The 134,620-nt window shown below is 46.5% G+C and overlaps 1 protein-coding gene and 4 long non-coding RNA genes across 6 annotated transcripts; 4 read left to right on the top strand and 1 right to left on the bottom strand.

Moving 5' to 3' along the window:
• Window positions 1-5,468: 5,468 nt before the first annotated feature.
• LOC123586351 lies at window positions 5,469-33,602 on the top strand. Of its 2 annotated transcripts, XR_006706763.1 has the most exons (6): window positions 5,469-5,861; window positions 6,116-6,220; window positions 19,018-19,086; window positions 27,298-27,363; window positions 30,223-30,362; window positions 33,489-33,602. It is a non-coding gene; the product is annotated as an uncharacterized LOC123586351 (long non-coding RNA). The 2 variants fall into 2 exon arrangements; XR_006706764.1 differs by lacking the exons at window positions 19,018-19,086; window positions 27,298-27,363; window positions 30,223-30,362; window positions 33,489-33,602 and adding an exon at window positions 6,480-6,740.
• A 7,671-nt stretch (window positions 33,603-41,273) lies between these two features.
• On the bottom strand, window positions 41,274-60,502 carry LRRC52 (leucine rich repeat containing 52). The gene is made up of 2 exons (XM_045455417.1): window positions 59,572-60,502; window positions 41,274-41,728 (listed from the first exon to the last, which is right to left on the bottom strand). Exons 1-2 carry the CDS (start codon window positions 60,191-60,193, stop codon window positions 41,403-41,405), a joined length of 948 nt encoding a protein of 315 aa, XP_045311373.1. The 5' UTR covers window positions 60,194-60,502; the 3' UTR covers window positions 41,274-41,402.
• Window positions 60,503-60,554: 52 nt separating this feature from the next.
• Window positions 60,555-70,262, top strand: LOC123586349. The gene is made up of 4 exons (XR_006706762.1): window positions 60,555-60,640; window positions 65,960-66,045; window positions 67,092-67,272; window positions 69,993-70,262. It is a non-coding gene; the product is annotated as an uncharacterized LOC123586349 (long non-coding RNA).
• Window positions 70,263-72,942: 2,680 nt separating this feature from the next.
• Window positions 72,943-134,218, top strand: LOC123586347. Its single transcript, XR_006706760.1, has 8 exons — window positions 72,943-72,985; window positions 85,363-85,527; window positions 91,819-91,969; window positions 104,837-104,919; window positions 107,058-107,384; window positions 107,945-108,039; window positions 112,062-112,255; window positions 133,873-134,218. It is a non-coding gene; the product is annotated as an uncharacterized LOC123586347 (long non-coding RNA).
• Window positions 74,233-74,511, top strand: LOC123586348. The gene is made up of 2 exons (XR_006706761.1): window positions 74,233-74,306; window positions 74,401-74,511. It is a non-coding gene; the product is annotated as an uncharacterized LOC123586348 (long non-coding RNA).
• Window positions 134,219-134,620: the final 402 nt, after the last annotated feature.

The following is a 134,620-nucleotide window of genomic DNA, read 5'->3' as shown; positions in this document are numbered from 1 at the left end:
CCCTCATTTGTCTTTCATATGCTTCATACACAACAGTCTCGCTGTCAGTAAAGTTCTATCAAATATTTCAGCCTGGTCTCAAAGATGCTGTATGGGATTAAGGGAGGGGTCTTTATTCATGCTACTGGCACAATAGAAAGAGACATTCCTGCCTCCCTGAGGCCAGTATGTTGGCCGTGTCCTGGGATTCAGGGAAATGGTTTGCAACCATAGAAAGTGGCCGGTGGCAAGGCTGGGACAGCCCATGAAGGAATGGAGATGGTTGGCCTGGAATTGGGTGACACAGGAAATGAGACAAAACTTCTTCCCAATTCTACTCTACGGAAACTTTATATTATATAGGTGAGGGCCCCTGAGCCAGGAGACATTTTATTACAGTTACCGCCATGTATTTGACCAAGGCTCTCGGTGTCTGCTGAACAACCACAGACACGGTATCTCGCTGAGCCTGATACCCGAGTGGGATTGAGGTTCTCTGCGTCTCTGCCGCTTGATGTGCACAAGGCGCTTTTGACTTCTATTCTCTCATTCCAGGGTCACATTCCATCACAGGAATAACACGAGGTTACAATGAAATCAATTTAGTGTATTTATTTCTCTGGACGTAAAATCTGCTTTCATATTTCCATGTCTCTGCTTGTCTGGTTTTCTTGAAGAAAATCTCTTTTCCTGTCCTGTTTCCACGTCTGAGCTCCTATTCAGTCCCCGAATCTCTGCACAGAGGGGGCTCCCTGCCCCTTTCCTCGGGGGTGGGTGTGCATGCAAGCAGCACCTGCCTGGAGAGAGGGGGTTCTCAGATGGTGTACGGGGCACAGGCTCACTGTTCTGTCTTCTGGGGAGTGGCTGGGAGCAACGTGCAGGGTCTCAGGGACACTCCCCCCAGGGCCTTGGAGGCGGCTGCATTCCACTCCTGGGGTTTGCTCCTGTCCCTCAAGGAGAAAACAAAACACGCCCTTCCTCTCCCCACTTCCCAATGTTTTATTCTTACTTAGCCCAGCTTCTCCCCCCTCTTTGAAAGAGATGGGTCACTTTTTATCTGAAGCGGGACAGAGTGGGACATCTGTTTAGATTTTGCTTTGGGGGCGTATTTATGTATTTTTAGTTACACATCAGTGAGCTGTATTTTCTAAATGAATCTACGTTTGGGATAAGCCCTGACGCAAACTGAGTTTTGAAGAGGGTAGACGGCAAAGGTGTGGTGGCTGACGTGTTCCTGGAGCCAGCGGGGACTTTCTACAACAGGCTTCATTTTGAGGAAGATGGGGAAGAAGATAACTCTCCATTCGAGATGTCTGAGCCTTCCGGGGGGCTCCTCATCCACCCAGATGTGGGGACAATCAAGGCAGAGTTCGGGGTGCCATGTAGGGTTGCCTCCTTCCAGAGTGGGACAGTACCCAGGGCTTTGCAGAGAAGGCCCCTTGGTGGTTTGGTGGTTGTCTCCCAATTTCAATGCCCACATCTCTGTCCTCTGTAAAAGATCATATCATCTGAAAAACTCAGGGTGACGCCACTCAGGAAATTTGTGAAGGTGACATAAAGCATGCCAGCAGCTTTAAGCGGCACTCCCAGACCCTAACCTGATGGGTGAAATGAGGGGGGAGGGGGAGGAGGGGGGCGGGCTGCCCCCTGCCTTGCTCAGCTTCCACTGGTCTTGCAGATTTCACTGGAGGAACCGCTTTCTAGAAGCAGGGGGTTGCCGAGTACAGGCCAGCAATCAGGGTCAACCCGGAGAAAAGGAATCCACCATGGTAACCATGGGAACTGGGACATTGCGAAAGGAAAGAGGGACTGCGGGGGGGGGGGGGGGAAGGCCACAGATTGTGGAATGCGGAAGAAGACACGAGTGTTTGCAAAGAGCTTTCAAGGGCATCAATGATGGGCCCTCGTGCAGAACGGAGTCAGTCGCTCATCATCCTGCGCCACCGTGTGGCCACTGTGTCACTTCCCGTCAAACGCTCCACCTCATTCGCTTGGTAGTTCCTGTTACCCCGCCCCTTAGAAAGTCACTTGACTGGTGCCCACAAGCAACACTTAATTTCAGTGGTCGCTCTCAGGGCACTGATTTTTTTTACGTCCACCGCGCCCTTGGCTGCACTGGAGCATCTGGTCGTGGAACACCGACAGCTACGGGGGAGCAAATGGGGGACGCGTGTATGTCTTTGCTGCTGCTGCTGATAGGTCACAGAGGAACTCGTGTCGGGGAATTTCCAGCGTCAGTGGTGACGATTCGTATGCACCCTTGTACTGTAGTAGAAATGAAAACGGATTCCGATTCTTTCTCTACAGTTTAAGCAAAAGCTTTCTGGACACCAAGTACCTCCTATGGCAAGAAAGTAATGGAGAAAAAAAAAAAAAGAAAACCTCTTTAGAGGCCTGATCTATACAAGGGAAGCCGTTTTAGATGTCTTTCTAAGTCAACGTGACTGTATGTAAACTTCGTTCAAACCCAAAGCCTGATTTCCGGCCCCACCATGCATGCATTGTACATCTGCTTTGTGAAGAGTAGCCCAGAGGAAAACCATCTTGTCCTTGAAATAGCGATCACGGCTCCCGCTCCCTGCTTTCCTTGATGATAAAACCCATGACTCCTGCCTAGATGCTAATCTCTAGTCTTTTGAGCTTCTCCAAGATGTGAGAAGGCTGTTACCCCCTCAAAACTCTTGATGCTCCAGAGCACTTTCCTTCTTGTGAAGAATGTGTTTTCCGGGCAGCTGTCCTAACTTGGGCTGAAATAAAACTCTCTTTCTTACTTTCAGAGATTCTAAAAGGTTTGTTCATTTGGTGTCGACAAAAAGAAGACGTGTGAGAAGTCCCACGCCTCACTGTCCGAACCCGGAGAACGATTCTGTCAGAGACGCTCACAGGGCGGCACACCGTTGTGGGTGTGGGATCATGGCTTTATGATAACGACACTTAATACGTATGGAGCACTTCCAATTCCAGGTCCTGTTTTAAGCACTTTATATGACTGACCTATTTAAGTTTCACGGCAACCCTATGAAGTTGGTTCCATTCTGCCCCTTTTACAGACAAAGAGGTGGAGGCTGAGTAAGTCCCTTAGAGTCTCCCAGACAGCAGGTGCCACAGGTGGGACCTGTGCTCATGACCCCTTGTGTGCACAGTCTCCCTCAAACCTGCACTCGGCTTAGGACATGGGGTACAGACCTGCCTGTGAACTTCAGGGGCTTCCTCTGGGTACCCTATTGTTTCTAGAGTAGTCTGCCCTACGCAGCAGCTGTGTCTCCTGACCAGGTGCTTTTAAGGGAAGGCTTTCACTTCCAAATACTCAGAATATACTGATTCAGGAATAAGTGTGTATGTGTGTGTATGTGTGTGTGTGGGGGGGGGAGTCCAGAATATTGGACATTTAAAAAAAGGACGGAAGAGCTGGAGTTGGGGAAGGTAATTCCTATTCTATTCTTTCCCCCCGAAGGCTTAGCAGGCAGAGAGCCATTTACATGGATACGAGGTGAAATCAAAGAACAGTGCCACTAACCTGTCCGTGTGGGGAAATGATACTAGGATCTAAGGCCAATAGACCTGAGGTCTAGACATTAACGGTCTTCCTTGTATCCTCAACTGGCTTGAAAACCTGCAGCATAATTCATCTAAATACTAACAGAATGACATCAGTAAGGTGCGTCAGCTGCACGAAGAGGGGAAAGGAAGAGTCAGGAAACACTAGAAGCTAGACAACTGTCACATTAGTTGTTAGAAAATTAAAGAGAGCCAGCCTGCTGTTTCTAGCGCTCTGAGCTCTGATATCCAATTTGAGAGCTCTGTAAAGAACGAGATGCTAGACTCCTAATGAAGACAGGTCCCAGCCTCTTGAAATTCAGAAATGAAACAAGAAATTCCTGAGGAACAAATGAAGAAGTGACTGGGCAGAGCTGCTCAAGGAAGTGAAAGTTAATTATAGCAAAGCTGGTTTCATAAGAGAGGACGAAAAGGTAAGTAGCACTGGTGTATCTCCATAATGGAAAAGAGGGATCTTTCCTTTCACTAATAATGTTCCTGGAAAAGTAATTTTATGTATAGCAAGCTCAGAATTACAGCAGCCTCTGTGGAAATCAGAAACAAGCTTGGAGAAGCAGTAAAAACAATATAAGGATGTGAGCCAGGGGATGCGACTTTGGGGGAACGGACACAAAGCCTCCGCAGGAACGGGACATCTGGGGAGACACAGTGTCAGAAGAGAAGGGAGTGGGTGAGTGTACTTTGCAAAGTACAAAAATGTCACACATGCGGAGCTTTAAAAAAAAAACCCCACCATTGTTATTCCTCCCAGAACAGGATGCTTTCAGAAGAAGGACAAGGTCTGCAGGGCTTAGAAGCACAGTGCCACTTGGCAGGTGCCTTTGATGGAAGAAACTCAAGTGACTCTAATAAAGGATTGACCGTGTTCTGAGATTGTTCTGAAGCTTCTTGAGGGACAGTACGGTGCACACTCTGAATGTTGATGGATGAGAATTCTTGCCGGGTCACCCAAGCATGCTTGGGTCCTCCTGACTCAACCCTGAGCCTGACTAACACACCTCCTGGATTTTCAGGGGCAGCACTAACTTAGATCAGCCTCAGCTCTCTCCATAAGTAAGCAGCTTTTTTTTTTTTTTTTTCTTTTTTCTTTTTTTAGGTATCCTGAGGACGGGCCAGAAAACACAGTGAGGTACCCACCGAGCAGAGGCTTAGAGACTTTTCATTTTCTTCTATTTTTTTTTTTTTCTGACTCACCTGTTCCCTTTCTTCTTCTAGAGTTTTCAAATACTTCCCTCTTCTTTCCACTTTGTTATCCCCCGTTATCTTTGTCCAACCTTTCCTCCTGAAGCCCTCGTTCCTTTTAGGAGGTCTCAATGGCCTGCAGAACATCAATCAGCTGACTGCCTTCACTGTTTTGCTGACAGTATTTTCCTCCTTTGAAAAACAAACAAACAAACAACCAAGCATTTCCTTCTTCAACTCGGAAAACGCCGAGCCCACACAATCACAGAGTTTCATATGACCTGCTGCAACTGTCCCCTCCCAGGGACGATTGTTATTATTATCAGAATTAACTGTTGGGTTGTTCCGTTTCCCTGCCTCAGGGAGCAAGCCGGAGACTTGGTGTAGGCCATCTCAGCCAGGAGTGGGGCCCGCGGGCCCTTCCCACATCCCAGCACCCCGCCAGGGGGCTCTCTCTTCCTCGGGTTCCCCTGAAACCGCTCTCGTCGCCGCACAGGACCTCCTGATTGAGGGCCCCTACGCTAACTGGAACAGCGCGCGTTCACCACCAGTCTCCCTCCTCTAGGGGCCGCGAGAGCGCTCCCACCTGGGGCCCGCCCCAGTGTTTCCCCAACCCCGCCCCCTGGAATCTGACCAATCAGCTTCGGGCTTGCGTAGCAGCGCCTGATTGGTGGAACACGGAGGGCGCCTCAGAGAGGGCTGAGCTCATTGGACAGCTTCCCCGCGCGTCTATAAAAGGGTCGCGGCCGCCGCGCGGGTAAGCGCGCTGGAGGGATCCTGGCGGCGGGCGAGAACGCTAAGCCTGGCGTCTCAGAGCCCCGGGCCGGGCCTGCCAGGGTCCCCTAGACCCCAGGTCCCTCACGCCCTTCGCACGCGGCGATGGGATGGCCTCCTTCGCCTCTCTCTGTCCGCGAGAGGAGCTCTACCTCTTAGCCCTTGTCCCCAAAGAGAACATCCACTTGCTTGGACTTGGACGTAAGAAATATTTTTCGCTTATGGGTCATTGTAATTGTTCAAGTAAACTCTGAAAACGTTGGCAGTTATTCTCACGTGGAGAGGCTCCCTCACGAATCCATCACGCTGCGCAGTGTGCCCATGCGTCAGTAGAGGCAGAAAGTGAAGGAAGACACCAAAGTCACTAGGTGGGACTGGGGCTGGCCACCCTAGGGACATTCCCCAGCGGCTCATTCCTAATCGCCTTGGTTTAAAGACAACACACCTGTTTTTTCTCCTCGGAGGGTGGAGGGTACTGATGGTGGAGAAGAGGGATAAGGGGACAACCAGGGAATGGGGGCACGTGGGTATCCTCAGTGTGCACAAATGTCCCATTCCTAAGAGCGGTTTTTAATTTTATTCCTATGTCATTTTTTTAAAATGAAGATTTTGTCATTTTTAGAGCACCTTTAGGTTCACGGCGCAGTTGAGGTGTGGAGATTTCCCATATACCCACTGCCTTCACACGTGCACAGCCTCCGCCGTTTGCAACATTCTTCGCCAGGGGGTACGTTTGTCATGGTTGATAAGCCTGTATTGAACATCATCATCATCCAAAGTCCATCATTTACATTAGGGCTCACTCTTGGTGTTGTACGTTCTACGGGTTTGGACAGGTGATGTATTATTTAGCAAATAACCCAAAACCAATTGGATCCACGTTTGTGAAATAAGGTTAATAGTGGTCGACCCCAGTTTGGAATTTGAAAGCAAGAAGGAAAAGGAGAAATAGGACTATTGAGTAATACACTGGTTTTCTTATGCAGATTCGAAGGCGGTTCCGAGAGTAATTCCGGAAACATTCCGAGCAATATGATAGTGCCACCTGGGAAGAGATACATAGTGTTCCATGGGGACGCCTTTGAACGCAAGCCTCATTTGGATGTGTAAATTCTGATAATCAAAATTAGTCCATCTTTCCTCCCCGCCCCCCCCCCCTTCCATCTTTGTTTCAGTTTCACAAAAGATTTAGGGATGTAGCTTAATGACTGAGTTCAATTAAAGCTACTTTGAAATGTGGAAATATATAAATGTGGAGTTTATTACTATGATTTTAGGCATTGCCAAATTTATTCCCCAAATTCTTGGTGATCACTGACTACATCCTGTAATACGCAGATTAAAACAGGGTATAGGTATGTTACTGAAAAATTATGTAGATCAAAATTGAAATCGTTGGACAAAATGTTTTCCTGTTGACTGTGAATTGTTATTTGGGAAGTGCTTTAAAAATCTCTATTTCTGTTATTTTGAAATTGTAGGGATTCCTAGTTCTTCCTTAAAATTTTTCTAGTAATGAAATGTATAGATTGAACCACACGGGATTGCCAGGATTTTGGTTTTATTTGGTCAAAATAGTCAGAAACTGGCAATTTTGTGTGATTCAACCTAATATCTGAATAGGAAAAAATTTACTTAAAAAGAGGTTGAAGTTAATTCTTTTTTGATATGGATGATTACCTCCTAATGTATTGATTTTATAAGTTAAAATTTTATATATTGAGTTTACTTACAGCAGGAACCATTTAAAATTTACCAGACTTTTCTGTTTTGCACATGTGTGGTATGATATCCTGACTAGAAATTCAGGAATTTAGGGGCAACTAGAAACCTTTCAGCACATGTCTTTCGCAGCATTAACCACAATCCTCCCTGACAAGTTGGAGGTTACTGACTTTGAAACATAGCCAGTTGCCGAGAACCCAGTGTGTATTCTTTCCATGACCCTTAAAAACTGGCCTGTTTCCTATTAATGATTTTTTGTTTTGTTTGAGGCATGCTGTGGTCCAGTTTCCTGGTTAATTTCCAGATCTTCTGCCATTCTTCTTGTACAACTCATTTTCTTTGTGGTGGGTCTCACCCAGAGATACCATGTATAGAAAGGGGGCTTCTGGAAATTATCATGTTTCAGCAACAAAATTGTTTAAACATCTGACTATCATTTACAACCAACATCTCTGGTCTGATCCATGGAAAATATCACACATAGCAGAGAAAATTGAGAAGAGCTGGCAGAAGATCTCTGTTGAGTTTGCTTTGTGCACTGTTCAAATGGACTCCTAGGAGACCTCAGGCCAAGGGTATTTCTTTTTACTTCAATTTAACTTGTTGGGTGTGTTCCTTTCTGTGGAGACCAGAGGATCAGAGTCTGGTTTTGAAGGTGAACTTGAGAAATCAATTAGCCCAGCCTCCCCCTGTCTGGAAACTCAGCATCACGATGGACACAGAGCCTGGTCCAAGGCAAGAGGAGGCTCTTCAAAATTGTTGGGCAGGCAGGGGGCATTCTTGTTGGCCCTCACCCTTGCTGATGTTCTAGTCCCAAGTCACTATTTTTTTTTTTTTTTTATGTTTATTTATTTATCTTGAGAGAGAGAGGGAGAGAGAATTCCAAGCAGGCTCCATATTGTCAGTGCAGAGCCTTGATGTGGGGCTCAAACCCACAAACTGCAAGATCGTGACCTGAGCCGAAGTCAGTCATTTAACTGACTGAGCCACCTCGGTGCCCCCCAAGTCACCATTGTTCTGAGGGCCCTGCACAGGAGGGAACTCCTAGTGGTTTGCACCAGTAGTTTGTCATCCTGGAGAGCCATTGACTAGACCTGTCCTATAAATCTTTGGTTGGAACTTTGAATATATCTTGTTTTTAGGAGTTCATTGGCTTGTCGATTTCTCTAAGGCCATTTTTCTCCAGGTTTTTTTTTTTTTTTTTTTTTTTTTTTTTAATTTTAACATTTATTTATTTATTTTTGAGAGACAGAGAGAGACACAGTGCGAGTAGCAGAGGGGCAGACACAGAATCTGAAACAGGATCCGGGCTCTGAGCCATCAGCACAGAGCCCCATGCAGGGCTTGAACCCATGAATGGTGAGATCATGACCCAAACCGAAGTCAGATGCTTAATCGACTGAACCACCCAGGCATCCCTCCAGGGTTTTTGTTGTTGTTGTTGTTGCTTTTTTTGATGAGATAAGGAAAAGCTGCCAAGAACCCTTAGTCAGTTAGCCTGGAGGGAACCTTGGAAGCTGAATTGCTTTCCTCTTAAGGTATGACTGGTCTTGCTCACGATGAGATTTCCCTCTACTTTGAAGGTGTTGAGCTCAACAGGGATGAGACGATTCCACAGCTTTAGAACACTGGTAACAGCCCTACTTTCCTTGACATAAGATGTGAAGTTCTTTGTTGAGCCCTATTGGGCACATGCTCCTAGAATATAAATTACACTATTATTAATGCAGTTTGCAGGATAAAAACTTTGGGATAATTAGTGAACAAGTCAGTCACCCGTAAGACACACAATCAGAGCAAATCTGGCTTCATTAGTTTCTTCACAACGTGAAACTCCTGGTTAATAATTATAGCTGTCTTAATTGAACATCAGGTGGTAGTTATCTATCAGCTGAGGAAGAAATAGATTTTGGTTTCATGCTCTTATCTTGTACTAATTAAGGTATGAAATGTCTTTATTTACAAAAGCATGTTTGTGTGTCTTTAATTTTTTTTTAATGTTTTTATTTATTTTTGAGACAAAGAGAGACAGAGCATGAGCAGGGGAGGGTCAGAGAGAGAGGGGGACACAGAATCCAAAGCAGGCTCCAGGCTCTGAGCTGTCAGCATAGAGCCCGACGTGGGGCTCGAACTCACAGACCGTGAGATCATGACCTGAGCCGAAGTCAGACGCCCAAGCAGCTGAGCCACCCAGGTGCCCCTGCGTGTCTTTAAATGAGTGCTAGCCAGTAGAAATGGAGGGCTTTCTGCATCTGTGGTTTAACATTTTCTAGTAGTCCCATTGAAAAGTAAAGAGGAAACAGGTGAAATTTATTTTAGTGATAACGATTTAACTTACTATATCACAAATATCATGTTACCATGTAATCACTATAAAAATCATTAACGAGATATTTTGTATTTTTATTTTTGTGTGAAATCTTAGAAATCCAGTATATATTTGTCCATGTAGAGTACATATTAATTTGGACTGGCCACATTTCAAATGCTCAGTCACCGCATGTAGCTAGTGGCTGTTGGACTGGACAGTGCAGCTTTATTTTTATTTTTAAAAAAATTTTTTTTTCAACGTTTATTTTTGGGACAGAGAGAGACAGAGCATGAACGGGGGAGGGGCAGAGAGAGAGGGAGACACAGAATCGGAAACAGGCTCCAGGCTCTGAGCCATCAGCCCAGAGCCCGACGCGGGGCTCGAACTCACGGACCGCGAGATCGTGACCTGGCTGAAGTCGGATGCTCAACCGACTGCGCCACCCAGGCGCCCCTGGACGGTGCAGCTTTAAACTGAGATTGTATCTGTAGTTAGGCGGAGGATTTTATAGGGGAGAGAGAAATGGGCAGGAAAGAGAGAGGGGAAAAAAAAAAGAGTTCCTCTGGATACAGAGATTCCTTGGCACCAGATTTCCAAGAGTGTGCATTCCTCTGTTCAACATCTAACCTTTAAACCGAAAACATGGGGCGCCTGGGTGGCGCAGTCGGTTAAGCGTCCCGACTTCAGCCAGGTCACGATCTCTCTGTCCGGGAGTTCGAGCCCCGCGTCGGGCTCTGGGCTGATGGCTCAGAGCCTGGAGCCTGTTTCCGATTCTGTGTCTCCCTCTCTCTCTGCCCCTCCCCCGTTCATGCTCTGTCTCTCTCTGTCCCCAAAATAAATAAACGTTGAAAAAAGAAAAAAATTTAAAAAAAAAAAACAAAAAACGAAAACATTGACTCTTTAACACCCCAGTAGGAGATTGTGATTACAAGAAGAAAACAATCTTGTAGACTCAGTGTCTGCCCTAAACAAGTTGAGAAGTGAGAGTAGGTGGTTGTGGTCTGATGGAATCCGAATGGGCTTTGGGAACAGAGCAGGTAGAATGGAGTTCAGACCAGCCCTGCTGTGTCTGAGCTGTGAGCTTATGCACGTCTGTAGCTTCTTTGGCCCTTACCCACTTTAATAATGGGCACAAAAGCGCTAGTCTTGCAGAATTTTAGTGGGGATTAAATTAGATTCCTTATAGGACTGTACTTCGTGCAGTCAGTGTGCAGTATGTGGAAGTCTCCGGGTGTTGTCTGCCTCTAACTCCATCTATTTTTCCCATTAGGGCACTTTGCTCATCTCCCTTCGCTCCTTCTTTTAAAGTCTGAACGGATTTCCTGCTCTGCATTCCCAGAACCTCAATTTCTGATGCAGCGCTGAATCATAGGCCTGCTGCTGTTGTGATTATGGTATAAATATCAGAAACTTATTGCTGAGGCACCAGTAATGATGGCAACAACAATTCAGCTACTGTCCGTTCCAAATCCACGTGAAATGTTCAATTAAGTCACTCCAGACTCCCCGCAAAGAGCAGCAGTACTTCTGTTTTTGGCCAATGGGTGGTAGCATTGTCTAAGCCACTGATCTCTGAGCTGCTGGGTCTTCAGGGTTAGTTTTCCTTTTTTTTGTGCTTTGCCAATTATCTGTGGTTCATTCCCTCAACCTGGAAGAGAGGGAGCTTTTCATCAAAAAGTCTAGGACTCTGGAGTACAATGGCAGCTTCCAGAATGTGAGAGGAAGTCCAGGACACAGAGCTGCTGTTCATTCAGACACTGGGGGAGACTGCTCAGGTCCAGAGTCAACAAGTGTCTGTCGGGGCGGGTCCAGGGCAGGAGTCTGGGAGGCTGATGGGCATCCAATGCTGGTCCTGTAGGTTCACTGTGAGCACTGGGAAGTGACTTTATCACTTTCATCCCCTTATTAGGGGATCATCTTTGAATTAGGAGGATGTGCTTTAAAAATATTCTGCTTTTTATTTTTTTCTTTTAGTATCTCGTCACCTGAAATTTGCCATACACACCCCTCCCCCCCAACACCCACTACAATGCCGGTTTGGCTTTCTGAATACTAATCTTTAGGCTCCTCGTTACTTGACTATTTGAATTAAAGGGAGTCTGATCATACTTGCAGACTTAGACTTCTTTCAGACTTTCCTTTACATTTCCTGCTTTTTGTCAGGTGACTGATTTGGTATGGATCAAGAGAACAACATTTGGGAAATGCGGAAAATCACGAAGAAGAAAATAAAATCCAACCATTAGCTTTAAAAGATACGTGTGTTGGGGCGCCTGGGTGGCGCAGTCGGTTAAGCGTCCGACTTCAGCCAGGTCACGATCTCGCGGTCCGTGAGTTCGAGCCCCGCGTCGGGCTCTGGGCTGATGGCTCGGAGCCTGGAGCCTGTTTCCGATTCTGTGTCTCCCTCTCTCTCTGCCCCTCCCCCCTTCATGCTCTGTCTCTCTCTGTCCCAAAAATAAATAAACGTTGAAAAAAAAAATTAAAAAAAAAAAAAAGATACGTGTGTTGGGTAATAGGATAGAAAACTATTGGTTGTTATAGAGGCATGGACTAAACCAGAAAAAACTTCTGAATTGGAGTCAAGCTACATGCATTTTATGATTAACCCTGCTGACAAAAGAGGGGGGGAACATGAAGCATCTAGGATTATCTTGTTTTATCGGATTATTCAGTTATTCACTAATATATGAAATCATTTAAGGACCTTCTGCGTGCTGATCAGGGAGAGGGGAGTTAAGCACTGAATAAGATGGTTTTTTGCCTGTAAGCTCCTTACAGTTTCCTGGAGAAGAGAGACAAGCAAGTCAAAATCCCAGTGTGGTGAGTACCACAATAGGGGCACACACTTTGTTACAGAAGCAGAGAGAAACACATTGAACTGCCCACTGGTGGCCAGGAAAGGCTTTCTAGGGAGATGCCACAAACCAAGTCTTTAAAGGCAAATAGATTGGGCATGGGAGTTGGGAAGAAGGACATTTCAGGCAGAGGAAAGAAACGTGTAAAGACATGTATATTAGATTACTTGATGTTTGCAAGGAATGGTAAGTACCTTTGTATGAAGCAGGGGCAGAATGTGTAAATATATGGGGCAGGAGAGGGAGGGGTGGGAGATGAGCTTGGACGGGGAAGTGGAGGTGAGATAACAATGGGCGTTTTATGCCATGTTGAATCCTTTGGAATTTTATAGGATTTGATGAGAAATGGATGTTGGGGGGGAGGTAGGTGGGAGCGATATGGGTTGAGTCCCCTTAGGCGATGGATTCGGACGACTGGATGAATGTTTGTAACAAAGGGTTGTGGGAGGTGAGAAAATGGTGTAGTCGCTTTGACTTCGGGGGATCTGGCCCAGGGACGCCTGACTGTATGGACCTGCCCATCAGGAGAGAGATTAGATTTCCAGTTACACATTTTGGTTAATAATAATTACCATTTACTGAAGACTTAGGATGTGCCAGATTCTGTACAAACTCTCATCTTAAATCCTTTTAACAACCCTATAAACACATTTGGCACGTGAGGAAGATCAAGATACAGTGACTTGTCCAACATTGGCTTGCCCAGCAGGGGGTGGAGCTGGGATTTGAGCCCATTCTGATTTCAGAGCCTGAACGCCCCACCACGGCCTTCTACAGCAGCCGCCTGCACAGAGGTGAAGTTAGACAACAGCACACAGGCCTTTCAGGGACAGGATGGAACATGAGAGAAGGACTAAGGCGGGAGCTCTGTGGAAGATGCTCATGGGACAGGTAGCAGCAGACGAGCTCACAGAGCCCAGACTGGAGTTGCCTGGAGGGAGGAGGAAAACAAGGAAAGCGTATCGTCCAGAAAGCCAAGAGGAGAATTTCAAGGGGAGAGGGGTCCATGGTGGCAAATATCACAGGGGGGTGAAGTAACCGGACTGAATGAAACCGTTGCTTTTTTAATGTTTATTTTTGAGAGAGAGAGAAAGAGAGAGAGAGAGAGCGAGCAGGAGAGGGGCAGAGAGAGAGGGAGACAATCGGAAGCAGGCTCCAGGCTCTGAGCTGTCAGCACAGAGCCCGACATGGGGCTCAAACCCATGAACCATGAGATCATGACCTGAGCCAAAGTTGGATGCTCAACCGACTGAGCCACCTGAATGACACCTTTGTATTTTCTCCTGAGTGTCTTCCTGGCACCAGCTCCACAATGCCATCTGATGGCCAAACATAAACATTTAGGGGCTCCACAGGCTTTGTCACCCCCCAAGTTGTGTTTCTGTTGATAATATGACTATCTTCTCAGACATCCAGAATGCATACGTCAGGATGGTCTTTGATGTTCTGGTCCCACATGACCACCGATGGCAAATCCCGTTGACCCTGACTCAACCTTTCTCTTGTCTACCTCTTCCTCTTCACACCCTCTCTGAAACCCCGGATTTTTTTTTTTTTTTTTTTAATCTACACCGTCATATTTCTATCCTGACTTGTCTGTTTGCCTCTGGTTGCATTTTCCTCTAATCTATGTTCTGAAGTCTCACCGCGCCACTCCTGAGCTGAGAACCTTCAGTGGCTTTTCATTATTTACAATACAAATTCCAAATTCTTATTGAAGGCCATCTGTGAAATAGTTATAGCTTACTTTCCTACTTTCCCCCCTCTGCTTTATATGCCTCGCAACCTATTTTCCAGCCAGACTGAAAAATGTCTTGTTTTCTGTGTTGGCCTCCTCAGATCCATTGGTTAGGCCAATCTTTCCAGCTGGATGCACTTTTCTTTCATCTTTCAGGTTGAAATCTTACCCATCCTTCAAAGGTCATCTGAAATACTCTTTTCTCTGTGAAGCTTTTCTTGACCCTTTCCACCAGGAACGATTTCAGGTTTCTCTGAGCTCAGATGAGTATGGCACTTTACCCCTCTCAGGGCAATAACTTTCTGTGTTTTTTTTTTCTACTTTCTATTATATTTTTCTTTTCTTTATTTTTTTGGTTTTAATTTTATTTTTGTTTTTGTGTATGTGTCTTGACTTAGTTTTTGAAGGCAAAGTCTATTTCTTACCTATTTTTCTATTCCTCATTTTGCTTGTCACATGGGTGTTTTATAATAAAGATATTTGGTTTAGTTGAATATTTATTGAATGGATGGATGGATAACTGACATTACTGTCAAGATTTGTGCAATCTCTATATATTTTATTTTTTAATGTCAATGTCTACAATAGAAGGCTTAATTATTAGTCATATATTAAGTATATATGATTCTTGAGGTATGCTCTAAAGAACTAAATTTTCCTATTGGGGAAAAATCTACTGGACTTTTGTCTGGAGCATCTCAGCATCCTATTAGGTTATTCTTGAGTCATTTAATGTGATCACCTTTTTTTAAAGCTTGTTTATTTATTGTGTGTGTGTGTGTGTGTGTGTGTGTGTGTGAAAGAGAGAGAGAGAGAGAGAGAGAGAGAGACAGCAAGAGCGCAAGTTGGAGAGGGGCAGAGGGGGAGAGAATCCTAAGCAGGCTCTGTGCTGTCAGCACAGAGCCCAACTTGGGGCTTGATCTCATGAGCCGTGGGATGATGACCTGAGCTGAAACCAAGAGTCAGATGCTTAACCGACTAAGCCACTCAGGTGCCCCATTATGTGATCACTCTTTGAAGGTGGGTAGATAAAGGAAAAGGAAAAGGTACTTCTTTGGGGATGGCGTCCTGGGTCTCTTGGAAACGCCTTCGTGCTTAGTATAACATTTCCAGGTTTTCCCTTGACTCATAGACGAAACCGGATTAGAGAAGCAGAAGCCATAGCCATGACGCTGGACCCAGTTTGGTGGTGCCTGCCTGTCCTGCTTGTGAAATTCAATCTGGAGTGTGGAGTTTCCACAGCTGAGCCTATTATCCCATGGACAGGTCTCTTGAGCTTTCTCTGCCTTTGAGGGTATTGTCTTTTCTTAGCCACACATGGTGAGCATCATGTTAAGCAAAATGCAGGGAACTCAAAGGAGGGATCAACGGAAAATGTTTTATGGTGTTATGTTGATTTGGGTTTCGTTGTCAAGTTTAAGTCTTATAATTTGAGCACATGATCAGTTGGAGCTCTTAGTTTCTTACCAGCTTGAGCAGAGTTAAATGCCTCTTTGGGAATGGAATCCAGGTTTTCTTATATCCTTTTTAGCTACTGTTGTTGATGATGGTGTGGATAATCCAAGGGAAAACTCTCACGTAAGGAGATCCTGGGGTTATCCAGAATTTGGGAGTGCTTCAGACAATCCACCTATTTAAACTTGAATGTCCTACAGAAGATAGCATATCTTCATTATAGAAGACCCAGGGAAATTAAATTTGTTGCTGATTATCTGCTGGGCATGGAATCTGGCAGAGAGCAATTCAGTAATAGTCTTATTAAAAATCTCTTCCCAGCTGCCTCTCCTCATCTTTCTTATACATCTTCTTCCCTCAGTCCAGTGATGAGCTAGCCAATAGGCAGTTGTGAATCAAGGTGAACGCTACATCTCCATTAAAAGGCAGGGCTCCTCCAATCCAGGGGTTGGGGGTGGGAAGAGATACCCACCACCAGCTGCCTTTCTGGAGTAGGAGCTCCAGACCAGGAGCAGCCTGGTTCTTCTTTGACCTGGTCCATAGGTACCTATATACCAAATGTGAAGCTCAAAAATAAAGAAGGTCCTATGTGCTACACCCTCCGTTAGCTTACATATCACTTTGTGGTTGCGTCCTCCCTTTCTTTGGGTCCCCTTTCACCCAAGCTCTGACTTATCCACACCGGCACCTTTCCACATAGAACCTGAAGGGATCACTTTGGAATCTTTTTCACCAGAAGGCATTGGATCCACAGAGGCTCACAATCTTTTTCATCTATTTTAGAAGGAATAGATTTGGTATTTTTGTGTAAGCACTCTAGTGATTTTTCCTTAATTCTTTGTTCCTTTGGTCCTGGGTTCCACGCTTTTGTCCCTTCTAACTTAGCCCTGTTATAATCTGTGTCTGATGCCTTTGCCTGCTATTCATTAGAAACTTGAGGACAGGAGAATCTTGATTTCTAGAATTCAAAATGAATAGGAGTCTCTTTTTAAAAGGGGATCAGATCAGAAATACCTTTTGTGCTATGGATAAGCTATAGTTTGGAGATTTTATGTGGAGTGTGAGTCTGAGAATTAGGAATTTAGATTTAGAATTGGTGGTCTAAAGATTTTGGCTTCTGCTTTATGGAATTCACCCAAACAGGTTGGTAGAATCAGGTGACTCACGACACGGGCGAAGGTAGCTAATCTTTAACATCCTAGCCAAGATTGTGAAGAGTGACAAACTTGGCAGACGGTGACTACATTTATCGTGGTGAGCAGTGAGTAGTGTACAGCATTGTCAAATCACTATATTGTACACCTGACACTAACATAACATTGTAGGTCAACTCAACTCAGTTAAAAAAAGCAAATAACCAAAAAAAGTCTATTTCAGAAAAGTGGACAATCTGGAAAACAGGCCATTTTATCTCTCTAAGTATCTTCTTAAACCTTCTATAATGACTGAGAATGATCCATATATAATATCCAAAGCAGTGCAAAATATTGAAGCCAGCAGAGGCACCTGGGTGGCTCAGTCGGTTAAACATCAGACTTAGGCTCGGGTCATGATCTCAGGGTTCATGAGTTTGAGGAGTATGTACTTAAGAGTTTTCTTGTTATTTCTTATGACAAAGCATATTTTCTCACTTTATCATCATCATCATCATGTCCTTGTGATGAAAACATTATTGTTATCGAAAATTTTTTTTTAATTTTTTAATGTTTATTTATTTTTGAGAGAGAGAGTACAAGCAGGGGATGGGGAGAGAGAGAGAGGGAGACACAGAATCCAAAACAGGCTTCAGGCTCCGAGCTGTCAGCACAGAGCCCAGTGTGGGGCCTAAACCCACAAACCATGAGATGGTGATCTGAACTGAAGTTGGATGCTTAACCGACTGAGCCACCCAGGTGCCCCTTCCCAACTTTCTTAAAATTCATTTTCTTATTTTATTTTATTTTTATTTATTTTCCTTTGGAGAGAAAGAGAGAGCGAGAGCACATGGGTGGGAGAGAGGGGCAGAGGGAGAGAGAGAGAGAGAGAGAGAGAGAGAGAGAGAGGATCTCAAGCAGGCTCCACGCTGTCAGTATAGATCCTGATGCAGGACTTGATCCCATGACCCTGGGATCATGACCTGAGCTGAAATCAAGAGTCAGGCACTCAACCAACTGAGCCGCCCAGGTGCCCCACCATATATATATATTTTTAGTGTTCATTTATTTATTCTGAGAGGGTGAGAGAGAACACGTGTGAGAGAGTGCAACTGGGAGTGGGGCAGGGGCAGAGAGAGAGAGAGGGAGAGAGAGAATCCCAAGCAGGCTCTGCCCTGAACAGCATGGGATTCGATCTCAAAACCCTGGGATCATGACCTGGGCCAAAATCAAGAGTTGGATGCTTAACCAACTGAGGCAGTCAGGCGCCCTACTGTTACCTTATTTTATAGATAAAATACTTTATTACTTTACTTTATTACTTTATTTTATAGACTGAGGCCAGAAAGTTTAGGTTCGTTGCCCCAAGTTCTCACACACAGTGACTAAGACAATCCAGGTCATCTGACTTCGGGTATCATCCACCTTCCATACATTTAAGTCTATATTTTGGTGGGCAAGTGAGATAAAGACGAAAAAAACCTACAACGTGTTCACATTCAGAAGCTTTCCTTTTCCCCCTGCCTTGCAAGAGGAAGTAGGCTTCTTGGATGTGTGGCCGTTTTGCTCATGATGTGTGGGATCACATCTTAAGGAGGCAGTGGGGCTGACGGATGGGCTCCCTGGCAAGGGCACAGCAGTCCTGGAAGGAAAGAAGAGCATTCCAGAAAGCAAAGCCAGAAGGGGGATGACAGCAAATGCCAGCCGAGGTCTGAGAGAGTGTCTTTGGGCAGAGGGGGAGTGTGGGATGGCACGTCTGTGCTCTCTGAGAGAGAGAGTAGGAAACGGATAGGGAAAGACAGTCCTGAGAAGTTTTATTATTATTATTATTATTATTATTATTATTATTATTATGAATGGAATGCTCACTGGGTGTCCTTTAAAGAAAATTCCAGCTGAGATTTTAATTGCTTTTAAGATTTCTTTGAAGGCCGGTTTGTTCTTTCTTTGGATTCAGCATCTCTCCACAGCTTTATGGGTGTTATAAGAGCTAAAAGCCCAAGACACGAGTCCGGGTTTTCACTGTCTCCTGTGCAGGGGAAAAGGGGCCAACAGTGTGCTTAGTCCCAGCTCAACAGCAGCAACCAGAACTTGTAGAGAAATGGGCCAGGGAAAGCATCCCCCTCACTTCCTCGGCTCCGTTGGCGGAGGTCACAGACAGGCTTGAGGCAAGAACCTCAGAGTTGAATTCTGAGGGTCTTTACTTCGGAAGTCCTTATTTTCTTCTTAAACCCAGGAAATTCTTCTTGGTGTTAATATGATCCTTCCCTGATTACATAATGATCACAAATATCATTTTATTCACAGGAAGAGAAGTAGCAAAGCTCTAAAGGGAGAATTATTTTTTTGCAATTTCCCCCCATTTCATCGCTCGTGGTGAGTAAGCGTGGTCTTATGACTCAATTCCACTGGTGTAATAGCCTGGGCGGCAGTGCCGGCCATGGGTCGGGAACCAGGGATGGAAATGTGCTGGAAAAGTGCTGCCTTAGCTGAACTGCTGACCTTGTCCCAGGAGAGGATATAGTGCGTCTCAGCCCAGTCAGGGTTGGGAATAGGAAAATCTGAGGCCAAAGGTAGACTCTGGCATATGACTTGTCTGGGCACTTCGGGTCTAATTTTGCTGAGAATTGGTATTTTATCTGCTGGTTTCAAGGCTGTTGGTTCACGGACAGGACATCGATTACTCACTAATGTCCAGAATGGGGCATCCACGTGCTGACTGAGAGAGCAACACCCTGTAGTCTGAATGCGAGTGGGAGCAAATACTTTTTTCTCTTTTTAAATGTTTATTTTTGATGGAGAAGGAGACAGTGCATGAGTGAGGGAGGGGCAGAGAGAGACAGACCCTGAATCCAAAGCAGGCTCCAGGCTCTGAGCTGCCAGCACTGAGCCCGACGCGGGGCTCGAACTCACGAACGGTGAGATCACGACCTGGGCCGAAGTCAGACGCTTAACCGATTGAGCCACCCAGGCGCCCCATGGGAGCAAATACTTTTCTTTCCTGTCCCTTGAGTGACTTCTTTCTGCGGCATGAGGCAAGTGTGCTTGCCAATGATGTACATTGCTTATTCCAAGATACTGCTCAGTGCTTGATTAATACTGTAATTACAAATATTTGTAACTGGTAAGGACATAAACCTTCTGCCCTTCGGTTGCGTATTTAGTGGCAACTTCCTTTCCCCTAAAATGACTCTTTCAAAAGGAATTGTTTTCATTTGGCTAAATAAACTTCGGTACGTGAGTTTTTATTTTTTACCTTATTTTTTTAAGTTTATTTGTTTACTTTTTAGAGAGAGGGAGACAGGATCGGGGGAGGGGCAAATAGAGGGAGAGAGAGAATCTCAAGCAGGCTCCATGCTGTCAGCACACAGCCCGATGCGGGGCTCGATCACACAACCCTGGGATCATGACCTGAGCTGAAATCAAGAGTCAAGACGCTCAACCGAGTAAGTCACCCAGGCGCCCCAGTACGGGAGTTTTTAAAAAGTCAACCACATTGCCTTATGGTCTCACCTGTGCTGTTCATTTTTGCATCAGAGAGGACTGTTTGAATTGCAAGCAGCAGTTAAAAAGAGAAGTCGAACTAGCTAAAGTAAAACTTGCAGTTTAATACCTCCTGTGACTGAGGACAATGGATATACTGGCAAGGCTTGATGGTATGTCAGGGGCCCGTCTCCAGGCACCTCTGAGCCCTGCCCTCCTCCTGGTGGGCTGCGGTTTTTTCTGTGTTGGCAACACAGCAGCCAGCACAGAGCTGAAGACGTGCGAGTCACTGGAGCGGCTTAAGTAATTTGGAATTCATCTGCCGGAGCCTCGGTTTCCTCATCTGGAAGGCAGAATAATACCTCATCTGCAGGGTAGTGTGCGAATATTTAACGAGCTTGGGCAGGTGTGTACCTCTGTGGCTGAGAGCGTGGGTTCTGGAGTCACGTCTGGCTCCACCACTTATTACGTTCCGTGTGTGAAATGAGGATGCTTTTAGTACCTGTATCATAGTGTTGCTGGGATTTAAAGTGATCGTGTGTACGTAAAACCTCTACTAGGGTGCCTGGCACATAGATCCACTCAAGAAATGGTAGCTGTTATTTAAGTAGACTTTTGAAACGTGACCATTGATGGTTGGAATGGAAAAGGTGAGCTCCGTCATAGGAAATGGCAAGAAAACGTCACGGACAGCGATTCATAATGGGGGCAATTTGGGTTTGCACAGCAAGGCAGACACCCACAGATGGTCTAGGGAAGAGCCTGTCAGTCAACCAGGAGGTCAGCACCTTGGGAAGTTCTGTCTGGAATGCTATGACTTTAGAAGTATGCTTTTATTTTTTTTTATTTTTTTAATGTTTATTTAGTTTTGAGAGAGAGAGAGAGAGAGAGAGAGAGAGAGAGAGAGAGATAGGGAATGGGCAGAGAGAGGGAGACACAGAATCTGAAGCAGGCTCCAGGCTCTGAGCTGTCCGCACACAGCCCGACGTGGCGCTTGAACCCATGCACCGCGAGATTATGACCTGAGCTGAAGTCGGACACTTAACCAACTGAGCCACCCAGGCGCCCCAGAGTATTCTCTCTCTCTCTTTTTTTAATAAGCAGGGGAGGGGCACAGAGAGAGGGAGACACAGAATAGGAAGCAGGCTCCAGGCTCTGAGCTGTTAGCACTGAGCCTGATGCAGGGCTTGAACTCACGAATTGTGACCTGAGCCGAAGTCAGATGCCTAACCGACTCAGCCGCCCAGGCACCCCGGGAAGTATTCTTTTTGTAGAATTACAAATTAGAGTCTATCTTAGTGCTTTATACTTGGTCAGTATTTGTTGCATTGACTTGAATTGCCTTCAGAGTCAGAAACTGTCTTGTTAACACGTTTGATGGTGGAAAATCTTCCTTTTATCAGAGCGGATTCTGTAATTCAGAGCCAAATCTAATGAATAAGGTGGGGGGATCAAGCTGAGTGGCTCTGATTCAGATTGTTAAAAACCCCAATAAACTAAACCAGAGTGATTATTTTTTTTTCTCTGACTTAAACTGGCTTTTTAAAAAAGTGTTTTGATTTATTTTTGAGAGAGAGAGCATGGGCAGGACAGGGGCAGAGAGAGAGGGGGACAGGGGGTCTGAAGCAGGCTCTGCATTGACAGCAGTGAGCCCGACGTGGGCCTCAAACTCATGAATCGTGAGATCATGACCTGAGCTGAAGTTGGACGCTCAACCAGGGGAACCACCCAAGCACCCCTGACACTGGCTTTTGAAAACAATGGTATGAGTAGAAAGTTGTAACACTGTAAGAAATCAGTTTCATAATTTCACATTTTACATATGGAATATATTAACAAATTATGGAATGCTTCTGCATTCTAGGCATGATATTCAGTGCTGGGGTTACAGAGATCAGTAAGTATTAGCCCTTGGGGAAACCATTGTCCAGTGGGGAGAGACAGCAGAAGATCAGTCATCAGAATGTGGTGAGATCAGACCTGTGGAGCTCATTCAGTTTCTGTGAGCAGTCACAGGCGGTGGGTATGGTTGAAGTGGGGCAAGTGTCTGGGGTCTGGGAAGTTTTTAAAGTAGAGGTGATGCTTGAATGGGATGTTGAAGGATGTATATGGGTGTACAAGAATAAAGAGGGTATACAGGTGCGCGCGCACGTGCGTGTGTGTGTGTGTGTGTGTGTATGCTTCTGATAGAAATGCATGTGGGATAGCTTGGAGGCCATGATGTCAGGAGAATGTTCTAAGGAATGAGTAAGATCAAACAGATGAAATGCTTAAGGGCATTGCGGTTTTGATGTCTAACTAGGGTTAGCACTCAAAGAATACTTCTAAGAAGTCAGGTCTTCAAAGTCAGCCAACGAAAGGCAGTGAGCTGCGAGGTGATCACTGTCAACAGTCTCTTGAGGGTTTTAAGATGAGTCGCCTGACGCTTCGTGGGTTTAAGTAATTTGCCTAAAGTCTTGTGGCTGCGAAGAACTGGGAGTGGGATTTGAGCTGGAGTCTGCCTCGCTCCGAGAACCGTACTTTACTATGAGTGTCGTCTCGTCTTTATCTGATGGCATAAGATTTCGCGTAGCTTCGGGCCCACCAACCTGAACATGGGATTGTGTGTATGGTCTGTAGCTGGAGACGAAGGGGCAGGTCCAGGCGCTGAGCGTGTGGACTGACCACAGGCAATGCTCACACTAGTAGTTTTCGGACTTCAGAGTGCCCAAGATTCCTTCCGGGGAATTCCTCTGATGGCTTCAGTTCCGAAGTCCCACTTCAGAGAGTCTGTCCTGTTGCGAAGCGTCTCGGGCGATTCTGATGCAGATGGTTATGTGATTCACGCTTTGATGCCCATCCCCCTGAATGAATGTCTTCTGTGAACGTGGGTATCTCTCTCCCTCTCTTCTTCCTTTCTCTCCCTCTCCCTCCTCTTCTCTCTCCCTTCTCTCCTTCCCTTCCTTCCTCTCTTTCATTCTGCCTTTCCTTCCTTCTCCCCCGCTCCTCCCTCTTTTCCTTGCTTGTTTCCTTCCTTGTTTCCCCTTTCTTCTGAGGCTTCTCTTCATTGGGTTCCAATGACGCAAGGAGATCACTCATAAGTACTATTCCCTCTCTTTCCAGCAAGAGCGTCTGTTCCTTGCAGGCAGAGATCCCACGTCCGTATGCCTTTTGCAGACACTCACCTGGGTGTGCTCCCAGGGATGAAAACATACACTGGGCACCCGGTGACACAGTTGGTCACTTTACAATGAGGCATTTTGAAACACGTGGTTTAGCCAAGGAAGGCACGCTCAGCAGTTTTTCATGTCGTCTCTGTGAACTGCCTGTGTACTTACCTCTCACGGTCTCTGCCTTTCCTGCTCCTCACACAATTCTGGAGGGTCCCTGAGGGGAAGGACACAGACTGATGCTTAGCAGCGTCCACTGATGCTTAGCTTGCTGGTCCAGCCCTCGCCATTTCCCACAGCCCCCGGCCAAACCCCACCCCCTGGAAGTCTCCAGACCTGTGCTTCCCTCCTCATACTCGCTTCTTCGGATGCCTGTCTTGTGTTGCATTTCTGAAGCGGGAAATCCCGTTTGCAGCTGGCTTAATATCTGGGGTACCCGCTCTTTCTGGGCCATGGCATGTCAGAGCCACGTGGATGGTCTGACCTTGTCCCACTTGGGCAGTTTTCTCCTCTGCGCCCTGGTGACAAAGGCCCGGCGTTCCTGGCATGGTGGATTCCTTGCGTGGTCTCACACAAGTCATGGGTTCCTGTCTGTTTCTCTGCTGTGGCCTGGGTGCCCAGATCCTGAAGTCAGGTCACATGGGGTCCAGCTTTGCTTGTGGACTGGGAGTGTGGGCATGTTTTAAAACTCCTTCAAGCCCCCATATCCTCATCTGTAAAATAAGGTGGTTGTGAGGTTCAGAACCAAATGATGCTTGGGAGTGCCTGCTTTAGGGTAAGCACTATTGCAATTATTGTTATTGGTGATAATTTTTTATTGTCCTTTTATGTCCTCAGTTGAAATTCTGTCAGTCTTGCAAAGCCCAGCGAGAGCTGTGCCTCATCCGCAAAGCTTTTTTGTCCACTCAGGTCCGCAGACAGCGCTGTCCTACATTCTCAGGATCACTCAGGTCTAAGATTAATGTTTGATTGCCTTTAATATTTAATACTGTGTTCCTATTGCACTGGGTCCTAATTGGTTTTATTCTTGGTCTTGAGAAGTTCTTAAATGTGGCTAAGAAAGACTGCCTTTTTCTTTTAGCCTCCCCACTACTGGTTACGTAATTACATTACCTCTTCTTTCAGGTGTTACGTTTAAGGATGTACGGGTCAATTCCCTTAACATGAACCCATTTGGGATAAACTAATATACACTGCAGCATCTACACTGCAAATGACAGCATCCCATTTGCTGGGGGATGCCACTGGGAGGTCCCATGTCGGCTGGCTTGGTGCCGCTGCTCTTACTAGATAAGGAGAAGGCCCTGGTTCGGGGAGAAGTGTTTTAAAAAAATTTTTTTTAATGTTTATTTATTTCTGAGACAGAGCATGAGAGGGGGAGCAGCAGAGAGAGAGGGAGACACAGAAATCCGAAGCAGGCTCCAGGCTCCGAGCTGTCAGCACAGAGCCCGACGTGGGGCTGGAACTCATAGCTGTGAGATCATGACCTGAGCCGAAGTCAGACACGCTCAGCCGACCGAGCCACCCGGGCATCAGGGAGAAGTATTTTAAGGCTCGAGTGTTATGGATGGAAGGAAGACCCTATTTTGACACCATTTCCTTCTGAAGTTGGTAACTCTGAGCCCTGGATGCACTGGAGAATCACTGCAGAGCTTAAAAAAAATACTGATGCCCCGGCCACATTCTGGGCCAGTCAGATCCAGAATCTGGGGGGGTGAGGGGGGGTGGGGGAGGGGGAGAACAGGGGCGGGGCAGGAGCGAGATGGTGGAGGTGCTCAGGTATATAGTATTTTTAAAAAGCTTACCAGCAGGGGCACCTGGGTGGCTCAGTCGGTTGAGCATCAAACTCTTGATTTTGGCTCAGGTCATGATCTCATGGTTGGTGAGTTCAAGCCCTGTGCCGGCCTCTGCACCTGACAGTGTGGAGCCTGCCTGGGATTCTCTGTCTCCCTCTCTCTGCCCCTCCCTTGCTTGCTCGATCTCTCTCTCAAAAATAAATAAACATTAAAAAAAAAAAAAAAAGCCTACCAGGTGGCTTTATGATGCTGTCCAGGTTGAGAAGGGTGGAATTGCTCTAAAACCAGGTTCTCCAGCCCCTCCGCCTGGTGAACAGGCTTCGGTTTTAGTTACATGCCTTCATCCTGGTTTTCAGGGATACTGGCTACAATTAACTTGCAGGAATTAGCTTTTAAGAGAGCCTGGATGTCTTAAGGGTCCAAACCATGCCGCAAAAGAGCGTTTATTCTCTGAGAATGCCTTGCAACCAGGCCGCTCACGGACACTCAGTGTGCCTAGGAATAGAATTTTCCTTGCCCTAGGTCACTGGTGCCGTGGCAGACAAGTGACAGGGCTCCCGTAGGACCTAAAGTATTTATAGCTCTTACAGTATTTCCGCAAGGTAAGCTTTGCCGCTGAGGCCTGAGTCGGGGCTACTCAGAGTCACTAAGGTGCAGGAGTTGAACCCAGCTGCTGCAGGAAATAGCTCTTAGTGCGGAGAGAGGGGCTCAGGTGTCATTGGCCGAGAACAGAACGCGGGGGAAGCCGTGGAGCAGACCCATCCGGGATTCCTCCTTCACCTTGTATGAGATATTTTGCACAGGAATTCATTAAGACCTCTTAAAAACTAGAGGTTTTGAAGTATAATTTACTTACCATGAACTTTATCTGTTTTAAATCTACAGTTAAGTGAGTTTTAGTAAATTCACAGGGCTGTGCAGCCATTCCCACAATCCAGTTTTAGAATATTTCTATCACCCCAGAAAGATCCTTGGTGCCTGTTTGCAGTCAGTTCCTGTGCCCAGTTCACATCCAGGCAATCACAAAGTTGTATTCTACCTCTATAGTTTTGCCTTTTCTGGACATTTCACATGAATGGAGTCATACAATACATAGTCTTTTGTGTCTGGCTTTTTTTTACTTTAGCATAACAATTCCGAGGTTCATCCAAGTTGTGGCCTGTGTCAGTATTTTTTTCCTTTTTTTAAGAAATTTTATTTTTTTAAATAGGGGCGCCTGGGTGGCTCAGTCGGTTGTGTCCGACTTCGGCTCAGGTCATGATCTCACGGTTCATGGGTTCGAGCCCCGCGTCAGACTCTGTGCTGACGGCTCAGAGCCTGGAACCCACTTCGGATTCTGTGTCTCCCTCTCTCTCTGCCCCTCTCCTGCTCGTGCTCTCTCTCTCTCTCTCAAAAATAAATAAACATTAAAAACGTTTATTTTAGAGGGAGAGAGAATGCGAGTAGGGGAGAGGGGCAGAGGGAGAGAATCTTAAGCAGGCTCCACACTCAGCGTGGAGCCAGAGCCAATGAATAATGACCTGGGCAGAAATCATGAGTTGGACACTCAAGGTCGGAACCACCCAGGCACCCTGGTATTTTGTTCCTTTTTATTGCTAAATAGCGTTACATTGTATGGATATGCTACATTTTATTTATCCATACTCAGTTGACGAGGTTTGGATTGTTTCCACTTTGGGACTTTTATAAATAATGCTGCTGTGAGCACTCAAGTTCAAGCTGTTGTATGGATGTATGTTCCCATTGCTCTTGGAGTGAACTTCCTGGCTTGCATGGTAAATTTATGTTAAGCTTTTTGAGAAACTGCAAATTTTGCAATTCCATCAGAAATTCATGAAGGTTCCAGTTTCTCTCCATCCTCACTAACCTTTCTTATTACCTGTCTTTTTCATTCCAGGAGGTGTAATGTGGGTTTAAGTCCACTGAATCATTTTTTTTTTTTTCTTTTTTGAATCGTGCTTTTGTTGTCTTATCTAAGAAATCTTTGCCTATTCAAGGTCATACAGATTTTTCCCTGGATTTTAGGATATTTTAGATTTTCTTCTTAATCTTTTATAGTTTTAGCTTTTACATGAGGCTTTGATTAATTTTGAGTTAATTCCTAAGTATGGTGTGAGTAGGGATATAAATTTTTTTTTTTTTTTTTTTTTTTTTTGCAGGTGGATATCCACATGTTCCAGTACCCTATTTCAAAAAGATGATCCTTTCTCCTTTGAGTTGCCTTGGTGCGTGTGTTGAAAATCAATTGGCTGTAAATGTAACGGATTATTTCTGGACTCTCAGTTTTATTGCATTGATTTCCATGTTTCTCTGTATGGTCAGTATCACACAGTCTTGATTACTGTAGCTTTATGATAAGTTCTGCAGTTAGGAAGTGTAAGTCCTCCGACTGTGTTCCAAATTGTGTTTTGGGTGCTCTAGGTTCTTGTCATTTCTCTGCAAATATTAGGACCAGCTTGTCATTGTCTGCAAAAAGCCTGCTGGGATTTTTTGGGTTTTTTTTTGGATTGTTGAGTTTACTGATCAATCGCTACCTCAGTGATATTGAGCTGTCTGATCCATGAATACAGATCTCCACTTATTTAGATCTTTAATTTCTCTCAACAATAATTTGTAGTTTTTGGTGAACAAGACTTCAATCAATATTTTTGGAGGGGTCCTGATAGGAAATTTCTTTTTCTTCCCTTCAGAGATCTCATTGAAAACAATGGAGGGGGTCACAGCTTAGCAGCCAGGAGCGGGAGGTGGGGTGGAGAGGAGAAAAGGCACCAGCTTGGGCGACGGGAGGACCGGCTCTAATCTGGGGCAAGCCATTTCACCTCTCAGTTTGCTGATCCGTAAAATGAGTGTAATGTAGTTTGTTTTGCTTCAAGGTTGTAAGGTTAGAGGTAATGTGGGGAAGGAGCTTGGAAAAATGTTGTCTGTCCTATGATGAGGCTGATACGGCCATCAAAGGGGACACGAAGAACTAACAGAAGAAGATGCTCTGAGAGACCTCGTCTTGGCCACTGAGTCTCTTTGCAGCTCGAGGCAGAGGCCAGTGATCCGCAGCGAAGTGAACATACCATCTCATTTGATCGCCAGACAACTCATTGAATTAGCTATTTTCATCCACATTTTGCAAAATGGAAACTGATGTTCGGAGAGGTCAAGTCCAGTTTCCAAGGTCACAGAGCTAGCAAGAGGCAGTGCAGGATTTAAACCCAGCCTTGTGTAACCTCAGTGCTTCTGCCTTTCCACGGCACATCGCCACCCTCGCTATCACCACCAGCTCCCATCAGGGAATCTCCAAGGCAACGTTAAAGCTCAGGCACAGCACACAACTCCTCAAAGGATAAATGAACACTGATAAGTGGTTAATGTATCTTGCTTATCTTTCGTTCTTCACATGTCAAAGGTTTAGTTTTGTCTCAAGATTCAGGAAGGCAGATGTGATTTCCATCACCAAGGATTAGGTGGGAAAACCAAGCTGAATTCGTAAGGGTTGATCATAGTGAGCTTTTATTTATATTTTTTAAAAGCTTATTTATTTTGAGAGAGATAGAGACAGCACCAGTGGGGGAGGTGTGGAGAGAGAGAGATAGAGAGAGAGAGAGAGAGAATCCCAAGCAGGCCCCACACTGTCAGTGCAGAGCCCAACATGGGGTTCGAACCCATGAAACCGTGAGATCCTGGCCCGAACTGAAACCAAGAGTTGGATGCTTAACCAACTGAGCCATCCAGATGCCCCAGGTCATAGTGAGCTTTTAAAAAAAGTCACTTGGGTTACGTGGCTATATAGATCGAGATGAAAGGCAACCTTTGTTCCCAATGTTTATTGTGATCTGACTTGAGCTCTGAGTTGCACCTTATAGCTTCCATTTTCTCAGCGGTGATAGCACTGGTGAGAGGAAGGTGGAGTTTGTGGCAATGTGAAATTTCAGATTCAGGGTTACAGATGTCCTCTAGCTGGCTCCTCTGGGCTTGCTCAACAGCAGCATACGTACCCACAGATGCGAGTAGACCTGAGCCTACACGGATGGGTCACCCACTTTTTTCTCGCTTCCCACGCAGGAGATCTGGGTCTGCTTTCTAGCAAATCCCTTACTATGGCAACATGGAGAGTGCACAGGCTTTTGGAATCAGACGAATTTTTGTTCCATTTCCACCATGCGCTAGTTTTGCGATCGTGGGAAATGGGCTTAAATGATCTGAGCCTCAGTTTGTTCATGTAACATGGTGCAAATAATTGCCATGATGATTACAATGAGACAAAGTCTGTACTTTGCTTATTAGTGGCAGATATGTAATATGTTCTAGACAAAGAGAGTCCTTTTGCTCTTTCTACTGGAGTTACACATGATTAGATTTAATTGTAAAGAAATCTCGCTGTGGACAAGTGCATTAGTCTTCTTTTGCTGCAGTAACAAATAGCCCCCAAAGCTCAGTGGCTGAAAATCACATACACTTAATTTCTGGCTCATGTTATCTGAGGGCTGAATTAATGCTGCCTTTCCTGGGCTTCTCTGGGTTATGTTCTGCTCTTTGTGTCCTCTCACTTCGGGATCCCAGTTGAAGAAACATGCTGTTCTCATGGTGAAGGACAGAAACTCCAGAGAGCTGGAGCCAATCTGTAAAGCATATTTAAAGTTTCTGCTTGGACATCGTGTGTATCACATCTGTCCAGATCCATTGTCATACGGCCAAGGCCAAAGTCAATTGATGGGTAAGTATAATCTGCCTAAAGGGAAGCATGGCATGGGTTTTCTAAATAAATAAACAATCTTCCTTAAGAAGTGAGAATTTTGGCAATTCTTGGGGTAATTCTTGGTAATCTGAGGAATAATCATTATATACATGGAATAGCCGGGCTTCTTTATTTTTAATCTTTCCCTTTGGCTGTGGCAGTTTGTTTGCTTGCTTTTTCAGGTTTTCTTTGTAAGAGCAGAGCCAACGAAAAACAATTTGTCAGAGTCTGAGAAAAGACTTTTGTGTTTTTCTTCCTCCTTCTCATTCTTCTCAGTCACTTGCTGTTCATCCCTTTTTACTCATCTAAATATGGGCTTGCTTCGGCCTCTCTTCTCCTTGGACACTCTTTTCTCCAGGTAATCTCATACGGAACTCCGGCTTCAGCAGACTTCTCACCGAGGAATCCTGTGTCAACATTTGCAACTCAGATGCCACGGAACCGTCCACTCATATCACCAGCCTGGCGTCTCTCCTGTGATGCCGTATGAATCTCAAGGTAATAAAACCCAGCTCCGGTGACTCTAAGCGTACCTTCTAGGACCGGACCGTCCAGCCAGTTGTGGACATCGAGCCCTGGAATTCATCCTTGCTACCTCCCTCTCCCTCACTCTCTTATCCAGTCCTTTGCCAATTCCCTGTCTTTACCTCCTAAGGGCCTCTCTGATCATCTACTTCTCTCCATCCCCACTGCCACCAGGAAACCACGATCCTCCTTCATCCGGACTCTTGCAATATCCCCCAGTTGTCTCCCTGTATCCTTGCTTTCTGCTTCTAATTTGATTTCTTCACGACAGCCATAGCCAGAGTCATTTTTTAAAGGATTTACATTTGGGGTGCCTGGGTGGCTCAGTCAATTAAGCGCCGGACTTCGGCTCAGCTCATGATCTCGCAGTTCGTGGGTTCGAGCCCCACGTCGGGATCCGTGCTGACGGCTAGGAGCCTGGAGCCTGGAGCCTGCTTCGGAGTCTGTGTCTCCCTCTCTCCCTGCCCCTGCCCTGCTCATGCTTTGTCTCTCTCTGTCTCAGAACTAAATAAACATTTAAAAAAATTCAAAGATTCACACTTGGTCATATCTGCCTTGGGCTTACAGCCCTTCATTGGCTTCCTGTCTTTCCATAGCCCTCAAGGTCCTGCATGATCTGGCTTTTTTTTCTGTCTCTCGCACTTTGTTTTGCAGCACTCTTGTCTATACTGTAGCTATGGTGTTCTCCCCTTTTGAATCCTTCCATGTGTCACGCCCTCACCTCTCTTGGGGACTTTGCACATGCTTCCCTCTGTTTGAAATGTTTTTACCCTGACCTCCATCCTTGAAATCCCAGCTCAGAAGTCTCTTCCTTGCTGAAGCACTCCCTAGCATCTCCAGGCTGAGAGGTTTGTTTTCTCTTCTATGACCACAGTTTATGCGAATTGAATGCATCTTGTGTTCTTGTTTGCTTACGTGAATCTCTGCCTGGGTTTCAAGGTCTGAGGGCCGAGTTCTGTCTCATTCTCCAGACACTGTTTTGTTTGTTTGTTTCTCTTTTGAGCTTAAATAAAACTACGCACAAGCCATCTGTAAGGTTTAGAGGAATCAAAATTCGCTGCTCGTAGAGCTCTTTTGTACTAAAACTCATAATCACAAACATCAAAATTGGGAGGTGGCAGGGATACCTCTGGTCCATGGCCTTTATTTTTATTAATGACAAAACTGAAGCCTGGAGAGAGCAAATGACTTGTTTAAGGTCATGCAGCTGGTAGGTGTCAGGTAACATTAGATTGTCTGAGTACCATCTGAAAGGGAAGGTTTCCATAAGGGGTCGGTGGGGGGCATGGGGGGGTTGGGATGAAGGTGGAGGGGAGGGGTGGTGGCTAAGATGGCTTATCTTTCCCTGAAGGTACCATTTTTCAAAGGCTTAATTTGTGCCAGGGATTGTATTAGCTCCTCATAGAAATAATCTCTAAATTTTAGGACCACACACGAGTTTAATCCCCATTTTAACTTGAGGGAAAATGAGAGTGACAGAGATTACAATGTGTTCAAGGTCCACGCAGCTCATGAGGAAATATCTCAATGCCTCGATAACAGTGATCCTTAACGCTGATTTCTTTTTATGTGTTGTTTGTTGGGTGGGGATGAGGGCTTGAGACGAGATCAGCCTAAACGGATTTTCACTGACAACTGGTAATCCCAAAGAGGCTTCCTAGTAGGAGACTTGCAAGGTTTCAGGGCTTCAGTGTAAAGCCGTAATCACATGGCCTTCAGTGAGAGGTTTATAGAGCTCCCACCAAGTGTACCCACGTGTATGGGCCAAGTTCAGTGAGGTGAAGAACTATAAGCCATGAACTGCTTCTGAGGGAGACCAGATCAAAGGATCAGGCCTGTTCTTATCCACCTTGCTGACTGGGAACGCGCCTATGGTCACTTCAGTGAGTGGGCATCCAAGTAGACCCCAAGTCATACACCAGAGTGTATTGTTCTTTTTTTAAAAAAAATGTTTTATTTATTTTTGAGAGAAAGCACGTGAGCAGGAGAAGGGGCAGAGAGAGAGAGAGGGACACAGGATCCAAAGCAGGCTTTGCGCTGATAGCAGTGAGCCCTGATTTGGGGCTCGAACTCATGAGCCATGAGATCATGACCTGAGCTGAAGTTGGACGCTCAACCAACTGAACCACCCAGATGCCCCCAGACTGTGTTTTTTTTTTAACTAAAAAAAATTTTTTTAATGTTTATTTATTTTTGACAGAGAGAGAGACAGAGGGAGAGAGAGACAGAGCATGAATGGGGGAGGGGCAGAGAGACAGGGAGACACAGAATTTGAAGTGGGTTCCAGGCTCTGAGCTGTCAGCACAGAGCCCGACGCGGGGCTCAAACTCACAGACCGTGAGATCATGACCTGAGTTGGAGTCAGACGCTTAACCGACTGAGCCACCCAGGTGCCCCCCCAAAAAATGTTTTTAATGTTCACAGAGCACGTGTTAGTGAGGATGAAGGGGGGAGGGGCAGAGAGAGAGGGAGACAAAGAATCCAAAGTAGGTTCCAGGTTCTGAGCTGTCAGTACAGAGACTGATGCAGGGCTCGAACCCAAGAACCATGAGATCAAGACCTGAGCTGAAGTCAGGCGCTCAACCGACTGAGCCATGCAGGTGCCCCCAGACTGTATTGTTCTTAAGTATTAATCTCTTGGCCTAAATAATTGGTCTGCTTAAGAAACCAGTTAGCTGCACCCTTTCCTAATCTGATCCTTGTCAGTCACCCAGCACTGCCTTCAGATCACCCCAGATTCCCACTGGGTCCTCCCTCAATCCCCCCCCCGCCCCCCCCACCCCCCCCCACCCCCCCACCCCCCCCCCCGCCCCAGCAATATCAGAACTAATTGCCAGAGTGGATTGCCAGTGTGCTGTCTCCACCTGTCTGGCGGCTTGCAAAGAGCAGATAATCCTTTTAAATCCTTTATTCTTAATAGTAATAGATGATCTGTTTGGCCTTATTTTCTAACATTAGCTTTCAGACTGCCTGTATCAAATCCACAGGTTTTGAATTTGAATCCTAGAGACAAAGAGCGGTTAGCAACAGGAAAGAGCTGATGGCAGAATCATGCAAAATCAAATCTGGAAGAATTAATTTTGTCGACTTCCCTAACAGGGCCGTCTTCTTTGCACCGAGCGGCAGATGATATTGGTAGTGAAAACACAAAACACGGAGTCAAGAAGAACTGGTCGCTGCACATGTCGGTCCTGCCGGGCACTAACAAGGTGACATAGGATGACTGCTAACCTTTTTAAACCTTAGTTTTCGTATTCATACAATGGGACAGTAAGATCTTTCAAGGCTGCAGAGAGGCTTTGTGAGTTGGAACTCACCCTACAGTCTGAGGTACCATTCTGGGTGGAGCCCAGTCCCCTCCTCCTCGGGCAGAGCTTTTGTTTGGGGAAACTGAGGAGCCGGGCGTGGGGGGGGGGGGTGGGGTTGTGTGCACTGTTGCCCACGAGGTATCCTCAGCTCTGTTGTGACCTTAAAATCTCAGAGATGGCAGCTGTGTAGATGGAACAGAGGGCCCTTCCCCACAGCCAGGGCTTGGTTTATTCAGGCAAAGATCTGGCAGGAAGGGGAACTCTCAACAGATGTGCTGATGGGCAGAGGGGAGGGTGAGTGGACAGTGATGTCACCTCCCTGTGTTAATCTCAATTACACAAGCCTAAATTACCCATACTCCTCACTAAATGGCACCTTCTCATCATCTTTCCATGCTAAGCCCTTCCTTTTTTAAATTTGATATCCTTGGGGCGCCTGGGTGGCTCAGTCGGTTAAGTGTCCAATTTGGGTTCAGGTCACGATCTCATAGGTTGTGAGTTTGAGGCCCGTGTCAGGTTCTGTGCTAACAGCTCGGAGCCTGGAACCTGCTTCAGATTCTGTGTCTCCCTCTCTCTCTGCCCCTCCCCTGCTCATGCTCTCTCTCTCTCTCAAAAACGAACATTAAAAAAAAAAAAATTAATATCTTTTAACCCTCATTCTCACTCACCATTCATTGAATGATATTCATTGAATGTGTTTATTTATTTATTTTGTTTTTAAATGTTATTTATTCTGAGAGAGAGTGCAAGTTGGGGAGAGGCAGAGAGAGAGAGAGGGAGAGAGAGAATCTCAAGCAGGGATGTGGGGCTCAAATAATGCCCCGTGAGATCACGACGTGAACCGAAATCAAGAATTGGATGCTTAACCGACTGAGCCACCCAGGGGCCCCAATGAATGTGTTTAAAATTGCATTTGACGGGTGTGTGAGTGGTATGGTGTTGTAATCATTCAATTAGTCAACAAAATGTATTAAGTGCCTCTTTTATGGTAGGCTCTGTTCTAGGCCTTGGGGGACATCAGTGAACAAAACAGGCAAAAATTCTCACTCACATAGTAAAAGGTGGGAATGGGGAGATAGTACTTACTACCTTTCACTTATTACATTTGATTGTTGTCTGAGGTAGAAATAGAGCTGAGTAAGGGGGACCAAGGGTGTGTGTGTGTGTGTGTGTGTGTGCGCGTGCGCACGTGTGAGTGCGCGTGCGCGTAGAAGATTTTGAATGCTTATGATTCTAGATGGAGGGAGTAGCCAGTGCAAAGGTCCTGTAGCAGCATCACCACCCTGCATGTGTTGACTACAGCAGGGTGGCTGGTGAGGCTGGGCCAGAGTGAGCACTGGGGACAGGGGTGCTGTCAGGGAGGTAGAGGGAGTGTTGGGGGAGGGGGAGGAAGATCATCTAGGGCCTTGTGGGACATTGTAAGGACTTGTGTGCTCTCAGGGTTATAGAGTATCGTTAGGGTCCCCCCCCTTATTTTTCCACTCAGCATTGTTTTCAAGATCCAGCCATGTTGCCAAACGGACAGCTAGTCAGTTGCTTGTGCCATTCTGTAGCACTCTATAAATTTTACCTGCTCACTCATCCAGCCTCCTGCACTTGATGTCCTCATGTGGGTTCCATCACAGGCCTGTGTGATCATTTCTGTGGGCGACACACAGGGGCCTGTGCAGACTTGCTAGGTCACAGGGAGGCATACGCTTAATTTGGCTTAAGTAGCTCCAGATTGCTCTCCAGGCTGTCTCTACCCGACTGTGCTCCTTCAGCGGCGCACCAGGGTCCCCGTAGCCCCACATCCCTGCCAAACGAGACGTGATCCAGCTTTCCATTTTTTTGCCAATCTAATAAGCATGAAGTCCATTGTTCTAATTTGCATTTTTCTGATTATTAACGAGCGTGAACACCTCTTTATATGCTTGTTAGTTTTTTGAGTTTCTTCTTTTATAAGTTGCCTGTTCATATTCTTGGCCAATTTTTCTATTGGGGTTCTTATTTTTTGTTTTTTGTTTTTTTTTCAGGAGTTCTCTTAGATTCTGAATATCATCCATAGTTGTTTTCAGGAGGTTAGATTTGAGGTGGCCTTTGAGGTAATCTAGTCTAACCACCCCATTTTACGGTTGAGGAAACTGAGACCCAAGCAATGAAATGACTTGTTAAAACACACACATAGTGGAAAAGCTGAGACTGGAGGTCAGTACTTTTCACGCCGTGTCGTATGGAGTGGAGGTCCTTTTACGAGGCAGCGATGGCGGGAGGTGGTGGGCAGGAAGTGTGGGGTGTTGCTGGCTCCCTATCATCGACACTTCTTTAGGCAGTGGGGCCATGTGCCCTGACTGCTGGCAGAGGCCAGTTCTGGGTCCAAGAGGCCCTCGGTCTGATGACTGTTTCCTCCTTTCCATTCAAACTGTTACTATTTTATTTCAAGATGTTATCTCCTCCCGCTCGACCAGTGTTTCTCAAGTTTTAGTGGTGTGCAGGATTCACCCAGAAAACATACTATAATGCAGACTCCCCCTCCTGAAGACGGAAGCACTGAGTGATATTTAGGACCCTGATGCAGGTGGCCCACGGGCCTCATTTTGCGGGTACCCTGCCCCAAACAGTGCCATTAGCCACCTAATTGTTCTTCTGTCTCCATCCCAGAGCACTGCATCTGCCTTCTGGACCGCCAAACAGAGCTACTGTCATTCCAGAACATCGCTCTCTCTGTCTGCCAGGCTTTCACCTTTAACACCCACCTGAAGTGCTCCTTCCTTTTGGAAATTCTGTGATTCTCAGGAGCCAGGTCAAACATGGTCTTCCTTAGAAAGCCCCCTCTGATTTTTCTGAGAATCAAGTTCAGGGTCACAGTATGAATGGTGACATATGGCAGGAAGTAGGAAGAGCCCCCTCCCCGGCATGTTGCCCTTTGAAATCCTGGTGGACGGGGCACCTGGGTGGCTCAGTCGATTAAGTGTCTGACTTCGGCTCAGGTCATGATCTCATGGTTCGTTGGGCTTTGTGCTGACAGCTCAGAGCCTGGAGCCTGCTTCGGCTTCTGTCTCCCTCTCTCTTTCTGCGCCTCCCCTGTTTGTGCTCTGTCTCTTTCTGTCTCTCAAAAATAAATGTTAAAAATTTTTTTAAAAATTTTGAAATCCTGGTGGACACCCCTCTGTGCAAAGTGGTGAAAGACACCTCTTGAAGGTAGCAACACCCTGCAGCAGCCAGTCTTTTTTTTTTTTTTTTAATTTTTAATATTTATTTTTGAGAGAGAGACAGAGGGAGGGAGGGAGAGAGAGAGAGAGGGAGAGAATGAGTGGGGGAGGGGCAGAGAGAGAGGAGACACAGAATCTGAAACAGGCTCCAGGCTCTGAGCTGTTAGCACAGAGCCGGACGTGGGGCTCAAACCCACAGACCATGAGATCATGACCTGAGCCGAAGTTGGATGCTCAACCAACTAAGCCACCCAGGCGCCCCAGTCTTTTCTTTTTTTTAAAGAGACACTCATTTTTTGTAATCAAATATATATGTACATAGTTTATTTAAAGAGTTGTAGTTCTACAAAATTTGTTATGGAAAGTGGCAGTCTTACCATCATTTCCTTGTGTTGTTTTTTTTTTTTTACTCGCTAGAGGCAGACGCATGAAACGCTTTTGGCTGATTTTTTTCGTTTGTGTTTTTGATATCACCGAAGAATATGGTTATATTGATCCTGTATTTGATTTTTTCAGTTTTAGGCACTTTGCCTGACTTCCCTTTGCCGAGAATCAGGCTTTACCCTCCCATCCTGCCCCTGTGGCTCCACACGTGCCCCTCCCCATCCCCCAGGTTCTATCTTTGCCCGTTTTTACAGACTCGTTCTCCCTGCCTCAGTGCCCGGGGCTCTTCCGGCCATGGCCACCAGCTGTCCAGGTCAGAAATTTGGGCCCCTCCTTAACTCCCTTTTCTCTTAATCCTCTATGCATTTTTCCGCCACCTCCCACTCCTGGAATTCTGTCAACTCTACCTCTGACAAAGCTCTTAAACCCATCCAGTTCTGTGTGTATTGCCACAGTCCCTGCTCTGTCACCCTCCCGGCTTGCTCAGGATACGGCAGGTGTCCTAGTCGCCTTGCTTCCTGTCATCCCTCCCTCTTCTGTCTTCTTGACCTTACCGCCAGAGCGAGCTTCCCCAAAATGCCAACTGGACCATGCGATTCTCGTGCTTAAAACTTTGAGCGCACGGGGGAAGTTTCGAATTCCTTATCGTGGTGGGGTGGACACAGTACTTTGTTTCCCGTGGCATCGCGTCTTGCTGGCACACAGACCACCTTTGCTCGCCGTGAAGGTGGGGGTCGTGTGAAATGTGAGGGGAAGCGACGCGTCCTTTCCAGGCCCAGGGAGTTAAGAGCAACACGCTTAGGATGCTTCTCCTCTCTTCTGCAAGGGGCCTCCCAGGCCCATGTTCCAGAAGCTGTAGTTACAGAGTTGGGGGGGGGGGCTGCCCTCCCCCCATCGGACTTTACACGAGTGAGAAATAAGTCTTGGTTACACTGAAGCCCACGGAGCTTTGGGGTTGTGTGTGGCTGCGGCATAGCCTGTCGTAACCTGGAGCGACACCAGGAATGAAGAAGGCCCTCTGGGGCCTGGCCTTGCTTCTCCCCGATATTAGTTCTCTTCTCCTTGCCGTGGGCTCTGTTTTCCAGCTTTGACAGGCCAGGCTCTCTCCTGCTTCCAGGCTTCACATGTGCAGTTCTTGTCGCTAAGAATGTCTTCTCGTTACTCACCCCCTCTTCGCCGCGTGGCCTGGCCAATCCCAACCAGCCTTGGAGCCTCGGCTCGTGCGTCTCCTCTTACGGGGACCTTGCAGGATCCCGCACCACCCGCTGGGTGAGGCGCCCTTCCTCTGTGTCCCTTAGCACCCCCCGTCCACCCTTCACTTTCCACTCCGTCCTGAGGTGGCCTGATTACTTGTGTCTCTGCCAAACCAGACTGGACGCTCCCTGAGCGTCTTAACCCTGCCTGTTCTTTGTGGTTTCTTAGGGCCGGTCAGGGTAGGTGCTCAGTCCATTTTGTTGTGGGGAGATCCAGGGGATCTTAGAGGTTATCGTGAAAAACCGCAATTCAGATTTCTTTTGCCAAGGTCTTCTTGGTAATTTCTATTCCTGGGGCGCCTGGGTGGCTCAGTCGGCTGAGCGTCCGACTTCGGCTCAGGTCATCGTCTCATGGTTTGTGAGTTTGAGCCCCGCTTTGGGCTCTGTGCTGACGGCTCAGAGCCTGGAGCCTGCTTTGGGTTCTGTGTCTCCCTCTCTCTGCACCTCCCCTGCTTGCGCTCTGCCTCTGTCTCTGTCTCTCAAAAATAGATAAACATTAAAAAAAAAAAAAAAATCCTGAGAGACGGTACTTGTTGCTCATTGGGAGACAGAGTTTGCAGTCAGACACAGCCGGTCTCCTTTCGGTCTTTCTAGCTGTGTAATCTTGAGCAAGCTACTTAACCTCTGAAGCCCCAGTGTCATTATCTAAGGGGGATAATAATAGTAACCATCTCACAGGGTCATTGCGATAGGGTTAGTGTCACAACGAAATGAGCTGGTATATAGAAGCACTTAGAAGAACGCTTGCCCCATACATGTTAGATATTTTGTGAAGAATGCCCCAAGTACAAATGTGGGATCAGACCCTGGAACAGAAACACGGGAACAGTCAGGGGCAGCCGAATGAAGTCTGAAGTTAAATTCCAGCTTTGGGATTTCTTATTTTGACAGATAAACCACGGTCGTGGGGGTAACTTTAGGGGGAATAACTTTAGGGGAAACGCGGTGAGGGGGTATGTGGAAACTGTGTTCTACCTTTGTAACTTTTCTTTTTTTTTTAATCCTTTAATACTGTTTTTATTTTTATTTATTTATTTATTTATATATTTATTTTTTATTATAAAATTTATTGTCAAATTGGTTTCCATACAACCCCCAGTGCTCATCCCAACAGGTGCCCTCCTTAATGCCCATCACCCACTTTCCCCTCCCTCCCACCCCCCAGAAACCCTCAGTTTGTTCTCAGTTTTTAGGAGTCTCTTATGTTTTGGCTCCCTCCCTCTCTAACCATTTTTTTTTTTTCTTCCCCTCACCCATGGTCTTCTGTTAAGTTTCTCAGGATACACCTAGGAGTGAAAACATGTATTCTGTCCTTCTCTGTATGTAACTTTCCTATAAGCCTCAAATTCTCCCAGGATGTTGCATTATTATTTATATATTCACATTTTTCTTATAATATCCCTTTATGATGTGGGCACTATAATGATGGCCATTTACAGATGAAGAAACTGAGGCAGAGAGAAGTGAAATAGTTTGCCCATGGTCACCTCTCACAATCTGCATAACAGTAGGAATGATCGGTGGGTTGTGATTTCAATAGGATGTGATAATGAACTCTTATGGAACCCCTCCTTTTGTGTAAGGCACCTCCCTACGCACTGTGTCAACAGAGAATACCAGGAGGTCTCGTTCCTAAAGCTCATTACAAGCAGGGGGTAAGGGCAGAATCGGGGGACAGGAACCTAGCTCCCGATTCAGGAGCTCCTACTCTTCACCATTACACTGGACAAATCTGGGGGAAATCATGTGGGATTCACAGAGGAAGTGCAGAGGTAAGGAAGATCTGGTTGGGAGTTTAGGGACAGCTGGCTTCATGGGTAGGGCCTTTGATCAGAGTCTTGAATGGGTCTTGGGGCTCAGCCACGCCTGTCAGCTGCTCCCTTTCCCTTCCTCCGGCCAGTCCTGAGAGGCGGATCGTACTTGTATACACTTGGCTCTTCTGTTTAGCGCTTCATGAAAGACGGGAGCTCATAGTACGCAGGGCACAGACTTCGGGGTCAAGCAGCCTGGGAATCAGAATTCCTTTGGCTTCTCGTCAACCGTTTGATCCTGAGCTGGTTCCTTAGACTCTCCGAGCTTCAGGAAAACGAGGGTAACAGCGACCACCTGACCTGCGGTTGTGAGGGCTGACCTGGAGAGAAAATGCATACAACGCTGGGGGTGAGGCTGGGTGCCGGGGAAGGGCTCGGTAAGTGCTGGTCGCCTCTGGGTTTCACTCCTTTGTCTCATACAAGGCTTACGTGGTGAGTCCTTGGCTGCATTGCCAAACATTTCTTGGGGAGGCAACCTCATGGAAAGGAAAGAACATGGACTTTGGGGGCTGCGCTACTGACCTGTTGGGTGACCTCAGTCCCTTGTTTAACCTTTCTAGGCCTCAACTTTTCACTGTCAACTAGTATCTGTACCATGGGATGGTGGTGACGGTCTTGAGACGGGGTGTGAAGTTGGCCCGTGGGCGTGTTTCACTGATGTCAGCTCTGATCACTGAGTCTTGCGTTTTTCTCCATTTCATTCATATTAGTCTTGACTTGCCCCAAACTGTTTGCTCTTTGGGGACTGGTCTTCAGTCTTGTGTTTCTCATATCCCCCCCGCCAGCCAAGGCATAGTAGTTGCTCATTAAATGAGTCGGCCTGCATCCGGGGCAGGCTTCCTCTGCATTGAAGAGGGTGCAGCAGCCTTGTTCTATGCCATCCTGCGGAGCTCACGGAGGTGCCTTTGGGCTGGTGGAGCAGGAAGGGACCAACTTGTGAAATGGCCACCAAACATTTTATTTGCTTTACTAATAGGTGTCAGTGTCTCAGACAGCTGTGAGGGAGTGGGAGGGGAGGGCGGAGAGAAGGCGGGGAGCCTTGGGAAAGGCACGTCCGAGAGCCGTGCTAAATCAGCTGAGGGAGCCCGTCCTGGGCCGAGTCGACCCTGCTTCTGAAGATCCGCCCGCTGACGTTCCCCCGCTGGCCGTGTTCGTCCTCGGTCTCGTCTTCGCTCGACTTGCGCCGGGCGTTCTGGTAGAGCACAGCACACATGCCTGTGAGCCAGGCGGCCACCGTGCCCGCCGAGAAGATGCAGAAGCCAATGAGCAGCAGGAAGAGGTAGTCCTGGCGGTCCAGGTGCGTGATGCACATGTAGCGGAGCGGGTTCCCCACCTGCGTGATGGGCCACCCCGCCAGCTCCGTGGGCTCCGTGCACGTGGCATTTTGATCATCTACGAGGAAAAACACAGCAGGCACAGAGCTGAAACCGCAGAACCTCCAGGGTCCTAAGTCCAAAGGGGACCCGGAGAGGCCTCGCGGACCCGGGCTACTCAAAGCGTGGTCTGCGGGCCAGCAGCACGGGCTGGACCTCGTTAGAAACGCAGGACCTCAGGCACCACAACAAACCTCCCGAGGCAGGATGCGGGTGTGAACGAGACCCCCAGGTGGTATGTGGGCACAGCAAGGTTTGACAAGTACCGCACCAGCCCTGCTTCTTGTCCCCACCCCCAGCTTCCGGCTCCGCTGTGTTCAGTGGCCTCCTGGGAATGCACTTGGCTCCTTCAGGATGCTCAAGGGACGAGAAACCACAACAGGGGCTGAAAGATCCCCCTGGAGTGTTGACCCCCCACCGACATCCGTCACCTCCCTCCCGCCTCCCACCTTTCCAGCCACCTTGTCCCTTTTCCCCGGGCCTGACTGAGTCCTGCCAGGGACCACTGAGGCATCACACCCGGCTCAACTCTCCGGAGGGACAAGATTCCCCAGAAATGCCTCCCGTGTGTCCTCTGCTCAAGACTTCGGGGTGCGGGGAGCTCAGGGGAGAGGATAGCCAGGAGGAGGAGCGGCTCTGCTTCTCCATGGTGAGGTCGACATCACTGGCTCATCACGTGATCCACGTGAGTCTTCGGTCCTTTTTAGCAGCCGACTCAGCTGCCTGGCTACTTCTCTGAGCCCCTCCCCGTGTCAAGCGTCGTGGACTTGAGTATATGACAGAAAGCAAACTGGGCCCTGGATCCAGACAGACCAGACCAGGGTTCAGACCCAGACTGTCACTTACTAAGTTTGTGAACTTCGGCAGGATGTCCATTTCCCTCTCTGAGTCCCATTTCCTCACCTTACACGGGCCGGGCCATGAATGCTACCTGCTCTCAGGGTAGTCGAGAGGATTTCATTGCCGCAGGCGGGAAGGCAGGCCTGGTGCTCAGTAGTTGCACAGAAAACTCAGAGCTCTGCCCTCAGCCCTGCATTTTCCCAGCTCCACATGCTCCTCCGTGCTGAGGCAGAGGTGTGTGTGTGTGTGTGTGTGTGTGCATGCGTGCCAGGGGACTATATCCAGCAGGCATCACATAAATGCCCTCCAACGCAGGGTGAGACCAGGGCTTGAGATAATCATGCCCCCAATTATAATAGCAGCTACTATGTGCCAAGCTCAGACTACATGCTAAGTGGTATACAAAGGTCTTGTTTAATTCTTACAGCAGCTTTGACGCACACAGTGCTATCATTCTTGTTTCGCACATAAGGAAACCGAGACTCAGAGACATTTCTAGATAACCTGAAGGATCCAGGCAGGAGACAAGACACAGAAAACACAGACAGCTCTCTAAGCTCATTTGTAGACGTGGGAGACACAAGCCTGCTCGTGTGGAGAAATGCTTCTCCCAAACTTTAGGGCAGAAGCTTCCGGATGGGTGAAGGCATTCCGATCCTTGGGTGACCAAGGAAGTTAGGGAAATCGGGTTTGGACTGGAGCTATAGCAGCAGAGGAATTAGACAAAGGGGTTACAGAAGTGAGCCAAGTGGCAAGGAGGCTGTTGGGCCTGGGTGGCCGGAAAGAGCTGACCAGGCTGGGCGCCCTCAAAGTCCGCCGAACACCCATCCCCTGGGTGTCCGCTGAACACCCATCCCCTGTGCCTTGCTTCTGCCCCAGTACGCCTGCAGTGAGGGTTGTTACTTTCAGGAAGACGGCCTGAAAGCTGTGATGTGGTCGAGGACTGACTCTTGGTGGAACCTGTAGACACAGGAAGGGAAGCCATGGGCTGTCACCTCCGCTATGTGCAAAGATTACAGACGGAAGGAGAGGAAGAGGCCCTTTGGGCGACCCTGCCCTGCCCGGGGGAGAGCTCTCAGGAGAGGAAAATGGCTGGGGCCCTGGGATCCATGACAACTGCTGTCAAGGGGCAGGACCACAATCATGCCTGGAGGCCTCTCTCCAGTCAGCCTGGCTTAGCGATTTGCCCAGGAGGCCCCAGAGTGGGGGCGGTGGGCAGCTGGGGGCTTCTGGCCAGGCTTCGGGAATTCTATCAAGAGAGGGCTTGGGGCATCTCTCCAAACTGCCAGAGACCCGACATGGGACTGTACAGAGAAAGATGTATTGGAGGAAGGAAAATGTGAGATTCTGTGGGTCCGGGGGTGTCTGGGGAGGGGGGGTTATCTCATTCTATTTTAAGAAGATTCAGCTTTCAAATTGGGGCTTGGATGGCAGAGAGGAGACTAAACACGAAACACCGTTTCCCCATTTTGGAGCGTTACCTTGAAAGGGGCAATTAGCAGTGATTTTAAGGCTTTGTTAGGTTGCTCTTAAGTGCGGGACGTGGGTGGCTCTGCGGGGAGGGAGGTCTGGGTTTTTCTGCTGCTGTATTCTCTCCCCCTCCCCGCTCCCCAGTCACTGCCAAGGTGGGAGCCTTCCTACCTCCCAGCAGGTCCCCCTAAATCCACTTTCCCCCATTTTCCCCATTTCCCAGCTCTGGACCGTGTCACACACACCTGCCAGACTTCCCTTCCTCAAGCACAGCTCTGTCGTGGCACACTGGCTCGAACCCTCCTCTAACTCCCCCGTGGGCCTGGGAATAACATCCAGACCACCTGGCCTGGCGTTCAGAGCCCTCAGCATCTGCCCCCTTCTACCTCGCCCTCCTTTAGCACTCCAGTGCCCCTCCCTTTGCTCCAGTCAAATTAAACTATTAATTCCTTGATTACATCTTACCCCTGTTGTAGTGAGCTTTGTTCCACCACTCTTTCTGTATCAAATGCCTCCTCCTGCAATTTTTGCATGATCAAGTCCTTCCTATCCTTCAAAGTCTGGTGTGAATGCATCTGCTCTCAGGGTGCTCCCACAGCCCCCTCGTCCTCATAGCTTAGACTACATGTGATTGTCCCCCTTCCTGAACCATCCATAGCATTCTCACTGTGCCTATCGCATTGCCTCTTGCCGGGGGGTGGTGGTGGGGTACTTGCCAGAGGAGGACTGTATCTTTTCTCCCCCACCAGGCAGACAAAACTCTTGAAGGCATAATCCATATCTTCTCATTCTTGTTCTTGTTAAGAAGACATTATCATTTATTGAAAGAAACACTTATTTTGGGGGGATTTTCTAGTTTGTATTTTCATTGTTGAATCCTACTTGAATTCTGTGGGCAGAGACATACTCTGTATGATTTCAGTCCTTTGAAATTTATTGAGAATTTGCTCGATAAAGCCAATTTTAGTAAATTTTGCATGTGCCCCCCAAAAGATGTGTATTCTGTATTTGCTGAGTACGTCGTTCTGTGAATACCAACTAGGATGTGATTTTGTACAGGTCTTCTGTATCTGTATTGGCTTGTCATTTATATCTTTACTGGCTTTTTATCGATAAAAACGATTGTCTCTTGGTTACTATGAGTTTATTAATTGTCTATTAGTTACCGCAAGAAGGATGTTAAAGTCATCGGTTTTGGCTGGGTATTTACCCACTTCTTCATATCGTTCTGTCATGATTTGCTTTACGTATATTGAAGATATGTTATTAGATGTGTAGAAACTTCTGTTACCTCTTTCTGGTAAATTTACCCTTGCCTCACTGAACATTATCTCTCCTTATTTCTAGCAGCACTTCCTGCCTTAAAGTCTACTGTCTTTGACATTAGTGTGGCTCTATTGAATTTCTTTTGGTTGTGTTTGCGTTGTTTATCTTTTTCCATCCATTTACTTTTATCTACATTCCTATGTTTAAGATACATTTTTGTAAGCGGCATATAACTGAGTTTTGTTTTCTATCCAATCTAGCAAACTTTGTATTGTAATTATTCCGTTAACATTTAATGTTGGACTGATATATTTGTTTTCAATTTGTCCCACATACTTTATCTCTTTCTCTCTACCTTGTTGCTTTTTATTTTATTACTTCGTGTCCTTTTTGCTAGCTTGATAGTCATACATTGTTTTTCTATTCTGGCCTAATGACATTAGAGATTATAGGCCCATCTACTGATCTTGGAGTGCCTGATATATGCTGGGCACCACAGAATGTGCTTTTCAAAGTTAAATTCTACTCTGACCACTCCACCAGGTAGTTTTAATCATTCCCGTGCTACAGAATGAATAAATTGTTTGTCAATTATTCCCTCTCTGGCTTTCTTGATTTCCTTTCCTCTGACAAAGAGCTACCAAGTACTGTTGTATATGCTGTGCACTGCACAATTCTGGGGCCTTCATTCATATTGGAAACAGGTTACTAGACCCCACGTCATCCTTCTGTCAGCCCCACTCCATGGGCGCAGGGCATTTGTTCCAGTTAGAGCACCCAGGTACGATTACAGGCATCATTGATGTTTAAACTCTTCCTGCAAATAGTTCCTAAGGAAACGTAAACTCCCCCCTTGTTTATTGCCACACATAGCGTGTTACTCACAGGCAGAAAACCCGTCTGCCAGAATCACGTGTCTGGAGGAGCAAGAGCTTCTGTGGCTCAGAACCACACCTGTTGGCGCAGGAGCCCAGGAAGCCTCTGTCTCAGAAAACTGGTTTGAACCCAGTGGTTGTAAGGCAAACTGTCCCTTTCTTGGCCTGCAGGGACCACGGTTCTGACCACAGTGCTGCTGCAGGTTCCCAGGCCTGAGTCTCCAGAGGAGCCAAGTGCAGGCTCGGAGCGCCCCCCCACCCCCACCCCCGACCCCGTGCTGGTGTGCGTGTTCGGGAACCATCTGGGCTGAGTGGAGCCTTCACGCAGTGGCAACGTACGATGAAGGATGGAATTTGGAGACTCCCTCCTCTACTAAACCGTATCTGCTATCACCCTCAGGGTGCAGCACCAGTTTCTAACAGCTTTAGCATTTTGGTCGTAAGACTTCCACCTTGAACCCCGAGAAAAGACCTGCTTCCCCCATTTCTCCTTATTAGGCCCTAGCTTGCCCGATCATCACTAGATATATAGTTGGCCTTATTTTTTTCTCCAGCTAATTATGCATTTGTCAAGGAAGTGGATTTTCCTCCTACTCCTCCGTCTGCCTCCACCCGCCAGATTATGAACTCCATGAAGACATGGGAGTTTTGTCTGTGTGGTTCACTGTTGTTCCCTCAACACCTAGAACCGTACTTAACCCACACTAGAGCTCAAAGCAGGATTGTTGAATGAAAAAATACTATTAGTTATTAATACCCCTCGGGGCCAGGGTCATTGACATAATGCTCAGCCAGAGGAAAGGGAGCCTGGGGAGAAAGAACACCATACGTGGGTCAGCTAATCCTTGCCACCTTGGATTACTCGACACTAGACGAATACAAATCCCTGCTTCCCTTGCGAGAATTTGGGGAGGATTCAGTGAGCCATGGGGCGTGAAGTCCTGGGGGAGTCAGGAACAGGTGGTCTCCGGGACCAAATGGAGGGGTAAGCCTTGAACTGGGAAGCGACACTCTTCTGTCCTCAGTGACTGCATAGAAGGAAGTGAGGGCAAGTGCAGATGGAGACAAGCGAGGGTGCAGGTGTCATGGGCGTGCCATCAAAAGGTGCTTCTCACTACTCCCTCATTAGCGTTAGAGAACTGAGGGCAGAGGCCCTCCTTGTTCACCTTTGGGTCCCTGGTGCCTGCTCAATAAATGTCTGTTGGATGTGTACAGGAGAGAATGGTGGGCTCTTGGTCTGATCTCACACAACAGTCCTTAATCGCTCCTGTCTTTGGCCTCACTCTTTAGGACCAGTTCCTTACTGGAATTTGAAAGGACCGCTGTTACATTCTGCTGTACTACGGGTGCCCAGAGGAGATGACTCCCTAGAGGGGAGCCTAGATTGGATCATCTAGCAGCCCAACAACACCAGAGCCAGCCAGCCAGCCAGCCAGGCCCCCTTCTCAGACTCGCACGTGCGGTCCTTTGGGCATTGGCTTCACCTTTGCTCCCTAGAGCTCTTTTTTTCTCATCACCTAGCCGTCTTCTCTAGCCCGGGCTCGGCAAACTCCAACCCGTGGGCCAAATTCAACCTGCTGCCTAGTTTTGTAAGTACATTTTTATCGGAACACAGCCATGCCCACTCATTTACGTATTTTCTGTGATGGCTTTCAGGTAACAGATGGCAAAATCGAGTAGTTGCATCAGAGGTCCACAGAGCCTAAAACATTTCCTCTCTGGCTGTTTATAGAAAGCAGTGCTGACTCCTGGTCTAAACCATCACTGGCATTGTGAAACCTTAAAGATTTGGAGGATTTGGGCTTGGGCACTACAGTTCTTATCTGATACATTTTTCCCCCCTTGGATAAAGAGTCCATACTTTGGTAAAGGTTAAAAGTGAATCATAGACTCTTGGAACATTACAGAAAAGACCTTCAAGTCCAGCAAGTTCAACTCGATTATTCCTGTGCTTTAGAGGTGCTCTAGGCTACAGGACTAGTCTTTTGCATAAGGGGTCGTATATGGACATGTTTTAGGGGTAGAAAGACCCCGTTGCCTCAAAATACCATCTTATGTACTTGTGAGTACATGGGATTCCGTCAGCAGGAGATATAACCTTCCATTCTGCCGGCAGAATAAGGCTTGAAGGGTATCGTCTTCTGAAAAAGAAGTTAACGACTTAACGCCCTACGCTGGGAGAAACCGGCCACCTTTCTGAGTAAGGTTTTGATGGGAGAGGGGAGCCAGCTGCATGGCCAGGCTGGGGGATGGTAACAGTTGGTTCTTGGAGGCTAAAGGCAAATTCTAGTTTCTTCTTAGTTTGCTCTAGAGCTGGGCCTGCTTAATAACTACCCATCTGCCCAGAAAAATCCAGGTAGCGGACGGCTATGCTGATGGAGAGAGGCAATTTAGAAGAGTTCAGTAGCAGAAGGGCATCACTGATCACCAGTCGCCCAGGCAGAAACTTGGGACGCCTCCTTGCTTCCTCCCTCGCATCACGAGCCACATCTCAAACCATGAGCCATTCCTGTTAGTGTTCGAAACCCTTTCGTGATATCCTGTCACACTTAATTTTTTTTATGTTTATTTATTTTTGAGAGAGACAGAGACAGAATGCGAGTGGGTTGGGGCAGAGAGAGAGGGAGGCACAGAATCTGAAGCAGGCTGTAGGCTCCGAGCTGTCAGCACAGAGCCCGACGCGGGGCTCGAACTCACGAGCTGTGAGATCATGACCTGAGCCGAAGTAGGACGCTCAACCGACTGAACCACCCAGGCACCCCTGATATCCTGTCACACTTAGAACAAAATCAGAAGCCTGTCATTGGCCTTGCGGTCCTACCTGATCTGGCCTCTATTTTCCTGTCTCCTTCCTCCACCTGCCTCTGCCACACTCACCTTCTAATACATTGAGCTCATTCCACCCCAAGGCCTTTGCATTTGCTCTCTTCCCTCTGTCCATCAAGCCCCCCTCCACCACGTCTTATGTCCACAGCTTGTCCCCTTACTTCCTTCAATTCTCGGCTCAAATGTCACCTCGTTAGTAACCACCCAGTGTGAAGTATCTGCCTCGTCCTCAATCCCAGGCACGCTTTCTCCCTTCCCTCCCTGCATTTGCTTCTGTAGCACTTACCATCACTTGGCATTAGGTCATATATTTATTTGCTTATTTACTCCCCTCCTGATAGAGTGGAAACTTCACGCGAGTGTGTCTGTTTCTGTTCAGAGCTGTGTGCCCAGTGCCTGGCCCAGGACCTGGCACCTAATAGGTGCCCAGAAACTAATAGTGGAATGAGTGCACTCAGGTGCCGGGCTGGGCTCCTTACCCCTGTGTGAATGTCAAATAGAGTCAACAAGGCCTGCACCTCACCTCAGCCACACGCTCTGGCTAAGCATCATAGCTGTTGGAAGAAAATATTGAAAATTGCAAGACTCTGTTAGCATGATTTTAATTCTTGTCTGAACTATATTTTAATCGGATGCATTAGCTGTTCCTTTATTTGGGTTGAGGGGAAGGCCAAATCTACCACTGTTCTGATAAAAGAGAAAATCCCTGTATATAGGCTAAGCATTAAGTTTCTTTCTCTCTTTTTTCACATAATGCTGCCATTTTGAAAGCTTTAAAACACCCTCCTCCACCCCAAAAGCCCTGGGGCCCCCCCTGAGTGGGACTCCCCGTGGACAGTGCACCCCAGCAGGAAGAGTGCCAAGTCACAGCAGTACTTACCTGTCTCAGTAAACCCACACTGCTTCCCCCCCCCCCCCCCCCCATGTCCCCTGTGGTATTCGCAGTCGCCACCAGGGATTGTAACAGCAGCGACAATAGCTAACGTTAGTTGAGCACTTACTGTGTACACTTCTAAAATCTTCCCGTGGGCGATTTCATTGAATTAGCACAATTAGAACTAGGAACTAATTGATCTCCAGTTTTCAGATGAGGAGCCTGCTTCTCCTGGAGACTGTGGCCCAGCTGGTAAGTGCCAGAGGCAGGATTAAAAACCAGGTCGTTTGAATCCAGAGCCCACCTTGGTTTTGCTTGTTCAACGGGAGCATGATCATCTCAAGAACAAAGGGCCATTTTGGGATCACCTAATTGGGTTGATGGTACAGAAGCATCACAGAACACATCACGGGAACCTGTGCACTTTTCTAGATACAGAGTTGTCCTTTGTCTTTTATTTCACTGAAAGAAAAGTAGGGACACTTGGGTGGGCCCCTCGATTCCATTTGCCGCACATCCTGACACTTACCCATGTGTGCTTACCCTCGCTTCCTTCTCTGCAGTCCCAGGGGAGGGGAGTTTCCCTGTTCAAGGCTTACCCTCCATTTGGCTCTGGAGTCTGTCCACTCTTGCCTCCTTGGGGCTTTACCCCATTGCTTATTCCCCCATCCCATGTCTTTGCCCTGCATTGACTCCTCAGCAGCAGATAAAACACATGCACGGACCTCTTTGCTCCTAAGAAAGAAATACCCCCTTTACATCATTCTCGGCCGTCTGTCTCCTTTAGTCCATAGCCAAGCTTCCTAGAAGGGTTTACAATTTTTTTTGTTCAAGAAAGCTCTACGCCCAACGTGGGACTTGAACATGTGACCCCGAGATTAAGAGTTGCATGCTCCGCCAGCTGAGCCAGCCAGGCGCCCCAAGCTTACCTTTTTTCTGCACCCTTTTTCTTCCTTGCTGTTCATTCGTATCCCACTGTGCTCTGGTGTCCACACCCATGATGCCACTGGAAGGTCCAAGACATCAGGGACCTCTTGGTAGCTAAATCTGACGGACCTTTCTCAACCCTTACTTGACCTGCTTCCACTCTCTGAAACTCTTCTTCTCTTGGCGTCCATGAGTATACTCTTCTCTGATTTCCTTTCTCTTCCCTGGCTTCTCCCACCCGGGGTACTTCATGGGTGCCTCTTCTTCACCCTTCTCTCTGTTGGGATTCCCCAAAGTTTCTGTCCTTGCTCTATTACCCCTTACTTTTTTGCTGGCTCATCTCATCCTTCATTTAGTTTCATTGGTCACCAGGGAGCTGATGATTCTCAAATATATGCTCTATTCTCTATTCTGGATTTCAGGTCAGAACATCCAAAGACCTACTGGTTGACAGGGGCCCTCCCACTCAACATGCTCACGGTGGGATATGGCTCTGCCCTAGGCTCCTCACTGCCCCTCCTCTAAGAGTGTCCGTCTCAGGGAAGCCCCCAAAGCGGGCTGAGCCAATTCTTGTCTGTTATTTTCCACATCTCGCTTATTCATTGATTTTTCTCAATGAATATTTATTGAGCCCTTCTCTGTGTCAGGCCTTGAGCTAGTTTCTGAAGATTCAGACATGTTCCTTGCTCTCATAGACCTTACTGCCAGAGAAGACACATGTTAAATATACAAATCTATTAATTACGTAGAACTGTGCCAGAAGTCATGAAGGGCGTACAAGGAACCTTGGGAGGGTCAAGTTCAGTCCTGTGTCCTACTGTTTCTATCTTCTAAATGGTTCCTTCTGACCTATTTAGACTTCTTCATCCCCATCGCTGCCATAGACCACCTTCCTCTTACCTGGGTGCCTACAGGAGCCTCCTAGCCCTGCACCCCAGCTTGCCTGCCTCCTAGAGCTTCTCAGGATGCACTGCCTGTTCCCTGGAAATTCCTTTAATCTTCTAAATGGTTCCTTCTGACCTATTTAGACTTCTTCATCCCCATCGCTGCCATAGACCACCTTCCTCTTACCTGGGTGCCTACAGGAGCCTCCTAGCCCTGCACCCAGACTTGCCTGCCTCCTAGGGCTTCTCAGGATGCACTGCCTGTTCCCTGGAAATTCCTTTAAAGGCCCTTCATGACTGGATCCCTGTTTCTCTTTCTAGCCACAGCCACATTCTGCAGATTACCTCCAGGCTGGAGAGCTCTTCTCTTCTAGAGATAAGGAAACTGAGGTTGGCTGCTTTGGCTAGCCTTGCACTACTGCCTTCCAGAGGCCTGGTTGGTGTTGGGTGACCGGAGGTCTGGCATTGCTGAGCATGAAGGGACTTTGGGTCATCTCCTTTCAGGGGTCTCGAGTGAGCCGAATTCAAGAGTGTGTGAGAATCATTCAGCCTCCTTCCTAGACCACACGTGCTTGCCACCCCATCTCTTCTTGGCCTTTTTGGGCGGTTTAGGGATCACTGACCCAGATGCCCCCCTCCCAGCCCCCTCATTGCCCTCATGAGGCTGCACCTCTGGCTCTCAGCAGGGTGAGAAGGGAGGAGAGACGGGCTGGAGGAGAAGTTGATGGCCTTGGAAATGTCTGCTGCCCAGCTGTTCCCTTTTTGGGCGTCTGGTCTTTGCAGCAATTTCTCTGATGGAGGAGATGGGTTAGCATTAATGGTGGAAGAGTATGAGGACCTGAATTCATTCTGGAAATCTAAGTCTTGGCACAGCTGTAGATGACTTTGTACTTGGTGGCTTGAAATGGGGCCATTATCCTATTACAGCAGCCTTGAATACAAGATGAAATAGCCTTGGAATGAAACTAAGATGTTCTCTGCTCAAAACGCCCTCGAGATGATGTGGACTTGAAATAGCACATGACCCAGCCCATCTGTTCCCTGCAGATGTCTCTGAGTGGTTTGGTCCCCCTTCCTCTACAGCACTCTTGCCCAGACTCCTCTTTGATTTGTAGGCCCCACCACCGGGTCACCCAGGACTGCTTAAGGACTACCACTTAAGAGCTGACACCGAGGGACACTCTGTCCCCAAACGACTCCCACTTCTACCCCTGGTAGTCTGTTGCTTTCTGAATTCTCACTGTTTCTGGTTGTTTTCTGTCACACTGCAAATGCCCCTTGAGGGAAACATGTCAAAACATTATTAGCCATTAACATCTCAGTGCAAATCAATTTATTCACCAGTGGGGGTAACCGCTGTAGACCTAGAACACAAGCCATTGTCATAGGGTTTCTCAAAATATGGCCTAAGGATTTGTACTGTGCAAAACTAGAATCTCTGTATGTGGGGCCTGAGGTTCTTATGTTCACTGGAGTTTGAGAACCACTGGTTGAGCAGGCCACGCCTGGGAGGACAGTCGAGGGCAAGGCATTGTTTTAGTCAAGTAGACGCTGCTTAAGACAGGAGGTGGGACAGCGCAGGAGTTCAAGGCTGCCTGCTTACTACTTACATGCACGTCCTAATTATGTGACTGTAGCCTACATCTCCAGGAATGGCTCCACCTCAGCACCGATCCATCACATTGCCCATCTGGCACCCTGTCTGCTCATCACCGCTTTCCTGCATTCAAGTGCACCTTATCTTTCTATTTAGCTCCATCGACTACCCATTCGAAGGGGCTTTAGAGAGTATCTAATCCTACTCTCTTTTTATTTCAAAGACAAGTGAGTCTCAGAGGGAAAGTGACTTGCCCCAAATCACACAGTGGCATCACAGGGACCAGGTCAGGACTTTCTGGCTTTCAATTGCATCTTCGCTCTTTTATATCCCAAGATTGTCTTATTACAGACAGGAATTATGGCGTCATTCTCTGTGATGAAAGCTGTCATTACAATACAATGTTGGACATATACTGAACGTACAGCGAATGTTTCAGAGTGGAGTGGACTGTGATGTGTCTCAGAGTAAGGAGGTATCATGGCATGGGGGAAAACACTGTATCTGATTGTCAGGAGATCTCCATGCCAGGCTTGGCTGTACAGTCACTTACCTGTGAGGAAGCTAGATTCTAAAGTTCCAGCTTTGGCATCTTTTATTAAAAGGCTGCTCTGACCAATATGGTGGCCAATGGCCATTCATGTGGCTACTTACAAGATGTAAAATGACGTAAAATTAAAAATTCAGTTCCTCCATTGCAATAGCCTAATTTCAAGAACTCAATAGCCACATGTGGCTAGTGGCTACTGTATTGGACAACACAGATATAACCATTTCTACTGCTGCAGGGACTTTTATTGGACAGTGCCGGACCAAGCTTTGGGAGAAGAGGGGATGGAGGTCAGGTTCCTTGTGTCCGGGAGCTTAGAATTGCATGAGTTTTTGAGAGCATCTTCAGAGGCATTCGACCCTGTCCTAGTAGGCAGCTCTATCCTGGGAAGAGCTCAATTGTCAGTCTCACCTTCAAATGGTATTAATGACTGGAAAATTACAGTTCCAGCCAGGAATTAGTCCTCCTCTCTACTGACCTGGGCCAAAAAGAAAATGGAATCTGTGGGTCTGTTTACCTCTGCATTGATCAGAGCATCCTGGAAACCAGCACATTACAACCCACCTCCATTTCTGCTGTGACTTTCATGTTTGTAAAGTGAGTATGTGAACTCTTTGAGGACTTAATAGTCTTTAGTGCATCTGGTGAGTATGTCATTAGAGGGCTTCTTTTGATGAAGACCTTTTGATAATAGAATAGAACCTCTTGCCAATATGGGAAACCTTTGATTGATGATGAAATAGGTGAATGAAACGTTTAACCTTCTCTACAGCTCCTTTGTGGGGGTGGGTTTAGCCAAGATGGGCCATAGGGGAAGGACATATTACTGCCTTCATATTTTTTGTTTTAAGATCTCCTCATTTCTTTGCTGGACCTTGGCTTCCTTCATGGTTCCCCACTGCTGCAGAACGAATCTTGGCTAATTGTATTTCTCAAGAATTCACTTCTGCCTCTAAGAGCTGATAAAGGCTTGGGGACACCAGTATTATTCAGCCCTAAAGTTCATATATTTTTGCAGGGTCCTCTTCAAGATTGGGGTACTTTTGGGGATCTAAAAGGGTAAATCTCTAATGGTTAATTTTAACTCAATGGTAGGCACTGGATGGGAGACAAGGTATCACTTAGTCCTCTTCCGATAACAAAATCATACCATGTGGGTGACTTCTTGCTTTCGAGGCCATGTCTACCCCACAGTTGGACCTCCTTGCCCTCAGCTCTTGAAAGATCTCTGCATGTCCACACCTGTTTCTGGAAGTGGGGCTTGTCTTAGATAGAAGTTCAGTTCCAGACTCAGGTGTCTCAGAAAGAACCACTTGGCTACTACTGGCCCAGCGCTGAGTCTTATGGTCCAGGCTAAGAACAAGCCTTGATTTGGGCTTCTGGTTTTGTTCCCCGGGGTCTGAACTCCTGTGTTCATAACTCGTCTAATACCTAGCTCCTCCTAAGATCCCTGCTATCCCATTTTCCAAGGGATTAGAGTCCTGGGACCTGCTGCCCACCACCCCACATCCTATCTATATCCCCACATGCATCCCTATAGTCCTGTCTCCTGGACACTGTCCTCTTGTTCCATGTGTGCTGAGCCTTTCTGAAGTCCACTGCTTATCCTGGGGTTACCTAACTGATGTCTGTACTCTCTTAAGTATCCTATACCTTTCCCACGCCTGCCAACCATTCACTTATTGAATGTTTTTTGTGTGCAAGACTTAATGCTAATGTCAGTTTGTAAGTGTTCTCATCTCCACAGCCCACATAGGTTGGTTCTATTCTTACACCTGTCTGAAAGATGAAGTTGAAGTTCAGAGAGGTTAAGTAACTTCTCTGATATCCTATAAATAGCAAGTGGCAAGGCTAGAATTATAATCCATGTCTGTTTTTAACAGGAGCTCCCCTGCCTGCATGGTGTCTGGCCTTCCCCATCTGCAACTGAGGCTTTCCCAAGTGCCTGCTCTGCCCAGTAGGCACATAGTAGTCTCTTTTGTCCTGCCCTGTCTGGACAGTGGGGTTAGTTCTGCTGCACCTGACTGGACCATGGGACATATATGGTGCAGATGACCACAGTCACACGAGTCTGCACACACAGCTCCAGGCTTCTTGGATGTTCCCTCCATGAACACTTTATGGCACCTAGTAGGACTCAATAAATATTTAAATGGATGAATGGATGACTGAGTGGTGGTAGCATGGAAGTTCCTTTCTTCAGTTGTTGCTTTTCAAGGGTTCTACATTTTGTCATTCTTCTGTCATGCTGACCTTAATTCTGTACCATAGGTAAAATCGCCCAATACTAATGTTCAGTATGTTCCTGGGTCTAAAATGAAACCCATCTTTAGTTTGGATTCTTTTCTACAAATAACCAAGTTACTCAGCTCACTTCATAGAGAATCTTCTTATATCCTGCAGTGTGGGTACATGGGGAGAGATGATTACACTCCATTGTAGAACATGCCCAAGGTCACCTGTTGATAGCAAATGTGGTATAATAGGAAGCTTGAGCATTCGCCATGAGTGTTTGTCAATAGTGAAGATATTTCTACTTGAGACATGAATCGTACGAGAGTCACTTGAAATAAGTTATCCTCCATTATGTCGAGGTCTGGCTAAAGGGCAAGAGAAGCATCTTCCGAATTCTACCGTGTGTGTGTGTGCTCGGTTTCATGTGTATGTGGGTGCCTTCTCAAGTGTGGCTGTGTATCTGCACATCGGTATATGTATGTGTGTTGTATATATGTAATATGTGGGTGATTGTGTAAGTGAGTAGGTGTATATTTATGTTTGCATGTATGGTATGTGTGTGTGGGCACATCTTTGTGCTTGTATGCATGTGGGTATACGTGTGTGTGTTTGCACATGGGTTTATGTGTTTGTCACGGGGTGTATGTACGTGTATGTGTGGGAGGGGAGAACCAGACTGAGATGCAAAGGTAAGCAAGGTTAGGCTCCTTCTTTGGGAGTTTGGGTAGGTTGTGGTGAACTTGGGTTTGCAAGAACACAGGCATATGATGAGTTTACCATGGCTAGAACTCACTATCCAGTGGAAATGATCTTGGATGAATTCATGTGTGGTCATATCGGAAATAAAGCTGTAATTTAGATGCTGTGGCCAGATGCATATAACATATGGATCATAGTTATGTTATATGGGGATTTAAGATATAGTAGTCTCATGAAAAAAGACCTGACTCAGGAGGTTCCAATCATTTTTGGGGGGCCATTTAGTAGCTGTGTGATTTTGGGCCAGTCTATTTTCTTATCCATATGATAGGGTTAAAATTACCAATCCTAGGGGCACCTGGGTGGCTCAGTAGGTTGAGTGGCCGACTTAGGCTCAGGTCGTGATCTCACAGTTTGTGAGTTCGAGCCCTGTGTCAGGCTCTGTGCTGACATCTCGGAGGTTCCTCCCTCTCTCTCTGCCCCAACCCACTCACATTCTGTCTCTGTCTGTCAAAAATAAATAAATATTAAAAAAGTTTTATTAAAAAAATTACCAATCCTAGCCTCTTCCATAGGCCTAGGGCACAAAATTTAAGGGTTGGTTTGACACTCAAAGTAAAGAAGCATGTGTGAAAAGCTCTAACAGCTGCAAATCTCTCTACAAAGATAAATTGTTCTCTGTCTGGCCTTGGGCTCATTAGTGTTTTTAAGAGATAATAATTGTTAGCCAGGGCAACGAGACCACAGTTCTGCATGAAGTGGCCTGGGTGGGCTCCTCTAGGCCACCAAACAGCAGAGGGAGATGAGCAGATTAGTAGTTGTTGGGGGAAGTGTCTTGGGGGGGCGGGGCTCACAAAAGACGGACTGTTGTTCGTAAAGAGTTTATGAGTTTGACAGGATAGATACCCACTTCTGATGTTTTTGAGAACAGGCAGTGAAACAGATCCAGTCTACAATCCTATTCAATCTCAGAATGAAGTGAGTCAAGGAGTCCAAGGTAGTCAGCCTGAAAATTCCGACAAGAGATAACTCTATAAGCAGAATTTTGATAAGGGAGATTCGAGGTGAGGTGAAGTGGTAGGTTTAGGGACTGGGGACGAGGCCAAGCTACATCTCCCTTTTCTGCTAGGGTAGGAGGTTCTCCTGGCTATGTGGTGGGCTCTGCTCAAGGAAAATATATATGTGTGATGGGGAGGGGGCAAGAGAAGATGAAGCTTCTTCACAGGCTGGTTACGTGAACACTGACAGGAGAATCCCATTTAAAAGCCACATTTAATGCACGAGAATGACCAATCACGACCCTCTTTCAGGGAGCTTTCTAGAAAGCACCACAGCACCAATCATTGAAAAAAGTAGAAGACATTCTCTTGGAGAGATCAGGCAACCCACCCAAGATAACTGCTCCTCTATTCTTTTATGATTGGTGGTCTTAAGAAGATAGTCTGATGAAATTCTTTCCTTTCGATTTATTCTACCTCAGATGGAAGTGCCTGTCAGCAGGGCCAGGTGTCTAGGGCACAAAATGTGAGGAGCCACCCACTCTTAGTGCCTCCCTCAATTTTGCATTCCTGGAGGCTCGCTTGCCTCGCCAGAGTCCAGGCATTGCCCGGAAGACACGTTAAGACCCTCCCACTGGAAGGGAGGCCAGGAGTGCTGCCACCACTCAGCTCCCTCTCCCCCAGATCCCCTTGAAACCTGTCATTTTGGCTAGGGATCTTTCTGGGATATTGCCACCTGGGCAAGACTTCATGGTGGAAGCTTCAGCAGGTACAGGTGCATGGAAATATTTTCAAGAACAAACACTCAGAGAAGGGAGAAACGACATGGTTTTGATAGGGTTTGAATCCAAAGTCCAATCTTGCCAGATTACATCAGTGGCTCCTGGCTTTCTGTGAGGAATTATCTCACATTCAACTGAAGTTTTGACTTCCTGAGTGAAGGTAGTATTGGTAGAGTGGGATAATTGGAGGATGAGGACTGGACAATAAAGTTACTGAACAGAAGAGGGGGTGAGACACTGGAGGGTGGGGACAGTGGAGAGAGTGGCAGCATCTGGATTGGAAATCTACCAGGTAAGACTTGAGAGTCTGCCTGGGAGATTGGAATCTCCCTGCTGGACATACTGGGTACTGGTGACCCATTCTTCATGGATTCATGCCATTCTCTCCTTCCTTATTGGGTTAGCATCTTGAAGATGAACCATCAAATGCCTTCTCCCCTCCCTTCTCTCTACTCCCTCTCTCATTGTCTGGGGAGCTCCTGTGCCCCTCCTCCTCTCTCTATTGAACTTTCTCTTCCGTACATTATACTGTTGGATTTTCTACTGCCTATGCATGTCTGAATTTACTTTCGGATCCTGGAAAAATTCAGTCACTGAATCAAACAGATTAAAATAGTCCACCAATGGAATAAAGTGTCCCTGTATTACTTTGCTACTGTGCAGTTACAGAAGTCAGTCATTTCCACACATACCATCTTAGGTTGACATGACAGCTCTGTTTGGAAATATTATTGTCCCCACTTGATGGATCAGGAAACTGAGGCTCAGAGGAATTGGCTTTCCCAAGGGCAGCCAACTAGTGAGTGCTCAGCTTGGGACCAGAACTCAGCTCTTTGGATTCCTACTCCAGAACTTTTTCTACTGACCCTACTGCCTCTCCACTCAACCCCAGGATGGATCTTGCAGAGCCATAAGAATGTTTTCAATCAGATTAACCCAGACTTTTTCTCCCATCCTGACCATCTTTTGACTACCTTTTCTGTAACTAATTCCTCCTATTCCGTCACATCCGCGTCCCCACACCCAATCAAACCCTCACCTGGATGGTTCAGATGGGACACTATTAAGTAGATGGTGAAGTCCAGGAAAGAACAGTTGCACCTCCATGGGTTTCCGCTCAGATACAGGGTCTGTAGTGTTACGAGGCTATGGAAGGCAGCATGGTCCAAGGTCTGCAAGCCGGTATTTCTGAGGTCCAGGTACCTCAGAGAGCTGGTGTTGGCAAAGGTGTACTTGTTGAGAGATAACAGGTGAGGGTTGTTGGAAATGTTCAGCTGCACCAGGTTGCTGAGCACGGAGAAACTGTATGGGGAGATCAAGGTTAGGTTGTTGGAGCTGAGATCAAGGTAGATGAGTTTGAAGACCCCGATGAAGGTATAATCCATCACCTCGCGAATCAGGTTATTCCGACAGTCCAAGTAAACAAGGTCACTGAGGAGTCCCAGAGTCATCGCTGGCAAAAAAGTGATGCCGTTATCATTCAGGTACAGCCTCCGGGTGTTCAGGGGTATGTCTGGGGGGTATTCGGTTAACCGGATCCCTGTGCAGATCACTTCTTGGGCTTGACACTGACAGTTATTTGGACACTTTGACCCCGATACCAGTCCCATTCCAAAGGAAAAGAGTAACCACCCAGGCCCAGGCCCTGAAGCAAGGGACATAGTAAGAAACCGCAACTACCCTCCTTCCACCTTCCTGCGGGCGCTGTCCCTCTGATCAGAAGGCTGCTGAGGGGCGGGGTGGTGGGGGGGGAGGGGTGCTGGAAAGAACTGTAACACTCTAGCTTTGTGCAAAGCAATTTTCCATTACAGGAGAACAGAACAGAAGTTGAAACGCGAGGCCCAATGCCCCGCCGCCCGGCTGGGTGGCTCTGCCGCTTGCTTGCTCACTCCCAGGCTGCTGCTGGAAGCTTGCCCGCTTGGCGGCTTTGAAAGGTCTCACCCTTTCCCTGCGTTTGCAAGTGAAGGGGAGCCAGGGGAGAGCCACATGACAATGAGGTTGCCAGTTGACACCTTTGTGATGTCAGCAGCCTCAGGAGACTGCCTGGCTGAGGGAGGGAGAGTCCCGCCTCTCCTTCTGGGTGGTGTGGGGGTGTTTTGTGTGTCTCGGTAAGCTGGCTTTCCCCGGGGGAATCAGGGCCCTGCAGCATGGGGGTGGGGGGCCGGTTCACGGTGTGTGTGTGTGTGTGTGTGTGTGTGTGTGTGTGTGTGTGTGTGTACCAGTTCCCAGGGAGGTGTAGTAGAGGATTAGGTTAGGGATCTAACCTAAGAGGGACCTTGGCGGTGTTCAGCCCAGCTCCCTTCTATACTGAGGAGCAAAGTGACTTGTTTAAGGTCAGTTCTCAGAGTGGGTCTTTTCCTTGGGGAATGGATTCGGACAGGTGCCAGTTCTTGGTGGGAGAGGAAAGGGGAGCCTCCTTCGAATGAGGGAAGGGAATTCCTCTGATGAGGTGGTGCTCTTAAGATTGCATTCCTAGTGCGCGTACAACCCTTTCTGCATTTGGAATACATGTGCGCTAGTATTTTCAAAAACCTTTAGAGCAAGTATAAGCTACTCCCCTTAACACAAAACTCAAATGTATGAGAAAATATCTGAGTGCGAGGATATGAACTATTTCTTACCCTTACTATTCTCCTGGGACTTTTAAAGTAGCGAGTGCCTCTCTAGAGTTTCTCGTGAGAGTTTATAGTCATTAACTGTTTGAGGGATGATGGGAAAGAGGGTCTTTTGGAGGGAGGGATAGAGGATCTGGAAGCTGAAGAGTTAGGATGCATTATCTACTCCACGGAGGAAGGCATATTGGGCAGAAATGAAGAAAAAGCACCTCAGGAATGAAAATTTATGTTTTGGGGGAAAATAGGATTTCATAGGTAACCTAGCTGTGAATATTCATAAAATAATGCCACTTATATTTAGCTTAGCATAGTGCCTGGCACCTGGTGTGTAATAAATATTTATTGAATGAATGATGCGTGAATGTCTCTGATGGTTTGGTCCCTTTTTGTGTTTCTCTGCCAAGAGAGAAATTAATAAACTCAAGTGGATTTGTGGCTGGTTAGCTAATGCTTGATTATGTTTACTTACTCAGCATTCCTAGGGTGACTGGCCGTGAATTAAGATGATGACTTAGGAGTGTTTACCAAATTGAAAGTGACCTTATTTAAGTAGAAATTTCAAACACTTAAAATAATGACCCAAAGGATGGTTGAACTAATTGAAGAAGGATTTTATTGATGGGGGAGCCACCCTTTCCTTATAATTAAAAAAAAAAAAAAAGTTCCTTGCCAGACCTTACATGATTGCCTGGGAGAGGAATTTTGCCTGTGAAGGCTATATATGGGGAAGAATTAATTTCTGGGGCGATGGCTTCCCCTGGAGGCCAAGACAAGTTGAGGGTGTGGTTTGGAGGGGGTGTGGTAGGAATGCCACATTCCTTCCCAGTGGGCTGGGTTTGCTTTTTTTTTTTTTTTTTAAGCGTATTCATTTATTTTTAGAGAGAGAGGGAGAGGGAGAGAGAGGGCATGAGTGGGGGAGGGGCAGAGAGAGAGGGAGACAGAGAATCCCAAGCAGGCTCCACAGGGTCAGCACAGAGCCCAAAGCAGGGCTCGAACTCATGAACCATGAGATCATGACCTGAGCTGAAATCCAGAGTTGGCTGCTTAACTGACTGAGCCACCCAGGTGCCCCCATCCATTTCCTTTTGGGGAGAGATGATGGCTGACTGGTTTGCCAAAGCTTGTGGAGTGATTTTTCTGCCTCTCTCCTTCTTTCTGACTCTTCCTTTCAGGGGAGCTAGCGTGTCCAGGTTTACGCATTTAATTTCTAGCCGCCGCATGTGGATGCACTTTCTCAAGGCAGCAGCCTCTGGCTCAGGCTTTGTTGTTTGGCCATATGATTGCAAGTGCTCTCACTTGGAAAAGCCTCGGACAAACAAAGTGCATTAAAAGTTATCAGGGACGCCAGTCAGTTATGTCTCTCTCTCTCTCTCTCTCCGGAGCATTGCCATTTTAGCAAAGCCTCATGAATGGTTAAATCGAGAAATAGTCCTTGGCCTGGGGTAGCTGTGTGCTTTGTGGTCCTGAAGTCTGCACGCCCGTAGGCTGGTTCCAGCTCTGCCAGGTTAGACCAGATCCCTCAAACGTGGTCCTCGTTTTGAGACTGAGTAAATATTTGTTAGATAGAGAATGAGTGTACGAGACAAAGAATAGAGAATGCGGCCTTTCCCAACTACCTGATCTCAGAACCTTTAAGACAATTTCTCTTCAAAGAACATCTACGAGACTCTTATCTCAGGGATCCTGCTCTGGGAAGTTCTGGACTAGGCTGTTTGCCCTTGGCAGAGTTGCTTAATGTCTCCGTGCTTTATTTTTCTCATCTGTATATTGAGGGAGGTGAACGAGAGAATTTCCAACCCTCCTTAGGACTGCTGAATTCCTACATCATGGGAAGATTTCAGGCCCCACAGGGAGCCACTAGGGGCGGGCCAAGAGAAGAGCCTTTCTGTTCCTTCTGATGACCCCCTGTGGCCCCACGTGGTCAGGTGGCTGCAGAAATAGAGTCTGCTCGCCCCAGCTTCAGAAGCAGCTGGGTTGCCCTTAGTGTCTACAGCTGTTTGCTGAGCCCACCTCTGCCCCTGAGGTGGCCGGGGTGGCTGTCCTTCCAGTAGCACTGGTGGGTATCAGGTGAACTCGGTGAGGAGCACCTGGTCTCAGTGCACACTCACTAGCTGAGGCTGCTCTCGGGCCGGCTCCTATTTTTAGCTGTATCTGACAGAGACAGCTTCCCGCTTACCGATCCCTCTCGAGTGCCAGTGTGCCTCCCAACAGACTCTCATGATCCAAAAGACAGGTGGGCACAGTCCTTGATGTTATAAAAAGGCAAGGGTGGGGGAGGGTAGAGCAAAGTGGATACAGCCAGGACCCTTGATTTCCATCCCCTCCCGGGGCCTTGGTTTCCTTTCTATAGAACAAGGCGGGATGCTCTCTGAGCACCCGCCCAAGTGTAAGGTTCCATCAAGAGCCAGTCTGTGCAGGGGAAGGACAGATGCTTGAAGCCTTAAGACCCGAGCACCAGGACAGATTCCAGCGACTGCACGGTGCCCGGCACAGGGCAAACAGTTTGTAAATGTTAGCCAGTGCCTGTTCCATCCGACGCCCGGGAGCAAGGGCTGGGGGCAATATAATTTTGGCATACTTGTATTTGCTCAGGAGAAAAATAGAAAGAAATGCCGGTGCCATTTTATTCAGTTAAGACTGCTCATGTGTTCAACTCAGGACTCTCCACAGGGTTAGCAACCTAGCGGCGTAGCAGTCAGTTCTCTGTTCTGCTTCCTGGGCCAGGAATTCAGTGGGTGCAGGTCTAACGAATGCAGAATGCTAAGGACTTTGATGTCAAAGCTGCTTATGGCATCCAGGTCACTCCAGACTTCTGACAATGCTTGTGTCCTATTCAGCAGGGCCGTCGAGGCAGGTATGGGGCTGGGGGCAAGTCCCACGGAAAACAGATTGATGATGAACAGGAAAGACAGCCTGGAAGAGAAAAGAAGTCCTAATATATGCCAGGAAGGTGGGGCCTAAGGGCCAAATATGTCTGTCTGTCTGTCTACCTATAGATAGATTTATCTCTACCTATCTATCCATCCATCTATCATCTATCATATCTATTATCTATATCTTTATCTGTCATCTATTCATCTATCATCTCTGTATCCATCCATCCATCCATGCACCCATCCATCCATCCATCTACCTATCATCTATATCTATCTATCTATCTATCTATCTATCTATCTATCTATCTATCATATCTATCATCTATATCTTTACCTGTCATCTATTCATCTATCATCTCTATATCTATCCATCCATGCATGCATCCATCTATCCATCTACCTGTCATATCTATCTATCTATCTATCTATCATCTATCATCTATATCTTTATCTGTCATCTATTCATGTATCATCTCTATATCTATCTATCCATCCATCCATCCACCTATCATCTATATCTATCTATCTATCTATCTATCTATCTATCTATCTATGTATATCATCTATCATTTATAATCTATCTATAATTTATCTGTTATCTGTCTATATCTATCATCTATCTTATCTATTATCTATCTATATCTATCATATCTATGTATCTACCTACCTATCTACCTATCATATCTATCTATCTCTCCTCTGTCATCTGACTATAATTTATCTGTTATCTATATCTATCTATCTATAATTGATTTGTTATCTATCTATACCTATCATCTATCATTTATCTATTATCTATATCTATCATAGCTATCTATCTACCTACCTACCTACCTATCTATTGTTATTTATCTGTTGTCTATCTATCTATCTATCTATCTATCTATCATTTATCTATTAGCTATCTAGCTAGCTAGCTGTGAGCCTTGGGTCTGTTTTTAGTACCACCTGGTGTGAACTATTTTTGTCTTTCTCCTTCAGGTTGCCTGAGTCCCTGGTCAGGAGATTGGACCTTTACAAGAGTGTAGGCCAGAGGAAATCACTGCAATTGCTGTGTTCCCCAGGGATGTCTTTGTTTTCAGGCTCCCCCTACATTATACATTTATGTAGTATTTATTATCTAGAGGAATCTAAGGGAAGCCTTGGAATTGCATACCGTTTTGGGGGGATTGGATCACCTTCTCAGCTTATAACAGACTTATATACTAACGCCCAAGGCTAGGCTTATAGGTGTAGTAGTCATTATGCCTGAAACCCGCACTGCGACTTTGTCTGAGCCCATTGATTTGGGAGCAGACCATGGGAGAGACACCTGTGTTGTGGTATGAGCTTTGGAAGGAGAAACTCCTTGCCGAGTGACTTCAGGCAAACACTTCAGCTTCTATGGACATGTTTCTTTTTGATAAAATAGGGATGCCAAATGATGCTTCTCCAGGATTGCTATAAAGATTGAGTATCATTTAATATAACCTACCAACTACCCTTTACTATTCACCCTGTCAGGTATGTGATTCTCACAGCAATGCAGTGAGTCATGTGGCATGACCCTATCTTATAAATGAAGAAAAAGAAGCTCTAAGAGGGGCCATTTGTCCAAGGCTACAGAGCTGATGAGTGATGAAGGCAGGATTGGGTCCAAAAAGTTTTATTCCTGAGTGCAAGCTCTTAGTTACTAAGCCAGACCACCACCACTTACGCAAATGCCTCAAAATGCTCATTATTGTTTTTACAGGCTCCATGGAATAAATGTACTATAAAAGTGCCCCTCCGAGGCACTAAATGGTACATTAACTCCAGACCAGCTCAAACCACTGTTGTTATGTGATCTATTTACACTTTGGGGTTCCTTGTCTTTCAGAAGGCTTACAACCTTTTCAGCTTTAAAGACTTACATTAACCTTTGAGATTGTTTTGTATAATTTTCTTCCTTTTGCAGGCAAGGAAGCTGAATAGAAAAACAACTTTCCTAAGCTCAAAGAATGAATGGCAAAGCCAGCAACCGTTGACTCGTCGATGCCTGAGGTGACCCATATTTCTGTAACGAGGAATTCCTTCCAAGGCCATCTGGAACATGCTGTATCCATTGGGCAGACCACTGGGCATTTCATACTTTATCAAAGCCCCAGAAGGGGCAGAGCCACTATCGTGGAAATCTCTCCATAATCCAGCATGGCTACCCACCTCCTTCTTGCCCTTCAGAACAACCTTTGACACTGAAATTCTAAAGCAGTGGAAGCCTTTGGTGGTCTCTCGGGGGGGATCTGTACTTCACAGAGGCTCTGGGTGGTTAGGAGGAAGACTGAGGGAAATTGAGTCCTGTCTCTCCTTCAGCGTTCCTCGCACACAGATTTTCAAGAAAATATGTCATGTGGGAGGTAGAGACAAATGCCATGGGCAAGGTGAAGGGTGTCCCCACAGGGTGTCACATAGAGGGGCCAAGTTGGCATTTGGCATAGAAATTGAAAAGGAGAGCATGAATCCTGAGGGAGGCAGGTAAGAAGGTCTCAAGAGTTTTCCCAGCATCTTTGAAAGGCTGTTTTTTGTTTTTTGTTAATGTTTTATTTATTTTTGAGAGAGCACATGCCGGGGAAGGGCAGAGAGAGAGGGGGACAGAGGATCTGAAGTGGGCTCTGTGCTGACAGCGGTGAACCCAATGCGGGGCTTGAACTTATGAACTGTGAGGTCGTGACCTGAAGTCCGACGCTCAACTGACTGAGCCACCCAGGTGCTTGGGCTCTTGGGTTTTTGGAAGGGCTGCTGTCAGAGGTCAATGGAGTCATGTGGGTGTGTCATTGCCATACTCCCAGAAGGACAATGGGGGGAGGACCACAGAGCTCCTGGGAAGAAAGCTTACTCTACCGTGTGTCTTACAAGGAGCGTCTGTATTTCTGATCAGAGCCCATGAACTCACTCCCCCAGGAGGGTCTTCCCAGCTCTTTACTTCCTGGACAGACTGAAGAAGACACCCTTAAGGCCTGGCCAGAGTCCCAGTGGTGCCAAGCAAGGGGAAGGCAGGTAGCTGAGCGACTGGTTAACGTTGTGATAAATGCTTTCGCTTCTGTCTCCAGGCTGACTCTCAACCTGAGCCCTTCTCCACCAGACCCCAAGTGTCCAAGTATCAGAGGCAGGCTCACTAACCTGTCGTGGGGCTCAAATAGCCCCTGCTTCATGGATCACGCCGTCTACCTTCCTGGAGAGCTTGCTTCGGATAAATGTCTCTCCACTTCCCAAACTAGGAAGGATGGAAAGGTTAGAAAAACCTCAGGGAAAATCCTGGTGCATGCGGCTTGCTGTGTCATTTGGCCACTTGCCTTCACCCCTATCTCAGAGAGAACCCAGCTTACAGCCGCCATGCTTCTGTGTAAAAACGGGCCGCGCTGGGTTCTCTCCGAGATAGATTCTTTTGCTGTTGCCCTAGTAACAGAATTATTAAAGCTCCAGCCTTGGGAGTATTTGTGCCTGGTGAGGTAATGTCTGTCGCATGCAGCCTTTTCATTCCCACCCCCACCCCTCGCCTCAGGCCCTTTGTACCTCACACCTAGACTCATGGACTGCCTTCCTCCTCGGCCTCCATGCCGCCTGCCCACCCTCCCCGCCAGGGTGGCTCCCAGCTGAACAACACCCTTTCTCAGACTCAGAGACACTGTGTTGGTCATATTCCCCATCAGCCTGGCATTCTGAGGCTGATGGGGAATTCAGTGGTCCATACCACTTTCCAAAACCCACAGAGCCCTCTGGGCTCGAGTAGAGCAGGATGTGTTTGCAGTACAGTGACAGGAAGCCACAGGGAGAATGCACCAGGCTAAGGTAGTGACTGGTTCGTTGGGAGGCAACACAGTGTAATAGTTCAGCGTTTGGGCTTTGGAATAAACGGTCTATAAAATGTGATCTCTCTCACAAAATAGCTGTGTGATCTTGGGCAAGTTTCTTTCTTTCTTTTTTTTTTTTTTTTTTAATTTTTTTGAATGTTTGTTTGTTTTTGAAGGAGAGAGAGAGACAGAGTGTGAGCAGGGGAGGAGCAGAGAGAGAGGGAGACACAGAATCCAAGGTGGGTTCCAGGCTCTGAGCTGTTAGCACAGAGCCCGACCCAGGGCTCGAACTCATAAACCGTCAGATCATGAGCCGAAGTCGGTCACTTAACCGATTGAGCCACCCAGGCACTCTGATCTTGGGCAAGTTTCTTAACTCAAGTCTCAGTTTCCCCAGATGCAAAGCAGAGATAATGATAGTACCTTCCTCGTGAGGGTTTCGCTGCCCAATTAAAGATCTTGTAAAATGCTTGGCTTAGTATCTTTGAATGTAGAATCACACCGGAAGTGCTAGCTGTGATGGTCAAGATGGCAGAGAAAGGGGGAAGGGCGGCCGTGTGACAAGTGGAAGAGAGAGCGGTGTCCGGTTTCCGCCAGTGGGTAGGAGTCATGCAGGTAGAGAGACCAGGTGCAGAAGGAACCCGTTTGTGAGAACAGATCACATTTTTGCTTTGGGTCTTCTTGAGTGGGAAGTGTCACAGTTCACTTTTCCTGATTGGCACTGAATGCCAGGTACTCTGCTAAGCACATTCCATGCATCATTTCTTCTAGAATTCCCCCTCCCCACTGCAGCCCCCTGAGATAAGGCTTAGTAACACAGGGCAAGGTTAAGTAGCTTGACACGTTGTTGAGCAGAAGAGCTGGGATTTGCACCCAGGTCTGTGTGCCTCCAGCAGTGCATTCTATAAGCTGCCTTGACTGGATATCTTGACAGGAGTTAGGAAGTCGGTCCATGTGCGTGTGTGCACCCATGTGCACACACTTTTAAAGCTAACATGGTCTTAGGGGGCACATAATGGTTTGCAATGCTTCCTGCCTAGGCAGCGGTCTGCCCCCTCATCTGGGGTCCCTGTGTGTAAATTTGGCCCCTAGACTTGGGGACTTCTTTTACAACAGGTGCTCTCCTGCGCTTGTGCTCAGAGTCAGTGACTCAGTGCTCAACTCTCACCCAGTCTTCCTGCCTCATTCTCAATCCCCCCACATGGCATCCTGGTCTTGAGAAGTGCATTAGCATCTCTGAACCTCAGTTTCCTCCTCCGAACAACTTAAGCAGTTAGAGAATTGCAGGAAGCATCAAAAGAGACAGAGTTTTCTTGAGGAAAAGTGCTGTTTCCGATTTCTCACCAGTCCCAGTGCCTGGGCCAGCGCTGGGCATATACTGGGTGCTCTCTGGTTTCTGAACGAATACATGCCCAACTTACTGCTTACGCTGATATGTATGGTGCAGGGTCCACCCCTGTTTTTGACTCTACTGAGATTGCTTCCTTTTCTACTTGTCCTGCTGTCCTGAGTGGTTACCCCAATTTTAGTGCTTTAGGGCTGACTTTCTTTAAAGTTTTGGAGTCAGCTAAACCACAATGGCAGAACTGGGTTACAGCGCTGGTGTTGGGTGTTGCTCATATATGTGACGGGGATGGGGAGGGGGTGGGAGGTAGCAGGTGTGGAGGGACAAGGGTGTAGACTGGATCCTGTTTCCTCCACAGACTTTTTTCGTAATTGAACGTATGAATTTACATGCAGTAAATGGAACCCAGGTGCTATGGTTGAATCTTAAAGGCCAGTGTGATGGTATTAGGAGGTGAGGCCTCTGGGGGGAGGTTAGGTTGTGAAGATAAAGCCTCATGAATGTGATTAATGCCTCATAACGGAGGACCCCAGAGAGCTCCCAACCCCTTCTGCCCTGTGAGGATACAAGAAGTTGGAGACCCAGAAAAGGGCCCTCGCTCAGTCATGCCAGCACCTTGACCTTGGACTTCCAGCTCCCAGAACTGTGAGAAATAAATTTCTGTTGTTTACAAGACGCCCGGGCTGTGGCATTTTGTTACAGCAGCCTGAACAGACAGCAGGGTACAATGAGTTGGTTTTTAACAGTTTTCTGTTCTTTTAATAACAATACTTCAACATGACAAATTTCAAATATTTTTCCCCCCTTCTTTCCAGGTATTTACACTTTCAGTAACCTGCGTATGGATCCCACTGCTATTTAATTAAGACTTAAACCTATAAAGATGCACATTTAATACTCAGAGTAAACCCTTGACTTGTTTCCTTTGAAGATAAACAGGTGAGATACCTTCTTGAACTCAGATTTCTGAGAAAATTAAGATTAGTTTCCATAGAGAGAGAGACAGAAACGCATTAAAATGTATCATACTTTTCGTGTTTAGGAAACTCACTTAGTTAAATATTCAGGGCCATTAAATCTACCCAGACCCAGATACCTATTAATCTGCTGGCCACACAGCCTCCAGAGTGATCTGTCTTTGTCAGGAAAGCCTTCTAATTGCTCTGTTCCTCTGCGCGGAAACTTCTAATGGCTCACCATTGTCCTGTGTACAGATGGTGTTCCCGACCCTCAGGGCCTGACCCAGCCTCCTTTCCCCAGCTCATTTGCTACTCCCTAGCCTCATAGGTGCCTGCTGGCCCCCGCTGGCCCCTGCAGTGTGCCAGTTCTCTCTATATTATATACCCTTTGGGTCCTCTGTCTTGTCCTCTTGTGACTTTACGAGGTCCCGCTCACTCTGTAGGTACCCACTTCAAATTCCACATCCAGGTTAAATGCTGGGCCTCTTTAGATTCCTCCAGACAGAATTACCCTAGGCTTTCTTGGACTTTGTACCTGTATGACAATTCTCATTATAATGTACCATAATTATGCATTCCGCACCCACCCCCCTCCCAGACTGAGAGAACCTTGGGGCCCAAAGACCAATTCATTACATGAATATGTAGAATGCCTTATATGAATGTGGAGATTCATATACTATCTAGCTTATAGTAGGTCCTGCATTACTCTTGTTGGAGGAAATTAAGTTGATGGCATTACATGGTCAGTTAATAGTGTGTGTTAGGATGTTATAGAGATTTTTTCAAGGAATGAATTATGTGACCCAGCCTTTTCTGTGGTGCCCCGTATAAAAGCTCCAGAGAGTGTGTGTGTGTGCATGCGTGTGCGCGTTCGTGTTTTAATGTTTATTTTTGAGAGAGAGAGAGAGAGAGAGAAAGAGAGAGAGAGAGTAGGGGAGGGGTAGAGAGAAGGGAACAGTTGGGCCCCTTGCTGACAACACAGAGCCTGATGCACGCTCAAACTCAAGAACCATGAGATCAGGACCTGAGTTGAAGTTGGACGCTTAACCGACTGAGCCACGCAGGTGCCCCCATGCCATAGCTTATTTTAGTTCTCTCTCCATTGATGTTTAGATTGTTACCAGTTTTCTGTGGGTAAACAGTGCCATAGTGAAAGAGCTTGGCAGTGGTCCTTGATAAGGCCATCATAGGGACCTGTTTAGAGAATTGTGCCCTTGAAGCAGAACAAACAGCACTGGCTTGTGGAGAGCACCATTTTCACACGTATAAATGACTATTAGGGAGTCAGAGTTTAAGAGAAGGAAAGCCCTTTTGAAACCACTAGTCCCAGCCACTGCTTCTGTGGGCAAGAAAGCAAACTTGTCCAAGGTCACGTGGCCCTTTGGACACAGCTGATGTTAGGACACAATCTCTTGACTCTCAGTCCATGCTTGGCAGAACTGCCTGTGGCGTGCCCAGGCACTTCCAGTGGTCAACTCCCCCAAATTGGCTGAGCTGCACGATGTGAACATAGCTCTTGATTGGAGGCCATGAGGTGTAAATGAATGAGCAAAGATTTGGGGCCAAGCTGACCTGGAGTGAATCCTGTCTCCAGCTCTTACAGTACTTGACTCTGAACCTTGATATCCCCACATGACAAAAAACACTTGTCACAGGTGGCGTGGTGGTGTAAACCCCCTGCCCCACCCTGCCTGGTGCAGATGCTACGTGGGAACTCCCTTCCTCCCACCTGCTTCTCCTTCTTCCTTCCAATGCAGTTGTTAGGAGAAGCAAATCGGCAAAAAAAATTTTTTAAAGCTCACTTATTTATTTTGTGTGTGAGAGAGAGAGTGCAAGTTGGGGAGACACAGAGGGAGAGAAAGAGTCCCAAGCAGGCTCCATGCGGTCAGTGCGGAGCCCGATGAGGGGATGAACTCATGAACTGTGAGATCACGACCTGAGCCAAAATCAAGAGTCGGGGGCTTAACTAACTGAGCCACCCGGGAGCATCCCCCACCCCAGAAAGTTTTTCATAAACCTTCAAGGAAGCAAAGGCTTCAGAGAGCAAACCAAAAACAGTGTTCTGTGTGGATACATGTAATTTCAAGCTTTATTTTGTTCTGAAAATAATGTCCTAACTCAGATGTTTCTAAGCAAACTACGAATATATTAGAGACATCACTCTCAGAAGATGTGTGGTGATAAGACTGAGAATGATTAGGGAAAACAAAAATCCTTTGATAATCCTCATTTTAAAATAAAACTCTGTTTTTTCTGAGTATAAAACCTTTTTTCCCCCCAATTATGATGTGTTTTGCAAAAACATGGAAAGTACAGAAAAGTATGAAGAAGAAAGTAAAAGTAATGCATAATTCCATAGGCACTATTCACCTTTTGATGAGTTTCCAGGCTTTTTTTCTGTGCAGATTGTGATATATGCCACTCGAATGTCCCTTTGCTAGAGAGCTGGTGAGCTGCTTCGGAATTGGCCTCAGCTTTTGAAGCAAAGTCCTAGTTTTCTAGAACTGGCCCCAGACGGTGACTGAGCAAGGCTGCTTCATAGGAGCCTATCTAGTTTTCAGACAGTTTCTCCTCAGATGGCTGTTGGCTTTTTATTTGGCTTTGGGACATATAAAATTTTACATTTTAAAAAAATATTTATTATTATTATTATTATTATTATTATTACTATTCTTTTTTTTAGAGAGCAAGAGTGAGCTAGGGAGGGGCAAAGGGAGAGGAAGAGAGAATCTCAAGCAGGATCCACACCCAGTGCAAAGCCTGATGCAGGGCTCAATCCCAGGACCCCAGGATCACGACTTGAGCCGAAATCGAGAGTGGGATGCTCAACCGACTGAACCACCCAGGTGCCCCAAAAGTTTTTACATTTTTATGTAGACTAATCTAATGTTTCCTTTTTTTGATTTCTTCCAGTGTTTTTATGCCTAAAAAAAATCTTTCTTCATCCAGAGATCAGGCAAAATCTTCATTTTTTTTCCCTTTTGTTCATAGTTTTATTTGTTAAGTCTTTAATCTGTCCAATATTTATTTTGTTTTATGGTGTCAGGTGAAGAATCTAGAAGGAGCTCATTCAAAATAGTTTTCTGGGCCCCACTTATTGACCCAAGGCAAGTTACTTAATCTGTTTTAACATCCATTTCTTTATTCACAGAGGGTAAAGGAAATCCTACTTCGCAGGGTTAGGTTGAAGAAGAAAACAGGTCATGGATATGAAAACATTTTATAAATGCCATAGGAGTGTTGGTTTTTGCAGTTGTTTTTAAGTGAGAAAATCATGTGTGAATGCTTGTTTGGTCTGGTCTTGTTCCAGTCCACTTATGAAAACAACACTGACAGGGCTGGCTCCGAAGATCCCAACAAACCCAAGACTACTGGACCCACAGAGAGGTTGTAGGGTGCCACAGAGGAGTTCAAACGTAGGCTGTTTATAATAAGTATGATTCAAGGACCCATATGTTTATGGGTACGGAGCAAAGGAGAATTCATTCTATATTGGGGTGGGGGTGCTGATCCATCAGGGAAAGTGGCCAAAGCCTTTCATGAGTAGTGTCTGATGAGGGGAAACAGTTATTTGTCTCTGGAGTCCTGAAGGACCACAGAGCGGTTGGGATTTCAGGAATTATTTGAATGATAGGAGACACATGGCCTGGCATGTTGAGAGGGAGGGTTTTCCAGCCATGCTGTGTTGTTTTGGAGCTGGCCTGGGGCTGGTCGAAGTCAGACTCAGAAGGGCGAGTTGGACTGTGTTATCTTGGCATGGCCACGATTTCCTCTCCTCATTTAGACAAGAAGAGAGATCTCTTATTTCTCATCGAAGGGAGATACAAAAGAAGGTTGCTGGCAGATAGAGAGCCAATTCTTTTTTTTTTTTTTTTAATTTTTTTTTTTTTCAACGTTTATTTATTTTTGGGACAGAGAGAGACAGAGCATGAACGGGGGAGGGGCAGAGAGAGAGGGAGACACAGAATCGGAAACAGGCTCCAGGCTCTGAGCCATCAGCCCAGAGCCCGACGCGGGGCTCGAACTCCCGGACCGCGAGATCGTGACCTGGCTGAAGTCGGACGCTTAACCGACTGCGCCACCCAGGCGCCCCTAGAGAGCCAATTCTTAATCACTGAGAGGAGAGGCTAGCTGAAGACCTAACATCCTAAGGAAGGCTCTCCAGATGTAAGCATTTCACCTCCAAATTATTTATTGACTTGCTTTCTTCTTTCCTCTCTTTTCAAACCTACCAGCATGTTTCAAATGTGTTTAATTACAGGAGGTCTGGAGTCTGATGGAGCCCCTAAGAGGATACTGTCCCTAAAAACTGGTAGCAGAGAGAGAAGAGTGGAAGAAGGAAAATAAGACGAAAATACATTCTTTGAAGTTAGGAGTTCTGTCTCCTTCATTTTTGAGTGATTTAGGGAGTTTCGTACAGAGAGCAGGAAGCAGTGGGTGTACAAGATGTACTGGTTGGTTGAATTAGGGGGAGAACAGACCAGAGAAACACCCTTTGGTTAGTCAAGAGTTAACACAGTTCTCTTGAAGAGAGTAATTGGCGGTGGCTGAGTTATAGTAACACTGCACATTCCCTGCTAAGTGCACATTTCCTGTTCAGGACGTGGATTTGATGGGGCCTTTTAAAAGTAGGTGCTTAGGCGGTTCTTTTTATTGGGGGGAAAATCAAGATAATATGGTCTGGCTTTGGAACCTAATTTCCCATTATTCCTCATCAAGGGCCTTCATCCAAGCCACGCACGTCTACTCGTGATTCTCCAAATCTAAACAGACTGCACAGATCCTGCCTCTGAACCTTTGTTTATGTTGTTCCTTCCAAAGGCTGCACCCTGTCCTCTCTCCTCTCCTGAGATCCTACTCTCCTTAAAGACCTGAGTCTAGCTTCTTTTTTTTTTTTTTTTTAATATTTGTTTGTTCATTTTGAGGGGGCGGGGTTGCGTGGGGAGGGGCTGAGAGAGAGAGAGAATCCCAAGCAGGTTCCTCACTGTCAGCACAGAGCCCCGCGTGGTGCTTGAACTCACAAACCGTGAGATCATGACCTGAGCTGAAATTAAGACCGGGTTGTTTAACTGACTGAGCCACCCAGGCGCCCCAGCATCGTTTGCAAAGCTGCCTCAAAAGCCCTTCCAACTTTCCTCCTTTTCCTGCACTCTTTCCCTCTCTGAATTTCTCCTCTCACTGTTAATGTGTATGTAATTTATTTGCACTCATATTCTCTGATGCAAAGTTGGTGTTTTATATGCATACATTTGAATCTTCAATTAGATAATATATTTCTTATTGTCTGAGACCTAGTTTTCTATTTCCTTATTATCTACCCCCCTCCCCCCCCATAGTGCTTAGTATAAATCTGCCCCCAGACCAGGTAGCAAAAAGTTATTTGATAGTTTGATGATTTCAGAAGATTCCATGATGCTCACCCCCAGGTAAATTATCTTTGTGATGCTAACAAGGCAGGAACAAAGGCAATGTTTGATTTAGGCTCAGCACGTGGAGCATACTGTCAAGGGGAACGAAATAGTTGCCATGAGGGTACATCAGCTACTGGTCAGTCTTTCTCTTTCTGAATTCTACTGGAAAGTCTGGCTTCCTGGATGAAAAGCAACTGAGGCATGACCCTGTCCTCTGTGCGCAGGCCAAGCATGGGAGACAATAAGGATACTGATGACTAGAAGACAGCATGGTAAATTGGATAGAGGGATATAGAGAGGGTTATGGGAGTCCAGAGAGAGGGCATCCAAATGAAGCTGGGTTAGGCCATCAGGGAAGGCTTCCTGGAGGATGCAGTGCTTGACCTAAGTTTAGATACAGAAGAAAGGAAAAGATTTCGAACACCATCACAGTCCGGGTCAGGAAAGGGTGTGCGGGGAAATTTAGAAAGGGAACTTTTCTAAGATCGAGTTATTTTACAAAGAAGCAGCACTGGGAAATCAAGGGAATTTAATTACAACTGCCTCACGAGCAGGATTTGAAAAGGAGTGGGAAGCTCATGGAAACCTTAATTGCTGAGAAAAGTTAAGAGGAGAAATATGACAGAAGTAATAGGTCTGTATGTATGTCATGTCTGATTTGTCATTTTTCTAGACAGGCACTCTGCCTCCTGCCTTCTAGGTTAGAGGAAAAAAAGATCCTTCGGCTGCTAAGGTGAAGATAGCATTTAGGATGCAGAAATGGGACTTGGAAGTACTCCTGATTCCTTTTAGGGAAGAAAAGGTCCATCTCGGCTTACCTCATTGCTAAGAAGAATAATAAGCATTTGTTCAGCGATAATAATGTGTGAGGTGCCTGAAAGAGCCCTGAATCAGGCTAAATAATTTCTTCCTTCCTTTAGAAAATAAAAAACAGCTTGCCCGATTTCTCTTCCAATTTATTCTTGTGGCTTTCCATTCCTTTGGAAATCCGGAGGATGCCTATTTTATGAGCTTTTGTGGACCAGCCCTTCGATACTCAGGGAGGGTGTCCTTGTGTGCATTAAGCTGGGTCTTTAAGATTAATACAATATGCAGGAACATGTGATCAATGATATGGCATTAGCAACTTTTACTTTGGCAAGTGGCTGCATGTTGAAGGCATCTGGAAAAATTGTAAATCACAGCATGACCAGAGCATCAGCCACAGACATCAAGACAGGGGAATGGCCAAGTGAGAAGGATGGACCTAGAGCTTCCTGGGTTGTCCACACAGGTATTGCTAGAGACAGAGAAGGATGTAAGGATGTCCCAGCATAGAGGGGCTAGAGGACACAAATCTGTTGGTACCCATAAAGGGAATCAATATGGAGAAGAGTCTCCATACACAGGTAGAAGGGTAGATTAGACAATCTCCAAGGTTCTGTCAAACTCAAATTTTGATTCCATGACTCTCTAAATAAGGACTTAATGAGTTTTTTCAATAGGCTCTAATATCTCATAGACCAATGGAGTCCTTGGCTACACACACACACACACACACATAAATTATATACAATGTAACTATATAATATACTAAAATATATTAAAAATATAAATATATTATTATGTTTGATTCATATATAAAATGTATATATATTATATAATTATTAAAGCTCAGAAAGATATATATTTATATATAATATATAAATATATATAATATCACTATATAACATACAAATATACAAAGTATATAAATATATAATTAAACAGTATATAATTATATAAACATAATTATATAATATATATAATTTTCATGAGCTTTAATACTTTACATTTGTGTAGTACTTTACAGTTTGTGGGGATTTAATCTCACAGACTCTATTGGTTATCTGTTGCCACAATGATGCCATATAACAAAGAGCCCTGCAATGTCAGTGCCATACGACAACAAGTGTTTATTGCTCACATGTCTGTAGCTTTGTGGTCTTGTCTAGGCTTGCTCACATAGCTGGACATTGGCTGGCTGTCGGTTGATCTAGGATGGCCTCAAGCTGAGGTGACTTGGGTGTCTCCTAGCTTTCAACAAGCTAACCCAGACATGTTCTCCCGTGGCAGAGAGGGTGATAGAAGAGGCAAAAGAGAGCAAGCGGAAACTTGCAAGACCTCATTTACTCCTATACTGGCCAGAGGAAGTCACAGGGCTGAACTCGGTGTCAAGGTGTGGGGGACTGTGCTCCATTCTTTTTGTTAGAGCAGCTGCAGAATCACCTAGGAAAGGCTGTAGATATAGGTGAAGTAGCAATCTACCACACAGATGTGGCCTTGCTTAATCCTGTCGGTGTCATCCTTTACCCTGGTATTATTCCTGCTTTTACAGATTAAAACATGGGCACCAAAGAGGTCAGCAACTTATACGAGGCCACATGGATCATAGGAACTGGAATATTGGCTTTCCTGCTATAAAATCAAGGCACTTTCTGTTGTTCTACACCATGCTTAATTAAAAGCATGAATCCCAGGAGTGTTGTCAGGGACTTCCTAGAGGTAGACTGGTAAAGTGTGAGGCCCTCAATGTTGCGTGAGTTGCAGAATACACAAACTTTTACTTATCTGTTCTAATCCTTCTGGGTAAAATATGATACTTTAACAAAATAGTATATGGACCCAAGGAATTTACTAGTCATCTAAACATTAGTTTCTTTGTAACTAGATAGTTACTTCATGTATTTGTCAGAGTAGGCTAAATGCTGTGACTAAGTACCCCTAAATCTTAGTGATGTAGGAAAAAGTTTATTTCTTGCTCATATTGGCCAGAACTCTGGCACATGGCCACATCTAATAATAAAGAAGGCTGGTAAATATAATATAACTGTATGGAGAAAAGAGGATATTGATAAATACTTAGCAAGACTCAAAGGAATGGACCATAATATAGGTAAGTTTTGCAGGGAGACTAGGAGGTATGTGGTAGGTGATGGAAGACGTAACAAAGGAAGATGGGACAGAAAAGCCCATAGCTTGAGACTCTATCCAAGGAAATGTGTAGACCATTGGATCTAAGACATTTTGCACAAATATACTCTCCTGTCAGTAGGTGGGATGACAATTAGGAATTTAAGAATTTAAATCTGATTATGTCACTCCTCTGCTTAAAAGCCTTCAATGTTTACCCTAAGAATAGATGGTTAATGTGTGTTACACAGTCTTCCAAAATGTATCATCTGTCTCTCCAGCCTTATCTGCTATACCTTCCCATTCACTTTTTTCTTTTTTAATGTGAGGATCTCTCATCTATAGGCCATTAATCATGCTATTTCTTCCATCTGTTCAGAATCTTCTTTTCTGAAACCCCCTTCTCAACCATTCTTTTTCTGGCTGAGACCTACTCATTTGTCAGTTCTCAGCTTAAAAATTACACCCTCCCAACAACCAAAGGTAGGTCCAAAATTAAAACACCAAACCACAGATCTAAGAACCTGAGAGAACACCAACAGAGAACACCAAACAGCATAAATACCAAAACACAAACACATCTATACATATCATTCAAAGTGTTAAAAGCCAAGAGATATTATTTTTTTATATGTTTATTTATTTTTGAGAGAGAGAGAGAGAGAGAGAGAGAGAGCAAGCAGGGGAGGGGCAGAGAGAGGGAGACAGAATCCCAAGGAGGATCCATGCTTTAGCACAGAGCCTGATACAGGGCTTAAACCCACAAACTGTGAGATCATGACCTGAACTGAAACCAAGAGTTGAATGCTTTACTGACTGACCTACCCAGGCACCTCAAGCCAAGAGGTATTCTTGAAGGCCCCTGAGAAAAAAAAGACACGTTGCACTTAGATAACAGTTATGGCAGACTTCTCATCACAAACTATACAAGCCAGAAGACAATGGAGTAACATTCTTACATTTCTGAAAGAAGAAAATGTCAACCCAGAATTCCATACCCAGCAAAAATATCTTTTGAAGATTAGGAAGAAATAAAAAAATCTCATTGGACAAATAAAAACTGAACTAATTTACTTTTAGCAAACTTAGAAGTACAATAAATGTTAAAGGAATTTCCTCAAGAAAATAAAAATGATACCAGACAGACTCTTGGATCTACACAAAGAAATGAAGAGCACTGGAAATGGAATAAATGAAGATAAATTTAAGTGCATTATTTCTTCAAATATTTTTCTGCCATGTTTTCTTCTTCTGGGATCCCAAATATATGCATATTAGACTCTTCAATATTGTCCCACAGTTCTTGGGTGCCTTTTTTTTTTTTTTTTGGCTCTTTTTTCCTTTGGGTTTTCCTTTGGGTAATTTCTATTGACCTATCTTTAAACTTACTTATTAATTCCCTCATTCATTTCAAGTCTATGATGTGCCCCTTGGAAACATTCTTTATCTCTGTGACTATGGTTTTCATTTCTAGCATTTTCATTTGATTCTTTTTTACAGTTTCTCTCTCTTAGTGGAAGTTACCCATCTCATCATGTATGTTTTTCATTTTTTACACTAGAGCCTTTTACCATAATAATCATAAGTATTTAAAATTCCCTGTTTGGTGGTTCTGACATGTGTGTCACATCTGAGTCTGGTTCTATGGATTGCTTTGCCTCTTGACAATGTTTTTGTTGTTCTTGTTTCCTTGCATACCTTGTAATTTTTTGATGAAAGCCAGACATCTTGTCTAGGGTATTAGAGATTGAGTTAAATAGTTGTTACCCCTGAAAATGGACATTTTTTCCTATTCTTAGCATTTAGTGTGGAGGGTTGAATCAGCCTAATTAAGAGTTGGAAACCAGTTTGGGATTTGTCGTTGCTATGGTTACTTTCATTATAACACAGTTTTAAACTCCTTTGGTGTTGGGCGCCTGGATGGCTCAGCCGGTTAAGTGTCTGACCAGTTTAGGTCATGATCTTGTGGTCCATGAGTTTGAGTCCTGCGCCAGGCTCTGTGCTGACAGCTCAGAGTCAGGAGCCTGCTTCAGATTCTGTGTCTCCCTCTGTCTCTGCCTCTCTCTCTGTCTCAAAAATAAATAAAAACATTAAAAATTTTTAAATTTCTCTGGTGTTTAGGGTGGTGGCTGGTTTGTTGGAAGGTTTTCTCCCCACGGTGTCTGCTCTACCTTTGGGTGTAGATCTTCCTTTTGCCCTGTGCTTCCATGGGGGTTTCTCACCATGATTTTGCACCTCTTTCAGCAGTAGAGTACTATCAGTAGTTACTAGATGCTTATTAGCCTGGTGGGGGATGGGGAGCATTCTCTGATGTTCTGATTAAGTCTCCATCGTAGCCAGGCCTTGTGTCTCTACATCTTGGAGGTGGTGCTTTCTTAGTGGTTGTCCTTTACCTTTAACTATAGGTCTGGGTCCAGAACATATTCCTGCTCCTTCCCAAGACTATAGAGCTGCTTCCCTGCCTTTCCCCAGCTACAATAGCTTTTCACCAGTGTCCTAGGATTGACAGGGTTTGTTGCCCTTCTGCCAATATTTCCAAGCTAGATTTGATAGGAGATAAGAATCTAAGTGGAATTTCAGACATTTCCCACAGTGCCTGCTACTTCTTTCTTCCAGGCCTGCAGCGCATAGGATGCTGCCTGAAGACTCGTGTCCTATTCTCCATCTTTTTTGTGTATCCTTAATGAGGTCTGTGGAGGAAAACCTGCTAGAGGGTGTGAATTTGCCTTTGTCTGTGTCCCAAGGGGTTCTATAGCCTCTTGCTGGTCTAAGCTCAGCCTTTAGCAATTTGTTGAAATTTTTGTTGATTTTTATTCTTTGTTTATATATTTATTTTTGAGAGAGAGAGAGAGAGAGAGAGAGCACATGAACTGGAGAGGGACAGAGAGAGAGAGGGAGTGAGAGAATTCCAAGCAGGCTCCATGTTCTCAGTGCAGAGCCCGACATGGGGCTCAATCACATGAACCACGAAATCATGACCTGAGCTAAAATCAAGAGTCTGATGCTTAACAGACTGACCCACACAGGTGTGCCAATTTGTTGAAATTTTTAGCTGAATTAGTCTTATCTGGGTCCAGCGGCATTGGCCCCAGATAATCAAGTGCTTATATTTGTCTCTCTCTGGAGGTTCCTGTAGTTTCCTTGGGTTTGGGGTTAGCTGACTGTCTTTCAGTCCCAGATCTCTGATGGGTCAAGAAAGGTGAATTTGCAGATTATTCAACTTTTCTTTTTCTTGGTGTAATGGTAGGAGTGATGTTCTTTCCAGTTTTCTACATCCTAAGTGGGAAGCTAACACATAATTCTTAAAACATTTGTGTATCAATTTTTCCATTTTTCAAGAGTATAGAACAGTATTTATTATAGTATCATATCCAGACCATCTGTATCAGTGTTAAGGCTTATTAAAAATGCTGATTATGGAGCCACACTCCAGGCTTATAAATCTGAAAATCTAAGGGGCATTCATTTTACCAAGCTCCCCAGGTGATTCTCATGCATTTAAAAAAAAAGTGTATTTATTTTGAGAGAGAGAGAGAGAGAGTGGAGGAGGGGTAGAGAGAGAGGGAAACAGAATCCCAAGCAGGCTGTGTGGGGCTCGAACCCACGAAACTGTGAGATCATGACCTGAACCGAAACCAAGAGTCGGATGCTTAACGCACTGAGCCACCCAGGTGCCCCATCTCATGCATTTTGAAATTTGAAAATGGTTGGATTCACAATTAGCCGTGAACATTTATTGGCACTTATTATAGTGCACCCGGCATATTACAAAGATTACCTTACTTAATCTCACAACAAACCTATGATATAGGCACTTTTATCATCCTTTTTTTTCCCTAAATTTTTTAATGTTTATTTTTGAGAGAGAGAGGCGCATGCGAGTAGAGGAAGGGAAGAGAGGGAGGGAGACACAGAATCCAAAGCAGGCTCCAGGCTCTGAGCTGTCAGCACAGAGCCTGACGCAGGGCTCGAACTCACACACTGTGAGATCATGACCTGAGCCGAAGTCAGATGCTGAGCCACCCAGGCGCCCCTATCGTCCTTCCTTATACACTATGCAGCTGGGTCTCAAAGAGGTTAATTAGCTTATCCAAGGTAACACAGCTGGGATACAGCAGGGGTGGAATTTGAACTCAGATGGTCTGATTCTGAAGCCCCAGATCTTTTTAAACATTGAGCTATAATTCACATTTCTATCTTTTAAAGCGTACCATTAGTGGTTTTTATTATATTTACAAGATGATACAATCATCACCACTCTCTAATGGCACATTTTATTTTCATCGCCACCCCCCCCCCCCCCCCCCCCCCCCCAGCTCCCGGCAATCACTAACTCACTTTCCATCCCTAAGGATTTGTCTCTTCGGGACATTTCATGTAAATGCAATCATACAATACGTGGCCTTTTGTGTCTGGCTTCTTTCACTTAGTAAAGCCGGAGATCTTAACCACCGTGTCAGAAAATTAGAAACGGGATCGTATCTGCTTAGACAAAAAGAACTAACACCTGTCAGCTCGCTGGTGCAGGAGGAGACAGGCTACCCAGGAGACACAAAGACAAGAATTCCATTCAGTTTAGTGAAGACTAATAAAGACCACGTGTGTTACGGGCGAGAGCGGTTTCGCGCGGGGAGGGGGGTATCTGGGTGGTGGGGTCTGGGGTCCGGGGCGGTTCCGGCTTCAGGTGGCCGCATTCCCCGCGGGCTCCAGATGCCCGGAGCAGAGGGGACCCCGGCGGGCGCGCAGGAGGCGACGTCCCCGCGGACGCGTCTGCAGGAGCCCCAGTGTCCGTGACCCTGGCGCGCCCCGCCGCCGCCGTGCGCAGCTCTGGGCTGCGGAGGCAGCTCCCCACGCAAACTCAAGCTCCCTGAGCCGCGAGAGAGGCTGGGGGAGCTGCAGGAATGCGTTCGTCAGGAGGTTTGGTCAAAGTCCCTGATGAGGCTGGAGCACTGACGACAGAACGCGGCCAAACTTCAGGCTTGGGCCTGACGCCGTGGACCGTCCCGCCTCCCCCCCACCTACAGGAATGATGGTACAGTTTTGAGGCGGCCTCTACAACGCTTTGCAAAAAGTTCGTGGGTTTGGTTTGCTTGGAAGAGTTGAAATGAAGAATGTGAGTGGAGAGAGAAAACTGGGGTGTCTCCTGAGAGCAAAATCTGGGGCCGGATACTCCATATGGATGCACATCAGAATTGCCCCTGGGGTGTGATAAAAATAGATTTCTGGGCTTCACTGGGGGAAATTCTGGTTTTGGGATCTAAACAGGGCCCCGTGTCCTGTGATTCTAACAGGCCTCTGCAGGTGATGACGAGTGAGGGGTCAGGGCCAGGCTGGCACGCACAGCTGGAGGGTAATAGTTTTCCGCGTTTAATGTGCATGCGAATCATCTGAAGGTCTTATTAAAATTCAGAATCTAATTCATTCAGGTCAGAGAAGGGGCCGGAGAGTCTGCGGTTCTGACGACCTCCTGATTCGCTATCTGGGGACCACCTTTTGAAGGGCAAGGTTGTAGGGGATACCGGCTTAAGGATAGAAAGCTCTGGCTCTCACTTAGGGTGCTTGCCGCCTAGGGCGGGGAGCCCGGTGGACACCTGCTTCTAGGCCAAGGTGAAGCTGGCTGTCCCAGTAAAGACCCAGAACTGTTGTAAAGGGAGACACACCCTTTCTATGGGCATCACATGTTCGTTGTGAGACATCCAGGAAAAAAAAAATGGTGAATGTCGTGTTCGACAAACTGTTTAGCAAGATAGGAAAGGGTACTACAGATCTGACGCATATTTCTATCCCAAATGGTTAATATCTTCAGAAAAAAATATGGACGCTAAAGAGGTAAGCCCTAATTTTCTAGAAAATTCACTGATGTGGAAAACTTCATTTCCTGATAATGCCGGGAAAATCTGTGTTTTGTTGGGTGCTCCATATGCTGTTGGTGCTTATGAATTGTGCAGTTTTATTATCCTCATTAACAGGGATAATGCTTGCTTTTTAACAATCATGATCACCATCTGGAACTTGGAAAACCATCGTTTGAGACTCAGGTAGGAAGGGGAAACGGTCTTGATGGGGTCCTGGCTCACTCATTTCCCCACTGCCCCAGCCTTGTTCACGTCCAAGGGCTTGGCTGCCAGGCACAGAAGAACCATACAGACAGATGTGATGTTAGTTGTGGTTCAAGAGGAAACAGAAACAAAGCAAAACAGAATGAGACTCAGTACAAGGAACGTTTGGCTTTGACTTCATTGTTTAATTTCATTCTCATCTTTTTTTTTTTTAATTTTTAAAAATGTTTTTTTTTTAATTTATTTTTGAGAGGGAGAGAGATGCGAATGGAGGAGGGGCAGAGAGAGGGGGAGACACAGAATCTGAAGCAGGCTCCAGGCTCTGAGCTGTCAGCACAGAGCGTGATGTGGGGCTTGAACCCACATCATGACCTGAGCCAAAGTCTCAGCTGAACCACCAACTGAACCACCCAGGTGCCCTGAATGTCATTCTAATGTTAACAAATATTCACAAAGTGGCTTTCCATGTGTGTTCCCCTCACAGCCCTGGTGATCTCTAACTATGCTGTGACATTGTGACAAGCTGGCTAATGTGACCGTCAGTGCTCTCCCAGCTCTTGGGGGGAGTTGGATTTGGGCACCTCAATGTCTTTTTTGCTTCACGGAGGATTACCTTGTCAGAAAGAGGTGGCTAGACCTCCAGGACCTGGTAACCATAGCAACCACGCACGCCTGACCTTGTGGGTTCTTTAAGACACCTCTCCAGACCTTTCCCAGACGGATCTTTTCAAGCTTTCCCCAAACTGTTAGTGGCATTCTTAGACGGGCTCAGCCCTAACGTGCAGGGCACTTCAGGAGTATTGACCTGACTGCCTTTTCCAGGTACCTAAACAGTCAGCACTCCATGGGGAACAGGAGGAGCTAGAAAAATTGGGAAAGCGAGAAGAACAACATGAGCAGAATCTCACCAAGGAAATAAAGCACCTGCTTTTGATCACTAAGAACAGAAGATAAAATGCTCACATTCGAGAATGCAATCAACTCACTGTAAGGAATTGCACTTAGAAGTTTCCTGGTGGGGGCGGGGTGGGTAGCAGGTATGTAGGTGAGTTGGAGGTAGTTTTCTAGAGAAGGCAGGTTTCCAGTAGAGTTGGTGGAGGAGGAGAAAAGGGCAAAACATGGCTGTGAAAAAGGGAGGAGATGTTAGTAGTTCCCCCATAGGGGCTGTGTATTGTTTCAGGGGCACAGGTGGGGGCAGGTCCTGTGAGGCTGAACAAATGGAACAAGGCATTGGGGGCCATATGGCTGAGTTTTATAGGCTGGATCCATCATCATAAGTAGCCAGTTCCAGGGTGGGCAGACACTAAAACAGTCAGGCTTCCCCAGGTTGTGTCCTCCCTGAGTTTTCCAGCCTTTCTTCCCGCCATGCTCCCCCTTTCCCCATTTCACCCTCCCCAGCAGCCTCTTCCTTGCATGTGGCTTCCAAAGCACCCGTGCCATCCCATCAATTGGTACCAGATTGAAATGAGGTTGAGACCAGATGTTGACATGCACTGAAGCTTAGAACACTATTGGGGCTCAGCCAAGTCAACTCGTTGTGGTTTCTTGACCGTTTCTCTGCTGACATGTGGACATTTACCACAAATAGTGAATGTTTACACCAAAGAAGTGGAAGGATGTGCATTCTAGCTGACCTTCACTTCACCTCCCTCTGTCATCTTCTAGAAATAGGGCTTTATCGTTGGAGATGAAGTCAATGGGTTATGTCTCAAGTATGAAGACTACTTCACCACAGGGGGGTAAATAGTGATGTTTCCCATTGCAGTTATTATGGGATGGAAGGGGTAGAAATATGTAGTCTGATTTACACTATTTCTTCTTTGGGGGAGGCACACACTGTATTAGGCCTACCTCACGTTGCATTTGGTGCTGGTTGGATGAGATCATGATCCTGTCCTCTGTAAATAGAAGGTGACTCAGATACTTTCTCATGGATCCTATGTAATTGTCCTGTAACTTACTGGGTGACTCTGAACTTGGGTTCCATTGGGTGAAGTTACTAGGTGACCTGGTTTCCTCAGCTCTCAAATGAGGGGAGTGGGGTTGGACCTTAGTTAGGCTAGATGACAATTAATATCCCTTCCAGTTCAAATATTCTGTGACTTTCCTGGGTACTGGGCAAAGCTCAAGTTCTAATCACAGAAACACCTGTGAACCCCTTCCACTGCAGACATTAGCTCCATCCTCTGTGGCTCTGGGTGAAAAGTGACACATTATCAGTAGGGACCATGGGCACATGTCCAGTTTCATACCTGGAAGGCACGAGGCCATGAAGTGTCCAGAACCCAGTACGAGAAGTAATAAAGAAGTTCTCTGAGAGCAGGGATGATTTACATCTGGTAAGATTAAGTGTGGCTCTGTCTCAAGGAAAACCTAAAATAACTGTTTTAAAGCAGTAGTTCTCAAAGTGTGGTTCCTGAACTAGCATCATCAGCATCATTTGAGAGCTTATTAGAAATGCAGATTCTTAGGCCTCAGTCATACTTGAAGAATCAGAAATTGGAGCCCAGCCATCTATGGTCTAATGAGCCCTCTGCATGATTCTGATGTACGTTAAAGTTTGAGAACCGCTGGCCTAAACATACCAAGATTATTCTATTATGGAAAAAGAGGTCTGGCAGATGACCTTGTGGGCTGATAGAATGTCATCAGGAACCTAAACTGACCATCTACCTGTTTTACCAGACTTGGTTCTGAATGATTTTGGCTTGCCCTGAAAAATAAATTCCATTCTCAAAGCAAAAAGACCCAGTGGCGATTACAGGTACCCAATATAATTTGGTTCATTTATTGAAAGGAATTCACAAATATGAATTCTAAAAATATTTTAAGCGATGGCACCATCATTGGGTTGTGCGCTTCCTAAGGTGAGGTGCCACTCACATGGATGTGTGTAGTCTTTGGTGTGTTTGTTTAAAAATTAACGTAATTAATTCATGGTCATACATCTTAACACAGTAACATTATAAGGCCATCATCTTTAATGCTTACTTCTTCATTTATTTTGAGAGAAAGAGAGAGCATGAGAGAGTGCTTGAGCAGGGCAGGGGCAGAGAGAGAGGGAGAGAAAGAATCCCAAGCAGGCTCCACGCTCAACATGGAGCCTGACATAGAGCTCAGTCTCACAACTGTGAGGCCATGGCCTGAGCCGAAGTCAAGAGTCGGGCACTCAACTGACTGAGCCACCCAGGTGCCCCTATAAGGCCATATCTTGCAGTCCTTTTGTAACCCTCTCATAACATACTTCTTTCTGGCCGCTGAGTAAGCTTTCAATAAATAATGATGGAGTTAAATGGGTGACTTTATAGAGACCAAGGCAAGGCAAGATGAAATCAAGAATCAAACACTGATCTGGATAACTAAATCAGTGTAGACAGAAATGTAAGATGTTTCAGAATCTCAAACATTTGGCTCTCCGTTGTAGATTTTTTCCTTTTTCAATAATAGTTTGGGTTATGTGAATTTGAACAGGGGACTGAGAGCTAGGACCCAAGTTAAAAGCTCTGCCTTCAGCACTGGGAAAGTCACTTACACTCATTTTGTATCCCATTTCTTTTACCTACAGGCAGGGGTTTTTACAAATAAAAGAGTTGGACAAGAGCTAGTCCATGAATCTGTCTTCTGCTCCTGAGGGGATACATGTGCAGGGCCTCCCCGTAGAGAGAATGGCACATTCTCAGTGGCACCTTTAGGACACAGCAGATACCTACCGCCGACCTCATTCCTTCAGATGTGACTATTTTCCATTGGTCCGTATGGATCTGTGGGTGGGAGAATTATGGGGTGACCTTGAAGACAGAATGACACAGTGTGTTCTCATTTCTAACCTATCTGAGAAGCCTAGATGGTTTAGAAAATTGGAATAATTTCCTTTCATTTTCGCAGAAAGCTGTGGTTTCTAAGAAAAAATATCAATGTTTTTGACCAATTCCTTCCACAAAGACTGGAAAAACCATGCCCTAGCTGCTTAGCCCAGGCGCTGTGGGCCAGACCAGACAGTTGCCTGTTTACACGAGCAGAAAACAAAGCCGCTTCTAGATCAGGCTGTCTGACTGCTGCAGATCAGATCAGATCAGATCAGCAGCACTGAATGGGCTCCTTGCAGGGCCAGCTCCGGGTACCCCAGAAGACACGGGGCTGGTGGGGTCTACTCGCAGGTTCTCTGCCCAGCATTCATTCTGGCTTCTTCTTGACCAGCAGAACTCCTGCATCGCTGAGGGCAGCAAGGTGTCCACTGAAAAGCGACACTTTCTCAGCTTCCTTTTCTCCTTACCTGTAGCCTTGTGACCGTGTTCTGGTCCTTGAAATCCAAACGGAGCCTTCACGTGGATCTCCAGGAAGGCTCTCTAAAGACTGCCGATTCAGCCCAGAGGTGTGCCTGTGTTATTATTGTTCTACTCTTTCTCCTCGCTGTTGCCCGGAATTGAAAGGTGGCATCTGGAGCCTCAGTGGTCATGCTGGGCCGTAAGTGTAGAAGCCAGGCACTGAGGTTGGCAGAGCAGAAAGGCGGAAGGATTAGTCCCTGTTGACTTCGTATCAATCGTGGGTTGCCTCCCCAAAGACCTCTTTTATGTGGCAGAGTAACTGTTTTGTGTTTAGACCTCAGTCATTTTGGGCTTTCCATTATATGTGGTCGCATCTAATCCCAGCTGATACCGGTGGTCCCTGCTCTCACTTCATGCCTGTGGATGCTGTGGAGTCTGGCACATTCAGGTGCACGCATGTGGTCCCTACTGTGGAATGTATCACTCTTCGGTCAGAGTCTTCGAGGATTGGAGTGAAGGACAAGGGGATGGCAGGGGTATTTTCATGATTAGGGTACCAGGCTTCCCTAACTCCCATGAGAGGGTCACAGGATGTTAACGATGACCTGGTTTAGTTCCTACGTCACCGCCTGCCCTTCTACATTGTGGGCCCAGGTTCATTATCTGGTACGTGTGAGATGGAGATTTCAATCACCAGGGGTTTGGGGACCTGGAAGGAAATCTTGGACCACCGAATCAACACCTCTGCTTGAAGCATGAAGTGGAGACGAGACTACATGGGTGATGATCTCTCTGAAGTGATTCCATATGGTCTGGATTTCAGTCGCAGAATGCAGCCTGACGAACAAGGTTCAGGCTTGGCTCCTTGTATCTGAGTGTTCTCTTTGAGTGTGCTCAGGAATTTTTGACTAGATAAACCAATCGCAACTGAAGTTGACCATGGATCCCAGCTCATAATTCCAGTATGTAATTTTTTGTAATGCTTTTTTTTTTTAATTTTTTTTTCAACGTTTATTTTATTTATTTTTGGGACAGAGAGAGACAGAGCATGAACGGGGGAGGGGCAGAGAGAGAATCGGAAACAGGCTCCAGGCTCTGAGCCATCAGCCCAGAGCCTGACGCGGGGCTCGAACTCCCGGACCGCGAGATCGTGACCTGGCTGAAGTCGGACGCTTAACCGACTGCGCCACCCAGGCGCCCCGCTTATTTTTGAGAGAGTGAGAAAGAGACAGAGACAGAGACCTAGCATGAGTGGAGGAGGGGCAGAGACACACACACACACACACACACACACACACAGAATCCGAAGCAGGCTCCGGGCTCTGAGCTGTCAGCACAGAGCCTGACACAGGGCTGAAACTCACAAACCATGAGATCATGACCTGAGCCAAAGTTGGACACTTACTGACTGAGCCACCCAGGTGCCCCAAGTTCTGTAGATTTTAACTCATGCACCGAGTTTTGCCAAATACCACCACTAACAGAACGCAGGACAATCCCAACACCTCGTGAATTTCCTTGTGCTACCTGGTAGTTTTTTAAAATACCTTTCCTGAGTTATAATCATATACCATACAGTCCACCCATTTAAAGTGTGCAGTGTGATGGCTTTTAATATATTCACAGATAATGTGCAGCCTCCACCAGTAAATTTTAGAACATTTTCATCACCTCCAAGAGAAGCCCCTTACCCTTTAGCCATCCACTTATCTTTCCATCCTTGTCCCAGGCAACCACTAGTCTGCTTTCTGTCTCTATAGATTTGCCTGTTCTGGACATTTCCTATAAATGGAATTATGTAATATGTGGTCTTTTGTTACTGGCTTCTGTCTCTTAGCATACCATTTTCAAGGCTTCTCCGTGCTGTGGCATGTATCACTATTTCTTTCCTTTTCATGGTCCAGTGACATTCCATTGCATGAGATACCACATGTTCTTTAGTTAATGGACATCTGGATGGTTCCCACCTTTTAGCTATTGTGAACAGTGCTACTGTGAACACTTGTGTACAAGTTTTTGTTTGAACAACCTGTTTTCGGTGCTTTTGGGTATGGAAGTAGGAGCGGAATTGTTGGGTCATGTGTACTTTTATGTTGAAGTTTTTAAGGAATCACCAAATTGATTTCCCACGCTGGCTTAGCTGTTTTATGTTCCCACCAGCAATATATGAGGGTTCTAATTTCTCTGCATCTTTACTAACATTTGTAATTTTCTGTTTTTGCTTATAGCCATCATGGTGGGTGGAAAGTTACATGGTCGTTTTTTGGATTGTAATAGTCTCACACGCTGGGTGAAAAATGTAGACATTTTTGTCCTGTTTTTTTGCTTTCAGCCAATTGAAACTTAGCAAAACATAGACTTTCAGAATGAGAGATTTGTATAAAGGGGGAATTAGCAGAGAAAATGAATCAAAAAGAATGGTCTATAAACACAATATGAGGAAGAGCAAAACGTTATATGAAAATCATGGGTCCAATATACACTTCAATCAATACATATTATTTGTTCCTACCATGTGCCAGGCTCTGTGCTAGGCACTTGGGGCTTAAAACTTAAATAGGAACAGAGCCTTTAGAATGTTTACTGTATGGAGCGGGTGCTCAGAGGAGGGGCCCTTCACACAGTCTAGGTATCAGGAAAGCTTCTTGGAGGCAGAGGGATGGAAAGTAAAGAAATTCTCATCAGAAAATAAGGGACACTAGAAAGTATTTGAGGGGGAAAGAACTCATGCTGGAACATTTGGGAACTATCTTCCGGATGGCCTGTTTTTTTTTTTTTTTTTGCCTTTCGGCTAAAATCTTGATTAGCCTGATTTCTTTCATTTCCCAATCTGCAATTGGTGGGTAGAATTCTTTCTTGAGGAAAATAAATCATAACTAAGACTTTTGTAAATATTGCTGGCTTTTGATTATTTGCACTAATTAAAGGGGAATGTATAATTCAGGATGGCAACAATGTAAACGGTTTATATTGACTTTGGAATATGTTTTTTGTTTTTTTCTGAAATTCCCAGATGTTGCTGTGGTCGGATGTTCTCAGAACACACGGACCCGACTACGGCATGATGCCCTAGGAAGTGGGCTCTGTAGTGCTTCAGGATGATGCGTCGGCCTAAGCAGACAAATTTTCTTCAGACAGTGCTTATGGGGCACACATTTCCTGTGGTGAGAATTCATTGTTTGGGCTTTAGGTTTTCTGTCTCCTGATTTATACTAAAAAGGAGCAATAATTCCAAAATTGCTCTATTTTAGAGGTGGCAAAAAGTCCTCGGAGATCACCCGTGTTGCCCATTCTTTCTTGGTACCATAAATAAAACTTTTTTGCCAAATTCAGGGGAGGAAAAGAAATTCTTCTGATATGATCAAATTCTTTTGATGACACCCTGTGGCTTTTTAAGTAAACACATTCATGTGTTTATTAATGTGTTTGTATTAATTCATGTCCCAAGTAGCGGCCTAGACATTGCCAAAAAATATACACACGTATACAATGGACCAGATTTTGGACAACTTGTTTCTGAAGGGTCGCCAATGGAGAACAGACTCTAATCCCAAATAAATAACATTGCCAATTGGTCAAAGTAAGAAATAGATTCACATATGTACAATAAAACCTGAAACTCATTTGGGCTACTTATGGAGAATTAGCAACGTCTTTCTTAAAATTTTTTTAATTAAAAAAGTTTTTTTTATTTAAAAAAATTTTTAATGTTTATTTTTGAGAAATAGAGACACAGCATGAGCAGGGGAAAGGCAAAGAGAGGGAGACACAGAATTGGAAGCAGGCTCCAGGCTCTGAGCTGTCAGCACGGAGCCTGATGTGGATTTGAACCCACAAACCATGAGATCATGACCTGAGCTGAAGTTGGACACTTAACCAACTGGGCCACCCAGGCACCAGGGGCACCTTAGCCAGGGGCTAAGTTCATGGTCTTGTGGGTTCATGAGTTCAAGCCTGTGTTGGGCTCTGTGCTGACAGCTCAGAGCCTGGAGCCTGCTTCCAATTCTGTGTCTCCCTCTCTCTCTGCCCCTCCTCTGCTTGCTCTCTGTCTCACTCACTCTCTCTCTCAAAAATAATAAGCATTAAAAAAAAATTGGAAAATAAAGATCCTTGAGTATCTGGTTTGAATGAATAATAAAAAGTAATTTGTAATTAGCACACCAGTTATATATTTGCTATCTATTGCTATGTAGCACATTATCCCAAAACTTAATGACTTAAAGTAACAATAAACATTTCTTATCTTATGTAGTTTCTGGAAATGGATTAGCTAGTGTTTCTGGCTCAGGGATTGTCATGAGACTGTAGTCAAGCTGTCAGCCAAGTCTGCAGTCATCTGGAGGTTTGACTGGGTCTGGAGGACCTGCTTCCAAGATGGTGCACCCACATGGTTGGAAAACTGATTTCTCAGTCCCCTTTCTAGTGAAACTTGCTCAAAGCCTGCTTGAGTATTATCACAGCATGACAGCTAGCTTCTCCCAAAACAAGATCTGAGGGGGCAAGGCAGAAATAGCAACGTCTTTTATGATCTAGTGTAGGAAGTCACACGTCATCACTTGAGCCATATTTTATTGACCACACCAAGACGCCCTGATACAGTTTGGCTAAGACTGCACAAGGGTGTGCATACCAGGAGGTACTGGAGGTACCAGGAGGCATCACTGGATGCCATCTTGGAGGCTGACCACCACGAGCTGTTAGTACATAATTGGAAATGAGTCACTCCAAAAGAGAATTGGATTAATTACTTTCCTCTTCTGGCAATTAGCATCCAACTACTATAAAAAAAATTCCAAGTGGGTGAAGTCAAATTGTGAATTTGAGCACTTTCAGGATGAGAGGTTTATGATCAACATCAAGATAAGTCATTAGCTCAGGGTCATAGAAGACCATCTACAGTTAGCTGGATTCTACTCTTTGCCATTGTGAGTACAGAGCCCTTGGGTATTGGTACCCTTCCCAGATTCTTCAATGGTGATTTCATGCCACCTCTTGTGTCATCTTCATCATGAAGCTACTCAGCTGGCTTGGTTCTGGTGGTGGCTTCCAACCATTTCTCTCTCTACTGAGGACATTCCCTCACATTGCACACTCTCACAGGCAACTCTCAGATTATATGCATCTCCCAGACCACTAGGTGCTAGCCCATTTTGTTTTCTTTTAAATTCAAGAAACGTATTAGAATACCAGTGAATGAGAGGGGGGCTTATGCTAGGGATAAACTCAACCCTGTTCTGATTTATATGAATCAGAAAAGCATGTGTATAAACACATAAGGCATTTACAAACATTAGCACATTGACTATTACTAGGAACAAGTCTCTCTTAACACATTAGTGTGTTCACCCTGAGATTGAGGGCCTCAGTAAGGACACTGGCGTGGCGAGTTCAAATCTGAAACCCGGACTGGCCTGTTAGTTCTTCCGTGTTTCCTGGTAGGCTGGGAAGCATCTGCCACTAATTATAGGGTAAACTGAGCGAGCGTGTCTGTGTGACTGGTCCCTGCCCATTTAAACAGACTTCGCTGCCACCAGCAAATGGGCCCTGAGAAGTATTTAAAGGAGAGGCGTGGACATTGGCTTCAAACGGCCAGAAGTTTTTCAGACTGACTCCTGTCTTCCCATGTCAACTCACTGTTTTTGTCTTTATCTCCCTTTTTCTCCAACCCTATTTTCTTTGTACCTTGGCTCTGATATCCACCAGGTCCCCGTGCTCCAATGATGGGTGTAGACGTGTTTGTTGAATTCACTCTCTGGATCTGAGCCACCTTGGCTGCACTATGCTGAAGCGCTTCGCCCCTGCCACCATCCCATGGTGTGAGTCTGTCCCTACTCTCTTTGAGCCCCAGTGGCCACCGGTAGGGATCACACCTGTTATTCTACACAAATGCATCACTACCCCCTGGGGCAAACAAGTCAATGACCATTAGATAGGATTATTACCATCACTGTAATTCATCAAATGAATTTTCATTTATTGTGGTTCACTTCAAATTCAGACATTTGTTCTTAGAAAGGCTTTTCTATTCCTTTCTTAATAAATGAGTATTTATGTGGTGAGTTTTCTTCCAGTTAACACATGAGAAAACCAAGGTTGAGAAAAAGTAAGCCACATAGCCACTAAGTTGTGGGGAGAGGATTAGAATCTCAGCCTTCCAATATTTGGTCTAAAATGATTTTTTTAAGTTTGTTTATTTTAAGAGAGAGAGAGAGAGAGAGAGAGAAAACCAAGCAGGCTCCACAATGTTAGCGTAGAGCCTCACATGGGGTTCAATCTCACGAACCATGAGATTATGACCTGAGCCGAAATCAAGAGTTGGAGGCTTAACAGACTGAGCCACCCAGGTGCCCCTGGACTTTGTTTTTAAAAGAAAATGTGCAGTGACTTTCACCATTTGATGTAATAATTGTCTCCCAGCATTAGAGGATTAAATTCAACTTAGTTAAGTTGAATAGAAGGGTAGTGGCAAGGGGCACCTGGCTGGCTCAGTCAGGAGAGCATGAGACTTGATCTCAGGGTTGTGAGTTCAAGCCCCATGTTGGACATGGAGGCTACTTTATTTTATTTTTATTAAAAAAAATTTTTTTTACATTTATTTATTCTTGAGAGACAGAGACAGAGCATGAGCAAGGGAGGGGCAGAGAGAGAGAAACAGAATCCGAAGCAGGCTCCAGGCTCTGAGCTGTCAGCACGGAGCCTGACACGGGGCTCAAACCCACGAACCGTGAGATCATGACCTGAGCTGAAGTCGGATGCTTAACCGACCGAGCCACCCAGGCACCCCTGGAGCCTACTTTAAAAAAAGCACAAACTAAAAGTTAGAAGGGCAGTGGCAAAAGTGTCAGAATGATGGGGGTTTGGGAAGAAGCGCATTTGTAGTTCTTCATCTTTGCACTTTGGTATAGATAGTGAAGAGCCCACCTGCTAAAAATGTTCTTAATTTTTAAGTACTTGTTGCAGAGCTACTGGGGGTAAGGCATTTACCTTGATGTGAGGGACCCTGTAGGGTCCATATTTTGGGGAATATTATAACCTGAAGTACTTGAAGTATCCTTTGAGGGCTATTCTTTTTTTTAAATTTTTTTTTTCAACGTTTATTTATTTTTGGGACAGAGAGACAGAGCATGAACGGGGAAAGGGCAGAGAGAGAGGGAGACACAGAATCGGAAGTAGGCTCCAGGCTCTGAGCCATCAGCCCAGAGCCCTACGCGGGGCTCGAACTCCTGGACCGCGAGATTGTGACCTGGCTGAAGTCGGACGCTTAACCGACTGCGCCACCCAGGCGCCCCTGAGGGCTATTCTAATAAGTTCTCTCTGAGACATTTTTGTGTCTTGCATGGGGATGTTGTGGAGAACCTGGTCGGCCACATGATGCTGTGTTCCTTCATAATGATGGAGAGATCTTTTGGATCTCGGCATGTGCAAGAGCTGCTCAGAAACCCTAAGTCTCAAAACCTACTGCATTTCCTTCTTTGAGTTTGTCTTCTAGCTTGTGTTTCTGTGTACTAACTTTGCCCCAGCGTTATCTTTGAGTGTTGTTCAATTTTATCTTTGCCTTGATTTTCCTCCCTTTTTATGTATAGTATCCGGTGGTCCTGCATAGCCCTGACGTGATTCTGAATGTGAATGCGTGTCCACATTAACTTGGACAGATATAATAATTTTACAAACATCTCTGGAGGAAGGTTATTTATTTATTTATTTATTTATTTATTTATTTATTTATTTTGAGAGAGAGTACGCGTGCACGAGTGCGAGAGGGGGAGGGGGAAAGGCAGCGAGGGAGAGAGAGAAAATCTTAAGCAGGCTCCACGCTCAGCACAGAGCCAGTCCAGGGCTCGATCCCACGACCCTGGGGTCATGACCTAAGCCGAAGTCAAGAGCCAGCCAGCCAGCCTGAGCCACCCAGGCGCCCCTGGAGGAAGTTTTAACAAACAGATGAGATTCATTTTGGTTTAGTAGTACTCATTGCTTAGAAACAATGTGTTATCAACAAAGGAGGGAGTAGAGATGGAAGAAATAAGAGGGCATAGGCTGTCGGGTCATTTCCTACAGGCTGCCTGTCCAGTCAGTGGCCCAGAGAGGCTCCACCGAGAAGGCTGTGTGACTTTGCTTCTGGAAGCCCTTCAGGACAGCACAGTGCTATCTGAGAAACTGTCAGGGCCACCCAGAAGACTGGTTGATTGATCTCATGGGATTACTTAGTATAATGCTTTCATTGAACTTTTTTTTCTGTACTGGAAGAGTATATGGGGAAGAAGAAAGGGTTCCAGCAAGAGTTTTCTCTGGGGGCCAAAAACATAACCAGTGGTTCTCAATGTGTGGTCCAGCATCATCGCCATCACTGGGGAATGTGCTAGAAATGTAAGTCTTCAGGCCTCACCCAGAGCTACTGAATCAGAAATTCTGAGTGTGTGGCCTAGAAATCTGTATTGTAACAAGCCCTCCAGCTGATTCTTCATGCTCGGGTGTGAGAGCTGCGGGCATTTAGAAGTCAAGAGCATGAGCTCTGGACTCTGACCTCCTTTGCTAGAATCCTGGCACCACCCCTTATTTAAGCTGTGCGACTCTGGGAGCATTGCTAGATCTCTCTGTGCTTTAGTTTTCCCATCTGTAAGTATCTGGAGAGAATTATAGTACCACCTTCAGAAAGTTGTAATAAGGATTAGATTTGTGAATATACTCAAGAGTAGTATCTGGCACATAATAGCAGCTCAGTAAATGTTAGCCATTATTATCAGCGGACTTCTTGTCATGGAAAAGTGGGAGAGGGTTTCTCGCTCTAGCCTCTCTCCGTAAGAACCCACGAAGCTCATGAAGCCTTCTGTGAGGAACAGCTACAGGCTGGAATTGCTAGGATAGTGCAGAACACGAGATGCTCAAAGCCCCGTCTGCGCATATCATGTATGTTGCCTTAGAGATAGCCCTGAGTTGTGAGAAACTCAGTTTCCTTCTCAGCATTGGTAAGATCCGTTTCTGACCTGTGGGACAGAGAATTGATTCCTCGATTTTGGGCAAAACCCCAAGTGTCTGAGGGATCACAAAGGTGTTGCAGAATTCACCAAAAAAGTCTGAAAGTAATATCACCTAAAATTAACTTTAAATATCTTAAAAAGTTCTAGTTTGCCCAGATTTTCGAAAACTGTGCCTTAGGGGGTGGTGGGGAATGGGGGAATCTAGAAAGAACCAAATGGCTATTGGACGTTGTAACCTCTCTCCAAAGCCTGGGGATCACCGTTGCAATGTTTAAATGGATTATTTTCGAAAGTTGCTACAGACACACTCATCAACACGGCCTCAAGACCCACTTTCCAGTTGCGATAGGGTGGCATTGTGATTTCCCTTCTCCCAAGGTTTGAAATTTTTCCAAGATGATGTGCAGCTTGACTGAATTAAATCCTTGTCAATAAGATGAAATACACCAGATCAATTGGGGGTTTTCTTTTGGCAGCCCCCACAGCCAAGCCGGCTCATCTGTACGGCGGATCCACTCAATCATGCAATAGTAGTTGCTGACATGACCAGAAAGAGTGATTTGTTGGGGAAAAATGGTTGGAATTGGAAAGGGCTGGGATTAAACGCAGGAGCTCAGAGGTTCCATGCTGTGCCTGAGCAGCCCAGGGGCTCCGGCGGCCTCTTTGTCTAGTCCCGGCGGAGTCACTAAATGGAAGGAGAGGACACTGGCCAAGCTGGGTCAAGGTCTTTGGATGAATGTGCACGGGTAGTCCTAGAGTGTCCTGGAGATTCTAGCCCCCCCCCCCATCTCTCTCTCTCTCTCTCTCTCTCTCATTCTCTCGTTCTCATGTTCCAGACCTGAGAACCTGTTGAGGCCAAAGAGAATGAATTCTGAGGTCCAGTCCTAGGTCCAAGAGCCAGAAAGCAGAGCTCAGCGGTCTGGTTGTGTAGACAACAGCCAAGTGCTTTTCTTATCTCAGTACATTCTTCTCCTAGCCCACCCCTCCCCCTCACCATCTCTCCTCATCAAACTTCCCAGTGAATTAGGCTGTTGCTTTGACAACAGCTGGGAAGGGGGGGTGGGGGGGATGGTGAAGTGGAGGACTGGAAAGTTCCACGTCACTCTGTGGCAGAACTGCTGATGAGACCCAGGAAGGAGCACAGAATGAGATGTTAGCTTGAGGATTGCAAACATTGGCAACGCAGGATGATTTACCCCGGGCTGGAGAGGCTTCTCTTATTCCTTCGCCTGCCCCCCCAGGAAGCCTCTAGGACTCTGAAAATAATGGATTTATCTCATGGGAGAGAGCTGGTGTCTTGCCAAGAGAAAAGCATCCTGATAGCAACAGGTCGAAGCCTCACGTTGTGGCAGGATTTATGATGGGGGTTTATCAGCCAGAGAGAGGCAGTGTGGGGAGGCCTGGGCGGTGTCTCTCCCCACAGGAATGTTCTGCATGATCCCTTTACTACATGAAAAATGAAGTGTGGTGGGCTAGTGGGGAGACCTCGTAAAGCTCGGGTGATCACACAGACTTGGATACAGAGCCTGGCTTCAGAGCATAAGAAATACCCAGGCTATACCAGTGAAAGGGTGTGGACATAAATAATGGGCAACTCCCATAAAAAAGGTCAAACGTCTGACTTCAAATAACATGCTTTTTCTTCCTGAGCTGAGTTGCCGAGAGTTGAATGAGGGTCAGATTTGCATCCACATCTCTCCCTAGCTCAGCTCTTGGCTTGCCTCGTTTTCTCCCCAGGGTGTATTAAAAACAGAGCTGCTTCACGTGAATGTGATGGTTCCCATTGGGAACCTTGCCTCGGCTTTGGTTTTTCTCTATCATCCTGAAGGGGGAAATGTCCCCCACAGCTTCCAGGTCACTTGCGAGCTATTTGGGTTTGGAAATGAAATGAGACCCTTGGAAAGTGTGCCTCTTTACTCATACTTCGCTGATGTTAGTAAGACTCGGTCATTCTCCAGTCCCAGGTCAGGGGTCAGGCAGCCATAAACCTGCCGGCGGAATTTCTTTCGGGCAGAATTACTTTTTCTTTCTCTCTTCTTTTGCTGTGGAAGGAAAGGATTTTGGAAAAAACAGTTTGCTTTTGCTCTGTGGTTTTTGTTTTTGTTTTTTGTTTCTCTGTTTTGGTGGCTCTTTAGAGCTAATCTTCTGGCCTGCCAAAGCACCTGAAAATACATGTGTAAACAGTGATGGCCTATCTGCCTGACCCACCCCTGCCCCGGCCCCTGCTTCTTTGAGTCTTAGACTCAGCAGCTGGAATCCTTAACTCCCAGGGAGAGACCTAGCCTTAACCTTAGGCTTTGAAGTTGATTTTATTCCTGGCCGAGGGTTGTAAGGAGACCCAGGGCAGGAGTGGGCTGAGGTGGAAGTCAGTTTCCCTCGCTGCTGTCTGACCGGTGCCTTCAGTCCCCAGCTGGGCCCTGGTCCTCATGGTCTGTTCCAGCCTTCCTGCTGTTTGTCCTCTGTGGCACTGGCCCTTCTGGCCATCACCTGTCCCTCCCTTAGTTTCCAGGCAACCACTCGTTTCCTGGTTCTTCTCCTACTTCTCCCAGAAAATTCATCGCCTCCTTGGCATGCTCTCCTCTGCTCCCCCCCCACCCCCCACCCCGAAACGTTGACATTCCTTAGGGCTCTACCATTTGTCATTTTCTCCTCTCTGAGTAACCTTATTTACACCTGTGACTTTAATCACCAAGTCTGGGCTACTGGTTCCCAACCATGGAGACTAAGCTCCAGGCGTGTTTCCAGAACTTTCTGGCCACATCGACTTGCAATGACCCGTAGTAGCTGAAACTTACACATTCCAATATGACCTCATTTTCTTCCCCTTCAAGGAAAACTTCTTGTAGTCTTGTTTTTGATAGATGGTTTTCCATCCATCCAGTCCCTCGAGTAAAAAAATCGTGAGTGCTCCTTGACTCCCCCCGCCCCCATCCCCCATGTTCAAACACTCACATGTCCTGATGTTTGTAGTTCAGAAATTTTTCTGGAGCCCTGCCTCTCATTTCTGTTTTCCATATTTACTGCTATTGCTTTGGTCTAAACCCTCACCCTCCTTCCCCTGTAAACATATAACATTATAATTCTTGAACAACCATAAGCTCAACAAATATTGGTCGAAAGGATGGATAACCTCTCTAGACCTCGGCAGACTGCTGTGAGGGTTGTATGAGATGCTTTACGAAAAGCCTCCTTAGCACAATGATTGGCTCACAGTAGATGCTCAGGGAACATGAGTTGTTATATGTTATGTACGGGAGCTGTTTGAAAATGTGGACCTTGGACCCAGGCTGCCTGGTTTCAGACTCTGGTTCCATCCTGTTTTCACTTCTCGTATACACGATGTCCGTGTCTCCATTTTTTTTTCATCTGTAAGATGAGATGATGATCATACAGCTGTTGGGATTACATTATTTAATTTATGTAAAGCTTTTAGAATTGTGCCTAGCATATGATAAATGCCCAATATGTCAGTCCTTACTGTCATTATTTTTGTTAGTCTCCTGCTTCCTGGGTTTCATAGTCAACACGTTGGGCTCTGTTAGAGGAAATGTGTGTTCTCTGAGCTCTCATGTGTGGCACCATAAAATTACGTTGGGGAAAAATCATCACCTCATTTTCACCAAGTATCATGTCTGTCTCCTGTGGACTTGATAAATACTGAATCACAGTCTTTTTTGCCACATTTTATAATCGTTCTTTGGGGTGAGCAGCTGTCCTGGTTTTCCTGGGATGAGAGGTTTTCCAGGATGGGGGGCTTTTGGTGTAAAACTAAGATAGTCCTGGGAAAACCAGGACAGCTGGTCATCTTGCCCTTTATCTTCAGTACCCTGAGCTCTTCTGAAGCTCAGCTTCTAAACATGCTTCCCCAAGCATATTTCAGAGGCAAAACCAAAATGCATAAGTCAAGGTGACGGGCTTGCATATCACATTGGGAAAATAATCTGGGAGCCCTCACATGCCATCTTCTGTCCTTCTCCACCGAAATGTCACATTCTGGGAATTTCTGGGACAAACCAAGGCTGGTTTGTTTTTTTTTTTTTGTTTTTTTTTTACTGGTGAGAAGAATGACTTCTCATTTCTGGCTCTGTCCTTAAACACTGCAGCTCTCTTTAGCTGAGTCTCTGCGCTGACGAGCAAACCGAGGTCCCCTTTCTCATCCGCCAGGCCTTCTCTGCACACGGGCTGCAGGGCCGCAGGATCCTGGTGGCAGCCGACCAGCTGTGAGCCCAGCCATTGCAGAGAAGGTGGCTGCTGCTCCCTACCAGCTAATAAGCAGCTTCCCTCTGCTTCACTCCCAAGGCCTCTCCTCCTGTTGTTTCTAAATTGCAGAGTCTCTCTTTCCCTATTGGCACCAGACTTATCTTCATAGAAAACAAATCAATTCACATCATTTCCCAGCCCAAATCTGTTGGTTCCGGAGGCCCATAGCATTGGTGCCAAATCCTTGGCTTGCTCTTTGGCTCCTTCACGGTCTGGCCTCCAACGATCTCTCCAAATCCTTCTTGGCTGACTTCTGCTTTCATTTTCCAGAGGTCACCACTGTTCCTCAAAGATCACCATGTCTTTGGATTAATCTACTCAGGCTGCTGTAATGAAATACCATCGACTGGGTGGCTTAAGCAACATTTACTTCTCATACTTCTGGAGCCTGGAAATCCAAGATTGAGATTCCAGCCAGTTTGGTTTCTGGGGAGGGTGCTCTTCCTGGCCTGTGACAGCCGCCTTCTCAAGCTGTGTTCTCATAGGGGAGAGAGAGAGAGAGAGAGAGAGAGAGAGAGAGAGAGAGAGAGAGAACTGGTGTCTCTTCCTTTCTTCAAAGGGCACTAATCCCATCACAAGGGCTCCACCTGCATGACCTCATCTAAGCCTAATTGTCGCCAAAAAATCTCCCCTCCAAATACTACCACATGGAAGGTAGGGCTTCAACGTTTGAATTTGGGGGGAAACAGTTCAGTCCCTGACACCTTTTAATTAACTCCGGCTTCTGCACATGCTATTTTCTCTGTCTTGCATGCCCTTTCCCTTTGCCAGACAGATTCCTACTCATCTCTTAAAACCCACATAAGAGCTTCCACTCCCTGTGAAGCCTGCCTTGGCTCCCCTCTGGGTGCCTGTAGCATTTTGTCCAGTGCTTAGAGAAGTTGCCACTTTGTATGAGAACATGTTTACATGTCCGTCGCTCCCTGGAGTCTTAGAGAGTCTTGAGGGACTGCACTTCTGGAGTATTCTTCTCAGAAAACCCGGTGCCTAGCACAGGGGTGGTTCGGTCATCGAACGACTGGATGAGAGTGCCAGCCAATCTGTAGCCACGACAGCAGCAGTTAACCTTGACCGGGAGCACTTCCTGGGTGCTGCGGTGCTCTGTGCAGTGCTTTGCAGGTCCCATCTTGGCCTTGAAGGAAAGCGGTGTTGCTATCCCCACTTGACGTGAAGGCCATCGCTAATTTGGTTAGCAGCTGGAGTCCATCTTTGCTCCATCCACGCAGAAGGAACTTCAGACATGTCATCAACAGAATGCTTTTTTTATTGTCATTATTACTATTTATTTTGAGAGACAGAGAGAGAGCAAGTGGGGGAGGGGCAGAGAGAGAGGGAGACGGGATCCCAGGCAGACTTTTCGCTGTCAGTGCAGAGCCCAATGCGGGGCTTGAACTCACAAACTGCAAGCTCATGACCTGAGCCGAAATCAGTTAATCAGGGCTCTCAACTGACTAAGACACACAGTCGTCCCCAACGGAATGTTTTTTTAAAGCTTTAAAATACTATATAACCTTTCTCAAGACATTCTAACATATTGAAAGCTCTCATGTATTAAGAATTGATGTGCTAATCACAAGTTCAATGTGGCTCCTAAGGCAGCCTCCAAAAAATGATTATATGACATTTCCTTGACGTGATGTCACTTTTAGTTTGTATCTGGAACTTATAAGACTGATTTTCTTTTAAAATATCCTTAGTTGGTGGGAGTGCAAACTGGTGCAGCCACTCTGGAGAACAGTATGGAGGTTCCTCAAAAAATTAAAAATAGAAGTACCTTACAACCCAGTAATTATACTATTAGGTATTTATCCAGAGGATACAAAAATGCTGATTTGAAGGTGCATGTGCTATATTGTTTATAGCAGCCCTATCCATAATAGCCAAATTATGGAAAGAGCCCAAATGTCTATCAACCAATGGATGGATAAAGGAGATGTGGTATATATACACAATGGAATATTACTTGGTGATCAAAAAGAATGAAATCTTGCCATTTGCAACAACGTGGAAGGAACTAGAGTGTATTATGCTAAGTGAAATTACAGAAAGACAAATGTCATATGATTTCACCCATGTGCAATTTAAGAAACCCAACAGATGAACATAGGGGAAGGGAAGGAAAAATAAAAGAAAAACAGAGAGGGAGGCAAACCATAAGAGACTCTTAAATACAGAGAACAAACTGGGGGTTGCCAGAGGGGAGGTGGGTGGGGGATGGGCTAAATGGGTGATGGGCATTCAGGAGGGCCTTTGTTGGGATGTGCACTGGGTGTCATATGTAAGTGATGAATCATCGGGTTCTGCTCCTGAAACCAATACTACACTGTATATCAACTAACTTGAATAAAATATATATATATATATATATATATATATATGTATAAAAAATTAAAATTTCAGAAAAAAAAATCCTTAGTTAGGATGTTTCATAGAGCCACATTGGCCTTGACCTTGCTGGCCTGTGTCAGGCCTATGTGCCATTTGAGGCCATGTCTCTCACTTGCTTTCCAGGTAATTTCCGCATTCACTTTAGCAGATGCTTCCACTTTGTGCCACGTACCCGCTTTGGTGTATAATTGGAAGGGCAAAAATTGTTCGGTGAAAAAAAAATTAAGTCAATGCACAGAATAAGGCCCTGAGGACATTTCTGTTAGGTGGACAGACCTCATTATAGCCGCATCATTCTAGATGCCGATAAAGGATACTAAAAGCAACCATAATTGTGTTTCAACATTTTACACTGCCTTAATCTTCATATGTGTCCTACAAAGTAAGTGGACTTTTTCCATTTTACAGAGGAAGAAACTGAGGACCAGAAAGTTGCATAACTTGTTCAAGGTCTCCCTTGAGAGAACAGAGGACTTGGGAGCTGAGCCAAGGTTAGTCTTACGTCAGATCGCACGCTCTTCACCTGCGAGCTACACCGTCAGGTGATGCCAATAACACAGTGTCCGCAGACACCCCACATTCTAATCTAGAGTGTGACATCACCAGCCTGTGTTCCCCAAATGTGACCTAGTGCCCATTCCTGGCCTCAGTATTTCTAGGTGGCACGACACATCCTGTGTCACCCGGGCGGCCGATGCTGGAAATAATCCTTGCTCACTCTTCTGTAGGGTTGGAGATTCCTTTGGACATTTTCCCCGGGCAGAGGAGGGGTGGGGCCAGGGTAAGGATATAGTGGATGACAGCTGGCATAGAAGCTTGATAGCAGGGACACGAGCTGACTTGCTTAGTGAGACGCGTTTAAATCTGTCCCTGACCTTTCCCCAGGCGTCATGCCTCCATCTTGTTTCTACTTCTGGTGCGAAGGATCTGGTGAAACGTAATGATGAATAATTCCAAAACCCAAGAAATGTTCTTATTAAGTAGGATTTTTGTCTTGAAAACGGGGCATCTGTGGGCAAGTACAAACTCGTCAGGCGACTCCCAAATAAAGACCTGGGTGGCCCTCCTCATTCTTTCCCACGCTGAGAAAATTTTGGTGGTGGAAACTGCAAATTTGCAAACTGTAGCAACTTGAAAATAGTTCTCCAGGCTGTAAAATTTACCCCACTAAAACCACTCTAATTTCTTGAGCCAAAGATCAAACTTTTGCCAGATGTGGTTTTTCCATTGTCATTTCAGCCTTCAGGTGGGAAAGCAACGCTTGATGAGTTTTAATATATGGAAGCTATGTCTCCATGGACAAAAAGGTATAGGTCAGAGCAGTTAACTGGACAATTCAGTCTACAACCTGGATTTGATGGACCAGTGTCTAGACGTAACTACATCTGTCCTGGTTTTAATTTTGTAGTTTACCGGTGTCCAGAAGTTTGATTTGGTCCACAACTTCTACTTAACGACTTGCTTTTGGAATCTGGCCCTGAATGAGTGCTTCCTTGGATTCCTCCCCCCACCCCTCCCCCTTCCTTGGGTTTGTTCTCCACAGCTGGAATCAAGGACTGGACAGTGTGAAATGAAGGGCTGGGGCCATCCACTCTGGGCTTCCAGGATGGCTCCCTGGCAGCGGGAGCGCAGTGACCCTGGAAGGCTGATGTGGACTCAGTTCTCCTGATGTAACATGGCTGGCAAAGCTCCAGCTCTGGAATGTTATCATATTCTTCCACGCTGGTGGTTCAGCCGGCGCATGGGAAATTGGACTCGGGTGGGGCCGTCTGGCAACAAATCCAAACCAAAATGGGAATCAGTCCTTTAAGGCCAACTGTGAAAATGTACGTGGGCCCACAGCCCGAAGGCCCAAGGGGCACTGGGAAGGGCGGAGGTGGAATCAAGAACACTTTTAGTGACGTGCTGCAAACACCCCTTATCCAACCTGGCAGGTCTTTGTGTGTGCTGAGATCGGGTTATGGGAAGGGCCACTGAACGTCTTCTCAGACCAGGGAAAAATGGCAGAGGCACAGCATGTGGGGGAACCTATTTTCAAAGATGTCTTAGATTTGTTGTTGTTGTTGTTGCTCGATTGAGAGCTCTATTCGTTTTGGAAAAAAAGAAATGGTAGCCTTTGTAGGAGGCAAAGTAGCTAGCCTCGAGCGGGCTTCTGGGATGTCTCCATCATGGATTACTCACCTCTTCTAATTGCTCAGGAGAAGGCTGGGGCCGGAGGGGGAGCGTCAGGAACATCCACTGCAGGGCTTCTCGACCTGGTCCCACACTGGAATCCCTTGGGGAATATTCTAGAAATACTGATGCCTGGGCTGCATTCCAAGCAAATCAAACCAGAATGTCTGGGGTCCCCGCCCGGACATCCACGTGTTCTGATACGGCATTCTGCGATGCGGCCGAGGTTGAGAAGCACCAAGCTAGGTGAATCTGACATGTGAAGAAATGAACTGTCCAGAGAAGACTCTCACTGAGCCCTCTTGTGCCACGTTACGTTGCTTCTCTTTACTGTAGTTTGGCCATAAATTAAAAGCACACTTCAAGATGTAAGTTTACGAAGTAGCTTTAAGAAATGAGTTCCTTTGAAGGCAAACAGGGATTTAATCACCGGTAATACACTGATGCTTTTTTACAGGAGCGTCTGGCCAGCATGAGCTTATTGTGTCTGGGACCAGCTGAGCTGAACGTGGGCTCCTTTGCGGCTTCTCCGTCGCTGGCCAGCAGGCTGGCCTTCTGTTTCTCCTCCGGAAACCTTGCACACTCCTTTGATTCATGGTGTTAATGGAAAACCTGTAGCTGGTGGTCCGTACATCTGCTGGAGAAACATTTTTCACAGAACTCACCTCATCTGGGGACCATGTGTCCAGGAGAGTTACCGGTTTTTGGCAAAGGGCACATCCAGACCCACGTGCCAGCGTTACCCTCTGGAACATCTGGTTACCAACTAATGACAGGCAGCCAGGTACGCTTACTGGTTTGCTTTGGTTTGGTCTTGTCTTGTCCTGTCCAGCACCACGCCCCCCCCCCCATATTTGCCACATTGCAACTAAAAATTCTTAGCTAGACTTACCAACAATGCCATTTAATCACATTTAGACCAGATTTCAAGGTGTCGCTGGTCTCTATACGAAAACATTTGAATTTCTTCTTGTGTTAAAAGAATGACATGGTCTATGATGTAATTTCTAAGGGGTTTAAAAAAATTGCTTGGTCTAGACTAATGGTCTTTAACTGTGGCCACTTTAGACTCACCTGGGGCATTAAAAAACACTACTGTCTCCTGGGACCCACCTCATAGATTCTGAAGCAGTCGGTCTGGGGTGGGGCCATGGGGTGGGACCAAAGCCTGAACACTTCTGAATCTCCTCACTGAGTCTAGCTTGCGGTCTGGGCTGACACTAAAACACGGCTCCGAGCTCTGGATTCTTCACTGTGACCTTGGTGCTATTTGCAATTTCATTCATTTTATTTATTCAATGAATTTATGTTTAAGAGGGAAATTTTTTGGAAATACTTCCCTAGGTATCCTTTCCTCCAGTCGTACATGCAGTCTTTTCCTCACCTTTGCAACCTCATTATGGCTAAAGCAGACATTTATCACCCCTGGGAAGGAGAAGGTAGGTATTGCTAAGAAAGGTGATTTGCAACCTTAGATGCCCTTTAGAGCCACTTGGGAAGCTTTAAAAAATTGGCAGTGCCTGGGATCCACTCCAGACTAATTAAATCAGAATGTGGGGGATGGGTCCAGGGATTACTATAAAAGTACTCCAGGCATAATACTTTTTTGTTATGTGTCCAAGGTGGAGACCGATGATTCTAGTAAGAAACGGATTACAATGAAATTCTGTTTTTTAAATGGTATTTATTCAGCACTGTTGTTTAAAAAGTTATTTTAGAGGGAGAGAGAGAGAAAGTGAGTGGGGGAGAGCAGGAGAAGGAGAGAGAGAGAGAGAGAGAGAGAGAGAGAAGAGCGAAATCAAGAGTCAGATGCTCAACCGACTGAGCTACCCAGGTGCCCCTACAATGAGATTCTTATTTCTTAAAATCTTGTGTATTCGAACCCGAAGTTTTGAGATTTAAGGGAAATTATCTACTGACCTGTAATTAGAAAAGATGGAGGTTAGTTTTGTTGTTGGTGACAGGACTTGATGATTTACCTTCATAAATATTTATTGAATAACTAGTATATGCAAGGAAACTGTGATTAGAAACACCTGGGAACTTTTGGTTTGTTTACTTTGGGTCAGGAAGGAGACCAGCGTGGATATACGGGTCTGGGTCCCAGCAGGAAAGACAAGGCACGCTCGTACTTGATAAGTATATAGGATTTAATAAAGGGACTGTTTATCATGATACAAGCAGGGTTTAGGGAAACTGATAGGGAGGGGTGCAGCTCGTAAGAATGGCGAGTCACAGGGGGAGCCATGAGCAACCCCAGGCCTGAGGGGCCAGGCAGACTAGCTGTGTTAGGAGGGCACCTGACAGAAGCCACAAGCTTCTTGAGAAGGACACAGTATTGCCCAGGGACCCTTTCTGTATAAGATCATTCTAGTTGAGTTCCTGTCTCACCCAGCCCAGAGAACTAAGTCATTCACAACTGGTCCTGGAGGTGAGCAGGTGTAAGTGACAGAGTCTATCTTTTGAAGGTGGGTAAACGAGAGGGAAGGAGTAGGTAGCCCCTGATTCTGGCTTGGGAAACTGGTAATCCCGCAGTTTAACAACCACTGCCCCGTCTCGTGGGACTCTGCCTTTGAGGCTCACCGGGGCTGGAGAGTCTCACGGCAGCACAGAAGACGTCAGCCTGCCATTCATTCATTTATACCTTTACTCATTCTGTGAAATCGAGAAATACTTCCTGAGTGGCTCCCAAGTGCCAGGCACGGTTCTCGCAACAGGAGCTAGAGCGTCGATGGAGAAGCAGCAGAGGAGCCCGCGTCCGATGCAGCTGGCTCCGAACAAAAACATTCACACCTGTCAGGGGATCGTGTAGAAAAGCGTCGGCAATCACTGCCTTAAATCCATTTCTTTTTTTAAAGTTTTTTTGTTTAGTTTGAAAGAGATAGAGTGTGTGAGCAGGGGAGAGGCAGAGACAGAGGGAGAGAGAGGATCCCAAGCAGGCTCCACGCCGTCAGCACAGAGTCCGATGTGGGGCTTGAACTCACAAACCTGAGATCGTGACCTGAGCCGAAACCAAGAGTCGGATGCTTAACCGACTGAGCCACCCAGGCGCCCCTAAAATTCATTTCTCAAAAGGTGCTTTCTGAACTTACATTTGGCATTATGCTTTGAATTCATGGTAAAACCGCAATGAAGAGAAGACACTTGGTGTGGAATTGCACTGCTAAATAAGAAGCCGGCTTTGGCACGAACTAGCCACATAGCATCCTACCGTTGTTCTGGAAATTTCTATTCTCAGTTTCTTAGATGTAGGGATGTGACTTGGGCACTGGGGGTGGGGTGGGGGCTGGGAAATGGCCCTGAAGAAATTTAGGAGAGAAAAGAAGCCTTTCCTTGTAGCTAGAGATGGTCTCCATAATAAGGCAGAGAGTTTCATTCATTCATTCATTCATTCATTCATTCATTCATTCACAGACACATTTGTTGGAGGACTGTCATGTGAGGACACAGGGTTGGGTGGCAGGGATCCCCAAATAATGACAGAATCCTTGCCTTCAAGGCGCTGGTGGTTTCCTGGTGATTCAAGTGAGCACGTCACTGTTTACCTGGAGTTTGGTGGGGTTATCCTTGAGGAATCTCTTGAAAATGGTTCATTTGATAAAGGATTTGACCACCTGCCAAATTCTAGCCTGAGTATTTGTGACTTGTGTGCTCTGTGTTTGCACACACGTGCTGGCCTGCACACACGTCCTTCATCTGGAAAGAATTCTTTACTGGGATGAAGTGGGAAGGAAGGACAGAGAAGCACGAAATTTTTTCTTAATGTTTTTCTGGTGCGAAAGTAAGCAGGAATCTAATGCAGCACAGGCTGTGAAGGTAGGAAAATTCTGGTCTACATGATCTTCTCTCTTTTGACTCAGAACCAGGTGATGTCAGCAGGATGTTGGGGTTTCGGGACCAGTCCTAGGGTCCGGTGAAATGGCTCCACTTTATGATCCCTTAGAACAGGGGCCCGTTTTCATGTGAATTCTGCAACGTCTTTGCTGGCAGGTGGAGCGGGGCGGGGGGGGGTGTGTGGGCTTCAAACAAATGGACTTAGCGTCTAGGGTTTCTTGTTAGGTTGGCCTCCCTTTGCTAATATCTGGGACTTTTGCCAACGTCTTTGAACACCAAAGGTGAAATCAAAGCTCAGAAGGTGACACGTGTCCGAGAACAGGAGGAAGCCCATTATGTTAATGTGTTCCTCTGTGTCTCTGTCATCATGTACGTGCTTCTGTCCTGACTTTGAGTAGGCGACCTTTAGCTGAGATGTGAGGGTCTGTCCTCCTCATGTCCGACAGCGATGGAGGTTTGTTCCAAATGAGCAACAGTTAGGCCAGTTGTCCAGTGCTAGTGTCTGTGAGTGAGGAATAGCACCAAGGGAGACCAGGATGGAGTGACTTACCACTGCTCGACCTCGCTGAGAGCCGGAGACCCAACTGGGTCCCAGGAGGACTTGTACAGGAGAGGACTGAGGGGTTTATTTAGGGACATCACAGAGATGCCTTTTGCAGAAACAGGAAAGGAGCAAGGATAGATCCCCTGATAACCCAGGGGTTTGGTGCTTTCTCAGTTCCGGAGGACACAAGGGTAACTCATTGTGGGTGGATGCCGCCTGGATGCACTAAATTTCTTTATGGATGTGCCCGGGGTGACTTTGGGGTGTTCATGTGGCCCCACAGGCTGGGGGGGGGAAGCAGTGGCCGCCCCTTGCATCTCTAACCCTGCTGCTGTCAAGGTTCTGCCCTCATTTGCTTCTGATGTGTATCCTGAACTTCAGGTGACCTATATTTAGATTATGTAAAAAGGGTGGAAAGCAAGTGGCCTTTTTGCTCTAAGGTCAGAGTTCAGCTGTGCTTGATAATGCCACTTTGATCTCCAGGACCCTGCCTGTCAAGATCTATGGTGTCTGTCAACTAACTTCGCCCCGCACTTGACCTTTTGCTTGCCTGGGCCTGTAGTTACTGCCAAGACTCTAATCCCTCAGCATTGTCACTTCTGGCAAAAAAAAAAAAAAAATCCCCAAAGCCCGAGATTCAGACATTCCAGATTCTGTCCTGGCCCCTTAAAAATACATTTAATGAAGACTTTTTGGAATAAAAAAACCAAGAGGGTGAAGGAGTGGTTTTAAGAGGAAACTTCAAACAAATTGTAGAGCCAATGATGCAGAGCTCAGTAACAGTAGTTGGCTTGGCCAGAGTCCTAGGAGCTGGCCGGAATGGAGACATTTGCTGTGGCTCCCTGTTTGGGAGCAGGTGACCCCTCACCCATCAAAGACAGATGCTTATCTCCTGTCCTTTTGAGAATTTCTCCCCGTGCTTTCCTTTGAGTTGCTCATTTTGATATTTTATCATGCAGGCAGCTGAAAAGTACTTCCTTATGTCCAGCTGGAATCTTTGCTACTTAATTTAAAAATCAATTTTCCATCCCTTGTCAATTTCAGTTACTTATTATTATTATTATTTTGTATGGGTCCTTCCAGATGTGCACGTGGTTTCCACAGTGTGGTGAACCAACTTGGACACGATACCCTCAGAGGTCTGACTGCTGCACAGCACGTCAGGACCGTTGGCCCAGGACTCCGGAGGAGTCTGGTCGTCTGCCTGCCTAGAACCTATTGCTTGACCTTGGATAAGTCGCTTTCCCTGTCCAGGCATTGTGTCCCTCCGCTCTAAGGTAAGGGAATCCAATCACATCATCTCTAAGATTTCTTTCAGTTTTGATGCTTGTATGATTTTGCTAAGAGCACTGTATTGAAACAACGAATCTGCTTAACATGTAATAGATACACAATAAATATTTGTCAAGCAGAATTCAATCATAGGGATTTCCACTGAAGGCTTCTTTCAGCACTGGCTGGCTAAACCTTGGAACCGATGTCCTCAGTCCCTTCCGGGAGTGATCTATCTCTATCTCGTGTGGAAGCAGGAACCAGATGGCAGTGGTGAAGACCTTTCTTCACAAGGTGCATCAGGCACCTAGTACAGGAGTAGTCAGGACTCTCCAGCTCCACAGACAACCTGTTTCTAGTCACTTCTCTGTCATAGCCAATTCATTAAAATGCCTCTGTGATTCCAGAAAGAAGGCAAGTGTCCATGAGGAAGAGGTTATAAATACATCCAATTATAAATATATCCCATTAAAAATAGATATTAACAAGCAGCTCCAGACAGCATTGGGCTTGGCAAACTTAGCCAAGGAGAAAAAAGGAGGCTAATATCCGGAAAGCAATCCAGTTGTCCGTTGAGCAACATGGCTTTGAACTGTGTGGGTCCACGTAGTATGTGGATTTGTCTTGATAAATACAACACAGTGCTGTGAATGTACTTTTTCTTATGATTTTCTGAATTATATTTTCTTTTTTCTGTCTTCTAAGAATACAGCATATAATATGTATAACATACAACAATGTACTAGTTGACTGTTTATATGATTGGTAAGGCTTCCACTCAACAGTAGGCTATTGGTGGCTAAGTTTCTGGGGAATCAAAACTTTTATGTGGATTTCTGACTGTGCAGGAGGTCAGATCCCACTGTGCAAGAGTCCAATGTAACGTTTTCTTAAATGATTCCTTAGTAATATCTTTGGCGTTATATATGGCTCTTAACTAGCTACTAAATAGCGTAGGTGGTCAGAGAAGGGTTTGGCTTAGAACGTCCAGTAAAAATAGAAGTAGGACTTAATAAAGATTTCTCTGTGTCACAATACGTACACAGAAACTCCAGTGGACGGTTAGGGGTGGCTGTGTTCCTGGGACTTTGGAAAGACAGAGTGGCATGCAGTCCCTAACATTCCTGGCTTTTAAAGTCTCCAGAGAGGGGCGCCTTGATGGCTTCATTGGTTAAGCATCCGACTTTGGCTCAGGTCACGATCTCGTGGTTTGTGAGTTCAAGCCCCGTGTCAAGCTGCTGTCAGCATGGAGCCTGGGGCCTGCTTGGGATTCTGCATCCCCCAATCTCTCTCTGCCCCTCCCCTGCTCCCGCTTTGTCTCTCTATCTCTCAAAAATAAATAAACAAACAAAATAAATAAATAAAAGCTTGAGGGTGTGGCTGCCCCTGGAATCAGAGGGCCTGGACTTCCATACTGGGTCCAGCAGGTCCCAGGCGGGTGACCTTGGGGAAACCAAGCCCTTTCACTGCTTTAAGCCTCAGGTGTGTATTAACAATTACGTGAGGTAACAGAATAGAAAGTAACCTAGCCTAGAATCTGGCATGTGGGAAGAACTCAAACGTCGGCTTCTCGTAGTGACTGTCTGGGGTCAGGGCCAGTGGAGGACATGCGCCACATTGGAGGAGCTCCCAGGGCCCCTCCCTCGGACCACATGATGCACTCCGATCCCCTCTCCATGAGTCTGTGCAGTGTCTGTGGCAAAATGCCACAGACTGGGTGGCTCAGACAGCAGGAGCCGATTTTCTCCCAGTTCTGGAATCTGGAGCCCGAGATCAAGGTGCTGACAAGGGTTGGTTTCTCAGAGGACTCTCCACTTGGCTGGCTTGCAGGTGGCTGCTCTCTTGCTGTCTCTTCACATGGCCATCCCTCTGGGCACCCCCCCCCCCCCGGTGTCTCTCTGCGTGTCCTAATCTCCTCTTCTTATAAGGACGTGGGGCAGATTGGATTATGGCCACCCTAACACTCTTATTTCAATTTTAACATCATTGTCTCTTTAAATGTTTTTTAAGTTTATTGATTTATTTTGAAAAGAGACAAAGCGGGGGAGGGCAGAGAGAGAGGGAGGGAGAGAATGCCAAGCAGGTTCTGAGCTGTCAGCACAGAGCCTGATGTGGGGCTTGAACCCACAGACGGTGAGGTCATGACCTGAGCCCAAACCGAGAGTAAGACGCTTAACTGACGGGGCCACCCAGGCACCCCCGTCATCATCTCTTTAAAGGCCTTGTTTCCATGGTCACGTTCTGAGGTACTAGGGATAGGACTTTAAGTTTGCAGGGAGGGAGACAGAATTCAGTCCACGAGACCCAGGCACCCACTGAGCCTGCATGTGGAGCTAAGACCTTACGGTCCCGGCCGTGTCGGGCTTTGCAGTTCAGCTCCCAGATGAGCGTCTGTGCTCAGGTCAGTCCTCTCTGCTCCCTCCTCCCTTCCTCTTCTGGGAGGAAGACTCAAGCTAACACCCCCATTTTTACAAGGGAACACTGCTCCCTTTTTAGAGAGGCTTGATGTATGGTCACTCAGGTTTACAACCAAGGACACTGAAGTCCCTGTGTCCTAGGGGAAACCCCCAGGGAACTTGGGGGGACTCTGAAACCACCTCATAAAATGGCTCCCGAGCGCCAAAGGCTGGGCTGTGTGAGGCCATGAGACAGAACGCCAGAGCCACACCCCAAGGGGCCCGAAGGGGGTTCCCATCTTCTGTGGCTTTCTCTTTTCTTCCCTCGGCACCCCGCCTACATGGTGAGTCATCGCAAACTCCAAACACCCAGCCAGCTGTTTGGAACAGAAGAAACAACCATAGTCAGAGGCATCTTGGGCCCAAACTCTCCCTCTCTTCCCTCCCCCTTCCATCTCCCTCTCTCCATCTCCATCTGCATCATCTCCATCTCTGTCATCTGCATCATCTCCATCATCTCCATCATCTCCATCTTCTCTATCTTCTCCATCTTCTCCATCTCCATCATCTCCATCATCTGCATCATCTGCATCATCTCCATCATCTGCATCATCTGCATTATCTGCATCATCTCCATCATCTCCATCTCCTTCTCATTGTTCGGTTTTCCAACTCTCTCTTTTCCCCCTCTTCTCATTCTCATCCTCTCAAGGCTTAATTTGATTATCTGGAGACACTGGGTCTTTGCCAGTCAATGTCTGATCTATGGAAAAATTAGTATTTACCAAACTAATAGTTACAGCAAAGCCCTTAAGCCATGTTTCCTCCTAACGCAAGATCACTTTTCTTGTAATTCTTACCTAGAGTGTTAGCTTCTCACGAACAGGGGCCATGTTGGGCTCTCCACAACCCTCATGCCTTCCACACAGAAATACATAAACACTATTTGCAGAGAGATATGAAACTTTTAATAATATACTCTCTGAAAAGCTCAGGCCTGCAGTTAGTTTTTTTCCAATGTTATTTTTGAGAGAGAGTAAGCCAGGGAGGGGCAGAGAGACAGAGGGGGGCACAGAGGATCCAAAGCGGGCTTTGTGCTGACAGCAGAGAGCCTGACACGGGGCTTCAACTCACGAAGTGTGAGATTGTGACCAGAGCCGAAGTCCGATGCTTAACTGACTGAGCCACCCACGTGCCCCAGGCCTGCAGTTAGCTTTAAAGACACTTAGTAAGCCCCTCCGGGACCCAGACCTGGAGGTGCCAGCGTGCCAAAGCCCGGCTTCATCACTTCTGGTGATTCAGTTTGAGCCACTGAGCTCAGCAATAGATACAGTTGATTTAAAGAACAAACTTCAAATATGGCTTTTGACACTAAACTATAAAGCAGAAAATCATGTAGTTTTCATGGACAAAAATGCCTGCATCAAATGCAGCACCTTATCAACTCAAAATGATTTTGTCATGATTATCCTGTTTAAAAAAAAAAAAACTTTTTTTGTATATCTATACAATGGAATACTACTTGGCAAGGAGAAAGAATGAAATCCTGCCATTTGCAGCAACGTGGATGGAACTGGAAGGTATTATGCTGAGTGACATATGTCAGTCAGAGAAGGACAGGTGTCATATGTTTTCACTCATGTGGATCTTGAGCAACTTAGCAGAAGACCATGGGGGAGGGGAAGGGGAAAAACAGTTACAAATAGAGAGGGAGGGAGGCAAACCATTGTTCTCTCTTAAATACAGAGAACAATCTGAGGATTGATGGGGGGTGGGGGAGAGGGGAAAGTGGGTGATGGGCACTGAGGAGGGCACTTGTTGGGATGAGCACTGGGTGTTGTATGTAAGCCAATTCGATGATAAATTATATTTAAAAAAAGACCAAAACCTTTTTTCCCCTCTTTTGACTTCAAAGTTAGAAATTCCCTTGTAGGTACTTGGTCTAGTATTGAAGTCCCTGACGTTCTGCTGAAGTCAATGCCTTCAAGTTTGCTTCAACGGATGGGGGCCGTGGACTCTGAACCCGGTCTTGACCTCATTTGCTCTTTCTGTCCCTCACTCTGCTGTCGGAGGAAGATGGGGCTCATGAGAAAATCGAACGGATTTTGGTTTCCCATCTCTGACCTTTCCCACACTCCTCTATGCTTAGTGGAAATAAGAAATAAAGATTGGGCACAAGCGTGAAGCATGTACCTGTTCACTCATCTAGTCATTCAACAGTTATTTGTTTAGCACCTATTATGTGCCAGACATTTTGCCAGTCCAGGCACTACAGAGACGAGAAAGAGATCCCTGCCTGCAGGAAGCCCTCAGTCTACTGGGGGGTAGACGTGCAACCAAATCATTCCTGTATACTGACATACGAGAAATACGTATGAAACACTATAGGAGAACCGAAGAGGGGTCTGTCTCTTCGCATGAACAGAAGGAAGGTTGGAGACCTTGGAATGAAGCCTTGAAGGATGAGCCCAGTTTTGCTAGATGGTGTGGACTGGGAAGGACCACCTAGGGCTGTGGTGTCCCACGTGGTAGCCAGTAGCCACATATGACTATTTAGATTTAAGTTACTTAAAATTAAAACAAAAAAGTTAATTTCTCAGTCGTTCTGACTTTACTTATTTATTTAGATAGAGAGAGAGAGAGAGGGAGAGGGGTGCAGAGAACGAGGAAGACCGAGAATCCCAAGCAGGCTCTGCACCGTCAGTGCAAAGCCCAGCTCCGGTTTCGAACTCATGAGCCATGAGATCGTGACCTGAGCTGAAATCAAGAGTCAGACGCTTAACCGACTGAGCCACCCAGGCGTCCCAACATTTCAAGTACTCAAAAGCCACACCTGGCTAGTGGCTCTCACATTGGACAGGAAAGATACAGAACATTTCTATCACTGCAGAAAGCTTTACTGGACAAAGCTGTTGTGGGCAGAAAGGACAGCATGCTAACTTCTGGGACGCCGTCAGCTTTGGTCTGAAAACGCTTCCCTGAGGCTGCTTTTTGTGCCACGAGCCTCGGAACCTTCAGCGCTGCCTTGTGACAGAGACTGGTCCATGGGGCACGGCCTGGAAAGCTGGGTGCCCAGTGACCACAGCATGAGGCTGCCGGGTAAGCCATCCTCGCGGGCCAGCTGCTCTGGGGGCGGGGCAGTGGATGCTGACTGGCGGTTATCAGCAAGGACACAGCAGCTGGCTTCAGTGGCATGTGACCTCAATGTCTCCCTCCATTGGACATCCAGTGGACATCTAAACCCGAGCCCTGCATCCCTCATGCCCACCTGCTTCCCCACAGTCCTCCCCTCAGGTGATGGCATTTCCACTCTCCCAGCTGTTCAGGCCCAGGCCCTGGTGAGTACCTTACACCCCCCTCTTCTCCCGGCCCTAACCCTCCACCTAACCTATCAGGAAGTCCTGTCGGCTCTACCTTTCCAACATGGCTGGTGCGGGCCTCTTCCTCCCATCTCCATTGCTGCCGCCATGTTGAAACTCCATTACCTTTCACCAGGATTTCTGCAGCAGCCCCCTCACTGGTGTCCCAGGTGTCCCCCTTGCCCGCTCCCGTACCTTCTGTCCCCAGTAGAGTGGCTGGAGTGATAGTGCTAAAAGTTAGGTCATTTCATTCCTCTGCTTAAAAACCTCCAAATTCAGAGTAAAGGTTAGAATCCTTACAATGTCCTGTAAAACCCTCTGTGACTGTAGAACCTGGCCCTGTTCCCTCTCTGACTTCATCTATTACTATTCCCCCCCTGCGTCCTCTGCTCCAGCTACATTTGCCTCCTCCCTGTTCCCAAGGGCCTTTGCTCTGGCTGTCCCCTCTGCTTGGAAAGCCTTTTCTCCAGATATCCGTATGCAAACTCCCCTCTTCCTTCGGATCTTTGCTTAAACGTCAACTTCTCAACGAAACTCATGGCAATCTTATTTAAAATAGTGACCTGCACGCCTCCCTGTCTTTCCCGGCACCTCCATCCCCATTACCCTATAATACTCTTTTCTCAAATAGCGCACAGCACCTAGCCTGCCTCTTCGTTCATGGGTTGGTTGCACTCATTTTTGCTTTGCCGTCTCCCCTCCCTAGAACAGAGGCCAAGCGAAGGCAGGGGACTTTGTCAGTTGCATTCACTGAGATGTCCTATGTGCCTAGAGCCCACAGTGGTTCAGCTGTGTTCATTTGTTCTCATCCCGAGCTGCTCTCTGCCGCTGGGGAGCAGGTCGTATGTACGTAGGAGCCAATCGGCAGCCTGGGTCGGCAGCCCTCGCCTCTCCTTAGGCTTGCTGAGCGGGGCTCCAGGGGCGGACGGACTTACCGAAATTCTCAAGTGGAAGCTAGAGGCTTGGCCCTCAGGCGACCTGACTCTAAAGCAGTCTTCTGCTTTTCTGAGGGTCCCGGGTTGACAGAGGGTAGGAAGGGGTGGTTGGAGCAGTGAGGAAGGGGCTCCTGGGCAGGGTGGTGGGTTAGGGACCCTCGACGGTACGGTGGGTAGTGTAGTGCACCTGCTCGCGGTGTCCAGGGCGGCTGACTCTTTTCAAAACTGCTCCGTCATGCCCTCCAGTTGTACGAGCCTCCCGTGAGCATGCCTGATGACTCAGTAGCTGAATGGGACGGGGGAGGGCTTCAGGCATCAGAGCGGGGCTTATCAAGGGGTGGATGTGGAGTCTGAGTTGCGCACCGAGCGAGCGAGGAGAGGGCGCCGCGGGCAGTGAGTGGGGAGCTCTGCCCGCACCCCCCCCCCCACGCCAAGCCATGGATTTTTCATCTGTTCAAAGGGAACAGTAAAGCCTGCCTGTCTCCCTTTCAGCGTCCTGAGGATCAAATGAAATAATGTATATGAAAATGTTCCAAAAAGAATAAAGAGCTTGGCCAGGATAAAAAATTGCTTTTATTCCCAACGATAAGTCAAGGGTGAGGTTTCTAAGAAGTCATTTGTGTGGGCTGTTATTTCAGATCCTGTTTGTTTTGTTAAAAAAAAAAATTAAACCAAATCTGGACCTGTTGTATCAAGGGACAGTGGAAAAAGTATGCTATATGGTTCCTCAGACCTGTGGTCCAGCCATTTCCTGCCCCGGCGCCCTCCCCCTTCTCCCCCTCCCCCCTCCCCACTTGTCTGATGGTCTCAGTGCCCTCCAGCTGCTGTGACGCCCCTGTGTGTCTCGGGCTGGCCATGACCTTGTAGAAGGCGGGATGCAGAACCGTGCCGCTTGGTCATGGGGCCAGAACGACCTGCCCCCAGAGCCTCGCTGGTCCCGCTGAGGGACAGAGGGAAGCTGGGGTAATGACCTGGCTTGTTCAGGACCTGAGTGGGGAGCAGCGGAGAAAGAGGAGGGCGACTTGTACCCGTAGGACCTCCGTGCTGTGCCAGAGGCCGTCGTGACTTTCCGCCTCCCAACGCACCTGCGTCTCTCTAAGGTAGTGTTGTTCTTAGCTTAAAGATGAAGAAAGCTGAGGCTCAGAGAGGTTGATAGTCGGTCCCAGGCCACACAGCTTAGTGGTGACCAGCAGTGTCAGCATTGGAACTCAGATCTGTCTGGTTTCAGAAGCCGTGCCCTTTCCAGGCTGCCCTGCTCCCCCCTCTACACAGGCCGAGGGGTGGGGCTCCAGGTTTGGCTCCTTCCCTCAGATGTGTGATGATGGGCATGTCTTTCCAACGTTTCTCACCCGTTTCTTCAGTGACAGAGGCAGTGGTAACTTCGTCCCTCATGGGGTGGTTGTGAGAATCAAGGGAAACCGTGTATGTGGAGGAACCCGAATATTGCAAAGTTTTGCACGCAAGTGAGGAATGGCTATTAGAATTTTACCCTGTGACTGCCTTGCTCAAGAACCTTCAGTGAGTCCCTCTTCCCCGACCCGCTGGATCCTGGCATCCCTAGTTCCGTGTCTGCGCTCTCCCTGTCTGCCCCTCACCTGGCCTTTCTCTGTGGTCTGGCAAATGGCATGTCCATTACTGGAAGTGTCCTTCCCACCACCTCTCTGCCAATGTGGCTCTCTCGCCACCTTTCCGACCTGACACACATATGGCCCACCCCCTCCAGGAAGCCGTCCCTCACAGCCTCGCCTGCCTGTGTCACGTGGCTTTCAATGTGCTGCCTGGTGGCTGGGCACAAGTGCTCTCCAGCTGACTCAGAACCTTGAGAACTTCTCCCCAAGGAGGTTTGCCAGTCCTGTACCACTGAGATCATGGTCCTGTGCTCTTTGAATGCCCCCACAGCGACTCGTCCAGTACTCGGGACCCGCGACTTAAACGGTCAGAAAAGGTCAACCAGTGGACTAACACAGGGTCCTGGACCAATGCTTCCACTTTCTCATGTGGTGGGGGTCACGGAGAGCTCTGGCAGCTTTTCCAGGCAGCCTCCTGCAGCCCCTCAGTCTCTTCTGGAAGAGGCAGCTTCTGGCCTGAGCTCACACGGTGCCTGGAGTGAACTGGGCCCCTCCTGCGTGCCTGGCCAGACCACCCTGTCCTTGCGGGGCCAGCTCACCGCAGAGCTCTGGGAGCAAGGACGCTGACCTCAGCCCCCTTCCCTGCTCTGCACTTCTCTCAAATGTCATGCCCGGGCGGTGCGTTACACCCTGGCTTGTCTTCCAAGAACCTGGAGAAAAGAGAGCAGCCTTGACCTTCCTCGTGCATGTAGTGGTAGGACCTCGCACGTCCACCTTACCGGGGCTGGACACAGATCTCGAAGCAGGGTCACGTAACACCTGCGTACGGAGACTCCAAAGCTTGCTTTCCAGGTGCCTTCTGTGATTCGGGAGAGAAGGTACGAGGACCCCAAGGGGGGGAAGGTAACAGAAAGCACGCGTTGGCGTCACTCACATCGGCCGGTAGCCTGCCACTGGGCACATTGGCTCATCTTCCGGGGCACCAGTGTCCTGATGTGTAAACTGCGGATGACAATAGCATGGCCACCACAATGCATGGCTTTAAGTTCCGTCTCGAATTTTGTCCGCCTCTCCACTGTTCAGGTCTCAGGTTAGACGTCACCTTCTAAGAGAGACGTTCCCGCCACCCTAGGGATGTCCCTGGTGCCGTCCTGAGTGTCGCGCCCTGGCAATCCTTCCTGGCACTTCTTACGGTCTGTAATTATCATGTTTGTGCACCTGTGTATGTTTTTGCTACTAGAACGGAAGCCCCACGAGGGCAGGGAACACATGGGTCTTACTCACTGTTGTGTCTCGAACTCCTAGAACAACGGCTGGCACTTAGTAGGCGTTCGGTACACTCTGGTTCCCTTTCTTTTCCTTCCCCAGTAAATAACACATTAGTGTCAGGGAGAGAAAGTTTCCCGTTGGGCTTCCAAGTAAGTTCCTGCAAGGGCGTAAAAGTCCAAGCCGCCCGTGTCAAAAAGAAACTCCTACCCGCCACGGGAAGCTTGACCGCTGGGGGTCAGGGAGGGGCAGGTGCTGGTGACCTTTCAGCCTGAAGCAGTGGAACAGATGCCCCCCTTGTACCTGACGAAGTGGCTGTGGGGTATCCTCCAGGAGACCCCTCCCACCCGGCCCCCCGCAGAGCCGCAGGGCCATGGGCATTTCTGGGGACAGCAGCCTGGTTTTGCCCTCCTTCCTGTGCCCACCCCCACCTTCCCAGTGCTTAGCCAGCACCAGACGTTTCCACACGCGGCCACGGGGCCTCTGAGGACGCTCTGGAATCTGTCACCTTTCTCCCACGACACACATGCCAGGAAGATGGACCTGAGTGTGTGCGTGGGGACGGGAGGTGTCCATGTAAACTTTTTCCGAGGGAAGAGAAATGAAGGACAGAGCGGGAGAGAAGGGACTGGCAGAGATGTGAGGAGGGCGGAGAGAAAAATGTTGGAAAAGGGACTTTTTTTGTTTTTTGTTTTTAATCTTAGAAAGGTTTGAATGAGTGGGAAGGAGCCAGCTGACAGGAGGAGCTTGAAAATCCAGGAACACAGGGCGAGGGAAGGCTGACAAGCAGACAGAGTCTAGGGCTTGCCTGGGACGAAGGGGCTTCCCAGGAGGTGGGAAGAGGCCCACCAGGGACTTCTCCGTGGCCGAGCTCCGTGGCTGAGCTGGCCAGGCATTGGCACAGGCGTGACTTTGTCCTGTCCTCACTCAGGTAGCTAAGGGTGCAATTATATGCCTTCCGAGGCCTTCCGGCAATCGAACCTCACTTCCCCTCCACCCCCCACAAAAGCACATTCCCCGGGCGGGAGATGGGACGCTAGAAAGCCACCTCATCTTGCCAGGCCTCGTTCTCCAGGACAGAGGGCTGGTTGGATGATGTCTGAGGTTCTTTCCAGCAGAGCTGTTGCGAGTCAACGGTTTAAGTTGCCTGTGATGGCTTTGATGGCCCTGGCCGGATCTGTTCTCAGGACACAGCATCAGGGGTCTCCAGGGGAAAGTCTTCGCGTAGCGATGCTCCTGGCTTTCCTGAAGCCTCTTGCCCCGTCCTGCTTTGGAGGACACGGCTTGGGGATGAGTGGGTGCATACGGGTTTGTCCGCCCTCAGGAGACTCTGCTGGCTGTGTGGGGTCTGGGTCAGCCAGGCGCCGCACAGCAGTGGTGACATGGGAGTGCGGGGGGTGCGTGACTTCAGCAGCCGCACCATGTGGCCTGGGTGGAAGCAATAGCAGTGGGAAATGGGGGAGGGGGCTGCTGGTGAGCTGATCGGGTTTCTCAATTATTTCTTTACACTAACCAGTTTGGGCTGAGCGAGCACCTGGGGCTCTTCAGTTTTGCGGGGAGGAGGTCCTGGGAGAGATGTTATGCGATCCTTCAATCTGGGCAGGGGGGCACCTGGGTGAGTAACGCGCACATAAAAAACCAGGGGTGGCTTTATTTCCCAAGCTGGTGGCGCAGGTCATGCCAATGACATTAGTTTTCTTTAAAAAGAGGCAAAGCCAACAAAAAATGCTATGTATGGGTCTGTAGTAGGGTTCATGTGTGTTGTATGTTGGGGGAGGGGGAGGTGGCTGAAATCCCAAATCAATAAGGTAATTGAGTTATTTCCGTCGAGTGTTTAAGGCTATTACTTTAAGTGAACACAGGGCAGTTGGCTGTGTTTGCTGTAATCAGCTTTGGACTCATCGGGCATATTGATCTCTCCCAGCGCTGTTTGGTGTTCTTGAAACATCAGCGGAAGTCTTACCCCCGCCTCCCCCTCCTCTTTCCTCCTCTTCTTCCCAAGGCTTCTGAAAAGCACAAACACAGTTCTCTCTGCTGGCTGGGTTGCAAGTTTTCCACTTCACATCATCATCATTTGTTCTAAAAGCAAAATGCCATTTTCCGCGACTCTTTACACTTGTGTGTGTGTGTGCGTGCACACACACACACACACACACACACACACACACACACACACAGCCTCTGTGCTCAACAATGTGCTTTTTAATATAAAGAAGGAGTGAAGACAACAGGTCCACTATTTCTGCAATATCCCGGGGCAGGGAAGCCATTCCCAGTCCAGCAAGAAACATTGTGCCCATTGAGGCTGCCCTCCAGCTCTGGGCGGCTGACAATCCCAACCTTTGTGACCACCAGAGAATCATGGCCTGTACCCGTCCCCTTGGACTCCACCCTACTGGCCCCCAAAGGTCACTGACAGTGATGTCACGGAAAACCATGGGGTCACAGAGCCTGTCCTCCGAAGAAGCTCTGGGAAGTGTTGGTGGGTCCCTGAAAGCTAGTGGACTTACCCACTCCCTTCCATCTAGCCCCCAGCCCTGAGCCCTGCAGAAGTTCTCCAGCTCAGAGGCAATGCGGCCCTAGTGGGAGCGTGCGAGAAGCTGTGGGCAATCTGCCATGCCCACTCTCCATGGCACCTGCTGGCTGTCAGGACTGAGCAAGGGGGACCCTGGCCCCTCCCCTTAGACCTCCTGCTGCTCATCTACTTTAACCCCATTTTTGCTGGGCTTGGCTCCACATCTGACATTCATTTGCCCTTTTGATGCCTCTCTCTCCCCAGCTCTACCCCCTGTGGAAATGGGATACGCAGGTATACCTGTACACACACACACACACACACACACACACACACACACACACAGTCCCCATTAACCCACTCTGAGAGTGCCAGCCTCATCCAAGTCAGGCCAGAGAACCCAGGAAAACCCCTTGGTAACCTGGGGGTGCTGTTAGCTGGAGCTTGCACACACCTGCCTAAAGTTTGGGGACACAGAACTCCTGGATGCTTTCGGGGGAATATGGACAGAATCTCGGAGAAAGCAACACGATTTATGGTAAAATTGCACTGACTGAGCCCTGTCCATGTGTCCTAAGCCACATACATTATTTCCCATCCATTCCGGGAAGGAGCTGTTTGTGTTGTAATTTTGTGCTGAAGAAGGTGAATCTTGGTGGTGAGGGAAAACTCTTGGGTGGAAGACTTGAAACCAGGCTTTGACTCCAAATCCAAGACCCTCCCCTGGCCCCCTGCCCCGGTCTATCCCGGGGCTTAGAAATGACAACAGGTAACTAGGATTATTTGCACTCCAGAAGGGAAGACTTGTGCAGATCCGTGTGTGGGCGGTGGGGGCCGGGGTGGATGGTTTGAGGAATTTGGAGCCCTGGTAATGGGGTGAGATGGCACCATGTCTTGTGATCTCCTTAGTGCCATCATCCTTGGTACTTGTATCCTCCTCTCTCCTTGGGATCAAGCCCTTTCAACTTAACTCTGCCCAAGGCCTCCGCCATGACTCCTGCCACCCAGCAACCCACTGCTGTTGGGGAAAAAGTCCTGGCTCCCAATCTGGTGGCCCCTCTCCACTCCCCCCGCCCAACTCCGCCTTACGTGCTGTGCCTCCGACATCCATGCACTTCTGACTCCCAGACTCTGCAGTGGCCGTGCCCTTCTGCTGACACGTCTCCTTCTCCTCGCTCTTTTTGGTGACCTCCTATGATCTTCTGAGTCCCAGCTTGTGACACTCTCCCTAATCCCCATCCCCACTGTCTTCCCATAACACTGCATGTCTGGCCTAGCAATGCAAGTATGATCAGAGCTGTGGTTTAGAAAGATCACTGTATTGGTGGTGTAGGCATTTGACTGGATGAAACACTAAGGGCTGGGAGAACATTTGGAGTCTTTTGCAACCCTTTCAGTGAGAGAGGAACCAGGGCAGGGGATAGAAAGAAGAGTTCTGGCTGGGGGTGGGGGTAGGTTCTGGAGATTGGGACTCCCAGACATGGAGCTGAGTTTGAGTCAGACTAAAGGAGGCTAGCACCTGTCCCAAGATGGCTTTCAGGGAACTCTTGTCTCTCGGCAGGGGACTTCCCTAGAAGACCTTTGGAAGACCCTTTCAACCCTTTAACTGATTCTGTTATAACTGTGGCATTCTCTGGGTTGCTCAGAAGGCAGGAGCTCTAAAAATAGAAAGCCTTATTATTACCGATTAAATTTCTTTCCACCTACAGAATTTTCTGAAAGTAATAAGAAGAGGAAGCCTGAGTCTGTGCTGAAGTGTTCAGGGAGCAGGGATATGCTGAGAGGTGATGACAGAGATAAGGGGGGGTCGAGGGGAAAACCACTGATTGAACACACTAGTGGGTAAAGGGACTTTCCAGAGGGTGTGGACCCTTCAAGGGGAGCTGTGCATGAATATTAAAACTATAGAGTGCCTGCCGAGGCCACTGTCTGAGCCATGGGAGGACAGTGGCCATGGGGTGCAGTGACTTCACCCCTGTCTCTGCCTCAGGGCAATGCACGAATGACCTCTGCAACCCTGCTCTGGGGTGCAGCTCATTCCCCAACTCTCCTGCCTCCTGATGCATTTCATGCTCATGAAGATCCACCTGCAAGGCTGACGGCAGCCTCACAGTTTCTGAGAAGGGCGCCCTTGACGACTAAGGATCTGTAAAGTCACACGAAGAGTCCAAAGAAGAGAGGGAATAGAAAATACTCTATTTGTGCATTTTATTATGTTTTTAAAGAATTTAAAAAAATTTTTTAATTATTTTTTTGAAAGAGAGCGAGTGGGGGAAGGGCAGAGAGAGAGAGAGAGAGAGAGGGAGGGAGAGAGAGAATCCCAAGTATGCTCCATGCTGTCAGCCCAGAGCTTGAACTCCCAAACCATGAGTTCATGACCTGAGCCAAGATCAAGAGTTGGACACTTAACTGACTGAGCCACTCAGGTGCCCCACTTATTATTAAAAAAAAAAACAAAAAACTCTCTCCCCCGGGCAATTCAATCAGTGTCAGGTACTCCACACCTGGATCCACACTACAGCTCTGCCCTAGAATAATTTAGAACAATTTTAATGCCTCTTTCTAATGACGTGAAAAAGTCCAAGTCACTTTCTATGTGCTTCTTCCTGTAGGTTCTCTTTGCCCGCGTGGCTTAGTCCCTCATCCTGGGTGCCGTCCGTGGTCAGGCGTTCCTGCAGGGGTGGTCTCACCAGCCGGGTATACGTCAGGGCTTTGCAGTCAGGCTTGAAACCTGGCCCTTCTAGTAACTGGCTTGGGTTCTTAAATGGAATTATTCTGAACTGCCATTTGTTCATAAGTTAGAAATGATTGTATAACAGCATTTACACATGGTTTAACATTGAGTTTCCTTTTCTGCAAAATGGAGATCATAAAAGGAGTGCTGTTTAATGGGTTTCAGTTTTGCAAGGTGAAGACAGTTCTGGAGAGTGGTTGCACAACAGTGTGAATGTACAATGTGGACATATAACTGAGAAAATTTTAAAGGTCTTATTGTTTCAGTGATTCGTGAATCAGGTGGCACCCAATCCAGCAGATAGAAAGGGGCTCCTGGGCATCTGGGTGGCTCAGTCCGCTGAGAGCCCGACTCTTGATTTCTGCTCAGGCCTTAACCTCACGGTTTGTGAGATGGAGCCCTGCCCTTCTAGCTGCCAGTGATGAACCTGCTCAGGATTCTTTCTCTCCCTCTCTCTCTCAAAATAAATGAATAAACTTAAAAAAAAAAGAAAGAAAGAAAAGGGCTACAAGGAGCTGTACAAACGAAAGACTTTTATAGGCAGAAAGGAGCAGGAACGAGCAACTTATGCCAGGTTAGTAGATGGTTACTTTCCATTTAGGGGATGGTGGGGATTTTATAAGGCAGATCTCCTACCGAATACTGCTTAGGAGGTTCCTGATTGGCTCGTTTACAGTTCCATCTCTGATAGAGTGGAAACTGTAATTGAGTTGACGGTGTTTGACGAGGTGGGGTTTAGCACAGGCAACTCCATTTTGGACCCGCCATCTTGTTTTCCACAGTACTCAACACTACTGGACTGTGTACTTAAAAATAATTAACGTGGTAAGTTTTGTTATGTGGGCTTTACCGCTATTAAAAAACCGGAGATAATAAAGTCGGTCTCACCTGACAGTGAAGGTGGGCTGAGATGACGTGTGTAAAGTACTAGGCACAGTTCCTGACATCTGGCAAACACACAGCTCGATAAATGTTAACTTTTATTAGTAGTATTAGTATTGATATTTCTTGTTCCCCAAACCGGCATTCTCTTTCCCCAGGCTAAAATCAAGGTGTCTCTACTAGGGAAGGGAAGAGCTAGAGAGGATCATCACCTAGTGGAATCTCCAAAACATTCGTTACTGACATTACGTTCTCCTTGAGGCCGGAGTTTATAATAACGACAGCTAACACTCATCTCCACACAAATGAGCCCTCCTAAGCCCCACAAAACCCGAGGGAATGGGTATAATTCTTTCCATCATTTGTCTGAAGTCACACAGCTAGTAAGTGACAGTCCAGATAAAGCTGTTTGTCCCAGAGCCTACGGTGTTGACCACCAAGTCTTGACCTACACCCAGCCCACCACTGCGTTAGAATCTCTGGCTTATGGCCTCTTGAAGCGATGGATCCCTCTTTAGCTGTGGCCAACAAAACTCTTTAGGCCTTGATCTCCTGTAATGCCAGCCATCAGCTCAGATTTGCAGGCCATTTGTATTTCAGACGTAAGAAGAGCACACCTGAGCGGTGCTCACGTTGGCTGAACTCTGGAACCAGTCCTGAGGTCACTCATTCTTCGTAAGACTACGCAGTTCAACCCCTCAGAGCTCTGTGGTTGACTCCTTTCTCCCAGAGGTTCTATTTATTTAGCTTTCCATGTTCTTCGCTCCCTAATTAATTAAAGTAATAGATGCACAGAATAAGAAATACTGAGGCAATCAAGGACAATAGAAAATGCAAAGTAGAAATGTTCCTTCCCCTTCCCTCGCCTGTGCCTCTGTTTAATTATTTCAGTTTCTAGTTCTTCTGGTGCCTATTTCCAACCTTTAACCATCTAAATGCTTTTATGCCTTTCTCTTGGTTTTTCATTTTTAAACAGTGTTGATTGATTTCTTACCATGAAAGAAGAAAGATATAACTCATTTGCTGTAATCCTCCTTCTAATTTTGCTTGTTTTTCTTCTTCACCTGTGTAATTTTAAATAATATATTTAAATTTATATTTTTAAAAGATTATGTTTCTCTATATCTCAACTCTAGACAGTACTTTTCTGATTTTTGCACTGCAAAAAAAGAACTTTACCTCCCTCTGTGTTCTGATTTCTACCAGCTGCTCTCCTACTTTTTCATTGCTTGTGTAAAATATTCACACTCTGGGGGTGCCTGGGTGGCTCAGCTGGTTGAGCCAGTTGAGTTTGACTCCTGATTTTGGCTCAGGTCATGATCCCAGGGTCATGGGATTGAGCCCCAAGTTGGGCTCCATGCTAAGTATGAAGCCTGCTTACCATTCTCCCTCTTTCTCCCTCTGCCCCTCTCCCCCACTTGGGTGCTCTCTCTCTAAAATAAATTGAAAAAATATTTACACTCTGTTCTGTAACTACCATTAGATCCTCTGTGTTTGGCTTATATGCTGATTTTTACAGGTTAAAAATCAATGGGTATTTATGTTATGATTATTTACTTATTTTCCTCAGAACCAAGCAGTGTGATTAGACCCATAGAAAAGATGTAATTCTATTGTTGAAGTAATTAAACACGGAGGCCATTAGGCTGAGGTGACTCTAATGTTCTGGTAGCTTACCTAAGCCAGAGTCAATTCCTATAAATGTACTTGTATCCAAGAAAGCAAAATTTAATAGTAACCAATCACAACAGCCAACTAGGCTTTCCTAAATAAGGCAACAGCTTGAGATTTAGACAATGAAATAATTTCCTTGCTTTGCTTTTATGTCTGTTCTATAAAAGTCTCTCCCTGGGGCGCCTGGGTGGCGCAGTCGGTTAAGCGTCCGACTTCAGCCAGGTCACGATCTCGCGGTCTGGGAGTTCTAGCCCCGCATCAGGCTCTGGGCTGATGGCTCAGAGCCTGGAGCCTGTTTCCGATTCTGTGTCTCCCTCTCTCTCTGCCCCTCCCCCGTTCATGCTGTGTCTCTCTCTGTCCCAAAAATAAATAAACGTTGAAAAAAAAAAAACTAAAAAAAAAAAAAAAATCTCTCCCCAAACTCCTGTCTGCCAGGTGCCCCTAACCACTTTTGGCTTGGTTCTGGTGGATTCCAACCAATGTTTGCTCAAATAAACTCTTCAAAAATTGAATGTGCCTCGGTTTATCTTTTTTCATACTACGTTGTTAAGACTTTCCGCTCAAAGGAGAATGCTTCCAGAATCAATGTCAGATGGATTCTGTTTTCATACATTCTATTCATGTTCAGAATCATGATACATTTTTATTTTTGTGTATTTTGACTGTGACTTTTTAATACAACTCTTTGCTAATTTTATTTTTCCTGGTATTCCTAACTACCTTTCCTTTTCATTCACAGACAGTGCTATTCTTTTTAGATCATCCAGCTTCTCATTCTAATTACCTGTTACGGGAAATTGCCTTGATTTAAACAATTTTTAATTTAATTTTAATTCTTCTTCAGCACTGGACCTGAGCTGAGACATAACTGAACATGAAAGTTATGAACATCCCCAGCCTAGGTGAGGACATCCAGGAAGTCAGCCAACGTTGTTCTAGGTTTCCTGAGTCATAAAAGAACCATGAAATGCAACGTGGCCTCCTGGAGAAGGAACTGGATCTGAGTTCATGTTCTTGTTTGCACACACCACTTAGTTTCTCTGCACCTCAGGATTGGTCTCCATAGAACAATGGTGGCTACCGTTTTATTGAGCATGTATTAAGTGCTGAGCATAGCATTCTAAGCACCGCATGTACATCACCGTGATCCAGCTCCAAAATAACCACAAGCGAAGGCCAATCATCATTGCAATTTTAGACACAAGGGGCTGAGATTCAGCAAGACTAAGCAATTTCTCAAGGTGGTGAGTAGCAGAGGCAAGGCTTGAACCCAGGTGGCCTGACTCCAAAATCCGGTATTGTTTCTGCGAAAGAATTTCTCAGCTCCCTTTCTGCATTAACTAAATGCCAATGATTCTGTGAGCACTTACTCTATTAAGTATCGATAGCAACTACCTTTGGAGCTGTGAACTTTGAGGGAGGGCCCTTGACTCTTAAAGATCTCCTTCTCAGAGTGCTCTGTGTCCTTTCCTAACATGCTTGGTTGTTTTCTAGGTCCCCTGGGGAACTGTCACTGACAGGGTTCAATTCACTTCATCGCTGGGTTACTTTTACTCTTTCCGGATCCCGTGCTCTCCTGTTGCTCAGATATCTGTTTCACTTGGCTGGAGTATGCTTTCAAATGATCATGATGAAAAGCTGCAGAGGCACTGGGTGGCTTAAGTATCTGAGTCTTGGTTTCGGCTCAGGTCATGATCTCACAGTTGGTGAGTTCAAGCCCCACATTGGGCTCTGCCATGACGTTGTGGAGCCTGCTTGGGATTCTCTCTCTCCCTCTCTCTACCCCTCCCCCACTGTCTAACTCTCTCTCAAATAAACAAACACTAAAAAAGGTGCAGTGGATGTCAAATTTCCGACACTTAGCATACAGTTTTAGTGATGGCAATCTGATACATGTTGCTTTACAGATAACCACTTTTATTTTTTCCTAAATCTTCAAGTATTTATAGTTGGCATTTCTAAACTTTTACCTGGATATACTTGGGTGGTGGACCTAGTGTGTATTTTTTGTAAGCTCCAGGCACTTGTCCTTCTTTCTTTCTTTTATCATTTTCTCCCTTCCATCTTCTCTGTTCACATTTTCTGGAATGCATTAAATTGATGGTCCACTTATTGGGTTGACCCTCTAAGTCTCTTCCCTTTTTGTCTGAAATTTTGTATGTCTTTGTCTTAATGATCCATGGTCTGAAAGTCTTTTTGAATTTGCTCTTCACTTGCTCCATTGACCTTTTCCATTCAGCCACTATGTTTGTAATTTCCAGTATCTCTTTCCTGCTCTCTGAATGTTTTCTTTTTACAGCCACTCTTTTTGTTTTATGGATGTACTATCTCCCTGAATCTTTCTGAGCAGAGGAATCAGAATCGTTGTTTTAATTTATTTTTTAAGTTTATTTATTTTGTGTGTGAGAGAGAGAGTGCACCAGCAGGGGAGGGGCAGAGAGAGAGGGAGAGAGAATCCCAAGCAGGCTCTGCTTGGGTCCCACATTGGGCTCGAACCCATGAACTGTGAGATCATGACCTGAACCAAAACCAAGAGTCAGATGCTTAACTTACTGAGCCACCAGGTACCCCTAGAATCATTTAAAAAGTCTTTTCTGTTTTGTTTTCTCTGGAGTGAGTGTTTTATTTGTTCATCTAGATTCTTTAGTGATGTTGAATTTTCTCAAATGCTTGGTGTCCTTGGAAGTCCCACGCATATTTTTTTGAATGAAAGAGAAAGTTTACTAACTTCTGAGGTCAGCCTGAATTTCCTTTATGGATGTAGAGACCTATTTATTTTCCAGGTCTCTTTCTTAAATGAAAGACAAAGTAAAGGTGATACACAAAATGCCTGCACTCATGCTAGTTAAAGTCTTAGAGATGCAAACATGACATACATAATGGGATAAATACAAAATTTTGGTGAGATTTGGTGAGAAATACCAGGGCTTTATAAGAGAATATAGCGGGAAGATCTAATTTAAATTGGAGTTTTAGGAAGGGCTTTTCTGAGGAGGTGACATTTATACTGGGTCCTGAAATATTGGTTGGAGTTGCCTGGTAGAGTTGGTAGAATACCAGAGCATTCCAAGTAGCAGGGATAGCATGTCTAAAGGCCCTGGGGCAGGAAAGGGTGTGACATGTCGTAGACACTGAAAGGAGAGCTGTGCATCTATGACACAGTGATCGAGGGCAAGAGTACAGGAGTTTAGGTAAAAAAGTAGCCAGGGGCAGGTCATGGGGACCTTAAAGATCAAGTTACGGTAAAGGAGGTTACTTTTCAGTTCAATTATAAAACATTAAAGGCTTTTTTTTTTGAGACAGAGAGAGAGACAGAGAGAGAGAGAGCGCACATGAGCAGTGGTCAAAGGGAGAGGGAGAGAAAACCTTAAATGGGCTCCATGACCAGCCCAGCACAGAAGCTGACATGGGGCTTGATCTCACAACCAGGAGATCATGACCTGAGTGGAAATCAAGAGTCGGATACTTAACCTACTGAGCCACCCAGATGCCCTACTCATGAAAGGACTTAAGCATAAGAGTCATATGATCAATTCTGCATTAGAAAAAATCTGGCTATTGTGTAACTAAGGGGATGGAGAGGCTAACAGTGGAAGCAAGGGGAAAAGGAGGTGTTTGCAGCAATCCAGGCAGAACAAGATGGAGACCAAGCTGGGTGCATTGAAGATGAGAAGAACTGACAGCATTGGGTGGTGGAGGAAGTAAATGAAACAAGGGGGAAAGTGGTTTCATATTGGCTGGAGCTGCCATCTAGGAGTGGAAGACTCTGGAAGAAAAGCAGATTTGGAGGCAACATCCTGAGTTTAGTTAGGCTATGTCAGGTGTGAGATAGTTGTGAGACATCCAAGTCTAGATGTCTAGAGGGGCTGTGAATACTTGGATCTGTGAGGATTGTGCCAAGGAGGCCAAAGGATCATGCTTCAAGAAGGGAAGAGAAGAAATCAGTAGTGTTGAACGGTGTTCCGTTGTTAGATAAACAGCTAAAACATGAATTCAAATCTGAAACAAAGGGGTTTCTGATGACCTTGGAGAGAGTGGTCATATCAGAGTGGGGGCTGTGGAGGCCAGATTTGCAGATTCAGAAGCAAGTGAAAGGTGAGCAAATAAGTAGGGGTGGGGCAGGGTGGGGGAGGGTGCTTAGCAGCTTCTGGAGGTATTGGCTGGGAAGGGGAAGAGACGGTCGCAGCTAAAGGGAAGTGTAGCATAATATAGGTTCCCACATCACAATTGTTCATCAGATCGTGAGCTTGAGAAGGACAGGAAGCACTTCTGACACTTCTTTCTGTCCCCTAGGCCAGCACGATGGCTAGGATATGGGAGTTGATCAAACCGTGTTTATTGAATCTGCAGAAATATACGAAGGCTTGGGAAGAGAATGGCTCTACTGTTCCACGTCAGGTAGAGCTGGCTCAAAGCCTGGCCTGCAGGGCTGTTGCTGACGCTGCCCACAGGTCCAGACAACCACAGACTGTGGACAGTCACGACTCGTGTAAATTGCCATTGTCAGCCTGGCCTCTTGGGGTCAAGCTGCTGAAGTTCCAGTAGGCCTGCTGGTAAACCCCAGGTACTATCTGTAGAGTCGAATGGCCCTCTTAAGATAAGAACAGATGTTTTCTTTTCTTTATTTAAAAAAAAATGTTTAAATATTTATAATTTATTTTTGAGAGAGGGAGAGTGAGAGAGAGAGAGACAGAGTGTGAGCAGGGAGGGGCAGAGAGAGAGGGAGACACAGAATCTGAAGCAGGCTCCAGGCTCTAAGCTGTCAGCACAGAGCCCGACGCGGGGCTCGAACTCACAAACTGTGAGACCATGACCTGAGCCGAAGTCAGACACTTGACCGACTGAGCCACCCAGGTGCCCCAGAGGTTCTTGTCTTTAAAAAAAAAAAAACAGCCCAAAGATCTCACAGCTGGCCGGTGAGAAGCTGGGCCCTGAACCCGAGACGGTAGACTCCCCGGCAGAAGTTGATGTGGATAAAGCACCCAGTCTAGCATCTGGAACGTACAAGGACTCATTAGGTGTGGATCATCCTTCCTTGCCC

The sequence above is a fragment of the Leopardus geoffroyi genome, chromosome C3 (genome assembly GCF_018350155.1).
Source record: "Leopardus geoffroyi isolate Oge1 chromosome C3, O.geoffroyi_Oge1_pat1.0, whole genome shotgun sequence".
NCBI lineage: Eukaryota > Metazoa > Chordata > Mammalia > Carnivora > Felidae > Leopardus > Leopardus geoffroyi.
The sequence above is the reverse complement of the archived record's forward strand: the minus strand, read 5'-3'. Positions and strand labels throughout refer to the sequence as shown.

What these genes read in the sequence shown, in the direction of transcription:
- LRRC52 (XM_045455417.1), bottom strand. Translation starts at nt 60,193, where the DNA reads ATGTCCCTTGCTTCAGGGCCTGGGCCTGGGTGGTTACTCTTTTCCTTT. An exon ending in GTCCCATCTGAACCATCCAG is followed by an intron (nt 41,729 to 59,571) that starts GTGAGGGTTTGA and finishes TTTTCCTCGTAG; the next exon opens with ATGATCAAAATGCCACGTGC.